Below are 135,273 nucleotides of genomic sequence, written 5' to 3'. Positions count from 1 at the left end.
TCGTTATTAGGTCGATGGCGGACGTGATTGCTCACGGTCTTGGCCCGACTTTCTGTTTTCTTGTAATCATTTCTAACAGCGCGTGGTTTGAGGCGCACGATGTTGACTGACAGCCCTTTGACACTTCCTGACGTTGATGGCTGATCGCAATCGGATTCTTCGTCATCGATGAGACGCAGTTCATGTCCGTCATACTTGACTTGCTGAGCAGCCGTTCCCGTGCTGTACGTTTTGTACACTCGTTCGTCTTCTGTCAATCAAAATCATTTAAAAAAAAAAGGCAATATTACTGCCTATTAAATACCACAATAATTTTACAGGCGTCTATCGTTACGAACCAGCTGTAGCGTAGCGAGTCCGTTGAAAAGCTGCCCGTGAAACAGAGCCCGATTTTTCTGATGCGGAAGAAAATTCGATAGACCTATTCTTAATCCTGTTAACCGTTTTTTTCGAACGTTCTACATTTGAAAAAATTATCTTATTCCACTTTCTCGATTTTCTTATTGGGATTCATAAAAAAAAATAAAGATAAAATCAAATTTTACCATAGTCGAATGAAGCATCATTCAGGTTAGTGGCATTGGCCATGTTCTGCCAAAAAAATGTCTGCACGGTTAAGATGTGTGTACGTATTGGTGTACACTAATCAGTGATCTAACAAAAGGGGACGTTCGGAAGCGCCGAAGTCCTTGACTGTACTGAGATAAGCAGCGGTGGGACACGCCTTGAATTGACGCAGAGCTAAAATTTCACAATGGTGACCGTATATGCGGAACGCATGACCAGTAGGCTTCCTATTTGTCCACGTCAGGTGTCAAAAGTAAAACATGAAAAAAGGGCAAACCTTTAAGAGTGATAGCAATGCCCTTAGTTTCTCTTTTGTCTGTTTCGTACAATTGATGAAGCTGGAATTACCGCATATCCGACCGATTACTGCAGCGTAGATATTATAAAATCGTACTTTCAAGAAAAGGCCAAGTCAATCGCTTTTGCGCTGTCATAGTATGAAGTCCATCAATCAATTGAGGTTTTACAGACAAACTGGGATTGCAAAGTCGGTGATCGTTCGATTTTATCCTCGGACGTATATTTACTGGAGTTACTGGACGACCAATCAGCTGTGGTATAGTTGATTACAGGTTTCAACGGCTAGGCTCAATGTTTGCAGCACTTGCGGCGTTCTTTTTACTACTCAATGGAGTCGACTGTCCAACGTAATACGCAGTATGCATTTGGCCGCTGGCTATAGTCAGTAGAAAAGGCATCACAGCACGTCATGCTTCGATTGCATGGAATTGAAGGCAAACAACGAGGCCAAAAGGTATGCCACAATCGACTTTAACGATATTGACAAACTAGATTCCTTGCGACGCACGCCTACGCAACGTCAAATAAAAGGTTGACTACCATGACATTTGACCGACCTTTGCTGTTCCATAAAGTAAACAACTAACATACGTTATCGAGTTACAGTGTATGTTGTGCAGTCGTTGTATATTAACAAATGTCCCAAAATAAAGAAGTGATCAATATAAGTTCAGTAGCTCACATTTCTTGAGACAAACTAGACAACGCAGAAAGGGCTTTACAAGAGGTCTTTAAGAAACACAAAATGGGATGAATAATTGAATATGGTGGCCAACAACCCCTTTTCAGGAACGCAGTGGTCCAATCTAAATTTCAATTTATGATATGTAACCACTATATAGAAAATAAAATGTTGGAATATATCAGACACTGGCCGCAGGAAAAGAAAAATATATCCTAAATTGCGTAAAGGAAGATGAAAGTATATGTGAATCATAGCCAGCTGATTCACGCAGTGTTTAATGGCCATAGATTGGGGGAGAGTACGCTTGTTGGGTGTAGACCGGAGCAGAATAAGCTGGGACTTGATAAGATGGGCTCGGGGCTTGGTAGGAAGGAGCCTGATAAGAGGGCGTTGGGGCTCCATACGATTGTTGAGGGGCACCGTAAGCTTTCTGAGGAGGTCCATAACTGGACTTTGGTTTCTTGCTGGCTTTCGGAGCTCCATAGCCGCCCTTTGGTCTCTTTGCTTTTGGGGCGCCATAACTGCCCTTGGGTTTCTTGGCTTTTGGGGCTCCATAAGAATGTTGGGGAGCTTCGTACAACTCTTGCGGGGCTTCATATGATTGTTGAGGGGCTTCGTACGACTGTAAGGGGGTCTCGTAAGATTGGCTGTACTGCGTAGCTGGGGCGCTGTAAGAAGGAGCCGGAGCTGTATACTGGGGGGCAGGTGGTGAGTATTGGGAAGCAGGGACGGGATTATTGTATGCAGGAGGATTGTATGCAGGAGGGCTGTATGCAGGAGGGCTGTATGCAGGAGGATTGTATGCAGGAGGACTGTATGCAGGAGGGCTGTATGCAGGAGGATTGTATGCAGGAGGATTGTATGCAGGAGGACTGTATGCAGGAGGGCTGTATGCAGGAGGATTGTATGCAGGAGGACTGTATGCAGGAGGGCTGTATGCAGGAGGACTGTATGCAGGAGGACTGTATGCAGGAGGGCTGTATGTTGGGGAACTATAGATGGGAGATGTTTGGCCTTCATATTGTTGGGATCCTTGAGGGGTATCGTAGGAAGGTACAGATGGCTGAGCAGAATAGGACTGCTGATCGTAATACTGTTGATCCGGTTTCGTATCGTAAGACGAAACAGCAATGGGGTTACCATATCCTGCACCTACATCAGGAGTGTGAATTGGGACGCCACCGCCATGCCCGTGATCATGCCCGTGGTCATGTCCGTGGTCGTGTCCGTGGTCGTGGTGCCCGTGATGTCCATGTCCATCCGCTGCAAAAAAGTTATCGCAAATTTAGCGTTTTTATGGATACAGAACAAGATTTAAGCTAAACGAAATCTTGTTTATAAGTTTGCCAAACATTCAGAGCTGATAAGCTGAATAATGTCCAATACTAACGTGATCGCTTTTCGCGGTTGGATTCTGGTAAGGCAGTAGCCAGCACGAAGAATAACAGCAAAAGTACCTTAAAGTGAACAGCGGAAGAATTATACATGAGTTAACTTAACTTGACCAATGTAGAATTGAATCGTACATTCCGAATTTAAATTTATTATTATTATTTCAATTTTTTACTTACAGATCTTCCAGTGGTACCCATGTTAGTAAGCTCTTGCTGTGGAACAGAAAGTGATGTGTCTATGAGCCACCGACGCCGATGCTTATATACCCGTCGTTACTGACTGTCCGTACGCGTTGCGGACTTGCGGTAAAGAAATTTAAATAGAAAGAAAGAGAAAAGTAACATCCTGGCTGCCACACGATTAAGTAGGATAGCTTTATCGTCAAAAACTGGGTACCGGTCTAGAAAATAACACCACCAACCATACATGTTTGCGCAGTTGGCCACAAAGACTGTATACCAACATCAAAATCTTCCGTTTTCCTACAAATAATATTTCCCATCTTCTTCTGATCTGATCTGATGACACATAATCAGGCGTTTTACATTTGTATTTTACTTATCAACAACCAATGATGTAAGTGGCTTTTTTGGCGCTGATATAAGAGAAATTTGACCAAATAACTGTGCCACTTTGTTCAAAAGTCTTACATGCAAATAAAAACAAACTCTTATCCCTAACTATAACATGTAAATGCGTACCATCGTTAAGAATTCCGTGCGCGAACAGAGGTGGTATTTAAATAAAGTGGCGCGCCAGCACTGCCACTCTGTTTTCTACGTTTATTTTATAAACTATAATCCTCACGTTAAAAAGAACTTGCGTATCGTAATTGTGGTTTAATTACGTATCGAAATCATGTATTTTTAACTAAATCTAAAATTTAGCCAAAATTGAAAAAGTGGGAAGGCTATAGCCTTCTTATTTTCGTCAAAATCTGCAAAAATCGACATCTCTTAGAATTCAATAAAAACACACACGTTATCTCAAAATTAAACGCTGATTTCAGCTGGAAGATTAACTCTTCCGTTATTTATGTCGTTTTTGAATAAATTGCAAGCGTAGTTATAGCGCAAACACCTGCTGTTTAATTGTGCGAACGAAATTAATTAAACACGATGTATCTTTCTGTATTTAATTTAAAACTCGCTAGATGGTGTTCAAAGACCTATTCCAACATATTTGCTGGATCGTCTGGATGCCCAACAATCACCTGATTTTCGATGGCACATATAATCAAGAACCTCAACTGATCACGTTTCGTCTTAAATGAACCACAGTGCAACTGTAGGCTACAATATAGATATTGATACCCTAAATATCTATACTATAACATAGGGCATCCTTTTTTAAGCGCACCCTTTATAAGCATATATAGTATAAAAATACAGCTGTAACATAACCGGCGAGCTTTTGCACGAGCTTCTGCACTCACTTATGCATGTGCTGGAAACCCGAGTCAGAAAGTCATTTTCCAATGTCTTCTCTTTTGTTTCCCAACGTTATTTGGTTATAGTCATGTAGTCAACTAAATATCTTTTTCCAGCTAATGCATACGCATTATATTGAAATTTGGAGAAGTGCGAATGAATTAAAAAATAAATAAAAAATGATTGCTTTCCTATCCTTTTCGGAGCTGTCGGTTGGCATCTACACATAGGTGGAGCATCGAATTCAGCTATATGCAGGCTATTAAAATATATCTAGAGCAAGTATGGGGGAGGGAGGGGTGAATGGGATGGCTTTTACAGGACGCATATGTTACGCAGCGTACACAAAAAGAGCAATGTGGATTTATAGAGAACAGCATAAAGATCATGAGACATCTCATCTGTAGTGAAATGGAGCAACCGAGTGTCATCAGTTGCATGCAATATCATATTTATCAAATGTCAGAACTTTAATGTCACCATTCAGGGTCTATATAAATAAAAGTAGACGCTCTCATTTTGCCAAAGAAATCTCTATAGTTTCTAATTCTCTTTTATTCCTCCCACGTATATAGCTCCGTGTCTAAAGCCTGTAAGTGAACAGGAGCTGTTTGTTAAGTAGGTTAAAGACAATCACGTGCTCAAAAGCTCTTAAAAAGGTGAACATAGATATTTGAGACGTTCTTTTCACTGTCGTTTCCTCTGTTTTCATAGAAGAAGTTATCGAGTTCCCAGCCCAATACTTGGATAAAGGATTTACAACTTCTGTGGCTGCTAATACCTTTCGACCTTCTGCAGCGCACGTACCGTCTATATACGTTTAATGATCTGGGGGGTTGGCGATGCAGACATCCTGCTGAGAAAGCCCCAAGCAGATCGTCTGAAAAGAGGATAAAAATACAAAAAAAAAAATTGTCTACTTGGAACCTTTTGGTAATGAGAGGTTGACTATAGCGACTTGACGACAGCCAATCCGCAGAAAACTGCTGTCTAATTATCTTAAAACGCTGCGAAAACATTTTCCACTTTAAAGAGCCTGCCAACTTCTTACGTACTATTGGAGGCAAAAATGACCGGAAGTTATCGTCTATATTGACGTCAGCCCGCAACAGTCGTCTAAGTGGCAAGCATCAACGATTGCAGCCCTCATTTAATCCAATTTTTAAATGTGAGCACGGTGCTTTAAAACTGATGATGCGCACTGCCTTTCTTTCGGTGAACTCGAACGTTTGAGTGGCTACTTAAAAAACTAACTAGACTTTACCATTTAGGTCCTTCACGTGTATTGTAGGTGTACAAATATCCTATTATGTGAGCTGGATTATGCTGTAGTGCACTATATATGCATCGATCGACATTCAAATCTCTGCCATCCTTCCGAACCGATTAAAATAGACCAAACCAACTAATATACATTTATCTTTTATCGCTTCCGCTGTTAAAAAAAAGAGCTTTATGTTGAGGCATATATACAGGTTGGTCTTCTCATACGTATATATATACTTGCAAAAGCTTTTTGTTTTTGCTTGGCATCAAGTAAAGCAGGATTACGCAATATTATAGGAGAGAAAAAAAGAACAGTTGCTTTAACGCAACAGCTGGGAAAGCAGCGCCGTTTCACCTCGTTGCACTGACGCTGAGGGCTTTCTGGAATAAACCTAGTCACCCTTCAATCCTGTCGAATTGTGCGGCTTTCGTGTGCTATTTCCTACATATACACGCCTTCACTTCTCCGAGAGTTGATCCGATTGAGGAAAGAAAGGGCCAGCATCAGAAAACAAAATGCTAGCTTTACTTTTCAATGTGTTTTCCATCCTTTTTTTTCTTTCAGCCAATCGTGCGACTTGTTTTTTGTTCTTCTATGTGTCTTTTATATTAAATGTATCTATTCCACTCTCCACACTGACAAATACATACCGACAAATGCAATCAGTATATGTCCTATACTCTGTCAATTGCGTAGCGCTGATTTTGTTTTCGTTGCACAAAAAAAAGAATTGGCTCAACGAGACGGCGAGGGTTTATTTGACAAAAAGGCACGTGCTGATATATGTTAGTTATACAGACAATATAAACAGAAAGACGCATTTGGGGATAGTTTTTGTTTTATTTACTCTATACACATATATCTGTTTCATTACATGGATGAAGATTCGATCATGGATTACATTTGGTTATCTTGATTTAAGTAATTTTATTTCCCTCTTTTCCTTTTAATTCGATACCATAAAGCTTGTATTACCCGTCTTTTAGATCTGTTCGTACTTCATTTTTCCTTGGCTTTGTATATACAAATAATATATATATGCAATTTTATACGTTCATATACGATATTACTGTTTGATAGACAGACTATATAGCACAAAGAGAATATAAGATCGCAAACTGAAGACCAGCACTATATCGCCAGCGTGTAATGGATATATTTCACTTGAAACCACTAGATGATACTGCGAAAGACGTTGATAATATACTGATGCATGGTAAATAAATAGATTTACTTTGACGTTTCATCTGGGCAAAAGCTGATGGGAAACTATAAGGATATCCATCATAAATTGCCAAATAAAATTAGGAGAATGGCGGATTATACCTTTCCTGTAATATATTACTACTAACTTTTGATTCCAATCTTTTCTTTGATGTACTATTCCTTTTCCTTTTTAAAATATATCCTTCCATTTCTGCATCTCTTTCCATCTTGCATTTGATGAATAACTTAATTGTATTAGACGTGTTTCTGGGTGCGAATCTTAATGAGCTTCCACGTGACATCCCCTATATACTTAACGGAATTAACTCGGACGTGCGTGACGTAGGCCATACAATGATGTTCTCCCTACTTAAGGCATCACTTGATCTTAAATGCAAAAATATCTTGACGTGCAAAATAAAACAAGAGTTGCCAACAATAATATAGCATTAGCATCGAAGGCCGTATAAACTGGATGGGGATTCTCGAGCCTGCATTTATTATATACGTAGGTTGTATATATGCCATAAGCGGATGATGAAGAATTATTGAGCACTTTTTAGCCCTCATCGTCTGCCTTTATACATCGAACGTCAACGAAACAGAGATCTAAAGATGACGAAGGATTATAATTAGCTGCCATTTCGTGACGACCATCGACATCAGGATTTGTAAGGAAAAGAGAGATGCGTATAAATATAAGGCTCACGGATGAAGCATTAAAAACGATAGGCATCGAATGTTACGAAGAATTAAGAGTATATTATTAGAACAGAAACGAACTAAAGAGAAATAGAATTTTACTCGTGGGGTATAAATGAACGATCGTATGGCTTGACAGCACACACATGTAAACAAACGACGAAACGTTATCGACCCGTGACGATGATTCTGTTGTTGCGGCTGACGCTATATTCGTGGCACACCATTAACAAGCACCAGTAGTTCCCCCCCTCTGCGTTCGTTTTCACTCGTTACCCAGTCATTCTAGCTGGTTGTTTAATCATTAGCTATGACACGTTTGAAACAATTCCCATCCAATCAGGAAAATTCACAGAATAAAACATTGATAAAGAAACAGCTAATTCTTCCTTTCTAACACATGACGAATAACAATGAACAGTTTCACCTGCATTAGTTATTGTTTTCTTCGTTTTCCTCACTACAAAAAAGAACAGTAGACCTATACAAATCATCGAGAACATCCTGATGGCTTATATATAATATATCCTAATATAAGTTCTCAAAATAATCGCATATTGGCGCAGTCGTCAATTTGATCAGCGATGCCATCGTTTCTCGTCAGATTTCGTAAAGATTCGCCATTCAATCGCGATCAAATACATTGAACATAAGCCGTAATTTGATTGGAAAACGTCACTATCGTTTGGCTAAAGGTAACCAAATGTTAACAAGATGAGCTATATCGTCAATGAACTTTACCGTACGTCGTCTGCTGTCATTATTAAAAGCAAACTTGAAAGTGTCAGTCACTTTCATTCGCCGTGTATATAAAATAGAAAAATTGACTATAACTATAACATCCAAATCAAATAATGTCTATGGGAAAAAAACGTACGTCGTGCGTTGAGTGCTGATCGGTCGACATGATGGCGTCCGACATTGTATAGCATTTGTATATTTCGCGGCAAGTGCTATAAGAGGCAAGCCGGAAGCAGCAGTTACACTAATGAGGTCCCTAGCGGCAAAATTATTTTCGCAGCCAAAAATCAGCAACAAATTTTTGTGTGTTATCGCCGTTTTCCCACGAATGGACAGAGCTTATAGCTTATAGAACACGTTATCTTATCAAGGACGCAAAAAAAAAAACAAAAAAACATGTCAGTGTGTCTGGAGTGACGTGAATGTCACAACGCCAGAACGGTGAATGGAACATCTTAAGGATGTAACCACCAGTTGTGGATAGGCTAATTCTTCTTAAAGTCGCACATAATAAAACCTATAACAGCACGCAATTCTCGAGTTTTCCAAAGCTTTAAAAAAGAAATAATAATTCAACTGTGGTTATTCGTCAGCAAATAATTTGATAAGGCATTTTTAAAGAAGATCTTTAATGGAATAATAAATCCACTGTGTTGCCAATTCACGCAAGTTCGCAGCAAAGAGGAAGGCTAACGTTCGTATACAAATAATAGAAGTTGAGCGAAACATTGCTGACAGATGAGAAATGCGCAAAGTCAGATATAATATGAAAGATAATTATGTTATCCTATAGTGTGTTATATTCCCCCCCTCGTACATTTTCGTCTTGTTGTTTGCGCTTGTTTGTTTGCTTACTGTTTTAGCTTCGCAAGCATATTTGACCATCTCCACACAAAAAAAACAAGTAAACGCAGACCAAAATTTGAAAGAGACTCGTGTAGCACAAAAACAAATAAATTTATTTATAAATAAGAAAAAAAGGCCAAATTGAAAGCAAGAAAACTGCACGAGAAACGTGCAATGTTTTTACAAAAAGATGAAAACAAATAAAAAAGATAATAAACAGTAGTGTTACACAATAGGCAAAATACCTTGAATTTAACGTTTTTTTTTTAATAATCAGCTCTGACAACAGCGCAAAGACTTGCGTCAACCATGGCAACACTCCAATTATAAAATGATCTCTAATGATTACGACATCCAATCGTCCACATACTAAACATCAAATTTAAAGTTTTAAATGTCGACTAACGAGGAATTCTTGCAATGATTTCTGTCTGTTTTTGATCAAAACTCTTTGTTGATTAACGATGAAACAAACGAGGTTTTCAATCCAAATTAAAACAACGAATTGGAAGAGGGTTCCAAAGGCAGCGGTTCGGAAAAGGCGATGAAGGGAACGACATTTGATTCGTGTTTGCCGGTGAAAGGTGGCGCTGAATCTGAAGAGTCGGTTAACATTTCTTCTGGACTCGCTGGTTGATTGGCTGGCATAGCAAAAAATCTTAACAAAGCCGTTAATTGCTCGTCGGCCTGCTGCGTGTCCTTGGCCGAATTCAATCGAATCAAGAGGCTCTCCAGAGATGATTTGGCCGGCTCGATGAACTCTGGTGAATCGATCAATGAACTCGACTTGACAGACGGCTGTTCCAGTCTCTCCACTGGTGATGGTCGTGCAGTTGTTTGCGGAAGACGTGGAGGACCCGTGACCCACACGACCGTTTCTTTCACTTCATGCAGAGGCTTTAGAGATGGACGTTGTTGTACGTTCTCGAAAGACATTGGCTGCTGGACAATAGGCTTAGCCGGTGATTGAAATTCAAGCGGCCGTTGAGTGGCTTGAGACAAGCCCTGCTGTTCCACATCAGGCCGGCTGACAAATTGTTTTTGCTGTACAGGTTCAGTAAGCCGTTGATTAACCTGATCAAACCCTTGTGGTGGTTCATTAAATTTTCGTTGGACAGGTGGCTCCACAAACTGTCGAGAATCTATTAGCCGTTCACCTGGCTGAATCGGTTCAGCTCGATGGGTCACGTGGAAAAGCCGATTAGATTCTTCACGCAACTGGCCAGTCTGCAAGGGCTGCTCTTCAACAGGCTTTGGAACTACTTTAACAAACCGTTGAATCGCATCGACTATTTCTCGTTGGCCGCTCTGCGGATGATGTTCGAACGGCCGTGTTTCCATTCTTCTCTGCTCACGCTCGTCAGCAAATTGACGTGCAAGCTGCTCGGGTTCGTTGTGTTGGCTCGATCGCTGAGGCTCCACCAAGCTATTATCAAGAAATTCATGGCCAACTGTGTGAGTCAATTGATTTTGGCCGGCGCGCATGCCGTGCTCTTCATCCTTCTGCTGATGGGCAAACTTGGGCGGTTTCATAAGCTGCTGAGATGATTGTTCAAATCGCTGGTGGCCATGGTGGAATTCGACAGGTCGCTCACTTGGCCGACCAAGCCCCGGAGATTCATTCCATTGGCTTGGTTGATTACCCCTGACATATTCAACTGTCTGCTTATTAACAGGAGGCGGCGGAGAAGTTTGATGAAATTGAAAGACGCCCATGTTGAATCTCGCCCGTTTCTCTGCAGGTATCTCTAAACTTTCGGTATTATCAACAAACTGATTGCGCTCCCATTTTCTCCCCGCTTCGTTTCGCTGAAGACCCGAGTTTTGCCATTCGATTCGCTGATTATTGGCCGCTGCATATCGACCTGGTTCAACCGAATGTTCTTCTTGTGCTGCCGGTCGATTGGACGTCGTATATTTGACGTAGTCTTGACGCGACATAATCTGCGAATACGGACCGTACGGCTCGATGATTGGCATTTTCTTTTCTTGGGGATAATAGTTTTTAGCTGGAGGAGCGAGCTGGCCGTGAGTAGAATCGGCAATGGCAGGGCCAGCATGTTGAATGCATCGAACCCAGCCGTAAGATCTGCATGGCGGGACATTACCGAATTTCGAAACGTCTTCCGAATGCGAACCAAATACCCGGCCGACACAAGCGGCTGATTCGACGCAAGGCAGCAGAGTGTCATAGGGTACGAGACCGTTTGTCCCGGCTGGCCGTTGCCAGTCGTCGGTAGGGAGATTTCGGGTAGTCACCGAGTCGATCGATAGCAGCAACAGCATCAGCATTGCTGCTAGCCCGTGTTGGTTGATCATTCCTTTCAGCTTTTTCATTTGAAAAGCTGCCGATCTACGAGGGGGAGAAAAGATGAAACGTCTGTTAAATAATATGACAATATAGAATTGGGGAGTCGACAGTGGCCAGCAGTTGTCACAGGTCTTTTAAACGTTTGATGCAAAGCCCTTTCATTGAGCCATTTGCGATTTGTTTTTCCAGCTCTTTTGTTTTTCATGTATGCAAATTGAGTACTTTCTCTTTATTCCTTATAGCGATAGCGTTTGCAATATATCAGTCGCCATCACTATAAGGAAAATCGTGACTCGACAGCTGTTTATGGTCACCCAGTTATCGGGGCACATCTGATATTCAAATGAACAACACAAGTTTGGCGCATAAAAACTTGGCTTACCTTGCTGGCGTCAAATAATAATCTTGCATCTAGAATTTGTTCACCTGATGTTCGTAAAATAATTTAAATAAAAAGGAATTCCTCACTGTCACGACCTTTATTCTTTTCCCCACCTAACACAATGAATTGATTGTCTGTGAATCACTGTACGTATATCTATATAGTTGATTGCCAGCCAACCGTTTTGACAGCTATCGATGAGGAAGAATGCGAAACAACTGAATTCAACGTTGGAGCTTAAAGCTCTACTTTATATAGTGTTGGCATTTACGAAAGAATGTTCTTTTCCCCGTTAGCTTTTTATCTCCCTGTTTCCCCGTTAGTTTTATTTCTCCCCTCTGCTAATCGGACCTGAAGTCCCAATGGAGGGCTTGTTGGATCACATTTATAGTCAGAATGTAGGTGAAGGTTCATTGTTGAATATGTTGTATCCAAATGGAGGCTGCTGATGGATCATTGTGCAGTGTATTTACGTCGGCTATTGTAGCACCACAAGGGACTGTGTGTTTGCTGGATTAAAAGTATATATTATAATACACACAAGTTGTTTGTATTTTGTCGATGGTACTACACGAAAGAAAGGGTTCACAGCCAGGTGCAGTGTCTCTATAGCAACGAACTATTTCACCTTGGTAAAAGATTATCAAAAAGAAAATCGATGGAGCAATCAATCCTTCATTCATTAGATTCCCAATTCAGAACGGATTACGTCAATGCTATACCAATTATATACAGCAGCAGCCACACACTAATTATTCATTATTTATACCATAGCTCGTTAATCTCCATTGATTATACTCGACAGTTTTTTTTTTTTTAATTAGTCTTTCCCTGTTCAGAGCTGAATGGATTTTCACAATCGCGATTGACATTCCTGATGGCTAATGATTTATTGATTGGGGTATTAGTGGTGGATTGTATTTCCGATTATTGAGTTGCATTCTAATGAAAAAGGCTTAAGATGATAAGTATATATAATAAGGCTCAGTTATAGCCTGTATAGAAAGGGAAAAAAAACGAATTCCAGCGTCTATACGTGCGTGTTGTCCAATACCTTGCCACATACCTTGCACCTGATGTTATGCGTCATAAAGTCTTGACGCTCCATCTTTGACTTTGTCAATGCTGACTTTTTCAATGCATCCTCCCTTTTTTCTATATACTTTCTCGACGTAGTACAATGTTTGCATTTTGTTTGTGGTTTCGTGTCTTTCTCTTTCTATTTTCTTTGGGAGTGCACCCATGTTTGGCGTTACCCCCTCTGCGTGGTTGGTCTGTGGGCCCTTGTTTCGACTGAAGGATTATTTATTAAACTGCGAAACGTCATCCATCATCCTCATATGAGGCTGCCAGCAACTGTGCAACCTTCTATACACATTTTTGAAAAGCCTATCCCTTCCGTAAATGTACAGGTTGAGAAGACCAGTCCAAACAGGTTTAACACCAAACCGATGGAGCTAAAATTTCGTAAAAGTAAAAAAAAAAGGCTGTTCTTTTTTTTTTTAGAGGTACTATAAGGATATCAAATTGTCCATGTAGACTTAAGGGATATATAGTTGTTGTCTATAGGGATATTGGCAAACTATAACAAGAAAGTATAGATCATAAACGTTCGAAATAATCCGCAATGGATGGGCAACGAACGGGGAAAAAGGCACAGTTAAAAAATAATAAAAATAAAATACAAAAGAGGAAGTGACTGTTTATTATTACGTGGCCAGTTTTATCACCCTCCTCTCCCTATCGTTTAATGGACGCCATTGGGTCACCCACTGTTTCTTTGTGTATATATATATATATAGAAGAAATGATAGTGATAAAACTTGTATAAAGCCAGCGCAATCCATAACAAACACAGAACCGCGCGACAAACATCAGCTATATAACATTCTTCATATTACGTGACTCGATTCGTACATAAACTTACGCAATGTGAGGATTTAGCGCATTCTATACAGCATGTGTTACTGTTCAACAGATTTTAAAAGAAATGAAACAAAAGGGGAAAGTGATGTCTAGACTTCCGGGACCATTTTTGATTAAAAAGGTTCACACGTGTGGACAACAGTTCGTATAATCGTATATACAGACGTGCATGGAGGGTGTGGTTCTGGCAACACTATATTCAATATCGACTGCAGTATGTAAGGACGTATATATACAATGTATGCAAATAAGCCCTGCCCACATTGACTATATTCAATGCAAAGGAATGTAGGCCTATTATTCTTCTGCGCATTGTGGGTGTATTTCCTATATGGGCTTTTATTGAAATATTTTAAAACTTTCGGGTTTCTGTGTACACCCCCCTTCCCTCTCTCTACCGTTTCATTGCCTTTTCTTTTAACTTTCCTTCCACATTTCAATGGTGGATTTTTAATCAATCCTTGAAACAAAAGCAAAGAATGCCTTCAAGCTACTGTACGTTTTTAGTCTACACCTTTTCTATTTTTTTAATTCCGACTTTTAGAGGTTTTTATTTAGCACGCGTGCCACGATGATTGCCGTTAGCGGTTGAGTGATTGCTTTTCCCATTGCCAACTAAAAACAGCGGATTATTAATTTACATACAGCACTGTGAGTGCATGCAGTCTATAGACTATATATAACCTATACTAGATCTTACACTCAAGGCGTCTCATCCAAACTCATTTGTGCATAATCACGTCTTAAGACGCAATCTCGCTTCTTTCGTTCAAACTGCGCAAACAGCAGTCCCTTGAACTGAAAATTTCATTCTACAAAATTTATCATTTATTGCGTCCAGGATAATGAAGAGAAGAAGCAGCCAATTCAATTATATTTTTAAAAAATAATACAATCACAGCCAAGCGAAAATGAATTGCCATCAATGCATAATAGGCTATATAAGAAAAAGATCCAATATTTATTCATTTGACTGTTGCCAAACAAAAAAAAAGTTAGAGTTCAAAAAATTCAATAGAGAAGTAATTAAACAAAAGTCACATATAGTCTACACATAAAGGGCAGCAAGTGGGTTCGCAGCACGTCACTCTCATAAAGGTCATGTGACATGCACAAAACGAGCGATCGAATTTAAACTTGGCAACGGTATTGAACACGTATATAGAGTCTATACTCGCTGTTCAGCAAGAGATAGCAACTATATAGTCCGCACCATGAATTCATTCAACTGCAAAGTTTAGCGACAGCACACCCCGGCCCGTCCCTCCCTGTGCTGTATATATAATTTGTTCGATGACTTTGCACTCGAATAGTTACATTTCTTCTACATCTTCAAACCCACTACCGGTATATATATTTATACTTTAGCGGGGATATAGTCCACATAAAAAGAAATGATATCGAATTTTCATTGATTCGTTTATCCAAAGTCCATCGACCGTATAAAAGCTCATGTTTTATAGGATACATTTATATATATACGAAAAAGGAAATGAACAACCAATAACACTATAGCCTACACCCCTCGTTTATGATACGAATAATTCAATTACCTTTGTGTAGATAGTCAACGTTTTTATTTACAAAGAGAAAGACACTGCAACGAGCTTCGTAGGCTACATCAGCACGCCCATCGCAATTGGTCGAGACAGTCAATAATAAGACGTGAGAAAATGAAAAAAAACAAACAAACAATCGAAACAAGTTATGACTTGTACACGTGTATATGTATATATACTCTGCCTATACATAAGTGCGCAACGGTTACAGACAGTCAAGGCAAATAAAAATCCGTTGATGTAGCCGAGTTTTATAGCAGGCACAGTCTTACTATATTATACAATGCGTAGCGCGGCATAAATATCAGGGCGTCGTTGCTGCTGATATAGCAGAGGATTTCTTTTTTTTCTATCTGCGCCTACGGCTGACGTCAGAAAGAGCAAACAAGATGTCAGTTCAAAAGGCGAAAAATATAGAGGGGGGCTCACGTGTGCATGGCCTAAAAATAAAAAGACTTACGATCGATGCAGCGCTGTGGAATTAGGATTTGAAAAAAAAAAGAACAACGTTTGGACGGCCTCTCGTTTGCCGACAGCGCAACAATGCTGCATCAATCAGGCGAACACACGGCCATATAGGTATTAGATTGCGCTACCCCCTCTTTTTTAAAACATATAATAGGGTGGGCATTTTTGTATTGGTAAGCCTTTTTTTTTTAGTTCTCTTTTCTACACGGCTATTTTCCCCATTTAATTCAGCATTCAACTGTAACATAGCTGTTGGCATTTCCGTAGAATGCTGCGAGTCAAACGTGTGTGACTTGAATGTAATCTCGGATTTAACACAGCCTATATAATACGCTATTCACCGGAAGGTTAAAGCGACCTATACCATGTATAATATATGCTATATACAGAACGTAAATGATTTAACATCGTATCTACCTGGATTTTTTAAAACTATAATTCCTTAAAGCCATTGTAAACCACGTGATTAAAATACTGAGAATAAGGGCCGTTCCATCTGTAGAACTAATTAAACAAAACTTGGCTATACATACGGAAATGTATCGAAAATTACCTGTATAGCCTACAGCTTCTCATCTGCAAGCGTCACTTCAGATTATTATTTTCTTTTTATCTTTTTGCCTGGCATTGCTTGCCTAATTTGTTATTAAAGGAACTATGTAGACATAATATACAGCAAAACTGGTATCCGTGCTTTGCTTTTTGAAATTAATGAAAAACAGAACTTTTATTATAAGATGGACCCGCTGTTTTCCTTTTTGATTGATGCTTATTGGCGTGTTTCTTTTTTATATCGATCCGATATAAACTGCTGCTTTTTCGATGATATGGCCTATATTATTTTTATTCTGCTATCTCATTGTGAGTTGTTATATGTCACGGCGTTGATATTGATGGCATCCCCGAAGCCATCATCACAGTTTTTATTCTCTACATATATATAATTTATCAGATTTTTTTTTTATAGATCGTTTCGCTTCAGAAAAGGTATATATAATATATTAAACATTTTATCAAGGCATCGCGTTTACGTCTTATCCTATTGCACATCTTATTTTCTGATATGGTGAAATATTAGCAATCTATTTTTACACCACGTCATACGTCGTAAAAACAATTACCATAAAAATCTACATATTGCTGTTAAGTTTCATGGGACAGACCAAAATTTAAGGCATCAGCTATTTTATTATTACAACCAGCAATCAATCTATATATAGCTCGTTTATTTTAATTACATGTTTCATTCATCAATACGACGCTCGTATATAATAGCTATATATACATATAAGATAATAGATCGTTATACCATCTCTATAAATTCACCAGTCGGTTTTTATTCCCATTCTTGTTTTGCATGTACCAAGTATAGTATATAAATAACAGCTCTCGAGTTTCTAACTATGTATATATACAGTTTGATCCTTATTTCTTCATTCAAAAATGTACAACCTCTCATTTGGCGTGTGATATGTATATATAAGACAGAGAAATTCTACCCTCCCAACAAAAGATACAAATAAATTGAAAAGAAAAACATTTGCATAAGTGGGAAACTGCTGGGAATGAAGCAAGTAATATACCTGGATATGCAGACGATTATAGGAACGCGCAAAGTTGTATATACACAGAAGAAGCATTTCGGAATGGAATTGCAAGTGATAAAGCAGTTCGAGGAACTGGGGGAAAAAAAAGCACCAACTTATCTATCTGCTGTGTTGAGCGCTCCTGTGAGATTACCAACTATAGAACAGTGTAACTAATATATCCGCGTGAATATCCGTAATATTCCATATATATATATATATATAGTGTTCAAGCGCATGTTGTGATGGTATATAATAATAACTACGATGTCTGCGCTATCCTTTTAAAGATTCTTGATTGCTTTATATATAGGCGAATACGTGTTATTGGAATTTTAAAAAGCAATAATAGGCCTACCGTGTATGTATATCTATGTAAACGATGGACCTTTACTTTAAAATTCAACTTGCGTTACATATAAGTCTATACTTCTGTTAGTATTCATTGATTGAGAGCTAAAAACGGTGTGTGCATGGTTCACATGCAAATCGATTTTCGTCTCCCCCCCTCCCCGCCCCTGTACATCGATGAATTATGGTGTAAAATATGCGAGACAAAATCCTTTTGGATACATTTTAAAATTCTTTATAAAACATTGTCTCGTCAGTTGTATATACATATACAATTATACACACTGCATGATGTGTAACGGTTATTAAGTCGTCAGTGAGTATAGCCTATATACAAAAAAATAGCCAAAGAAAAACAGACATCAACAAAGACCATAGGCTATACAGTACACCAAAAAAACGCAAATTTCAAAAGGTTTACTATATATATGTATACTATAAATATATACGCTTGCAACGTAATACGTACAATGACGTGAATGAATAATGACTGCGTCTGAAGCAAGACACAGCACGCCCAGCTGGAACGTGTTGGACGATGAAAGAGATGCCTAAAATCGGTGAGCTAATGAGTCGTGACTCATAGTCTATACTTCGCTCTTTTGGCTCCATTTCTCTAGTTTTTATTTTTAATTTTTAAACTATGACGACAGGTTCAAACTTAATATATTGCCAATGATGTCTATGTGTTTTCTCTGTCGTCCATTTCGCTCGTCGTTTATAAATAAGCTGTTCACATTTCATTTCAATTATATGCCCGTTAAGATTTTATTTGAGCTGATTCAACATGTCTAAAATGCAGCAAGCATTTAATTATACGACTTGTAGTGATATTGTAATAAGGCCGAATATAGAGGCAGAGTCTATATGCATATGTGTTTCCTCATTTGAACAAAATCACATTTCCAAGATTATTCTAATATACGAAGACTTTTGTTTTAATTATTGTTTGATTGTCATTTTTCAATGAATCATGGAAGTAAGAATAGATAACTATTACATACGGATATATATCGAAATTTGTTCATAGCGCTTTTAACTTAAATTGTAAAAAAAAAAAAAAAACTGTCAAAAATTTTTAGATCATAGTGCTGAATAATAAAGATCAATTTTAAGTTTTATTTCCTCCCATTTGCTATTATAAATCCTGCGATTAAAAGCAAATGGATATGAAATCATAAAAAACAATACAGACTTAGCTTGTGATGTCATACGCGAGAGCGGATGACATTGATGTATTTCCCTTAACGTCTATTTTCTAAGAATGAGACCTAATACACTCGTTTTCTACTTCTTAAAACCAACTTTTCGATTTTCGGCGTCCATTTGGTCTCATTTTCTATTCAACTTCAGCACACAATGTTTTATTATTTCGTGCGGACTTCCTCTTTTAAGATGCTTTTCGACATCATCCTCTTTATTATTTTTAATGTGCCATCTATACGAACCTACGATAAATAATCCCCTTGACTAACTTGTTTCTGAACAAGAGGTTTTTGCCCTTTTCAAAAATGCTAACAATTGCCTATGGCTGTATACACATTTATTTATTTACTCATATTTGTTTTTGTTTTTTTAATACTTTGACTTTCACGTTTCCATTTGAACGGAATACGCGGAGAAAGAATTCAAAAGCGGACAAGTCGAGTGGGGATTGCTGGATATACGACAGTATATGCTTCCGTGTATTATTCATCACTTCAATTATTGATTTCATCTGAAAGCAAAACAAAAAAAACAAAAAAACGAAACAACAATGTTGTTTATATACATTAGTGTCATGGTTATAACGTGCCACACAATGCTATAAACGTTTAAAGGTTATACATCACGAGTTTCCAAAAGTATATATACATACACATGTATAGTAGTCTATACATTCAACTACAACTACATAACGTCAGCTGATGTTTCCAAACACAAAAACGCTGACATGTATTGAAATTTTGCCAAGGAGAAACAAACGATACAGTCACAAGATTTTGTATCGTCTGTATATGGTGATGGCTGCATATGTAATAATATATAATATGATACAGACGTATAATATAATAGCCTAATACATATATATATTGACTAAATATATATACACATCATGAACTGGTGCTATATAAAAGTATTTCCCTCCTTTTTTGGCGCGGTGTCATCTGTTTCTTTTTTGGCTCCCCACCTTGCCCACAGATATTTGCATATATAATATTTTATTATTATTTTTTTTACTTCTTTTACTTTTATGTAGGGCGTCTTATCTATACATGACAATACAAGTATAGACGCCATAGAGGCGTCATGAACGAATGAAATTTCAAGCGAATTGAGGCGAGTGCGCAACGAGCTAATTGATGGTTGGGCCTATTAGAATAACGAAGGATTTATTGATTTTGCAATGTCGTCTTTAGGCTACGATTTAGATGAACATTTTTGATTCTTCATAGTGTTACGCCATGCAGGAAGCAAAAATAAAAAATAAGGAAGAATTTAAAGCCACTAAAATGCAAAAGCTCTGCATTTTTGTTTTGTTTAAATTTTTGGCGGTGAATGAAATGGGATTTAAAAAAACAAAATGAAAATTTCTAAAATAATAACGAGATATTGATTTAAGATGGCTGATCACGTTACGGCCGCACCATTCAATTTATTATGTATCAGCTGTCTTGTAGATTGACTGATGTGAATCTAATTTTTGCGCGTCGCAGTTGTTTTTTACAATTCGGTGGTCATCGGCTGCTGCGATCGTAAAATCAGCCGACGGTTTTGAAGGCCAACTTTACGAGTGGCGGCGTAACGGACGATTTCCTTTCGCAGGACTTTCAACACTTCACCATTGCAGAAACAGAACAGGAAAGCTACACACAGACCCTAAATAAATAAAAAAACAAAATCAATACACATAAATTAATAGGCCGTTCCAATAAGCCATCATATCTAATTTTGGCCTACATGCTGTACGCCCAATATGCAAACATGCACTGCAACGTATATATAGCACTATATATACTATACATATATTTTAGGCCGCATAGGCCGCATTAGAATGACAAATGAAAACCTTATCCCGGATCGATGTATAGACTATATACGATAGGCCATCAGCTTATGGCAAAGTAAATTGAATTGCGTCAGCATATGCATATATAAAGATTTGTGTCTAGCCTATATATAGTATACAAAATGGTGCTATATACTGCTTGTAGTGTTTCGACGCTGAAACGAGGCGACACGGGGGAAATGCGGCTAGACAAAAGCTGTGTACAGCCTTAAATTTACATGTGAACGTCGAATGCTTAATCGCTATTTTCACTTGCAAGTGCAGCCCAAACTGTGTGCTGGACATAGACGGGCGTGGTCATAAACAATTCAAGCACAAACCAGTCTGGAATATGGATTAGTTTCGTCGGAGAAACCTTGCTGTGTTTTCACCTGATAATTTAAGCCACTCTATCGTATATATTAGCTGAACATTATTGACCGTATTTATACGAGCAGCATCTAACAACTTAAATATTACATAATATAACTGAGGAAACTTGCGATGGTTCGACATGTATTTATAGGCCCTATTTCATCATCCTATACTAGACCCAACTCTATATGGAATATGAACGAATCTACACGACAAAAGAAGCCATAAAATAATGTGGCAGGGAGGCAGAATGAACAGCAAATTAATTTCTAAGCCATTAGTTATCGCGAGTTATCGTTAGATTATATAAGGGGCAATCGAACTCGCGTCCCATGTATAGAAACGTATATACACACACACAAAGATCTCTTTTGCACGTCCAGTCATGATCCAATTCTATATACAGCAGACATGCACGGCCACCATTAACGTTTAGCTGTTGTACGCCTACACCACGTAGACTATATAAAGAAAAACGCTAATCGTTTCGTTAACATCGATTAAGAGCGGCAGGGTAATCGGTCTCAGATAATAAACCAAGTTATGATGGGCAGACAATTAGCACTGATTGGGGTGCCCATGCACGCCAGGTATCCACTATAGGTGTATATATACTGCGTCACGCTCATTAGTTTTTAAAAAGACGAATAGAAGCCACTCGTTTTATGTGCAATTGCTTTCTGTTTAATTCAATCACTTTAATAGTCTTAAACCGTCTTATTTACTTTCGCAATTACATGCCATATGCATATTTAAGTATCTTTTTATAGACGAGCAGCCGTGACTTGGGATTGATTATTTCCGTCAATGACGGCAGACTCCAATTATATATGCGCACTGCGTTTTACATGCTTAGATGGCAGCTATATAGATTTAAAATATACCTGCATTTTGAAATATTAATCCTTGAATGGGAAGATGCATTTGACTATATAGGAGAACGCATCAGTATATATGACATGACTCACCTGGAACGAAGTGAAAATGGCCGAGACGATTTGATAGGCGATCTCTCCCGGAGCACCGGCTTCCGGCCTGAACGGCATGACCACTACAATCATTTAAAATTATATCTATATAGTATTTCTTTAAAAGAATCTTATTAGGCCTAATCAAAATTGTATGTTAATTTCATTACCGTAGTGAAGTCCGAGTAGCGGCAGCAAAATCAACGTAGCCCTGCATCAACAAATCAAATCGAAAAGAATGATTGAAATTGATTTCACATCCAAATAGTTATATAAGAGTGTATAAAAATCGTCAGACAATCAAATATATAACCCAGCAATAATATCTAATGACATTATTCCTATAGTGACGTCTAACGTCGGTTGCAGAGGCCTATATATACAGTATCCCTTTTTCAAAATATATAGCTAAACTTATGAATAATAAGCTGTAGAAGCATGGCCATAGGCACGTTGCAAAACTTTTCCGGAATGATGTATGTATAAACGCGTGGTTATAAGAGGACCGCGTCTAATAAGCCGCAACAATCCGCCCACTATTTAAGTGAACTTAATTCCTCTTATACGATTGCACAGAAGCGCGATCTCTGCGTCCCTCATCCATGAAAATATGTTCTCTCTCACATTGAAATCGTCCTTCTATCATAAAGAACTCTCTGTCTTTTGATTTATGAGTTTATGTTGATGGCTGAACGAGAGTGTAAATCCATAATAGATATAGCTACGTATATGCTGAAACATAAGACGAACAAGCAAAAGCCCCTTAAGATATAAATAAGATTCGGTTATGTAGGCTAGTAAACATTAGATGGGGGGGGGGCATATATAACGAATGCCACGTGAACATGTGTGCTTGATGACCTGCACTGGCCTCATTATTCGAGATGCATCTCGCTTTACAGCAAATTTGGCATGTTGGTCTATATAGTTTTGTTACGTCGTTTTGTATATATATACACAACGTTACGTCAGGGAAGGAAATCATCCTTTGGGCTGAGCATCTCTTTACGTTGAAATGTGTCGTTGCACATTGCAGTTCATGTAAACATCTGCGTATACATATAACTTATCATTTAATTGAATCGGGCTTTTCTAAAAAGACATTCAAATAAATGTTCCCGGTTTATTAGAAGCATCGATGGTGGACGACTTCCATAGCTGCTTCGTTTGATGGTTAATTAACACTGGCTTCACAGCCGCATAAAAAAGGGAAACGTCAGCTGTATTAACCAGGTAAAAGCGAAAGAAAAAGAAAAGGACAACGAGGTCATGTAGCAAATATCATTCCTTTTATATATAGCGGACTTGGCACAGGTATAAGTGTGTATACTTTTACGTGGCCACATCAACACCATGGTTAATGGCTTACTCATAACGACTTTAGAACTCAACACTATAGCGCAATAAATGGCCTGGAATTCTTTTTCAACACGCGGAATCCAAACCATCAACTGCCCACTTCTTTTGCTTTTGCTTCTCCATATTTGAGTAGTAGCCTATCCGCCATCTTTTTTTCTACCAATCAATCCGTATATAAGTTCGCATAAAAAAACTGTACAAGAGTCTCATATATAGAAAAATGATGTGCCGTTATCACTTCAATTCATTTCCACGTCCGGACATTTTAATTTTAACTGCGATAAATATACATTTTGATATTATACTTGCTAATTTCTTTGCCTATTTTTCTTTTAATTATCCTTCCATTCACTTACAGAAAGAACAAAAGAAATCAAAGCAAATAAACGTGGTGACATAATCTTGATTCGCAGCAGCATATTGACTGATGTAATATATATATAGGAAGTTATAGATGTTCCACAGCGGAAGGGGACTAATAAATAGAGCTAAGATGAACCGATAGAAAAAAGAAAATAATAAAGACTTATATACATAGTAAAGCCAGAAAAAAAAATGGGGGACCTCTGATGAACTATATTTTATGTATGAATCTTGCTCTTCTGATTGAAAGAACATGCTGGAGGCCTCATCCGTCTATATAATATACTATACATAAGGGTTATGTCTTATGTCTCCCGATGTGGTCCGATTCTTTCCCTCATATATTGCATTTGCGTTAGTGTTTAGCTGTTTACAGGGAACACATCTTTGAAGTTAAAATATCCAAAAATGGAGAAACCATAGAGAACAATAGTCCGAATGCTGACGCATAGATTGACAATGGCCGAGGCTGCTGTATATACACGCCACTGCAATCTCTGACGCGCGTGTATTCCATACATATACTGTACATATACAACTTCTATTATCCCATAGTATAATATATACGTATATATATTCATCTTGTTTGGCTGGATGGCTTTCTGCCGCCAAGTTGAACGGCAGCCGTTTGTTTCCCTACTGATTACGGAGATGATTCCAAACAAAACTATATGGATGCATCACCGACAGCACCAACGACTATATTGCGGTCTGTGTTGATTGTTCTATGAAGACAGCTGTCCCACTGTGCTATATTATATACGATTATTAATCAGCTGTGCGAACATTGTGCGACGTTGCTGAAAATGCAGACGAAATAGTAGTGAAAAAGCAACAACTGGCCTCTCTGATTTTCATGTTGCTGGACATCAGCCACGTCTGGCGAGAAACATGATGTCCATTCACGCCGCCATATCGAAAGCAAAACGTTGTGCAAATTCGAGACGCAACCAGATGTCTGACGCTTACAAATTCACGACCCATCCGTTTGCTTCTGTTTGGCATTTTTATTTGTTCAAGTCACTCGCTATATGCAAGAATGTAATACGCACATGTAAATGTCAAGCGCTTTCGACGCACCCGAATTTTCTATGTTATCTCAGCGACGAATCAAATGCTGATGCAACGCTGCTATTAGACTTGCACGAAACCGGCGTCGCTGTCAACGACTTTAGCCTTGCACAAACAGTCAACGGAGAGATTGAAATGTAAATATACGAAATTGGAATCACGTAACACACAGCCAATATACGGAGAATCACCACTCGTATGCTAAACAGCATCTATTTTCTCCCTTTTTGTGTGTGTGTGTGTGTGCTGGCGATAGCAAAACAACAACGTCAGACAAAGTGAGAAGACTGGCGACACGGTTTCAAAGAAAGCAAAGGTGGCAGTTACATAAGTTTTGTGCCTTTTCCCATATTATTTCTATAGCCAGACAGTAGAAACAAGTTTTTTTGGTTTTTTCAGACGAAAGAAAACACAATAGGGCTAATATAAAAAGAGAGATACCCTCCAGTACTCCACGTATATATACGTAGACTATACGTTACGGCAACATAAAAATATATTAGGAGGGGTGGAAATGCCTAACAAGAGAGACATATATAGGTAGAAACTTTGTTTGCTTATACAAAGATGATATGCAAATCTAGTTAAATTTCGGATAGCGTGAGCGTTGTGTCGTCTGAAAACTTATAACTAGAATCGTGAGGGTATAAAGTTTCTCTTAATATCGTGCATATATACTTTCATATGATTTTCGAACGGAAAAATATAGAAGAGTTAAACATATAGAAAAAGTTAAACCTGTTTGATGAAGCGAACTTTACATACGGACAGCGAGATCCAATCCAAATTTTCAGTCTGATAATCACGTATATAATCTTTCGAAGCCTTTATACACAATGTGGTCGTAATTCTAGATCTATAAAATCGATTTGGTCTCTATAAATTTTATATTTTCATTTTCTGTCATAAAATTCCCTTAAAAAAAAAAAAAAAAAAAGAGGGGGGTGGCCTGGTTTAAGCCTCATCCCATCATTTCCGCCCATTTCACCAAAACCGTCAAAATCGGTCGAGCTATATATACAAATGAAGTCTGCTGACGTTAGAAATGCACGAAATTCTATAAGAGAAACTGCGGAAGAAAAAAAAAAATAAATTTATACAAACATAAAAGTTGAGTAGATGTTTCTATTTCCTTATAGATAGTGATCTGAAGCAGCTCTTTTCAAACTTTTTTTTTCACGGACCTACGCAATTCCTATTCGTTGGGAAATCTCTTAATTGGTCAAAAACTTTGGGAAAGGGACGGAATTTTAAAAGGGAAATCTCCAACTTATCTGTTCTCATTGGCAAGTTGAACAAGTTCCAACACGCTAAGCTTCCTGTCTCTATTCGTATGCATACCCAAAGTTGGCGTATATTAACGGCCCACGTCTCTATATACATCAGTTTGAAGCGATACCTTCAAAACATGGACGTCGTCATGGCACAAGAAATGTGCGATTAAACATACGTCGTTTCTTTGCATTTCTTCCACATTCACACTTGATTGCAAAAAAAAAAATATATAAATAAAAACGATTGTGTAAATGCTGACGAATGTGCGCCGGAGGGTTGAAATCGCTTCAGCCCTTTTGGCTCTATTTCGAAATCAAATGAAAAAAAAATCCTTGCCAGAATTTATGACTTTGGCTTATCTATTATGGCGACAAAATGAGAAACGACGATACACGCACGATGATTGATTATCGAACGTGCCGAAGCATGAAATTAAAAGCCACATTTGGATTGTCACGCGGAATGTCGTTCGTGGTGTTTGCGCTCGTTTGGAATTGAAGGCGCGGCTCAAAACCTCATAAAAATCGGCTCTTTTTTTCTATCAATCCACGCAAAATGTGACGCCTCGTTGATTAAACAGCATTTTCTTTTTTAATCCCTTCCAACCAACGGTGGTAAATTAAAAATGAAAAATCAAATCAAATGATTTTTACCTGACGGCTTTGCGAAGACCGTTGAGGGAAGTGCTGGTGCGATGAGATGACGTACCGCCTCCCGACGAATTGGAAAGCGCTGGAACATGGCCGTTGGTTCGTCCATCAGCTTCGTCTGGCCTTTGGCCGTCCGCGAGCATCTCTGCTCTGTGAGCTTCGCTGGAACGGTGTCCTTGAGGCGCCGCGTTGTAACTGGTCGTGTTGGGTGCCTTTAGTTTGGTGACCAGGACACGTACGATGTTGACAAGGAAGAAGGCGTTTGTCAGCATAGACAAACAGACGGGACCGGACAGGATCCACGTCGACCGACTTTCTTCCATCCAGCAACTGCAAAATAAAAATATTCAAAGAAATTTATCACTTTTGAATGTTTCCTTCATTTAAGTGGATGAAAACAAAAAAATGGGCCAGATGGCGCACGTGACACTTCAATTATATATTGAAACGATGTCAAAGTAAGAAACGAAGAGAGATGATGGGACAAGAGAACGATAACGAGGTGATCTTCAGTATCGGTGGATTGATTTTGATTTCGCCTCATGTTTCCTATCACATTATATTATATGCGCTCCCAAATGGATTCTACATCGCAAATGGATACGATATTTAAAAAATATATATCAAAAGCAAACTCGGCGAAATTTCAAGTGTCACGATCCTCGCTGATATAACCTCAAAAAGATACGAGAATGTAAGTCTAAGATCTTAAGTTTGTAGATGACTCTTCATTTTTTTTTTTACCTTTATACAACACAATAAAGAAATCGACGTGACGGGGGGTTCCGACACGTTTCATGTTTTAGCAACGCAAAAATGCAATCGATAAGCCACAATCGTAACAAACATCTTGATGCCCTTGTCTCTCGTGTACCTTTGTTATTTGCATGTCCCCGTTTCTTGTTTTTCTCATTCCATTTATACTGTATAGCCTACCACCCCCCGAAAAATTCGTTTGACCAATAAGAGAGAGCTTTTCAGACATCAGCTGTGCGCAATAGGAAAGCCAACAAATTTTTAGACGTCATATCTATATATCGTCCACGAATAGTTATGGCATAGCGAGGCATTTGACATCACCGTGTCTAAAAAAAAACCCTGGGCTATTCGCCGAATTGGACTGGGGCTCAGAGACTTTGCTCCAACGACCATTCTATATATCATCACTCATTGACTATCCCATCAGGGCGCCACGATGTCGTGCGTCTTTCAAAAGAAAAATTACGGAATGCAATCGTATTTATATATAATCAATGAAATAGATCCGTGGGCTATATAACCAACAAGTATATATTCCACTTACGTTAAGAGCCAACAAGCTTCTGTACATAGCATCACGTGAACACTATTGTCCAATGACAAAGATGAGGAGTGGTTACATACCGACGCGATACTTGAGAATATTCTCATAGAAAACAAGAGCAAAGGAACAGATGTGTCAATGAGATTTGTTAGGAAGGTCGTGTATAAACTTACTGGTTGGTTTCTTCGGGAATGGAGGCCCTGACGCCGGCGTAAGTTGCTGTGACGGCGGCAGGTAACGCCCAGCCGATCAAATGGAACCATTTCATTATCGAGTTCTCGGAAAGGAAGGCCACCACGAGCACCGTGTGCAGGTAGAGTCCTTCGCAGAACATCCAAAAGTAATTGGACACTAGAAAGTAGTGAAGAAGGACGTGAAGGATCTTGCAGCCGATCTGACACCCAGCCCGAAAAAAAAAAAAACAAAAACAAATAAATGTCGATTGAGTAAAAGGTCGATTGAACATTGTCTCTGATGTATAAATTCTTCGAAAAATGTCAAGAAAAATTTCATCGGATCAAATGCAATCCATCAAATCAGTTGGACACGGTTGACAAATTTTTACCAGACACAGAATTTCTGGCATTTATTCCTCGATCTATTTTTAAAACTTGCGTAAAGAATGTACTTTAGTCTTCATTTTCTTTGAATATCTCTTTCTCGCCTGGCAATATCAACAACACAAAAGTTTCTATAGTTATATTGCTCATTGTTGCTATATAGCGTTTTATCTCATCGTTGCTTCTCGTTATATCGCAGCACATGGAAAGGGGTACAATTGGTGACATGATTATTGATCTTGCCTTTGCGGGGCTGTTCACAATTGGCAGTGCGCTTCCCTGATTTGACGGAGCATCGCACAGACTTGACAAGCTATAGAAATGCTGGTCTATACAATAGTATACAGAAGTTTACACAGCACAAATGGCGGCGGAAAAAGGTCGTAGAATTCTACCGAATGTGCTGCCATAAACGACCGAATTATTGTCGCCGGGAAAGGAAAAAAGACCAACGACAAAAAGGAAAAGAACAATCAGTTGCACAACTATACACACGATCAGTCAAAATGATCAGAACTTGACTGCGGAGAAACAAAATAAATATATATATATACGCCAGACAATGGATGAAGGATATAACTGACTCGATACATCACCACATGTTCTGACTTTCAAAGAAGAGATGGGGGGTCTTTCGTTTCAAAGATTTTTTCTTTGCATAATCTACTCGCTTTTGTTTTTCTTTTTTTTTTTAACTTTCTCTCTATTTGCTTTGTGCGTAGTTTGTTTTCCTTTATTCTACATTATAAAGTTGACGTGTCTTTGGGTTCCCGTTCGCTCCCTGTCCTCAGTCTGCGCTCCAAAATCATCGATCATCACTCCTCTTTTAAGCAAGAAACCCACAAAATGATGCAGACGATAGTTCCTAGCCCTAAAAGACCACCGAAATTCTGTCGGAACGTCCCCCCCCTCCCCACCAAAAAAAGACAATAGCGGCCACGGTTATACACTGACGGTAAAAGAAAGAAAAGAATTCAATTAAATATAAATAGGGAATACCGACAAACGCGATGGAGACCCGACATTTAAAATGAAAGACAGAAATCGGTGCTATTGGTTGGCTGATATAACATTTTGTATGGTCCCTATATGTGAATATGGACATGTTCTATATAGGCTCGTGGGATTAATGTTTGCATATTGGATGCATATATATAGACACGACATACCGACAGACGACGAGCAAATTAAAATATAGAGGCGCATTCATCGCGGTCCCCATCCGCCTCTCTTTTCATTTCGACTCGATTGATTCGCCACATATTAAAGTAGCTAAATCAAACAGATTTATACCCATACGCAGCCTAAAATAAATATATATGTATATACATTTTTGTGTGTGTGTGTCTCTTTTGATCGATTTTTAGCGAATGAAATGCAATTTTTTTCTCGCGTCTCTGGGATCGGCGATGTTAAAGTCTATAGGCAATTTCAATGAGAATTGGTTGGTGTGTATAGCCTATATTACCGTATAGCCTACATATACAGTTGTTTACATACCCGATTATCGAGGAGCACTTCCGGCTGATCGGCCACGCCCTTGTACCACAGCAGCCACATGGCGTTGTTGATGATGAACGAAGCGAACAGGTTGCGATGGATGTAGATGCGTGTACACTTCAAACTCTGCCTGAAAATATAGGCAGACGTTGGCCCGGTGATTTTGCATAAACAGGAAATCATTTCGAAGAACAAACAAACGAACATTTATTTAAAAGAATAAGATAATAGACTATAAGAGACGTTTAATGTACCGCAAAACGGCGCTGGGTTGTATAAAGGGTGTCTGTTTTTTATAAAGTCATATATATAGACATTTAATGATGGCACTTACCGAAAACCGATCAGAATGGCAAGCGAAACGACGAGAGCAATCAGCGAAACGGAATAACCGGCGATGTAGACGTTAACGATAGCTTGCCTCATCTGCAACGAAAAGAAAATACCCACTCTTTATATTATATATATAGACTTGAGGTATTTATTCCTTATTCTCTCTTTTGTTCGATATAGTAGACTATATGGTGCTGAGCATTAGGCTATACATACGATCTCTTTGCTGCAAAGTCATTAACACAGCGAGGCAAATAGACAAATATTTCGCACTCGATCTGTTCTACATCCATCATTGCGTCACTCACCACCGAACTTGAGCCATTTTTTTTTATTGTTTTTTTCCGTTGATTTTGCTGATCTCTTTCGCGGATGTTGTGCTATTCTTTCACATCCCTTGCGGCAACCAATTGAGCGTGATACATCTTTCACGCTTTATACTAAGGCTATACACTTTATCCTCTATCTCTTTAATAGAAAACTGCGAAACTTTTTGTTGGCCATAAATACAAATCACGCGATGATTTATTTGTGTCTTATTTTCTTTTCTTTATTGTTTTGGCCAGCATTTTTGATTACATCTTCCTCCAACCCCGAATAGTGCGATGATGAACATTGTGTTATGGGCTATATAAAAGGAAATGTTGGCTATTATAAATCGATATGGTGAATTAGATCATCCCAAAAGGTGTCCACTGGACGAGAAAAAGACATTGGCAACAGGCCCACGGATGTCTCGGAAAAGTTGGGTCAAGTCTCGTGCTAAGCGCAGATTTCGGACGAACGCATCCCCATCCATTATAAATATAGACTTTCCCCCCTTATCAGTGAATGACGAACGACTGAGTGGTAACACGATCGATGATCCAACCGTGCACATTATCTTGACACCCAGCCCTGTCATGAATTCTTTAGGCACACATAACAAAAAAAGAAAAATAATAATAATAAGAGAGAAGTTCTGACGAGTACAGACTTTGTCTACGGCTGCCTTCAAGAGGTTTGTCTATCATAATTACAGACCTCACAAAACACAGCCTGGACTATCGCATTCAGACAGAATAAATATAGAGAATTGCGCTCAAATTTATTGTTGGCTTTGATTTGATAGGAATGCAACTGCGCAAAAGAAGTCGATTGCAAAGAAAAAAACGTTAAATTTTCCGAAAATAAAATGAATAGAAATGAATAAACAGAGATCATAGTACAATCTTCACCTATATATAGAATCTTCTCCAAAATAATGTTTATTCTATAGCGTACCTCTAGATCTTCGACGTCGACGCAAGTTGTGTAATTCGACCAAATTAGGTTGGATTGCGGATGCCGAAACCAGGTGCCCTCCTCCGTGCACACTTTGTGCGCCATTCCTGTTTGTATATTAAGCGTTCATTAATCACTCTCCGCGTGTTCGGCACTCATCACTTCCGAAGACTTAGCTATGAAAACAGGTACCCAAAATGATTAGACTATTACTCGCCAATATCCCGCGTTACAGTTCAAAGATCCCATAGTCATTTCAGGACACAGCGATCGAGTATAGAGTTTCGTATAACGTCAATGCAAAAACGGACCCCGTAATTCAACCATTTAGAAATTTTAATGGCTTTCCATCAGCATTCATAATTCCGAGAGATGAATACCGATGGCAAACTGCAAGCTCCTCATCTCCTCTTACTCCAACCCCCCTTCCCCCTCCAACCTTGTTATATCCATAGTTTCTGTCACCCCATCACTCGACGTTATTCCGCTGTGTCACTCAAGATTCACGGATCGGAAATAGACAATTTGTAGCCTCATAATGTAATATATACTCTGTGGATCGAAGCCGGTGATGAAATATGGGCACGGCGCTACTGAAATCCGGCCAGCGGGAGTAGCGTTCCAGCAAGACCATCCATCGAACGTAGGCGGACAATAAAGCTCTGCAAAATCAATTTAAAAAAATATATATCCTACTTAGCCTATACATATAATTATTCATACAAACGAAAATGAATTTTCTAGCGCCACAGCTATACTGGAGAACAGCACAGAAGATGTCCACTAATTGGAACTCACCTTCAGAAGACTCGTTGTAATTGGCCATGAGTCGTTCGCAATCTTCACGAATCTTCCACATCATGTCGGGCACCATGCCCGTGCTGTAAACCGAATTCTCTTCCTCCTCCGTGTGGTTGTGCGTGTGGTGAATGATGTCGGCATTCATCACATTGCTTGATGAATCTGAAATTTCCATCAAGATCAGCGTCAGCCCACCTTGTTAGCGGCGTGCAGGGCGGCGTGTCGGCTATTTCGGTCTGCTAGTCCGCCCTCCAGGGTTTTTTCCCTCCGTCCTAATTTATGCACCATTTTTTTTTTCATAGTTGAATGTTTTCTCAGCGTTCATCGTTAATAATAATTTTTCAAAAATGAGAAGACATGCGCACGGCTATACAGGATTATTATTATATTATTTTTTTTAAGTTCGACAGGCTCGCAAATTAGGAACTAAAACAGCCGGTGGCGCTTCCGGTCGTTAGCGCCGTCCACGCCACCTAGTTTTTATATCGATATAAAGAACAGAATATATACAACACACAGGTGTGGTCCAAATCGAATCTCATCGATTTCTTAAATGCGTAGCTGGTTTTTATAGCTGTCAACCAAAACGCAAACGACATTCGCCAATACATTTATAGAATTTGAATCTATTTCGATTTTGTTCAACGCCGACAAATGTTTTTGCTATATTTAAAAATAAATACATTAGTCTATGTAATATAAAATCGTGATCCTTATATAAAAGTGAATCGGACTACCATTGCCCGAGGAACAGGACATGCAAAACAAACAAAAAATCGATTTTTAAAGGGGAAAAAAGGGAGGAAAAACTGTCATCATCGTCGAGCATTTCAGTTGGCGTGCAACATAACGAGACGCCAAATGGCTCTGTCATGGCGACCTGTAACGATCTTTATGATGCCTACCGATGCCCTTTTACGGCAGGTGTCTTATAAAGTCTTCGCCTATGGACACGGGCCTACACGATTGCCGCCAACCGTTCGCTTCTCGATCATAAACGAAAAGGATCGAAACGCTATTATATACATTTGCCTCCAGCCTGCGCTATATAGTTTTGGAATGGTGCCAATGCTTAGGCTACACAGCCATCCGCTATAACATCTAATATTCAACAATATCAAAGAGGGTGGGAATAAGAAAAACAAAATAAATGAACAGCATTTCGTATATATACAGGCTATATAGATGCTCTTTTTCACGCTTGGTTGCCTGCGTGCGTGATATGGCCGTTTCGTCTATAGTTGTCTTTTGTTTTGTTCGCCCCCTCTTACTTGGCCGGGACAACAATGAGAATAGACGCACTCGCTCTATAGTTGGCTATCATATTCCACACATATCCGCATCGTCCGTCTCTTAGTGGACACGGGTCGATGGCGAGTTGTCTTCTCCTTTCACGGACTCGACTGATATCGAATTGAGAGCTGATGGAAAGTATTATGAAGCACTTTGATACGAAGAAGCATCAGTATATACAGTGAGAGATGCACATCACAAGAAATACATTCTTCTCGAGGAGAGCAAAGAGCGTAAAAGAAAAGCCTGATAACATAAGAGGATGACCGAAAAGAGAGAAGAAAGAGGAAATTATATATACAGGCCATCATATGCTGCTGTCGATATCGAATAGAGACGCAGCATAAATGGCTAGTTCGAATAGAACATGAAGAAAAGTCGAACCGGCTCGTGAATATATTCACTTCAACACAAAAAGCCAAAGTGGAAAATGTAGTCTGTTATACAGAGTGGATTACGTTATTGGCTTGGTATATATACAGTGCGCAATTTTTTTTTTTATTATTTCTTGTTAGTATATATAAAAACGAAAACGAATATATATACGTTCGTTTATAGCTGCATTCGTTTCTTTTCTATTTTTTGAACAGTGCGAACTTTCAAATACTTTTTTTTAAGCCCAGGTATGTCGATATCTTAACGTATTTGCGTGATTGATTGATTTGGCTTATATTATCGAGAGATTTGCATATCGAATGAAGTTTCTTGGCGATGGACCAAAAAAACAAGTGACATGCTTTTTTTTTTATTTGTTATTTCTATTATGTATATAGTTGTTTTTGTATCCTACAATAAAAGCTATAGGCTTTTTTTTTCATTCCATCTAACACCTACGACTAACCAAACGTCGTATAAATAGAAATAAAATAGCGATCGATAGGTAAGATATGCAACAAAAATTTTAAAAGAAAATGGAAATAGTGAATGAACAACAAAGAAAAGTATTAAAAGAAGCAAGTTGTATAGGAGGACTATAGTGTGCGAATAATGATGGTTAACGAGTATTGTTATTTCTTCGACCTCTTGTTTCGTTCGCAGGTCTTTTCTACGTGTAAGCTTCCCTTGAAAGCCTATTTTTAAATTCTTTTTTTGGCTTCTCTATCGTGTTTTTTTTTTTTTTGCCTACGAATCGTATAGGCCATGTATAAATGCGTCTCTTGATTGCTGTCTTTTCTCAGAATATCTCACGGTCCTTTATTCCTTCGAAGTGGAAACAAAAATACAGCGCGTACAGTACTACAGTCTTGGCTTTTTCTCGTCTTGATTCGTGATGAAAATCAATCACGATTGCCAATCTGCTGCCTATATTGCATCAATAGCGCAACGAAAAGAACCTTGAGGCATTAGATTCAATTCGCTCTTGTGGATGGCTCCTATTTCACGGAATGTTTTTCTTGGAAAACGATCGTAGAATTTATTTTCTTATGTCAACCGAAGAGAAAGTAAACACACAGTCACCGATTGAGAACTGAATGAACTACGTGAGGCAGTTGCTTAAAGTTATGAACAACAACAATCGTGGTAATGCGGACATCATCCGCTAAAAATACGGAGAATGCCATATATGATCGGGTTAATTAGTCTGCTGAAGCTGTCCCACTTCTACATTTTTTATTTCGTTGACGATGTATAGGCTATCCGTGATTGCATATTTGTTGTATACGGCAAATATATAATACAAGCTGCACAAAGCCACAGATTTCTCGTTTTGAGAAATCTGAAGAAAAATAAAAAAGGTGTGAGCATTTGTGGAAAACCCAATGGCTCTTGCCAAAAGCGTTGGATATTTTGTTGTTGCCTGATGATGACACGGCCCAACGCTAAAGGCAGAATTCAGTTAGAAATCTTAATATATTTCTTCCTCGTATATGTTCCCAGCTTTTGAATTCTTTAACCTTATTTAATTTCTTCCTTTTTTCACATTCGTGTTATTGTTTGTTTCTTTTCGGTTTGTTTTCCCAACCGCTTGTTGTGTTTCCCTATTATCTCCAATTTTCTGAGTTTTTTTTTTCTTCAATGTTTTACTGAACTTTGGAATCTTATCAGCAGCTTTAATCAACTTCGCTTTTACTCAATCTGGCGGTGGAAAAAAAGGGGAATTCAGGCCTCTAAATCTCTAATCCGTGGCGTTGCATTTTAGCAAGCTGTATATACTGATAATACGGCAAGTCACGCTTTAAACAAAACAAAAAAACATAGCAACGGTTAAAGATCGTATTTCATCCATTAGTAGACCTATTTAATGCTATTGGCTTGTAACATAACAAATCTAGGCGCGGGATAGAAATGAATTATTTATATAGCAGAAGGCCATTTTGCCTCATTCCGCTCAGGCGCAACCATTGATTTGCCCCGAAATAATGATTTCCCATCTGCCTAATTGTAAGCTATGTGTTGTATGTACACAAATTTTGCGTCACGGTTTGTAAAATAAGTAGTAGAAAAGGTTTAGTCCATAAAACTGAATAGGAAAAACTTGTACATGCTGGAACACGCCCGTATTTGGGACAAGTTTTAGCGTGGCAACGGCGGGGAAAGCCATTCTTTTGATTGCCCAGTGAATCACAGTCTAATCGAAACATTGGGCACAAACAATGCAAGTTAAGCTATAAAAAAAAAGAGAAGACGTAAAAGACTATTGCTAGTGTTGCTCATTATGGACTACGCGCTTACGACAGAAGCGTATATAGTACCGAAACAAAAATAAAAGAAGAAGAGGAGATATGTTGGCAAAGATCCAACTAACAACAAGAAGAGCACAGCACAAGAATAACAAAATTAAAGAGTAAACGACAAAGACGAGAAGCAGCCCACTGATTGAATTACTTAATTTTTTTTTTGTTTTTTTTTTGTTTTGGGGGGGGGGGCTGCATCAGGATATAGAGCTTTATCAGTCATATGTTCTATATTTTTGGGTTATAAGGTCACACGTATATATACGACCGATCGCCAATAAGCTTCGTGACGAGAACATGACGTTAATAAGCATCTAAAAACAATTGCTTGTGTTGTAACACAGCATTATATTCAAATCCAGGGAGGTTCTTTTCTTTGTTTTCTTTATCATTCTTCATTAATGGAGCATTAGCCATCATTTGTGAAGGCTATATACCATAATAAATGAATTTGACGAAGAAAACGCAAACTATAATTGAAACAGGGGGGAAAAAACAAAAAGCAAAACAAATAATTGATTACCATAAAAAAAGAATCACGTGTAATGTCATAGCTAGGAAAAATCAGTTTCAAAGGGTAGGCGAGAATTTACGCGCGCCGCGCGGTACTCGTCGCGCGTGCCGCCACTCACTAATCTGACGCACTCCACTCCCACCGGGAGGAGGATTTAACATTTGCATATTTGCCCTATTCCTCTCTTTCTTATATTCTTATTCACTTTTCCTGTCCTTACCTTTTTTTTTCATCTTATCCAACAACCCAACCTTTTCTCCGTAAATGGGCTAATATCAAGACAGAAAGAAAAAAAAAAAAAAAACCAAAAACAAATTGCATCACTTCCATATACCATATGCCAATAGGAAAGCCACGAAGTGAGGCACCCGGAAAGAAAAAAACAGGCAATCAATCAGCCATACCCGAGCGCCGAATTCAAACGTCAACTTTGGCAATGTTTTCTCGGAAAGTTGATGCGGGATGAGTGATAATGACGAAAACGGGGCTTGTGATCTTTATATATAGGCTTCTTCAAATCCCACCCTCGGCGTCTTTAGTTGATTGCCACTTTTCAAACTCGGTGAACTGCTGCCAGGGCATCATTCTTCTCGTTCGCCCCATTTTAGGCAAAAACTGGCCGAACAAGGCGGAGAGTTGCTTTAACCTCCATAACTCATGATCTTATAACATGTAAGCCCCGTTTCTTATATAAGATTTATAGCTGCACTATACCCAACAAGTATGTAATCAAAACGCACATAGACTATCATCTGAACATTTCTTTCGAATGTCGACTTTTTCTGATTGAAAGATTGCGATTAGATACCGTCCTGATAATGAAGAACACCATCGTCAGGAAAATCATTAATTTCTGCGCTAAAATATTGATTTATTCAACGCGTTTCGATCGAAACGTTTTCTATAGCTCAACGAATAACACTGGAACGGTAAAAATTTATCTTTAAAGTTGTGTATAGATTACAGGAATGGAGCAACCCAGGGCCGATGGGTTGGTCGAAACGGCTTCTACTTTAACTTTACTACGTGAGCTAATTCTTTCACCTAGAAGGTATACTTTATTCTTTCATAGTTCGTCATTCAAATGCAAAACTTCAAGAGGATCGGTCTCTCCTTAGCTCTAACCATCGCTTTAACGAGGCACGGAGTCGCATTTTAAAGCATTCGGACAAAACCAGATAAAAACGGAAGCTTTATCGTTCAATAAATAAGCCCGCAAAAAAAGTTATGTTACTTTCACTTTAACTGGTTAGCCGTGCATCATCAATAATATTTGAAACGGGGATTAAGAACGCATCAACATCGTCTTTTGCATTTCAAAGTATAAGGCAGCAGATAAAGAAATAAAATCCGTCTAGAGGTTTTTGATCTTACCGTGTGTAGACTAATATATGTATGATTTCCTTGAGCTTCTCTTTTCAAAACTGGATGTCCAATTCACGTTAATGGAGTTGAAAACTGAAATGATTAGCAGGGCGACAGCTGAGACTCTGGGCACAAACACTGTGTAAGACCAGCCACAAATTTCTAAAAATATTCAACCGAAAATAATGCGAACCGGCCACTTTTCTCGTAACAATTTCAGTCCTGCCAATTCCTTCTTCTTATTTCTTGTGCCAAACAAGATAACTAATCATTTCCCAATCAAGCAGTGCTCGGGAAAAGGAGGGCCGCACGCGCGCGCGCGCAATGTATTATACTAGGAGAGAGATGTGCGCAACACGATCTTCGTTCGGGACCCGAATGAGACTGCGGACGAGTATCGTTGCGACCAGTGTTCATATATGCTTGCACGTAGCCTATGTGTGTGTATATGTCTATGCATACTACCCACTGTTGTTGTGTTCCCTTTGCTGTTCTCAGCAAAAACAAGGTATATACTACTCGTATGGTTTAGGTATATAGCACCGTTGCGTCAAAAAGGGCTGCATAGCGAAAGTGGAATTTTTCGCTGGACTCCGACCTGTCAGCTGTTGGCAATGAAGTAAAGCGATGGTCGAAGAACATAGGGGAACAAAAAAATGGGTTGGTCCTGGCGATGTGAAAGAAACAGGCGGCCGACTCCGTCAAGATGACCCAGGGTAAAGAGACGTTGGCGGTATATCTTTATATACGTGCTCTCCATATAGCTTTTGCAGATCAAGACGGCCGCCAAGTGCTTTCACTCCAGATACACCCACGGGACTTGTTCACGTCGTTCACGATCCCCACTGCGCCCTCAAACTGTTGTATACAGTCAAATGAAATGACTGTATTTTGTGATACGCGCGCTCTGCTATTTATATTTCAAGATTCTTGATGTCTTCTTCTTTTATGATCGTCAATGTACGCTAAAGTACCTATGACGCACTTGAATGCTTAAATCACAAAGAGATTCAAATGAAATAGAGCCAACATGTAATACGCAACGTTAAGTGATAGAAAGAGATGACCGAAAATAGAATTTTCTTGTCCAAGAGTCAAAGTTCAGTGGTATAGTCGTGTGAGCGAAGCACAAAGGTGCACCTTGAAATCTAAGAGCGTGTCACTATGCAGAGAATTGTGCACCACCATACTTGTGGTTCTCCCATTATTCTTGTTTTGTTTTTCTTTTTATTTCCTCTTTTTTTTTTCTACTCGTTTTGAAGACTTTCCCTCTCCCGTTCTTCCTTTCTCGGTTCGTGCTGCTCAATTCCTCGACGCCATTTGGGGGAGGCCAAAACTCTGACGAGATGTTGCGTGGTGCCAGCCGCGTGCTTGATGATGGCGCAGTAATGAGGGGAGAAACATGTCCTAAATCTGCCGTGCCCGCCGGTGACCAATAAAGTTTTGCACACACAGAGAACAGAAGCGCATCCATAGACACACGCACATGCAACAAAAGCCAGAAGCAAACCCATCATTATCAAAGGCAGCAGCAGCATTCAAAATTGCACGATTTCCCCGCCCGTCGTCGTTGTCTATTTTTCCCTCTTTGCCTCTCTATGTTTCCTATGTGCTAAAGACAGTCTTCATTATATGCCTATTATAATAAGTCCTCGTTGGAGCGAAGATATTGCTTCATATTAATTCTAGTTTTATTAGAAAAAAATTTATATAGTATGTAGACTACATATATGCAGACAGTTTTTTAGATTATAACGGACATTTGACTCAGCCTTAAATGTCATAGCAACAAGGAAAGTGTTCACTGCATTCTACCAGTTGTATACGGCAGATCTCAGCCAGACTTTATTTCATTTTCATTTTGTTTTAATTTGTTATTTTCCGTAACTGAATGTTGGCTAGACATGTTTTGATGTCGTTGACATTTTGGTTCCTCAAAATCGACGTAGGTCTAACGAATGATGTGAATATTTAACAGCATTACGAACCATCATTTTATTGATTAATTAAAACACGTGCTAGTTCATCACAACCTAGGCTACCTGTGCTACGAGGACGTAGGCGTATACGAACTTGAATGCACCTAGGTTATCCGAGAGGTGTACGTGCCAAACGACACACCTAGGCCATAGTAAAAAAAAAAAAAAACTTGAATCGATCCTACAAAGTTTGTTAATGAGCTGCTACAACTATGACGTCTATATGTCGCCCACTAGTGGAGTTCAACTCCTCCTCAAAAACATGTGTCTCTACCGCCGTCGTCAACTTCCTATACGTTACATGGATGCATCCTCCTCTTTTTTTTTCTTCTTCTTCTTTTTTCAAACCCCAATCTTTGATTGATGTCATTTCGTCGAATTCCTAATGCTGCGAGTTACGGAAATGGAATGGGAGACAAAGACAAAGATAGAAAGGCATAGGCCAAGAATAAATTAACTATACGACAAAACGTATGGAAAAGGGCTAGTTCTCATTAGAAAAACCACCGCGACAGGGCTGTCAGATGCATTGACTGGAAGCTTGTGATCTTGGAGCTGGAAATACGTGTATGCCGTGGTAGGCTACTCTGTGCGTTTTGAACAGCAGTCGCCACCAGCCGCACGTAATCAATCACGCTCCACACGCAAACACCAAAACATAGGCACGGACTAAAAGCCCAGGCTTGCGAGAGACAGTAAGAGGTAAAGTTCAAACGGCAAAGATAATACACACGAGCACGAAGATGAGCTTCGTTTCCCTTTCTCTAAATACACAAACAAAGAGACTGACAGAGGGGGGCTGTAATCCAGCTGTGTATATGCGACCGCCTTTGCACATCAGAGACAAACTTTAAAAGCAGTCAGCTGTGTCGGTACTGTCAAAGCCAGCCAATGAAAAGCCCACAAATCCACTGCAACATGTGCAGCACTAGCCATCAGCGTTGGGCTAGGTCATTATCGTAAAAAAAAAAAATCGGTGAAATATTGTCACCTACAAATGGAAACGTCACGTAATCCAAGGGCTACTGTTAAAGCCAGGGCTTAAAAAAAATTCGAAATGTTGGTGTATCTCCAATCGTAGAGTAATACAAGTAATTTAGCACACATTTAGAACAGATTTCAGCGATTGAACGAAATCGCATGGCTTTAGGCATAAACCTAATATCATTTACAGGGAACTAGCGTCGCTAGTTTTTTTTAGGTGATGTAGTAGTAAATCCACGTTCCCTGTTCGAAGACAGACTTAATTTTTTGTCTTATCGTGATGAAGCTTTTGAGCCGAATATGGGAACCGCAACCTTTTGCCAGAAAACAAGTTGGTTTTGACCCCCCATAGCCATACATCCACCTCACGAAAAGTATTCTTTTTTAAAGATTATGTACACTGGCAGTCGATTACTCTTCTTCTTATTATTATTATAAATTTTTTTTTTTATGGTTACTGGAAACATGTGAGTCCTAATGTTTTTCAAACGATAAATGTCCTGTTGGTACTAGACAAACTGGGACGACATGAATGGGGCCATGATGGATGGAATATCTGTTGAACCCAGTACGCGCAGGCTATGCCAATATACTGATGGAGCAGCAGGTTTTTAAAATAGGACTTTTCTGTTTCGTCGGGGAAAATATTGGCAGTCCATTTTTGTTTTCTCACTGTGACGTTCATACAACACTAAATTTGTGGCGCTTCTGCGTCATCATGTGCTATCTATATGTGTTGATGATCCGCTGTCCCCTTCTGTTTTCGCCGGTGCACAACTGAACCATTCAAGAACAGATCTCAAGTGGGGCTCTATGTTATGCTGCTATTGATGCTGCTCTTTGCATAATTCTTAGAACCACTACAGAGACAACAAGCGTGCACTGGCTGCAATCTAAAAAGAAACACCAAAAAGATAAGAAAAAATAAATAATAATAAACAAAACATGACTAAAAAATAATGTTTCCTTTGTGAAAGCAAGAAGTTGTTACTTGGAAAACGAATGAATGAGCTTTTGACGAAAATGCAAAATACCCCCCTGTATGCAAAACGTATTAACAACCTACATGCTCCATTCGGGGTTCAGTTGCTTATACTCCCTTTGGAGAATAAGTTTCATTTTTTTTTTTCTTCTCTTTTCTTTCGATGCCGTTGGGACGGCAGCTGGCCAACTTGGACATCGTTATATCCATTGTACGCTCTTGAACGTTGTCCCACTCTTCGCGTACGTGGGTACCTGGGTTCGGAGGTATACGCTTTTAAGCCCTGTATATTTTTCACGTCTTCTTGAGCGCGGGGAGACCTACGGGTCACGTAAACATCGCATTGAAAAGAAAAGACACCATTAACCGGTGCGCATAATATTAACATGGCATTAAGGTTTTTATTCAATTTATCGTGCCAGCGCCTGTACCTATGCAACCATCTCCGATTAGTTTGTTATTTTTCAGGACATTGCCAATAAAAGCGGTACGCACTTTGAGCGGCACCAATAACTCTTTGAAACGATAACAAAACATTAGATTTATTTTTTTTCAAGTTGATGTTTAATGAACAACGATTTTTTTAGTTTTTTGCCTTTTAACAAGTTGAGTTTCATACGTCAGATGAACATTCCTGTTCAAGAGATCTAATTTACTGTCTTGTAAACGTACGCAAGTCCAACTCTTTCCGTTATTTGACCTCCCAGCAACTCATACTGTTTATTCAATCCGCTTTGCAGATGAGTCTCTTCGTAATGCCCTTCGCAATTGATCTAAGCTATTCCCGATTCTATTGGAAATAAGGTCTTCTGAGCTCTTTGCTGTGTTTCATACATTTGTAATTTCCTTTGCATCAAATCAAACGGCTTTCGACCAACCTGCCGGCAAAGAATGTGAGTCGCTTTTCCCTGTTGACGTTTGTTTTGGAATTCCTACAAGCATTTTGCTCGGTTTCAAGCATCGATCAGTCACAATGGCAAGACTGAAATGCGATTCCAGAAATTGAAACATCTCGTCCGCTCCGAAGTGTTTCTGCTACCTCATCTTTCCTCTGTAGATGAAAACACCGAATACCTTTGTCGTTTCCAGTTCCTAACGATTCAGACTTTTGATTTTTGATAGCGCAAAGACGGAAGCAGCCGGCAAAATCTTGCTCTGAACGGATTCTGATGCTAGAGGGCCACGCCCTTGCGAAATCAGCAGACCCTCACATTGAAGAGCCAAATGAAAATCTGTGCGTAATAAAAGTACGTCGTCAAAAGTTGCCATCGTCCGCCCTCAGTATTTGCAAGATAGCAAGAAACTGAGACAGGTCATGTTCATGACGTGAAATTGCCCAAAGGATCTCCATAATTCCTAATTACAGAGATTACTGGAAATTCGCCGATTTGCGCTAAAGTTGCGCGGGTAATCTAAGTAGAGAAAGTACTTGCTTGCGATTTTTCCCATGAATCCCTCCCCCCTTTTTTTTCCTCTTCGAAAAGCTGATAACAACAAGATAGGCAAAACAGAATTCCCAACGCGTTTGCCTTTTATCAACCATAGTTTAGGCAGTTTTTCTTTCCCATCAAAGTAACAAACGCAAAGCCTTTACTGCAGCCAGAACGGGAACAAAAAAGAATTTGCAATGTAGACCAAACTGCGTCCAATTTTCAGAACAGCGATAACGAAAATAAATTTCGGAATACAGAAGATTAAGGCAGATCACATTTAGTACGTCGGAAATTGACGGGGGAAAAAGAACTATTTGAAACCTTAAATAGGAACAATATAAAATTCCACACCAAGTAGAAAAAACAAAATGCATACAGAGATTTAAAAACGAAGAAGAAAAAAAAAATGCCAGTGGACAACTTAAAATAACTCGTTATCTTCTCTATTTATTGGATTTGAAGTTTGAAAGACGCGACGTTCAGGTCGTCGTTTTTCCACTTAGAGGCCAGCCGGAGCATGCCCAACTTGCGCTGCACCGTCAATGAGCTCTCCAGCTCGTACAGTGTGCAGACATTCAGGACGGTGTCATTACGGATCATCATCTCAGGCTTGGTTCCTAGGTTCTCCTCTAGCAAGAGCATCCCGTCACGCATGCGACCCACGTACAGCAAACATACTGCTGTGTTGTTGACTAGCTGTTTACAAATTGATAAAATAAAAAACAAAATCAATTTCAGTAATAGCTGTATGTCGCTCCTTTGAAGGTAGATGACTTGTTACGTTCTATTTTCCATGCAATTTTACCACTGGATTGTCTGGTTGAAGAGCCAATGCTTGTTGGAAGTATCCGAGGGCATCAACGAAAGCGTTCTGGGCGATGGCCACTAATCCCGCATCAGTTAAGGATGCTATAGCGTCACTTGGTTTACTGACATCTCGCAAATCTACTGCGCAATTAAACGCTTGCTGAGCGAGTGGTATGTCTCCTATTTGCAGATAAACTCGACCTAACGCTGAATAAAGCGCAGGATTTGGAGTATGACCAGGCCGATGCAGTTGCTTGTGAAACAGTCGAACCACGTTATGGAAGTCCTAGTAAAGGAAACATGTTGATTGGTACAAACTCCTAAAATTATGAATGGCTACCTTCTTCATTAGTGAACAACTAATCAATGATTGAATGACCGCAGTCTCTCTGTCAAACCACAGATTGGCAGCTTCACGTCGTTCATCTTCGTTCATCTTGTCCGAAGCGGCAAATTTGTCAATGTCTCGGACGATTCGTCGGACAGTTGACAACAAATGACAGAGCTTCATATGAGCCTCGTTGACGCGATTGTGGTGAGCCGGAAGCTCGGCCGCTAGTAGACGAAATGTGAAAGGTACCATAGTTCCACTCTTTTTCTGGTCATTTAGCTCCGGATAATATTCGTAGTAGAACTCAGGAGAGTCTAGGTCACCAAACGCAGTCAGTTCGTTGACTGCCATTTCAACTAGATTGGATTTTTTCAGCAGAGCAAGGCGCGTCATCCACAACTATGGATACGAAAAATCGTTACGTCTTTAACACGGTTTTATAGTTGAAGGCAACGTGAGACTTACATGTAGACTGTGAGGCGTGTGCTTGGATTGCTGGCCCGTTTTACCATACCCTTGTCCACAAGCTGTTAATAATCGACCACATAAGTTTGCTGCCGCCCTGTAACATCCCACCTACAAAATGGTATCGCAAAAAAATAAAACATAAACCGTTGGGCATGTCAATCTGATTCCTAGCTCCTCTAACAGTACCTTAATTAAATCCCGTATGCCCTGAGTGTCTTGTGTGACCAGGTCGGCTGATAGTGTTTGTCTTTCAGCTGCAGCTGCTTCGCCATCATAATGCCGAAGCAGATCTTTCATTGGATCAGTCTGGAAAAGGATGCAAAAATAGTCACGGAATTTTGGATATATATTTGTTTACAATGCATTCTTTTATACCAATTCAATACTGTTAAGTAGACCCGGATAGCTTGGGTGGAAAGCTTCTGAAAGATTTGCTCGAGGTGACTGAAGCCAAAGCCGAACTGCCTCCTTTGGAATCCACCAGTTAGAAGCACGTTCTTGCGAATCGCTCAAGGTTTTCATTGTTTGATCAGTTTCGTTAATTAAATTATTAACAACTGGTTGAGGTGTGAATACACGTCTCGTTCCGACTGATGAAACATTGTAACCACTGTTTACTAAATTGGCAGCTGAACTTGAAGACACTTGAGATGAGTGTTCTGGGTCTGTCGAAACGCTTGCCTCACTATTCTGAGGAGATGGAATAGTAGTGCTTTCGGTAACGGGTACGATTTGCGAAGACGCCTTTGAGAGGTTAATATCCTCCGACGAGAGTCGAAAACCTGAGCCGGTGATCTCAATAGGTTCATGTGATTTTGATGCCAGCTGGGACATCTGATCAAAGAATTCTGTTGCATCATTATTTTTTTTCAATTCACCAGTAGCGGTTGTTGGCTGAGAAAAATAAGAAAAAATCTTGGGTTCTGATTCTTTCTCGCCTTTCTTGAATGCAAATGTAGGTGGATAATTCTGAGGAACATCTTCTTTCGAGGGTGTTGAGTTTGGGCTTTTAAAAAAGTTTATTTTTGGTTCTTCATCGGCTAATCTTGAAGGCTTGACAATAGAGTCAAAAATATCATCAGTGTTACCAGGTTGCCCAAAATACTTGCTGAGTGATGTTCCTTGTTCATTTTCAGATTGTTCTGCTTTCAAAGCCAATTTTTCTAGCGCATCTGTAAGTCCAGATGCCATTCCTAAAACTCACACGAGTTTAACACCATAAAGTGTGTGGCCCTATAGAAAGTGAAGTTTGGTAGATAAGTAAAAATGCCTGGATAAAGTCTATTTTACCTTTTACCAGACCAAAGTAACTTTGGTTTTTACTTTACTTTTACTGAATGTAGAGACACTAATAAACATGGTATAATAGGTTAGAAGGTACCTCCACTGGACCCTTCCCGGTTGGGCCCGATTTCAGGACGTTGGGTGGCGCTAGTTGCCAGAGTAGGCCGACTTTACATGGGAGAGATAGGGAATATGATCGTATTTTCAATTCTGTTAAGTAGGAAATAAAATTTTTACAATAATTTATTTTTTTTATTTTTTGAAATATTTTTAGCCACATAGTTCACTTTTTAATATAAAGATATGTTAAATACAATATTTTTAAAAAATTTATATGGGTTCGCTTTGCGGTTTTCCAGCAACAGCTGGTTTGCTAGAGTTCGCGGGGGGTATAAAAAGGATAAAGGGGAAGAAAATTCTGTTGTTTGAAATAAATCCGTAAGAGTTATTTCATAAAATATGTTCATTTCCTACTTCACCCAAGCAATGGGCTTTGGCATCGGTAGAGAGGGGAGACGCGTTCAAGGCTGATCCGCTAAAGGGGGGAGATGCGTTCAAGGCTGATCCACTGAAGAGGGGATCGAGCTACGGAATAAAAAAATGGCAAAGCAAGCACGGAAATTTGTTCATTTTTCAAATTAACGATAATAGTTGTGAAGTGAAAACGACTTTTGTAACAAATGAACTTTATAGCAAAAAAAAAGGGGAATAGGTTCATGAAAAAATAAAGACGGAAATCGGTTAACTTACATATGAATAACTAGACGGCAATGTGTGAATTTCACTCATCGTGGTTTGAGCTACGGCAATGAATATAAACGGTGGCGGATCCAATATTTGAATATAATGGAACAATGTCTGAAATAATGACACTTTTCCAAATAGCCGGAATTATTGGTCTAAACTTACTTCTACCAGTGGTCTTGTGTTTACAGGATTACTGAAGTAGAGCCGAATGCACTAAAATGTGCATGGGCCGGGTGGCCTAAAATGTAGTGGCTTTGACTGGGATAATCCCAGTACTGTCGGGGTAGTAGTTCTCGCCCTTGTTCTGGCGTTTATTGCTATTTCGGTATACATTCTGGCGCCCTACTTGTTCCCCGGGCGCCCCGTGCGCCCCATGCACCAACTTGGCACCCAGTATTCATACCGATCTTAGCATAACCGAGACAGAGGATAGGCCTACCTCCAACACTAGACAAGAACGCACAGAAATCAAGTTTAACAAAAAAACGGACACAAAGGAGTTAAAGGATAAACTAAAAACTAGAATCGACGAAGTGATTGATAATGAGTTACAACTATCACATGAGAAATTCAAGCGTATGACAGTCACTTTTCACATATGGAATGATTCACTTTCGACGTAATATCAAACTCGTTCGACAATGTCAGCAATGTCATTAATAAATTCAGATTTCAAAAAAAATATTGTTTTCATTTTTTTAAAATAAACTTTACAGAAGTGGATAGCTCTTAGTAAGGGCTATCCATTTCTGTAAAGCTTATTAATTTAGGTCTTATAGTTTTCCCGCAATAAATTATTGAAATTTTTCTTATTATTGGGGTGGGTGGGGGGGTAACTGGATACCCGCTAAACCACACCGACCTACCTGAAAAATGGCAAATCGGGTAACTCTTCCAATAAGAAATTTTAAAAGCAATGTTCTTGTAATAATGGACAGATCTTATCAAGATATATCCATTCCTATCATTTTTAAAAATTCTTAGAATTATAGTTTTCCCGATCATTACCTGATCGGGTTTTGGAACCGCCAACCCAAGTGCCTATAGCCCAATTTACACTAATGTAAGAAAATACACCGGTACTTAATTCAATCTATTATATAAAATGAAAAAAACAATTAATATAAGTAAAAATATTGTATTTGTAAAACTTAACAGACAGCAAATAAATGTAAATATTATAAATACACAAAGAAACAAACAAATCAAAGCGCGAACTCCACTCCCACGGAAAACCACGCTGTTGTGTATCAGGAAAATGTGGGAGCGGAAAGCAGAAATACATGGAAGAGTATAAGGGTTGAGAGAGCCAATCAGAGGGCCGGGAATCCGGGATAGTCCCACTGGGATGTAGCATGGACTACTCTATTGTTAAGGACGGGACTGTTGGATATTTCCTATGCCACCCATGTAATTTTTTTTTATTTTCTATTAAATTCAGTTTAAAAAAATAATTATTGACTTACCAAATGTCCCTATATTGAAAATTAACCCTTAAAGAGATATTAATTATTGTGTATCAGAAAATCGGGAAATTGGGCGGTCCGCCGGTGCCATCTGGGAGCAAAAAATCCTAACTCATTGCTTGTTTTCTTTCTACAATTTCAAGTTCAGTTGTCAATCAGCAAGATCATGCGATTTTAGTTGACAGATGGCACCCGACAATTTCGAGTTCAGTTGTCAATCAGCAAGAACTTGCGATTTTTGGTTGATAGATGGCACCGGCGGCCCGCCCAATTCCCCCTCCTACCAAAATTAAAATCGCAATATCTTCTTAAATGATACGTTTTATAAAGAAAAAATTAAATGATTACAATTGCCTTTTAAAGCTGCATTTAATGGTGTATTTTTTATTTTTCCATGAAAATAGCCCACAGCAGAGTCATAGAACCCCATACCGGGTTCTATGACTCTGGTATGGGTAAATCGTAAATGACAACAGCAATATTTAGCTAAAGAAGAGCAGCCTTAGCAACTTTTGCATTGGCAGTTAATTTGGGACAAAGAAATACATCGATGAGACATGACCCCACCTCCCGCCATTTTCATAGCCCTGTTTTGTGTGATATAGCATCACTGGGAACAGTAGAGGAGAGTGGGGGTAATTGAGACACAGGGTAATTGAAACAAAAATTGTTTCTCTCGCCGTATAAGAGGAATTTTCTTGAAAAAATTAGGGTTAATAGAATGAGGGGGTTTACAAATTTAGAAAAATTTACGAGTTTTTTTATTAAATAATTTTTAAGATATCCCGAAAAAACTGTTTTTTGTTCTCCGTCTGTTAAATTTGCGTTTTCAATTTTTTTGTTTTAACCCCTAAAACGCTACATTTTTGTAATAAAACTAGTTTCAGATGATTTGCAATTCATTTTTCTACAATTTAATGCCATTTAATTTTTCCCTGCACTCTTAAATAATTTTAAATAATTAAATGTAACGATGACCCTATTGCAGGGCAATTGAAACACTTTGTTTATATTCCCTGGTTGCATTTTTTTTGCAAGTATTTGACGTAATTCATTTAAACAAATGTAAATCATCATGTTAACACAACTACAATACTTGTATTCCCTGTTTTGGATTTATTTTAAAAAGCATGTTGTTTAATGGTTTTTTTTTTAATTTAATTATTTAAATATTTTAAACTAAATTACGATCTACTTTAAGTATATTTTCAAAATCTGTATATCGCATTGTACCTAATGGTAAAATTCGATCACACTAGCAGTTGTGGCTGCTGAGATATCGTGATTTTCATTTTATGTGGGTATGAAGAAGCTTCCTTATGGGAAAACCCACGTTGCAATTACATCGACACACCGTTTCAATTGCCCTGCTACCATGGCAATTGAAACACTCGAAGCGACCTCAGTTTTTTACAATTTACTTCTATTAAAATTAATCTTTTCTCATAAAAAAAAATATCCTTTAGTAGCTGAGATAATAAGCTACAATTCTATATAATTTTTTTATTAAATTTTTCAGTTTTTTTTTCAAGAAATACAAAAAACCAAAAAGTGAATCAATTACCCCCACTCTCCCCTACGTACTGTACAGAGTTTTGGCCAATACCTTATTCGAGTCCGAAACGTTAAACATTAATTGCTAAGTTGTTTTCTGTGGCTAAATGTACCATATTACCCCGTTTCACGATAAAACTTACAAGTACACTAAATGATTTCAGAGTTTGGAGTTGAATGTACAGGTGAACGCCATTCCACCGCGGAGCGAATAAGTTGGGCTTCTATCACCCCTTAAAGTACGTTCCACAGGCTATTGGGATGATTTGTAACAAATCGTTACTGATCAAAGGTTTTTCGACTTGGATGGGTAATGAAAAGCCAATTGGCAGACAGTTGGAAACAAGCCCAGAAACTTTTTCATATGACAAAATATTCGTGTTTGGCACTAACGAATGAAAATCTAGCAACACACTCGTGCACGTTGTTTGCCACCCGAAAACCGCCACTCTCATCAATATTTTTCATTTCTTATAAACAAAAAAAAAAACATTTGTCGTCAACGTGGAGAATCGTGTTTCGCGGAACTACAATACCCCAGCTCTAAAAAAGCAATCAAAGTCAAATTTCCACAGTTGATCTCCAATGGCACCAGGACATTAAGTTCGCTTTCAAGGTATTCTTATATACGTAATTTCATTTTACAATTTATTACTTCTTTTATTGATTTTCTTTAAGTGTCTCTCCGTAACGACTTACAGTGGTGTAGAAAAAAAAGCAACAAAAACATGAATCCGTATTGTTATCTTTCTATAAAAAATATATTTGAAGAACTGCTGACGAAGAATAAAGTTATCGTACATCAACGATGTTCCACTTCTGAGCGCAACGATGGTCAGTAGCTGTAAAGAGCTGCCAATAAGTTTGGTTATCGACCGTTTTCCTCCATCAAAACACGAGGAAAACCTTCCACAAAGGCATTGTTGATAAAGATTATTTTCATTCTGTTTTTTTAGTTCTTAGATGTTAATACCATCCTATTTTAAACTTACCTATTGATCGCAAAAACACTGATCAAGTAGCTACTGAATTGCTTTGACTGGGTTTAAAACGCGGCGAACACATCGAAATCTAGGACACAGTTTTATTTTACGTATGGGTCGTCACACAATGGGTGGCAGCAAGAGCAGGACTGATCCTGGTAAATTATTGATTTTCAACAAAAATTCAGTTAGTTAGCGTTCCCATATTAATGATGATACATTGATTTTTTCACGCAGTCGCGTTCAAAATGAACATCAAACCTGTATGATGTAAAGTAACAGGACAAGGAAAGTTAGTCAGCCAATTTACCAAACAGTGTTCAAAGCCGCCAAACCTGATTGATATCATTACGAATGGACTAAATGCAAGTCATCCTTTCACGGGCACCTGCTTTGACTAACAAAATTGGAATTCACATTTTTGTTGTATAATGCATTGTAGTGAGACTTTTCTTTTGTTTTTTTATTTTCAATAATTCTATATTAGGAGAATTGTAGGAATTTTTGCAACCTCGCTTTACACGATTTGCAATTCAAGCAGTCGACCTTTTCGTAAGACGTGAACGCACAGCATGTAATCCAGTTACGAGACTGATGGCTAAGATGTTAAAGGTGAAAAGTAAGGCAGGAAAGCAGGCACGCTTTGAACAGGTAAGCCAAAATGAGATTGATTTCTCTTTGCCTTAAGCAATGGTCATAACCATAGTCCAACGAGATCGATAAGCCACATGTGAATAATGTAACCTACACGCTGGCAGTGATTCGTCTGCTACTGCCGATTAGTGTCATTTTTATCTTTCCCTATGGTAGCTTTAGCTTTATTGTGTATGTACATAAATATCCTGTTCTCGATAACCAATGTGGTACAATTAGTAAAAGCAGGAGGCCCTCTTGCAGCTCCGTACAATGCGGTTACCAAAGTAAACTTAGAGATGGAGGCCCTGCAGGTATTCTATTCTGTCGGCCAGTACCTCGTTTGAAGGGAGAAAATGGTAACCATCAGTCGGTGCACGGCGTTGATGCTGATCACAAGCATTGTAAAATTATTGCGTATTTTTAGCTGCCCTTAACAAGTTGTTAGTCTGTTTCACACGTATTCAATTGCATTACCTGCACTAAACTTTCGTTTGTGGTAACAACGTGCTGTGTTTGAAAATGAGCTTTGCTTGGTCGCAGTCGACGTGGAAAGTTTTACTAATTGCTGTTTATTTTGCGAAAATAGTCGTTACGAAAACGGCTCACGGTGACGGGGAAAACCAAAGTCCTTTTAGACTTCCTGATGCGATATCTCCAATTCATTACCAGCTGACTCTTCTGCCCGTTATTGAAGAAAATCCTCGACTGTGTGGTCATGTTTGGATCGATGTGACAGTCAACTCACCCACCAATGCGATAGTTCTCCACGGACAAGTACTTCCGGTGGAATCGGTTGTTTATGCCGATAGTGAAGTGATCGACAACGAAGTATCTCGAATGCTCGTGGAGAGGATGTGCTTCTCCGGCGTACTTGATGCCCTGGATTTGTTGAGCGATGACAAGCCAAAGAGTCGAGACGACAAAGACATTGCCCAATCTGTTCACCTGGATGAAGATAGTGAGCAGATGATAATTATACTGAAAGAGGAACTGATCGTCGGTGCATTCTATCGCATAGGCATTCTTTACTTGGCGGAGATAAATGACGGTGACAACATTGGTTTCTTCCGTGTCCAGAAGAAGCAAGAAGATCATAACTGCTGCCGCCAAAGGTACGTTAATTTGAGAAAACAAGAACTTCGAAAATTGCGCAGGAAATTGTACGCCTTTCTTTTTCTTACATGTTGAATTGTTGGGGTATCATTATTTACTCATCAGATGGATTGGATCAACCCAGCTGGAAGCTACCCATGGTGATCTCATTGACTAGCATAGTAAATTTGTAGAGGAAGTCCTATGAATAGCTTACTATTCCACTGCCCTACATATTAGCTTTGTGTTTTTCTTGTATTCGGATCTATCAGAATTCCTATATTTATATATATACTGTATTTTTTATCTTCCATCTTTTGTGGTAAACATCATCTTTTATGTTTTCACATGTTTCATTAGCTCGTAAAGTATTCCCTTGTTTCGACGAACCCGCATTCAAAGCGACCATCGAGCTAACACTTGGTCATGATTCCAAACTTAGAGCCATCTCCAATATGCCTTCAAATTCGTCAACATCTTTGTAAGTTAAAAGAAAAAGAGACGACATAGTGAAACAATATGAATGTTCACGACATTTTTTACACGCAGGAAAACTGTTGACGACTGGGTTTGGACCACGTTTGAAAAGACACCGGTTATGTCTACCTATTTGCTGGCTTGCGTAATTTCGGAACTCGAGTACTTGGAGACCAGCTACTTGTCGATCAATGGCCGAAATATTACCATCAGGCTGTGGACTGAGAAACAGAAATTTAGCCAACTCGATTTGGCATACCGTTTGGTGCCCACAATCATGAAGACGCTTGAAGATTACTTCTGGATTCCATATACACTTCGGGATTCCATATAGGAGAGAGTGGGGGTAATTGATACCCTTTTTGGTTTTTTGTATTTCTTGAAAAAAAAACTGAAAAATTTAATATAAAAATTATATAGAATTGTAGCCTATTATCTCAGCTACTAAACGATATTTTTTTTAATGAGAAAAGATTAATTATAATCGTAGTAAATTGTAAAAAACTGAGGTCGCTTCGAGTGTTTCAATTGCCATGGAAGCAGGGCAATTGAAACGGTGTGTCGACGCAATTGCAACGTGGGTTTTCCCATAAGGAAGCTTCTTCATACCCACATAAAGTGAAAATCACGATATCTCAGCAGCCACAACTGCTAGTGTGATCAAATTTTACCATTAGGTACAATGCGATTTACAGATTTTTAAAATATGCTTAAAGTAGATCGTAATTTAGTTTAAAATATTTAAATAATTAAATAAAAAAAAAAACCATTAAACAACATGCTTTTTTTAATAAATCCCAAACAGCGAATACAAGTATTATAGTTGTGTTAACATGATGATTTACATTTGTTTAAATGAATTACGTCAAATATTTGCAAAAAAAATGCAACCACTCGCAGACAGGGAATATAAACAAAGTGTTTCAATTGCCCTGCAATAGGGTCAACGTTACATTTAATTATTTAAAATTATTTAAGAATGCAGGGAAAAATTAAATGACATTAAATTGTAGAAAAATGAATTGCAAATCATCTGAAACTAATTTTATTACTAAAGCGTAGCGTTTTAGGGGTTAAAACAAAAAAATTGAAAACGCAAATTTAACAGACGGAGAACAAAAAACAGTTTTTTCAAGATATCTTAAAAAGTTTTGAATACAAAAACTCGTAAATTTTTCTAAACTTGTAAACCCCCTCATTCTATTAACCCTAATTTTTTCAAGAAAATTCCTCTTATACGGCGAGAGAAACAATTTTTGTTTCAATTACCCTGTGTCTCAATTGCCCCCACTCTCCTCTACACTTCCCAAGCTAGATATGGTGTCTCTCCCAGGGTACGATTTGGCCCGTGCTATGGAAAACTGGGGATTAATTGTACAAAGGTGAGTGATGATGAGTTCTTTATTTGTGAAATTTAAATTATTTGTTCAACGAGTTTTCTTTTTAACCAACGTTTTTAGTGAATCTACTCTCCTTCAAGAAAGTGACGCAAATGATCCAATGGAAAAAGCCATTTTTGCCATAACTATTGTTCATGAAATTGCTCATCAGTGGTTTGGTAACCTAGTAACGTCTCGTTGGTGGTAATTTGATTTTCTAATATTACCATTCTATGCTCGATTAAACTAATTACTACTTGAATTTCAGGTCAGATATCTGGTTCAATGAAGGACTTGCCACGCTATTCGAAAATATTGTTCTCAATGAGGTTTGTTCTTTATCAATATAATTATTGTTCAGTCATTATTAACATTTAAAAAAATTAATTAGATTGCCCCTGAATTGGGAGTGGATGTCATTACGGTTCTGTTCTTCCAACAAGCGCTGTTTCACGATACCCTGAATATATCCATACCTCTGAACTACCCAGTTGAACTCCTTCCAACCATCGAACATAAATTTGATGGCTTCGCCTACGCTAAAGGTTACCTTTTAGAGCAATTAATTTAGCGCTTGTTTACATTCTGTAAGTTTTTTCCATTTTGGGTATTATAGCTTCAGTGATTTTTAGAATGGTTAAATCATTTGTTGGGGACGAAGCGTTCAAGAATGGACTTCACCGCTACTTTAATCAGTTGTGAGTTATTTTAATATGAAATGGCCCTTTACCTTTTTAGTGAAGCGATTTAATTTACTTTCCTAGTCAATTTAAAGCCGCCAACAGTACAGACTTTTGGGCGATTCTCACCCAAGAGTCCCGCCGAGCATGCACTCTTTCTCCTCGCAAACATGTTGGCCGGATTATGAAGACGTGGACCGAACAGTCAGGTTATCCTTTGATTCAAGTTGATCGCAACCCGCAAACCCGAGTTTTCTGCATTTCTTCGATTTTCTTTTTGAGGCTGTCGATTTCCTGTCGGATTGACGCGTCTTCGGTGGTGTGTTGGTAGGCCGGTGGCCGTCTGCTTGACACGGGCGTGGGGCCGGAGTGGAGTCTGCCGGCTTCCGTAACTGACATGTTGTTTTCATACGCGAACTTGATGACTTTTTGTTTGTTTGCGAAGATGGGGCAGGCTGCTGTTCCGGCTGCGTGGTCACTTTTTGAGCATGTTGGACATTTTTTGGGGGATTTGCACTGGGCGTCTTCTTCATGTGTGCTGGCGCATTTTCTGCAAACTGGTGGTACTGAACATACTTCTTCTGGGTGGCCAAAAGACCAGCACTTCCGGCAGAGCGATGGTCTTGGGATGTATTTTTTGACGGTGAATATTTCGTGAGCGATGGTGACTTCCCGTGGTAGAGTTTTGGTATTAAAGAATAGTGTTACCATGGGTAAGATATTCGTGGCGTCGTTCGGGCCGAGATTTGAGAATCTCTTTACTTTGATGACACCTTGGCTGGACAGAAGGTCTAGTAGTTCTTCCTCCGTGTTGTTCGGCGGCACATTGTACATGACACCTTTAACTTCTTGCTCCGATTTGCATAATGAGCAGGATATTACATGTTCGTTGACTTGTGTCTGCTGGAGTAGAAGGTTTTTTTGTTTGTTTGAAGTAGGGTAGATGTAGAGTTCCCCACGCTGCGTCCACTTTGTCCCTGGTCTCACTTGGCCAATTAGTGTGATAAGTCCAGCGATGAAGTTTTTCTTGACTGTGAAGTTCCAGGGGCGGAACGATCATGGTTCGCTGATTAATTGGATGATGATTGGGGCACCGCTGGCTGGGCTGTTGAAAAGGTCTGCGAATCTGGGATTCGGTCGAACGTCGTGTGCGATGTCTCCTTTCCTTTTTAGTGGGGCCGTTGGTGATTCAGGGTCTTCGATGTTCTCAGATTCAAGAGAGAGGTTCTCAGAATCTACGTAGTCCTCGTTGAAGTCCATGCTTGCCATGGGGCTTATGGGGGGTACGCCCCCTTTTTGACTTGTGCACTAATGGAGAGCGGTTAGTAGGTGACTGCTCTGTTCCGGGTCTCAAACGCAACCTTTTTTAAAAAAAATTAATATTTCGCAGAACTACACAAGTTACTCGTAGCAGACGAAAAAATACATGAGTTGCTGCGTTTCACGATTTCAACAAATCTTAAAAAATATGTCGAACAGCCCTATAGGGTCGAGTATATCCATAGAGCGCAAAAACTATAAAAAAAAGTATTGTCTCAAGTTTTTTGTTTATGAATATTTTTTCATAATTTTTACAGAAATAGGTAGCTTTTGATGAGGGCTATCGATATCTGTAAAATTTATTTAATTTGGACTCATATTTTTTCCGCAAAAAATTATTGAAGTTTTACATATATCAGGGAGGTGGGGGTTACCCGATACCCGTGAAACCGTACCGAACAAAGCAAAATATTGTAAATCGGTTTACTACCCTAGTAAAATTTTTTAATGCGATAATTTTGCACAAATAGATTGATCTAATCAAGAGCTATCCATTCCTGTAATTTTTCAAATATAGAGCTTATGGTTTACCGATTATAATTCATTTAGTTCACGATCCGTCAAACCACACCGACAAAAATATCCAATCGGTTTACTACTCGGTTAGGTATTTTTTAAGTAAAAAGTTTACGGAAGTAGATAGCCCCCATCATCGGCTATCCATTTCTGTAAAATTTGTTTATTTAGACCTAATATGGTTACCTATAAAGCTATTTTAATTTTGTGTACTGGGATAGAGGGATTACCCGAGACACGTTAAACCGCACCGACCTACCTACCTGAAAAATAGCTGATCGGTCATTACTCGGGTACGTGCTTATCAAGCGGTTTTCTTTCGTTTAAAATACCCACTTTAAAAGACATGGCCCAGCCTTAACTTAAAATGTGTGTGCAAGTGAAGGAAAATAAATAAAACTATGATGTATTGCAAAAAACAAGTCAAATAGAAATAGGGTACACAGTAATGATATCGGGTTTTGAAACCGGTTCCACTACCCGAATGCCCATGAGTGGAAATTCACAATTATTATAGTAATTTTAATGAAATTATACCATTGATTAATTAAGTAATATTCTAATAAATGAAAACAAAATTATAAGGTTAAAAGGCATTGTATTACGGAAAGGAAACAGAAAGAAAAATAAACAATAATCATAAATAATAACAAACACAAAACAAAAAAATAACGGCTCGTGGGTTTTGTGTTTTTGCCTGACATGGTTCAGGTCCCTGAACGAGATGGAGTTGCAACTGAATGCGAAAGGCAAGTTGCGCTAGTATAGCGAATTGAGCTGCCTATCTCTTGCTGCAAATTGAGGCCAGGGACCTGAACCCTATCAGGAGTTGTCGTCATGTTTTGCCTGACAGCGTTCAGGTCCCTGAACGAGATTGAGTTGCAGAATACTATTGCTTTTAGAACTTCAATGTTGCCAAACGTAGTAAGGCAATGTTGCCGTCATTAAATGGTAATCACTAATATGGGTAATATCATGGTCTAAGAACCCTGGTTTATTAACGGTAAGCGCCTGCCCTCTCGGCCAAGGGTTCTTAGACCATGCTAATATGTAGTAAATCATTTATATAATTTGCAAAATTACTTTTCAGCAGAGTCATTAGAACCCTGGTTGGTTCACGCTGAGAGGAATCCCGTTATAAAAAATTATTAATATAGTTTATAATATAAAGTTTAGTAAAGTGCAGTATTTTTATTTCTAGTCTGACAAACATGTAGTTAAGTAATAATTCACTAAAGTTATTCATTTTAAACTTCCTTGTGTATATGACGTAATTATAGTATTGATTCGATCATGTCTACGAACTGTTCTATTATTATTAGTTGTCATTAAATGATATTATTATTAAATTGGTGTATACATTGGGTATTATACGATTGTAAGGTGTAAGGATTAGGTAGCTCAGGGGCTAGTTAAGTTGCCAGGTAACGCGTCAGGCGTCACCGCCATAGAAGGTATTCGAGTTTACAGGCCTTAAGCATTAAGTAGGTCTCGATTTGAGGTAGGGATCGGCCCCGACCCTAATCGGGGCGCATTTTGCTAATCGTGTTTCAAAAGTTCGGGGCTCAGGGTGAAAATTTTTGAACCCCGATCTCAATCGGGGTTGTATCGGGGTGCCTAATCCGGGATGCAACCCCGATTGTAATCAATCGATCAACGTAAAAACATAATTGATCGAGTCGAAATCAATTATTATGATGAAAATCGAGGAGTTCTCCCCGGTTGCCCCCATAAAAACCCGACCCAAAATCGTAGTTTGAATTCAGGTGCCATTTTTGCAAATGACGTCGGGGCAAGCGGGTTAACCTCGATTTTTGCCCCGCCCCGCCCCGGATGACGAAGTTACACCCCGATTGCCTTTCCCCGGGGCGGTTAACCCGATTATGGCTAATCGGGGCCGATCCCTAATCTGAGGAAGGACTAGGCCATTCCACGCCGTTTTCACTCGAAATATCAGTACACATTGTACGCGTACACGATTTAGGATTTACCACCGCCGGTTCATGGACTACTCTATTGTTAAGGACGGGACTCTTTCCCTATCTCGCCTTGTTACGGTCGGGTGGGCTATTTTCATGAAAAAAAAAAAAAAAACATCGTTAAATGCAGCTTTAAAAGGCAATTGTAACCATCTATTTTTTTTCTTTATAAAACGAATCATTTAAGAAGATATTGCGATTTTAATTTTGGTAGGAGGGGAGAATTGGGCGGGCCGCCGGTGCCGTCTATCAACCAAAAATCGCAAGTTCTTGCTGATTGACAACTGAATTCGAATTGTCGGGTGCCATCTATCAACTAAAATCGCATGATCTTGCTGATTGACAACTGAACTTGAAATTGTAGAAAGAAAACAAGCAATGAGTTAGGATTTTTGGCTCCCAGATGGCACCGGCGGCCCACCCAATTTCCCTATTTTCTGATACAAAATAATTAATATCTCGTTAAGGGTTGATTTTCAATATAGGGACATTTAGTAAGTCAATAATAATTATTTTTTTATTGAATTCAATAAAAAATAAATAAAAATTACATGGCCGACATAGGAAATGTCGAAGAGTCCCGTCCTTAAAAATAGAGTAGTCCATGGCCGGTTGTAGGCAGTGGTCCTCACACGTGTCAATACCGACTTGTAAACTTCAATCTGAATGGTTTTTCACTGGCCATCTCCCATTAGCTGACTGGATTTGAAAGTTTAAAAAATGGTTTTTTACTTCGTCAGCACTGCAGTACAGCCAAGTTGTACCCTGTTTATGGGAGAAGAAAAACATGAAAGTAAGAAGCTCATAATTACTTAGTTACATAACAGGAATAATTAATTTTTTAAGAAACAACCAGATGAGGAGTTGATTAAGTGGGGATGGCCTGAAGATGTTTGGTTCCATGTTGATAAACTGTCATCAGCCCATGTTTATATAAGACTCAACAAGGTGAGGTTTTGGTTCACAAATTTGATAAATGTATTATCCTGTTATACATATTGTTGAACTTAATATCCAGGGCCAAGTCATTGATGATATCCCAGCTGCTATTTTAGAAGATGCTGCACAATTGTGTAAAGCAAACAGCATCCAAGGAAATAAAATGAACAACATTGATGTTGTTTACACTCTTTGGTCGAATTTAAAGAAGACCCCAGGGATGGAGGTGGGGCAAGTTGGCTTTCATAGGGAAAAAGAGGTATAGTTTGTATCATTGTCCCACATATCCCTCACACAAGTTTGTAAAAGACAAATAATTTTAGGTCCGTAAAATTAGAGTGGAAAAGAGAATCAATGAAATTGTTAATCGCCTAAACAAAACTAAAGTTGAAAGAAAACCAGATTTACGATTTGAAAGAGAACAAAGAGATTGTGCAGAGAGAGAAGACAAAAAAAGGGTTTTGAAAGAGCAAAAAGAAAGAGAAAGAGAGGAAGAAAAAAGGAAGAAAGAAGAAGCTGAACTGAGGTAACTTATCTTATACAGTGTATATTCAACATACAATTGTAATGTTTCCGTTTTTAGGAGTTATGACCGCTTGTTGAAGACAACAAACATGAAGACCAATAAAGACGACGATGGAAATGATTCTGATGACTTTATGTAAAAAAAACTCTTACATTGAATAATCATTGGATTATTACATTAAATCTTCGCTTTCTTACATACGATACGTGATGCAAAAGATGCATCGCATAAGGCTTGACCTTCCTCTTAATGATAAAAAATTTGAAATAGATAACGTGTTTGTGTTGGAACGTCTTTAAACGTGTGAGTAGTCTTTTTTGTTTAAAGGTATGTCGTCAGCCGTACAAACAAAACTTGAATGTTCGTAAATCGAAGAACTATGTTTCCTTGATTTTCTTACTTTTAACAGCGGCAGATATGAGTTAGTAGTAGTAGTTTAAAGAACCTCTTGTTTTAAGTATCTAAAAAATGTTTGAACAGGCAACAAGCATGTTTGGTTTAGAAAGATTTATAAAACTGAAAGAACTGCGCTACACGCCTACACCCATACTCGGTGAGTTACGGATTTCAGTTAATTTTTAGAGCAAACCCAAGTTGATTTAACAAACACTTAAACTATCACTGTTCCATTAAAGCTCTTTGGTTAAAATATGAAGTAGACCTATATGTTTTCGTGTATAGATTAGTTAATAACATACATATTAACGTGCATATACGTAGTTTTCTTACTTAACTGCGTTCCGTTATACTCATTAGTTACAACAATGGTTACAACTTACACGGTTGTGCCCGCTACCATCGGTTAACCAATTACCACTCGACTAATTACTTTTCATGCAATATTTTTACAGACATGAATATAAATTATCAAGAGCTATCGATTTCTGTAATTAAAATTTAAAATTTATTGTTTTTCCGATTTAAACTTTTACCGGAACAGAAAATTCCCTGATACCCGTTAAAGCACACAAAAAATACTCAATCGGTTTACTACTCGTGTAGGTACTTTTAAAGCGATAATTCAACAAAAATGGATAGCACTCATCAGGAGATATCCATTTCTGTAAAATTTGTGTATTTCATAGTTATATTTTTACGGCTAAAAATTATTTTAACTTCGTGTTCTACTGGAATAAGGGGGTTACTCAAGGCACATTAAACCACACCGACCTACACGAAAAATAGCACATCGGTTACTAGTCGGGTAGCAACGCTTCAAGCGGTTTGATTCGATTCAAAATACACTATGTAACCGATACGACTGGTTACGGGGAAAATGGGGGTCAAAGAAGAGTAATCGGGTTTTGAAACCGGTTTTTTCCGGTCCAACCACCGACCCAAGTGCACATGGATGACAATTTACTCTAATTTAAATAAAAATACACCGTTTCTTAGTTTAATCCTATTCTATAAAATGAAAAGGATTTCATATATGTAAAAACATAGTATTTGCATAACTAAAAAAACGAAAAACAAACAGTAAGCGTAAGTAATAAAAATTTACACAAGAACGGACCATAGTCTGTTCTCAGATGGAGTTTGTGTTTAGTAGAAAGGTGGCGTGTGCAGTTGGTTCACATCAGTTAATGGAAACGGATTCGTTGGCAACGACTCAAAGAATCCGTTTTGAGCGACCAACGTAAACGGATCTGCTTCCAATAACGGGAAAAGACTATGCGTCCTCTGCATTGCTGCATGGACAACATGGCCTCCTCGAGTCAACTCGACCGTTCGGGTTGTTCGCGGAGAAACCTATCAGCCATTGTGATTGGCTCTCTCTCTCTCCCTATCCTCAAACCTCCATCCCTTTCTCCTTTCCGGTCCCGCTCCCATATTTTGTGTGTGTCTCGTGTGCATCTGTAGGGCTGCCACCTTCATTTGTTTTTGTTGCATGTTATTTACTCACGACAATTGTTTATTTCTTGTTTTTATTTATTTATGTAATGCAATGCTTTTCATCATTATATAATTTAATTTTTCCTTTTTTAGATTATTAATTAACTAAGCCACGGTACGTTTTCCTTAAAAATTAGTGTTCATTGTGAATTGTCACCCATGAGTAGTGTAACCAGTTCTCGATTATATTAATTTGTACCCTGTTTGCCCCGTTTCATGTAATACATTGTAATTGTATTTTTATTTACTTTCTTTCACTTGCCCACCCTTTTTCAAGTTTAGGCAAGGCCGTATCTAGGGCTCGGCCCCGATTGGCCGAGATCGGCTAAACCCATCTGATCTACCCGAAAAATGGACGATCTGTTGCGATGCGGTTCCTCGGTGCGATCGGTTAGATCTACCGCCATTTTTTAAGATGGCGGCTTAAAAACTACTTATAAAATTAACTACAAACAGTAATGCATTTAGCACTTTTGCACCTTTGTAAAGTTAGGAAACATTCAATATTCGAGTTTAATACTTTTCGTGTATTTTTTTTTTTATTATAAATTTAAATATGTTTAGGGTATGGCAACGTTGACTGTCAATTCTAGTACCATAGCCGATTAGCCGTAGCTTTATAGACTATTTTCACGTTGCGAAAAGCAGTATTCATGTAGTCCGGCAACCCTGCAAGCCGCCATTTGTAGTCTTGCTTAGCCTTGTTTAGGTGGATTTAACATAGGCTAACGACTTTGAGGACTGATTTCTCCCATTAATTTTGCTACCAGGAGCAAAATTATTGTGACACGTTGTACGTCAGGATATTGCCAACATTTCAAGTGCCAAATTTTCAAGAATTCGCTACAACTAGTACTTCAAATCGTCGTTACAGTGAAGGGTGTAATGGTCCGAAACTGTGTTGTCCGTGGCTGTCACTCAAAACATGCCAGTGATGTTCGGCTATTTTCAATCCCACTTTCTTATGACAATAGAAACCCGGATGATTTTAATATTCTTAGTGAAAGAAGGTCGTTGTGGCTAAGTAGATTACACATTCATGAGGGAGACCTCAAAAAGAAGTCATTTGTGTGTCATAAACATTTTGTTTCGGGTAATTATTATTTATAACTTATCATTTACAATTAAGAAAGAAAACTATATACTATTTTTGTAGGTAAACCATCATATTACCGTGATGTGGACAATGTTGATTGGGCACCAACACTTAACCTTGACAAAAACTACTCTACTCGATATCAAAGAAGGAAGAGATACAACATCAACAGAGGTTTCACCATTTTCATTAATATATACAGTTGACAGTTATAGTATTAATTGAAATTGTATAGATAAATTGTGTAATGTAATGGACCACAACATTACTGACACTTCTGAAGTTGTTGCTGAATCTGATCACAGTCAACTCATGGAATCAAATGAAAATGATGGCCCTCTAGATTTGTCAGTTGGCTTGAAACATATAGCAGACATCGAGCAAGAGTCATTTGCACTTCCACTTATCCTTCCAGAATTAACACCAAATTCAGAAAATCCAACAACAGAAACTGAGTTAGTAGAAGTCAGTGCACTTAAAGAAAAAATCATCAATCTTCAATCACAGTTGGCTACATTGAATAAGGATCATGTAAAAGATCTTCTGCATCCTCAGAAGGCATTTACATTCCTAATTATACCAAGAAATTTAAGTTTTATAAGAAAATTACACATTTTTTAAAGTTACCATTTGCTGTTGACTGTTTGTTATTGTTTCAAATGTTGATAGCCCTTCACTGTAACGACGATTTGAAGTACTAGTTGTAGCGAATTCTTGAAAATTTGGCACTTGAAATGTTGGCAATATCCTGACGTACAACGTGCCACAATAATTTTGCTCCTGGTAGCAAAATTAATGGGAGAAATCATTCCCCAAAGTCGTTAGCCTATGTTAAATCCACCTAAACAAGGCTAAGTAAGACTACAAATGGCGGCTTGCAGGGTTGCCGGACTACATGAATACTGCTTTTCGCAAGGTGAAAATGGTCTATTCTCTACTTCTGTCATTCTTAAAAAAGCAAATAAAAAACAATTTGACAGTTTTTTAAAAGATAAGTTTGAATTTTTGCATTACGATTTTGATTCTTATTATTTTTTTTAAATTTAAAATTAAAAAGTGCCACACTAGGTTTGAACTATGGTCATATTTTTGGCTAGAAATCGGGTAGAAAGTCCGGGTAAAACGGTAAAAAACGGTATAACCGGTTTTAAAGATATAAAAGGAGCAGAACTGCAGTAGCCTACTCGAAAATATTCGTAAAAGGCATTGTGCATTTAAGAACGCCTTGCTCCGACAATGTATTAGAGAAGCAGCCTGTCAGGCAATGGCTTCCTCCCAGGATGTATGTACAATATACAAGTAGTATGTCTTAATCAAACAGAACAATTGAACATGTAATATAAACAATTTTTGATCAACATTAAACAATAAAAATGCAAGCAAAAGCCAGTTTTTCAACATAATTCATGCATTTTTTTTTCAACTTTTAAACAATGACAGACATTGTAAACCTAATAAATGGAGAGATTTTATTTCGAAAAGGTCTTCTTTTGGAGTCAATGCATTATTTCACATTCTGTGTGCATCAAATTAGCACGCTCTTTCAGAATGATCACTTCCGTGACTGGTTTACTTGTATATAGGTTAGTAGACTATTGCACTGTTTCTGTATGGCGTTACAGAAAAGTGGAAGTAATTATCTTTTATCCACCAAGGCCACTGTACCACTTGTACTAGTGCAAATGGCTGCTTTGTTTCAAATTGCAGCGGAAATTTTCAGAAAGGAACCACGAGTTGCACAGTAGGTTCCAATGGCTTCAGAATATCAGATTTTTTTAGCCACTAGCTCATCAAGGATGAACGGAAAAGGAACCACTAAAAGAGTCTCCAACAGGTAGTAGTTGAATGAAAACGTTTTCCCAACTATATAGTTCCGCTGCTTATAATAGCTTATTACCAAGGACGAACTGAAAAGGGATCCCCAAAAGAAGTCTCCAGCAGATAGTCGCGAAATTTGTTTTCCAACTAGTTGCTCTGCTTCTACTGCTGGCCATTAGAGCAGTGACAATACAATCGTCGTAATCAGCATAATCTATTTGTGTGGCTGAGCAGAAGTGGACTTGTCGGCACAACGAGCCGCAGTAGGGCAGACCATCTCGTAGCATGTGGTTCACTGTGTAATAGTTCTGAAACACGTTCGGGTGTGTCAACATAGCGGCCGCAACATTATGCAAAGCAATCGGGTTCACATCGGGCATTTTGTAAAGCTGCGTAAAATTATAAGCACGACGCCATTCGGCTCGACCGATCGCGTTTGCTTCAGTTAGATTCAAGTAGTACTGCGAATAGTCCAACACCTATGATAGGGAAAATTGAAATACCAAAAGGATGTTAGCGTCCGTGTTATATCTACGTCATGACGTAGACTGTACGACAGTACTTTGGATGCATCCAAAGTGCTGCGGGCCTTAAAACATTTAAGTTGGATCAAATAGTTTACAAATACGATCATTTTTCTGATAGGCTGTGGACTGTGGAATAGAAATTTTTAAAAAAGTTTTGTGTTAAAAAGCAAGTTACTTGGCCATCGTTCGTGTTAAACTTGATGAGGCGAATAGCTGGATTGTTCGGGCCAGTGCCTTCTGCCAATCCAGGCTCACGAGGGGAAACAGCAGGTGCCAGAAGGATCCAGGATATGGGACGACCTGATTAAAATTATAAAAACAAGTTTTTAAACAAGCAAAAATCCAAATCCTAAAAGTTCAATGAAAATGTGAGGAATCTATAATAACATGCTATCAACCCCTTGAATTTTGCTGGTAATTTGAATTTTTTACTTCATTCTCTTCACAATGTTGTTTCTTTCAATGCTTTACCACCTTAGACCTATCCAAAATCCTGTTTCGATTGAAGCATTTTAGGAGGCACACGTGCGTCTTGGTTTAGCAGTTGCGCATGCATTATGCGTGTGGATGATTAAAGCGAATGCCTATTGCTGGATTGATTCATATTGATCCTAAATTTCCAGCGGCACGTTTATGTCGAACCAAATTATTCAACTAGGAAATCAATCTTGAACAATCTAATGAGAAACATCTCTTGTGGAAGGATATGGGGAGCTTATTCTTGAGAGTCCATCGTATAATACTGACCGTTGTCATCGTATATCACGCGAAAGCTGTCCGTATGGGCATGTCCGAAGAACTGGCCGGCAATTACATCGGAATAGCTTTGCACCATGTTCAGATATTTGCGGTTGAAACGATCTTGGAACCAGTGAAGAGCCTGGCGGCTGTAATGTCGCTCATAAATGCCTGGTGGTACGTGTCCGAAAATGTAAACCTTGGCAATAAAATGTACAGAAACAGTTATGTACAATTTCTACAACGGCAATCAAACACGGCTGGTTTTTTTATTATTTTTTTTTATTTTTTTATTATTATCAAGAGATGGCAAGAAGTGAAAATGCGATTGATAGGAAAATAACTGTTGGTTACCACCGCTTAAAATCTATAGATAAAACATAAGTAGACTAGGGTAGTATATGTAAGCAATTTGAAAACTTACGGTTCCTCTTCTTCGTCGTGCCTTCAAGAGAATGGATTCAAACCAGGCAAATTGCCCACCTGGATCCATGTCGTCATTTTCTGCCGTAGCGTGATTGACTTCCGAATAGTAATTGGTGTTGAGCGCTATCAAATGCAACTGTAGACGGGCCTGTTCGATAACGTAGTAACCTCCTAAAAATCAACAATAATAAAACCATAATGAAAAACTTGCAACAAAGAAGACAGGTGAATAACATGTATTACAGTCTACGGTTGTAAGAATCATATGTATTTCATATCTAATGCTATATAGCCTACTTCCGAGATTACTATACAAGTTGGCGTGTGGCGTAATGTCATGTTATCATATCTCCTATCAAAACTATAGAGTTTAAGCATGCATGTGTCACACGCGAAAACAAATGCATCGTTCAAAAGATACACTTTATGTTTTCTCATTTTTGTTGTGTTATTTCCTCCTCTGCATATGGTATATAATTAAAAAAAATAATAATCTTAGGGAGCTCTCCAAACAAGATATTGAAATGGCAAATGAAATGGGTTGGAAGAAACGGATGGAGATATAGCCTACTGCTAAATTTTACTGGAAAGAATCCTTACAAACATTTCTGTATAACAGGCGCAGGCTTTTGGATTTAGATTTTAAAAGCTGATAGAAACCTGTCCAGCAAACATCCTAACTGCTCTACACACAACTTAAAATCCTGTTGAAGAACAAGTAGACTATAGCCTACTTTTAATTGTCGTCAAACTAATGTTAGCGCAACAAATCAGTGGTCATCCTATGGCAGGTAAACCATCAAATCCGCCGCGGTTTTTAGCAAATGGCAGTATAGGCTACATCCTTTTCGGTACGTTATATAACTTGCAGTAAAGTATTGCGCGTATATATTATGCATTTAAAACTCTTTAGGTTACGTTTACCTTTCTTGAAGGTGGCCTCTGCCTCTGGTGGGAGCCAAACTCGCCATAAATTGGCCAATTCGTGATAGGGCTGTGCAGTGTTGCCGAAAGATGTTTGACCCCTCGGCCAAACGTCTGCGCCCCCAACTATTAAAGGACAAGAGTTGTGTTAAATTATCTTGAAAATAAAAAAGTTTAACTCCAAAAGTGCAGTCACGTTCATCATTTACAATTTTGTATACCCAGCACTGACTCGGAGATAAAGTGATCGAGAGAATTGGCAAAAATTCACATTCTCAATTTTCTCTATACTTCTTTAATCCGTTCCATCCAAAGGTCACGGAGGCTCTATTCCGATGGCCCTCCCTATCAATTCCTGAACCCTAATGTGGGTTGACAAAATGACAGAGGGGAGCTACCAATAAGGTATCAAAATCGGCTTAGAATCGTCGTGGAATTTGTACCAAACGAACTGAGAGGAAGGAGAAAGTTTTAGGATATTCCATTTTTGATGTTGAATACACTGTTTCTGCCCCTCTGCGTCTTAACGGTGACAAATAAATCAAGGAGGGGAGGATCAGAAAAACCAACGAATTCCAGAACATTTCCCGTTAAAAAAAAATTTATTGATTGATTTAATATTGTAATGATTAGCCCTTTAATGACTATAAACCACAGAATTAGTAAAAAAATGGACACGGAGCTCATTTTAAAAAGGAAAGAAAGAAAGAACGTGAAATCAACTGACCAACGGGATAAACGGCTGTGCCAGGGAAGTAGCGCCGAATTAGAAGACTTACGGCGCTGACTGCATCGTGAACTCGGCTCTTTCCATCATCACCTGGTGCTGCCATCCATCTTGCAGCCGAGTCCCTATAACAACCAAATTTATTACACTATAGCTTAAGTAATTTCTCTTCATAATAAAACTGGTAGTTGTACGTCACTAAAAAATCAACATAAACCTTGTGCAACATTAGCCCAAGGCAATTTTTTTAACCTCATATAGTTTTCCTTGTCACGCAGTAAATATAAAAGGCCAGTTTTTTAGTTGCCATAATACGATACAAGCTTCATAATTAAACGCATCATTTGTGTGCATAGCCTAATTGAAAGTGCAGCCCGAAATCTATACAATGTTCTATTGCAGAATAATCTAGTTTGATATGCAAAACTATGATTGTAATGTCGATTATTCCTCCTTTTTTTATGAATAAATGAAAGTGTAATATAGTAGCGAGATTCCTAGAAAGTATACCCGGTCCAAAGTAGAAACTCAATATCCTCTCCGGTGATAGATTTCATGGCCTGGACGGCGCTAACCACCAACTGCCAAGTGGAATCACATCGATAGCTTCCGAATCGTTCGACAACATGCTGATTTTGGTGCCCCTGGTTATTATTGTTTCCAACACCTCCGTTCTTTTTATTGAGTCCGTTCCCACAACCTGAAAAAAAACCAGAAATAAAAGCTCATCCGGAAATGCAGCGAAGGAATTGTATAGCAAAAACAAATGAACGCAACAAGGCCGGGTGGCAAATTTAGCAATCCAGTGTTATCCCTTCTAGAACATCTGCGAATATTACATTTAAATATTTAATAAATTTGTCAATTTTCATTCTCAAGAAAAAAGTTTTTCCTTTCAAATTCTTTAAAAGGTTATTTTTTTTTAAACTTATCCCCAGATTACAGATAATTGCATTGGAAACATCAAAGAAATCCTGTTTCCTTAACAGGATTCAATGCAAGACAAAATAAATGGTATGTTGAATATATTAACAACGGACTTACTTCCATCTCCAGCCCCGGTCAAATTAGCATCGTAGTGGAAATCGGTCACGTGCCAAAAATACCCTACAAATTAAAAATGGCGAATTATGTATTAAACAAATTAAAAATAAAAACAAAATTGCACTTCTCTTTTTAGTGATTACAAATCGCAAGATTCAATCGAAACTATTTTCATTTGCAGACGTAGTAATGTCAATTATGTTCATCCAAGTTTAACATCTTGATGTGCTTGATGGTGTGTGAAATTACTCTGCAGAGAGATTGAGGAGGTTCCCATCACCCCACCCCCCTTGAGTATTCGTTATGTGTTTAAAAGAATTTAAAACGCAAGACGTCGTCCAAACGTTCCATGGAGGACCGCTATTACCACCAGAGCTAAAATCATTTAAATCAACAGAAAAATCTCATGTGTTTCCTAAATAAGAAACTGTTGTGTAACCAACACACATTTCACGCCCTTTCTTCGTACGCCATACAAGTCATGTATCATCCCTCTCGACATCAATATTTGGAATCGGCCATTATTGAATTTTCGTTTGACTATAGACACGGCCTTTAAAGTTCAATGTTCATGAATTCCTCCAAGACATGCCATAGTGCACAAGAGTTCATTTTTCTAACAGTGCAGTGTTACGATGACAGGGAGGAATGTCATTGTTCACAGTGATTAGGACCCCTTGATCGTTGCACTATCTAATCGGGGCTTTACATTACAGGGAAATACGTTAGTGGGTTTTGCACAGAACACATCAACTTGAACGAAAGCACCATCGATTATTTTGGGGGAATACGAGCACCTATACCCATAACGTATATACAACGTATAGACAAGGAAAGGCGTGGGCCACATCATTTTACAAAACAGAAAACTATCGATTGCGATCACTTTATTCCCCCCCCCCATTTACTGTGTGCGTTTAACCTTTCCGTCAATTAGCAATAGAGATTATTATTATTTTAGATGTAAATGTAACGGAAAAGAAGAAGTTGTGTGTACATTACACGGTGAAGCTGTAGCCTATATGAAGCACAAGCTGGACGTATTTTCTCTTTCACATCGTTGCCCACCAATGACCACCCACTGGACACTCTTTTTCGATCGATACGCTGGATAAGAGGAATTGATCGGTTCTATATAGATTTAGATATATGGACTTATTTTTCTTTGCCTATATTGGCGTTTGATTTTCACGTTGATCGCTCATTCCGATTACCCTTCGCGCTTTTCTTTAAAGTCTCTGCTAAGAAGTCTGGAGCTGATCTCGATATTGACATAAAATGAAAGCTATGATCACTCACCAATGCCAGCTCGTGCGGTCGGAGTCAGATGGCAGATAATCACGACCAAGCCGAGTAAGGTAGTCGCCAGTCGTAGTAAAGCCATAGCAAGAAGAAGCGTTGTATTCTCTTCTTTGTATTCTTCTTTCTTCTTTCCTGGCTTTTCTCGGGCTTTTCTTGTCCAGTTTCCTTTAGGGTTTCTCTCTTCTCTTTAAGTCAATCGCGTACAGGAAAGGTCGTTGTCAATTGACGCCGGACTCAGTTGTCAGTCTTCCCCTTCTTTACAATTCAAACAAAAAAAAGGACAAAGAAAAGACAAGAGAACATTAGAATAAAATGAGCTGCTTTCGTTTGATGTGTACAAAGAATGAAACTGCATTTTCAGAACAAAATTATTACGATTCGGCTGCCTATAGTACATCAAATATCGCACCTGAACGATCTAGTTATGAACACTCTCGTATATATACGAGCTTTATGACTCTAGTGTACAAAATAGTTTGCATTGTATAAACCAATTGTTTAATATGAAGAAAAAAAACAATCGAAACTGTATACGTGGAATTTATGAACTATAAGAGAAGACGGACTCGGGCTGACTGTTTGATGATATCTGCATGGTTCATAAATATGTTTAAAGACACCATTTTATGTGGAAAACCACAAGCGAAATGACACTAACACGCCAGCAAATAAAACTCCGTGGATGATACTAGTTATTATATATGTTCCGCTGGCTAGACCATTTACATATGGTATATTCTATTATATAAAAAAAAAGAGGGTTGTGGTTAATGTTTCACAATATAGTCTTCTCGGCTGACGATGTAAACAAATGGGTAGGAGCTTTTTTGTTTAGTAGATTGCAGTTGTTGTTCTGCTTCGTCACCAATACCAATCCATCCATCACAGTGGCAGCCGTACGGATAAACAACATCCGGTACACTATCCTATCTACACACACGACGAGGGGTGGGTTTTGATGTGGATTTCACTGGAAACCACATCTATACAAATATTGCAGGCAGCTTCACACTATAGCATATGTATTGCAGTAGTATAGCCTATACACAACTGCAGCTGCGGTCATCTTTGGAACAAAATTGGAACATTCAACAGCAATTGAAGACGAGAGCTATACGCTTATAAACATAAACAGTGCGGATCTGGCAGTGTTATAAAAAAGCAACAAATAAATTCAAATGAGGCAAAAAGAAGGCTAAACGTAATATGGCCGAAGATAGAGAGAAAAATTGTGGAAGAATAATTGTGCCCCTCTGCCACCGTGTCATATGTATAGGGTTGTAGGTCTATCTAGCAAGGCATCAGTACGGGCACAGGCAGTGGATCAATAAATAAAATAGGCGTGGCTTCCATTACTATACACTGGCGTGGGCCAGTTTCACCCATTTCTTATAACTCAAGTACCGCTGTTTCTGGTTTTGCTATTGGAACGGACTTTCCATAATCCCATAACATACCGCCTCGTCACGCTCACGCACAGGAGTGCAGCGGTCGTGTGGTGCGCTATACTAGGGGATTTTCACATATATACAGCATATATATACGTTCGAACTATAGCTAAAGTACAAGCACTCGAGTTTTTGAGTTTTTAGAATATATAATACAATACCTTTTTTACTTAGACTATTTATTATTATTACAGTCCAAACTCTTTTTATCCGGAATAAGGTCAAATCGAATTCGATATGTACTGGATCGATATATGCACTGCAAATGAGACATTCATAAGGCAATTAGCATCATTGGATGCTATGTGAATAGTTCCGCCATTTTCACAGTAAAGGTGGCAATCAGTGGTGGTCAATCAAGGCTTAAAAGCATATAATCAAAGTTTATTCACTGGTCTGTTTGGATAGGTAAGGTAGACCTATACACTATGCGAATAAATCAATGACTCGACGTTCTATTGAATGCTTCTAAATTTAGCGTGTAGCTGTACATGTCAATGATGAAATCTTCATCCTTATACTCATCGCTGTAAATTCTATTTCCCGTTGGTTCATGAATTTCTATTAGTTTCTATATGTGTCTTAAAGAATTCGACATTTAAGAAATCGACATTAAATTGAAGAGGCCCTCATTACTTAACAAGCCTCCTTCCTGGTTTCCTTCGTTAAGTGAACCCCCCCAATGCAGCTGCCTACAAAAAGATGTTACAAATCATGCAAATCTAGCTTTACAAAATTTAAGCAAAAAACCTTTAGATATAGTTACTTTCAACCGTTTCGTTTGATCCAAGGTAATCTGTTTATAGTGTAGAGTATCCAGGGTAATTCCAGCAACATTCCAATTATATTTGCAATCGTTGCGAATGCTCAACTCACTGGTCTTGACGATTAACGATTAAAACAGTAATACTTTATGACGCAAAATCCCGCTATTTGAAAAGAACAAACGGCTGATGAATGATGACAGATGCGAGTTTTGCATATTTTTTCTCCTGCAAATTAACTTAATCATAATCTCCGTTCACATTTGAAGAATCACGACTCGTGTGCCCTTCTCGGATTTTTAATTAGAAAATTAATCGCAGCCTGACTTGATGGAAACTGTCAAACTTATCGCAGTCCCGACGTTGACCTGTATATAAAAATAGAATTTGCTACACTCGAACGATCGATTCTTAATCCGAATTCATTACGTGATCAATGAGCTCACGACAAGGATATACATCCCTATAGATATACAATTATACGTTGCATCGCAAACCTTTGGTTGATTACGTGTATGAAGTCGCATTGCCTAGCATTGACTCTCCCTCCTTTATTTGGGCTCTTAATCTCCTAAACATTAAAAGACAAGAACTCAAGTTAATCACGCCAAGGCATATATATTAGCTATTTGGCTGCATACGTCCATGCCCGATTTTCTTTCCTAGCTCTTTTCTTCTTTTGTAGTTGGCTTCCCTTTTAAATCGAGATAACAATCTCATTACTACTCGTTCGTCTTCTTCTCTCAGCCCACCATCTAAAGACTTGGTCGCCTGATAACAGACGAAACAAAGAGACAAAAGGAAGACACAACGAACAGGTTTATTAGCAGCCTCCAAATAGAGGGCTCGACTAGCGACCAGGGCCGGTAGAAGAAAAAACAAAAAAGAGACGCTTAACCTACAACTAAGCTCGTCCCTTCGTCCTGATTACACTGTATATTGCTTCTGCCTATTGGATATATACACACGTAAGAATAGCCTACTCTGTGTAGAGAGAAAGCGTCAGCTGTAAATGTATATAGCTCCTCGTCCACCGTATTAGACGTCTAATTGTTTGTTCGGACAGCTCTCAGAAGTTTATTCCCCTGGTGAAAGAATTTCGTCTTCGTGTCAATATTTACTGCATTGTGATACCCACACAATCCTTACCGTATATGGCGCTGGAGTCAATAAGGCTTAAAATTTATTAAAACAAAACTTTTTTTTTTGGTAATTTCTATATACACTTAAAATCCAATATTATGCAATGATTAGCTGCTGCGTCATTCCGCTGACGTAATGTTAGATTATTGATCATTTTCTAGCGCTCTTCTTTATACCTGTAACGTATATAATTGGACAACGTCACCCTCGACATTTCAAGATTGCTGCCGTGAAAAAGCAATGGCTTTCTGCATCATCTTTATATTAACGATTATGCCACCTGGCGATGTCACCTCTTTGTCAATAACACGACAGTAGAAATGTAGAATGAATGACTAGAGCTCGAAAATTGAAAATGCGAGACAGCTATCACTCGCTTTTATCAACAACTGATTCGGAGATATTGTGCAACAGACGGGGATGCTGTTGTGTATAGGAGCCATATACATTGTCGTATACAACCTCCGAATACTTTTGTTGGATATCGTTCCAATATAAGGGATTTTTCACGTCGAAAGTCTTTTTCGATTGAATCAAAGATGCTGCATCCCGTATAACTACTATACAAATGGGTTAACAGGCCAAACAGCCTATAGGCCACCTTATACATATACGCGATGGAGTGAAAGACAGACGATCCATCACTATAGGAGACGATAGAAAAGTGGCCTGAATCCAACACCGAGAACGCTTATCCACTCTGTCTCCTGTTGTCTTGGATTTATACTCAATTGCTGGCATGCCTTTCGTTACATACTTGACATTCGTATAGTTAAAACACTAGCAGCGTTGCACGAAGGCAACACGACTATAGAAGAAGAGCCAGGATTGCTTAGCGTGCAGTCGTCCTGTCTATTCCCGTATAGATGCTGCTGCAACTTGACTTTTCGATTTTCCTTGGCGAAAGAATAAGGGGAAAATAAAAAGAGGATAGTAACAAGAAAGGCTAAACCCCTACGGCAAGCTAATCAAAACGATGATTAAATCTGTCTCTTAGTCACCAAAGACGGAAGCCAATGACGTGCCACATTGGACGAGTGGGGCAAAGAGGAGAAATATACAACGCGAACGCTGAGACATCAGCCCCTCACGGAGAAAACGAAAAAGATGGTGGAATCTATATTTTCTTTAATATACTTTCTGAGCAGTTCGGCGAATGGTATATGGGCTGGAGGGACTCATATTGTGCGCCACTGCGAGGTTACTGCGTGATAAAATAGGAGCTGATGCTGGGGGTGTAGCTGTTTCGCACGTATAGAGAGACGTCATGCTTGTGGACGCAGCAGTGGCATGCACCATACTACTCGATTAAAGCCTTCCCTTCTATTCAGCCGAAATGCACCATCGACCCCATTTAGTTATTTCTCTTTCTTCACCCAGTGTACACTTTATATATATATATATATACATGTCTGCGTTATCTACGAGTACGAAACGCGAGCAGCCATAATAAAAAATAAATCCCGTGAGGAAGAAAGCAACTCAACTTTTCTAGACGGAAATAGAAGAGGGAGGCTACCGAGTTCATGTCGGCTATTGATAATCAAGGTTTTCAAAATTCGGTAGTATAGTGAGTTTCAGAATGTTCTTGAAATGCTAGGGGGAAAAAATCCGTAGAATGTCGATGCAGACCACAATGATCGTGCCGTGATTCAATCCTTCACAATAGGGGGCTATTAGATCGGCTAGTAATACCGACGTATGCCTGTCTCCCTTTTTTTTTCTGTTAGACTGTTAGAATATAGTTGCAGCAACTGGAACGCTAATAGTGGGCTAGAAGATCGATGTGGTTCCCGAAATGGACAAAAGAACAACTAAATCAATAATCCGATAAGCTAAAAGAGAACCCGGACGATGACTGAGAAACTAAGGACGTCACACGGCCAGATGAAAGCAGATGAATTAGAATTTAGATGGCAAGAAAACGACTTATTTTTCAAAAAGAAATAACTAAAATCACCAACAGGCCATATGTGATTTTGAAGCTAAGAAAACTCCTTTATTGAGTCTTTCATTTTCACGTGTCAGAGAGTGCAAGTTTAAAAACACAGATAAAAAGAAAGCAGCTCAACTCTAGTTATTGATTCCTTTCGTTTTCTTTTCATTTTAAATAATATTCGACTGATGTACGGAACGTCAGGTAACAAAGTTATTGCAACGAGCTCTCCATTTTTTTTTTTCTTCTAAAAAGCGAAGCAGCTATAACTAAATATTCTTTTCATCGTAAAAGCTATTAGGGAAATATACGTCCCGTCACTTTTCTTAAATTTAAATAAAACGACAGACGACTAGTTATAGAACACGAAACGTTAGGGTCCGACATCGGCCAAGGTCCAACAGCCGGACAGTTAGTCAATACCATCGATCAAATGAGATTGTACACAGCACTTGCAGAACAAAAGGCAGCACCTTTGCTTATCGTCACGGTCTTTTGCGACTGTTGCTAGGATAAGAAATTTCCCGTTAAATTCGAAAAAGATAAGCCGACGAGAAAAAGAAAAAGAGCAGCCGAGACCCAAGTGGCTACGTATATTTATGCAGACCACTTCATCATTTGTTTCCTTTTTCTCGCCGCGCCAGAAAGCCAATTAAAGAATAAAGAAGCGTGAGCCAATTTGCACAGTAGCGATGAGAACGAGACGCAGAGAAGGAAAAAAGGAAAATAGTACAGCCTTCTAATAATAAAGAACAAAAATTCTGGTAGGTCTCTGGCGTGCCGAATCTTGGACCACAATCGATTACATTAGCTAAGGCAGGCCAAACCCTTCTTTCCACCATTCTGTCCGCAAAGAATAAGACTAGAAAAAAGAAGAAAAACCCGCAGAACTAAGACTCAAAGCGGACCACCAAATCGATGCGCTTCTTTTTCAGTCTATTTTTAACACCCATCTAACTTCCATTCTATTCTTCTTTCGCGTTTCCCCCTTCTTTTTTTTTTTTATCGAGTGTGCAGCTAACGATGGAACAAAATGGCATATGCGTTAGATGTTGCGGTGTGATGGGCTATACATTTATCCCGCCCTTGAAGGTTACATATAGAAAAAAGAAAAGAAAAAAAAACAGACGCCGACATAAGAGGGCGCGGCACGCAAAAGACGCGCCGGCGGCTCGCCCTATTTTTCTTTTTTTTTTTTCTTTCACGCAAGGGATGGAGGAGATTATACAAAACAATCGAAGCGGATCAGTTCGACGGGAAAAGAATAAAAATAGATTACCGTGATCGCACCAAGCGTGTCGAGAGCCGTTGGGAATTTGCGATGCATACTTTTTACAGACGCTGTCTTATCACCGCAATGTTTCAAGTAATTCCAAGTGCGGCCGCATAGTCATCCAAAACAGACACTCAGTTAACGAACAAAGTCTGGTGATCGACAGGCAAGAAGAACAAAAATGACTACCGAACTTCGCGTGATGCAAACGAGAAAATAAAGAAACGTCCTATCCAACAGCCGAGGACCGGGCCACTGAATCCGAGTCCTAAAGCAGATCGAGGGCTTCTTCAATGTGCACCAGTGGCGTCGTCGTTGGGTAAATGTCTAACCCTGCCGTGTGTGTATGTTTTGGGAAAACGGGGTAAGGTGATGGTGGAGAAGGAGGGGGGGTCCTCTGGGTGGAGTTGGCAATGCAAAAGCCCCCCTCCCTCCTCTTTTGATGGCGGCCGTGTCGTGCCAAACGCCTGCGCCTTACGAAGATCGATTCTTTTGAACGCTAAATTCGTTCGTTCGTTCGTTTTTTTTTTTTTATTCCGCTATTCGTCATTGAGTACAATCAGACCGTTCACAATCCGGATGCTTATGTTAATTCGCGAATTTTTGTGTGTGGAAATCAACTATTTGTCCTTTGAAAATATTCGTGTCTCGTCGGGAATGGAAATGGCACGCGTTTCTTATGAAGGTTCCAAGTTTGGAGGACTCAAGGTTTTTACTCGTTATTATTTTCACATGGATCGAGTGAGACGAATGCAGTCTCTTAACAATTTAATATCCTAACATCGCGAATGGCAAACGTGTCATTAGTGCGTTAAGTATATACTAACACCGCCATGTAAAACCAATTGCATTACTTCGAGCACGCTTTTTCATCGCTCATCCAAGTGTTACGTGTGACGGTGAAAAGTAGAATGACGATCCTATTATATGCTACATGCTCGTATGTGAAGAATAAATATATACAGAACCCAGTTACGTACACTATACGGGATTTAACCCTTTTTGTTGTGTACGCGATGAGCTTTTCTTCGAGGAGCATCGGTATGTACGCGAACAGGCTCGCATGACGCTTGCAAGGAACGAGAGCTTTAATGCATTCAACGTTAGGGACGAGAACAAAGACAAGGCGTGGTGGAGGACATAACCGAGTATGACGTATCTCGTCATACGCGGTATGTCTTCTGTATGTCTAAATCGTAAAACCTCTTCCGAGTAGGCTCTCACTGCGAGCCCACACGCAAAACAGACGCCGCACAAATGCATTATAGTCACATACGGTCATGTTTGAAAGTGCGATGACAGGATGGCTATTTAATTAAGACATAAGATAGGAGTAGACTAGTCTAGTTTAGAATTAGGTTTAGGCGGCACTATGTTAAATATAGAATATGTAAAAGATCAGTTATACATTACCATTAATCAAGCCAAACTTTTTTCTCCATTTCTCTGTAATTATACGTTGACTTTCAACGAAGAATAGGCCTATACATATTGTAAGAGTAATAATAACAAATGCGGATGATCCGTTCTCCTGATTCTTTATTGAAAATCTAGCACTTTAGATGTTTTATCCCGACGATCGCATTCATACAAAAAAACGGCATCTCGGGGCCTTCTAAGACCAGTAGAGAAGGTAGCACCAGTAGGCTGTTCTACATTGTGTGTAAGCTACTTTATTATACTTGTCAGCAAAGACAATCGTTAAAAAGAGAACTTTGCAAACGAGGATGGATGGGTGTTACTTCCAAGTGCACGGCAGATGGTACAGCAGACATATATATACAACAGCGAGGCGAGTAAACTTTGGGGGAAAAAAATAAACGTTAAAAACAGACATGTATAAGATGATAAATAACTAAACAAAAAATTTCAAACAAAAACAAACCTTATTACTAGCGGCTTCAAAGCGAAAACGGCTGATGTCAGCGAGGATATACCACGCAATATTCTATGTACTATTCTATATCAATTTGGATTTCATCGAATCCTCACAGTCTCACGGGCTCTGTGTTGCATGAAAGGCCAAAGTATAGAAAGCCCGACAAGAGAAAGAGTGTGTGCATTGTATGCGATGGCAACTGATAAAGAAGCCTCGCTTCTGGGTAATCTCAGACGGTCGGCCGTCTAGATACAATGCAAAGAGCAGAACGTTCGAAGATGCTGTTGGTATTACATGTATATCCCCCTTCTCTCGTACACCGTCTGTTCTCTTTTCAGGATTTCAGAAGTCTTGATGCAAGCCTAGATTTAGTGCTCTTACGCTTTTATATACGATGGCTCTGTAATCTAAGTCTCGGGCGAGGCTGCGTCTGAGCCTACACAACAAAGAGACGGTGCGGCAACACAAAAAAGGGCTACGCTATACAGTCATTTTGAAAATACACACTAAATACAGTGCCGCACACAACTGACGTTAGGCGAGCCAAACAGTAAGGAGACAAAAGATTCGACATTGTATGTAGGAACTGGGGGGCGCACAATAGTGGCCGATTTGGGTGAAGGACTACACGCTCACGCTTTGCGCTTGGTGTTCTTGACAGAATAAACCCTGCACCGCTAATTGGATATACTGTTTATTCGGTGTGCGGCGGCTGTTGCCCGTTTGTCGACGATGTCTTTGATTTGATTTTAAATTAGTCTTTTGATTCCGTGTCATTGTCTTCGCCTATTTACTCCCCTTCTCATTCGGACTATGGTGTCCTATTGATAAAAGCTCATAAGAGTTTCTTCAGAAACCCATCAAAGTTTGAACTTCTCACAATGAAATGTTAAAAATATACAAAACAAAAAACTCTACGAAAGTCCCACACACTTCACAAGAGTGTTTTTCCCCGCCATTAAGCCCATAAGACTTTGACGTGGAAGAGATTATAAAACAAACGCTAATAAATATTTGATATTAAGAATATCGAAGCAAAACATTCTTTGCGTGTGTGTGTATATATCGTGTAAGACGTCCAGCATTCGCGTTTCATCTTACATATCGGTGATACTCGAAAGTTGTTGTTTTTTTTCTGAAACGACAGACTTGAGGCTCTATCTTTGATGTGTTACCTCCTCTTTGAAAGTCCCATCTGCTGTAATAAGTATTTGACCGAGTTTTACCAACAGCATCGACCAACTGTCTACGCTCAGAAGCGCGTAGAAAAACGGCAAAGAGCACCTCCCAAAAGTTGTTTACCGCATGAGCGAATAGAACTGATGTCCGGCTAACTCTTGGCTCCCTTCTGCTGCACTAGAATTCACGCAAATGGTAGTACATCCGGTAGTCGATATCAAGGCATTGGCATTAAACCAGAGCTGCCAACATCCTGCTCTATACCACACTTAGGATGAATGGACGCGCAAATTATATTTAGCAAATCAAATCAAGTAATACTGTGAAAAGGGGGAAAAGCAGACGGCCAAAAGAAGGATTTAACGCAATATACGGACGTCCGTCTGGAATGATGAGTGGCGACAGCAGGGCCGCTTTGAAAACGAAATTTGAAAGTATAAATGCAAGGCTAAACAGAACTTATGCAACTGCATATCGTTGGGTGACAGCAGACCTCGGCCATTGAACGAAGAAATATACGCAGGATCGTAGGAGAACCGAAGCAAATGTCCATTAAATATGACCAACAAAACTCGTGAGGCCAATAGAGTCAAAGAATAGAAGTTCTAAAAACACATGCTACCCTTCGTTGCGTGTATCGTTCATGAAATATTAGTGGACAGCAATACAAATGTTGCAAGCCTTTGACTTTTATAGCCAGCAAACCAGAATTCATTAACGATGTAATACTCGGGTACTACATTGCCAATGGAACTAGAAACTTCTAGATGTTAGACAATCCAAGTTAGTGGATGACCTACTGCTAAGAGATGATAAAAACTGTAAATATTCTTCAAGTTTGAACGAACTACAACACTTCAATCAACAAAAGAGCTTCGGTTAAAGTTTCCACTATGAAATCTTAGTCTAATTCGAACTACAAGTTTATTTCCTTTCTCGTATAGGAAATACGAGGGCTACAGGAATCATCGCAATCGATACAAATCCCGGTCGAAGATGATAGAATTTTAAAAAGAAGACACGTGAAAAAGAAACGTATCAACAGAAATCAGACCCAATTTGAAGAGACAAAGAGAGTAAAGGAATGGCGCAAGTGAACAGAACAATCGTCATTCCCTTCGTCAAAGTCCCGACAGTCACGCACTCCACCCCTTAGATTGACCCAACAGCTGAAATCATCGACCGATTTCAAATCGATAACGGAATTCGATCATCTTTCGCCTTCATCTTTTTGCGGGGCTTATTTTATATCATTTTTTTTTTCTCACAGACTCGAAGAAACGGAAGGCTGGAATCAATAAGCACACTAAAACACCGTTTATTGCTCAACAATTTTTAAAATAGCCAATGATGCTCTTGGGTGAAAAAAAAAATCAAAACATTTACTCTGTCCCGTACACCGTAAAAAAATGATAAAAAGAACAAAAATCATGGGATTAGTTTAAACTAAAAACGAGATTAAATTTGTTGAAATCTTTGATGCTACAGATGGAACGTATCAGTGTCATTTTGCATTTCGGAAAATGCGAGAATCGAAAAAAATAAAATATAAAAAGAGGAATGATATTTTCAGAATGGAGACGTTTCGTTTTTCGAGACAAATTTCCGGAAGAGCAATTCATTTCTCCTCTTGCCAAGCAGAGAAGAAATGGGAGGGGGGAGGGGACAACGATAAAAAAAACACGCAAATTTAAAAAAATTTTTTTTTCTTTTGCCTTTTCAAGTGCCTTGTTGTGCGTGTGTGCATTCCCACCTCTTCTCCTATCTACGAGTGCAAAATTGAGGGAAAAGTCTTGGTGCTGAAGAGTGTGCATCACAACAATGAAGACATCGACGTTTGAAAGCTGCCTATGAAGCTTGTCTTCTATTTAATTTTTTTTTTTTCCTTTGCTCTTTTTTTCTCTCTTCCTTCTTCTATTATCACATCGAACTACGAAGATTATCTTTCTTCCGCTTTTTTGATACAGCTACGTTCTCGTTTCTTCAACTGGCGCCTACAGCGGGGCTCCTATTCAGAGTATTTTTCCGGCAGGATATAAGAAATGTCGTCCCAAGGATGACGATATAGTCCTTGCTTCAATCGCCTTTGATCCAGATAGTGGCCTGTTGTGTCACACAAAAAGAGGAAATAGAAAAAAAAAAGAAGAGTTGACGAATGCAGAAAAAAAAGGGGACAGAAATCTTGTTTGAAACTCGATGCCGCACGTACCGATAAAGCCCGTGCATCGACCCAAGACGAAAAGGCCGTTGATCGTGCCGATCTCTATGTACTCATGTGCCTCCTCCCTATATCAACAAATATCGTCGAAATGCAAGATAAACGAACAATCCATCAATGGTTCACACGAAGCGCCAGTCCGAAAAAAACAACAAAGAGACAACGAAAATCATAAAGAAACATCCAAAAAGAATAATAAATACATATAAACTAAAAATCAATCCGGTCGTACCGAGTAAAGCATCCAGAGTTGCGGAGAAGGTCGACAAAAGCCACGCCAATAATGCCGTCCACGTTAAGAATTAAATTTGGCTTTTTGCTGGTGGTTATCTTCTCAACTTCGAGCGCGTAGTCGAGTAGGGGCGTGGCTGGAAAGTGTTCGCGTAAAAACTCCTACACGAAATTTAAAGAAGAAAAACAAAAGTTACATCCCGAAAAAATCTTAATCCCCCAAAATGTAATACTTTGATAATGGTGACACGCATGTCGGGGTTGTTAATACTCTTAACGCGATGACCAACGCCCATAATCAGTTCACCCTTCTTGCGCATGCTATTAACGAATTCCATTGGATGTTGTCCGGCATCGTAAGCTTCGCTGAATTGACGGGCTGCAGCATCCAAAGCGCCACCGAAACGATCGCCCTACAAACAGGCAATAACACTGAACTGAACCTCCTCTTTTCGCTTTCCATATCCGAATACTCTCCGATTAGTGACTTACAATGGTCAACAGTCCAGACACTAAAGAGGATACGAGATCTTTTCCGGCTCTAGCGCACACAATTGTGTTGTGAGCCCCGGAGACGGCCGGTCCGTGATCAGCAGTCACCATCAAACACATTTCGATGAATTTGCACGCATAGACGGGCAGACGGCGCTGGAACCAAAGCAACGAAATCACTCCACCGATGCCTAGGTTTTGTTTCAGTACCTGTACCAAAATACAAACGGTTAACATCAAATCCAATGAACTTGTTAAAAAAAAAAAAAATCAAATAGTTATGCAAACCTCGCTGATGGGCATTCCAGCATAGAGAAGCTCTTGACCGCGTTCATCGCTGACGCTGGTCATGAATGAGGCAGGTTTGCGGATCAGCCCAAGTTCGCGAGCCCACGAATAATCCATCGGTACGGTGGGTGGCGGAACTTCCTCGCGAGGTACAATCGTTCCGTCGCTAACCAATTGATTGTAAACTTTTTGAATGACTTCTCCCAAATCGTCGAAACTTTGCGGCACATGAGCTCCAGCTTCAGCTAAAGCCTTGTTCTTGGACAGGGCCGTTTCACGTTCGGCATTGGCACAAGCTCCGGCGTGACCAAATTGGACTTCGGATGAGAACATGCTAGCGCACGTGCCAATGCACCAAGCAATCAAAGGCTTGTTAATTCTTCCATCGGTCAAAGCTCGGCAAACGTCGTATTCTTCGACGCCTCCAACTTCACCCAAAAGGACCAACATCTTGACTTCCGGATCGTTTTGATAGCGGAGCAGATGGTCAATGAAGGTTGTCCCCGGGTAACGATCTCCACCAATGGCAACGCCTTCGCAGACACCGTTCGAGTGATGAGCGATAATGTTGTTCAATTCGTTGGACATGCCACCAGAGCGCGACACATACGCCACGCTGTACACAAATAAATATTACAGAATTTTATTTGTTTGGTTTTTCTTTTAGTCTTAGAAGAGACGCGCATTACCTGCCAGGACGATAGAGCTTTGAATGAAGGATGTTATCCATCATACCGCCAGTGTTGCCAATTTTCAAGCAACCAGGTTTAATGCCACCCACAGTAGCTGGGCCAATAATAGACACATTTTTCTGGGCGGCCAACTTGTTCAGTTTGCGCGTCGAATTCTCAGGAATGCCTTCAGCGATGATGGCAATGGTGCGGATTTGCGGGTAAGTCATAGCCTCCACCGTGCTCTCATAGGCGGAACGGAGAGAGGCAAAATTGACCATGACGTCGGCAGTGGGATGCTTCTTCATAGCGTCGTCCATCGATTTGTAAACGGAGATAAACACCTCACCGTGACCCCAATAGAATTTTTGCTTGTGGTCTCCAGTGAACGGGTACACCATGGCAGCTACGGAAGGTTCTTTGCGTCTGCATACAAAGTCGAAATCCAACATAGATTGGACGGCACGCGTCTGCATGCCCCACACGATCGCTTTGGTCTCGGAGGTGAACAATGGTTTTAGAAAAGCCAGGGATGAGGCCGAAGCTGCGGCAGTGGCACGTGATCCTTCTTTCTCGTCCCAAGAGTTACGGTTTCCTACACCAGAGTCCTGGGAAACGGCCCGCGCTCTAGGCAACTGTCAAAACAGATGATGGATTAGAGAAATTTCTAAAAAGAAGATATTCACGAGACTGCAGAACCTCATCTTCCTGGCCGCCTGGCAGCAAGAAATTAGCTGTAGAGAATTCTACTACAGATGCGCTAGGAATGGGACGTTTGCCAAGAGCCATGCCCACAACGGCAGTCATGTGGGTTTCCGGCCCGAAAACGTGCACAGGTATGCCCAAGTTAGCGCCTACTTCACGCATCACTCTGTCGAAGCGAAACAAAAATGGTTCAAAGTCAATCATTTTAGATGGGCGATTAGAAAGAAAATTCCTAACCGAAGTCCCTCCTGGTAGTTGGGTCCAGCTCGGCGGACAAAGATTGAAACCTTATGCTCCACCAACTTGACCTGGTACTGCAGCAGGGCCTTGACAATGCCTTTGAACGTGGCCGCCACATTAGTGAAATTAGCGATTCCACCACCAATGATCAGCACCTAAACGCAAGAAAATAAAGACGTTAAGCTGTTTAGAAACAACGTGACCGCAGTCATGGATGTCCGGGTTAAAAACCGATGACATCATTCTGATCACACCATATGACATTTTACATGAAACTTGATATTTCGTTCAAGAGGGGGGAAAAAAAACGCTTATCAGCAATACGAATGTTATACTTTTTAAGTGAAACCACGCGTCCAACCTTTGATCCCAACATTTAAACAGCCGGGTGGTCGCAATCATAGCCCATTAAAATCAAGATTACTTCCTCAACAGTTGGTGATAAGACCGGAAGCGAGGTAATGTATACCATCATGCAATCATGACGCATCGACAAATTTTAAAAAGACGAGAATTCCCGCACTTTGCATCGAATTTCAGGGTATTTTCCTATTCATTGAATGGAAATTGCAATAGTTACCTTTCCGTCAGGGTGTTTATCTTGCGTCATAAGACTCAGAATGGTTTTGGCATATTCATAAGTTTGTTGTTCGGACGGAGCACCAGAGTACTCGCCATAGTTGGCCAATTCGCTAGCTCCTCCTAGATCGCAGATGGTATCTGAGTAAATGACTGAAGCACCACCGCCGGCCACCATGGTCCAAATACGACCGGCCCTATTCAAGATTGTTAATTTCAAAGAAGCGCCGCTCTTCGAATCCAAATCGGCGATATAGGCCTCTTCGGGGTAGGCGTCGCGACCGAAAGGAGGTGGGTATTCAATATCTCCCCACTTGGTGCGGCACAGAAAATCGGCCGTGGCATCGATCTTGGCCGCCAGATCCAGCATGAATACTCCACCATCATCCGTCACCACCAACGGATTAATTTCCATATAGGTAAAATGCAGATTGACGTAGACATCGTAGAGGGCAACGATAAATTCAGCAACTCGTCTGAAATGGAGAAAAATAAATGTATTAATTAGAGGCAAAATGTTATTAAATGTAAATAAAAAATAAATAAATTTACTGTTTTTTGGCAGCATCGGTAACGTTAACCAGCAAACCGCTTGATATTTGTTCCTGGCTGGGTTTACTATCGATTTCCACGGACAGGCGCAAAGCTTTTTCGTCTACATCGCCAATGTCTACGCCTCCTTGATGGTGGAAGAGAATGACGTCACCGTTGCGTTCAGAATAAATGCACACGTACGCCTCTTCCTCCTATTTTATCCAACGTTGTTAAGCTTAGAAACATACTCAATGTATCGCACTTATCTATATGCTCACGTCTTTATGTGCAATAAACGGTTCGATAATGAAACGACGCAGTTTGCCAGTCGCCTTCCCCACCTAAAGTCATACGTTGCGACACAAAAAAAAATGATTGCTGCAATACTTGCACACCGAACTTGATGACAATATTTTAGAAATGTAGTCAAGATATTACTACTCAAGTATTAAATTACAATTTTGTTGTTCTTTAATCATAAGATATATTACCTGAACGTCTTTGTCGATTCGTTCGTTTACCCATTCCTGAACTTGGGCGAGATCTACATTGACCTTGATAAGACCCAATTTACCACGTCTTTTGATGAGCTGATCCGGCTTCACCACCAATTTCTAAATAATTATAAACATAACAAAGAAAAATAACCATGATGGGCAACTTCCTTTCGGTGAATACTCGGAACTTTCAAAGCGAGTTCTAATGCAACCAATGACGACAAAACATCCTTTTCTTCGAAGAAATGTTTTGCTTTTTCAAGGACTCATTCGTTTACCTCTGTTTCTAGCCAAGGCTCCTGTTCGACAAGTTGGTTCCATGGTACACTTTGGTCATAGACGGCGAAGCGGCACTTGGCCACACCGTTAGAATAATTTAAATTCCGGTTAATCAAACTCTTGCCCGTGGCTTCCCAAATGGCTCGGGCAGACATTCTATATGTAGTCTAGACTGCAAATAGACAGGGAAAAAAAGATGGTTAGATTTGCCAACCTCAACGTTTAGCAAAGGTGAGTGCTCTCGTTTGCGTCGCCATAGGTATTGATCCGCTATTGCCCACCCTCCTTTCTTTCTTCCTCCCACACAATCCTATACCCTCACGTTAACATGAAAGAGACGATGCAAACAACAGCGAAATGTTTGTGTCAGTCGTTTCATTTTAATCTGATAATGTACTTGAAAGTAGGACTATTTGATAAAGAAAGAGAACAAATAATTTTAAGAAAAGACATTCACGTTAAAAATACGGAAGTAGAAATCCTTGGCTATCCCAAACCTGTCTGACGAGAAACGATAACACCCGGAGGGGGCAGCTGGAGAAAGTTACCCTAACGGTGGACTGATTACACAGCGATGCTTTCGAAGAGTAATAACTAGGTGAACAAAATAATAATAATAATTGTAAAATAAACTTATTTCATATGATCTATAAAAGTTTATAGTTAAAAAGGTAAATGAAGGCTAGATGCAAATTGTTAGCTACACATCCCATTTTAAAACTCCGTGACGTGTACAGAAAATTTAAATATTTGCGGATAAAACAGAAAAAAAATTGCCACCAAAAATAAAACAAAGAAGAAATTTGTACTTACGATAAAAATTATTCAAATTAAAGCTGAAGTTAGTCGGATGGGAAAACTTAAAAGAGGCTAAAATATGAGAGTTCCGTGGGATGACGAGTGACACGTTCACTCGTGAACAGGTTTGACAGGAATGCTGGCAATTTTACAGACTACAGGGAAAGCAGACCGTCTTTAGAGAGTTTTTTCATTACCTGAATAATATTAATTCATCATCTAGCGACGGAAAGTATAACTAAACCAATTTTTATGTTAACCACGACTTTCCAACATTTAGGGATACAAGTGCTCGTTGAAGAAAAATTAATTAACTTTCAAAATTGTGATTCAGTGAATATTATGAGTACGTACAACGATGCAACTATATTTTCTTACGACTATCATTCAACTAGTAGTAGCTGCAGCCATCTGTTAATATTTTATGGCACCGAATACAACTCGGCTGTTACTGGCACCACAGACGACAGAGAAAGCCGACAGTTGAAACACAGCTGACATCAAGTAGTTTTCCAAGCAGGCAAAAAAAACAAACAAAATACAAGCAAAAACACGTGGTGAAATAATTCAGGAAATTGGAAGAATCATGAACGATGGATCAACTGTTCCAACAATCACAAGTTACACGCAGTACACACTGATCGCATCCGTTGGTGAGTTACTTTTTCCTTCAAAGAGTTTCTTCAAATTGATGCTGACGTATAAATTTTTTCGTCGTACTATTTTTAGCATTAGTGTGTAGCTGCCTCAATTTTTACCATGTATCTACCATGTTTGAAAATGATCGACACTTCTCCCATCTCTCCACTCTTGAGAGGGAAATGACTTTCCGCACTGAGATGGGCTTGTATGTTATTATTTTGTGGCTTTGCCATTTGTTGGTATTAGTTAATGTTTAAAAATTTATCCTAGTTACTACTCATATTATAAAAGGATAGTTAATGCTCCATCATTCATTTCTGGGCTTCATCACATAATGAATGACAATAAAACTGAGTATCCATCTACTATTAACACATTACAGAGATTCAATCTCTATCCCGAGGTAGCTGTGCTTTTTCCATTAAACATTTATTTGTTATTTGAATATAATTAAAAATTGTCTGTAGGTACTTTTGGGAGCTGCATTTAGAGGATTTGTACACTTTGCAAAATTGATTGGCATCAAAACCAAAGAATGTTGGCAAGTAGATCGCGGTGACGATTTACCTTCCGTTTGGAGCTGCGAAGGCTTGGGAGACGCGTCATATTTTTACATCAATGGAGTATGGATTTTTGCAGGAATAACTGCCGCGCTTATTTTCATTTATGGTTGCTACCTGAGCCGCTCCATATTTGGAGGCATAATTGCAATTTCAAGTTTCTTCTTCAACCATGGAGAGGTATGGCGTAATTTCCGTAACCACAGTGGCTTTAAACATATTTCACTTAATAATCCTATTTAACCTTGTTTGGTGGTTAGTGCACACGCGTCCAGTGGACACCCCCGTTGCGAGAAAGCTTCGGCTATCCATTGATTTTGGCCCAAATTTTGTCAGTGTCTTGGTGTTTGCGTCAAACTACACCGCATTGGAAACATTTATGTTGGATTGCCTTCACTACTACGGCTTCACTAGTTACCTGGCAATTTTCGCAATTTGTCTTCCTCACACAAGTGCTCAGTTTGACAGTGTTATGGATCCAAAATTCTGCTCCACGTCCGAATATAACTGTGGTTTTTCTTGGAAATCTGGTACTTTTTTTTTATTTTTGCATTTGATTTTTCGTTTTCTCTCCCAAGTCATGTGCATTGTTTTTTCCTTCTGTCTTTTTTGTTTTGATTTAACAGATTGGACTGCAAAATGCTATCGTATTGCTATTCGCAAATGAAATGCTCCTGACATCTTTATATTCCTGTTCGGTCGTCGTGTTACTGGGCTTCATCGTGTTTCTTCCCCATTTCTCATCTCGCCCTCAAAGTGAGTGGGTGAAGCTTAGGAACACAGTCATCCATGTTGCAATGGTCTGCATCGGTACTTTTCTTTTAAGATTTTGCGTGTCAACTCTGTTAGGATCAAAAGACGACGTAAGTTCAAACACATTATTAGTATTTACGCAATAGTAACAATGTCAAATTAATTCACCAGGCTCATATTTTCAATCTGATGAGATCAAAATTCACTTCCTTCCGTGACTTCCATACAATGCTCTACACTTGCGCAGCTGAATTTGATTTTTTGTCACTGTCTACCGTTTACCGATTGTCTTCAACCCTTTTACTGCCTATTGTCTACACAGCTATTGGAAGCGTTGCACTATACGCTGCAGGTTTTGGAGACATTGCAAATAACGGCGAAGTATGCCAGAAGCGCGTAGCCGCTTCCTTATCAATAAAAAAGCAAAGAGAATCCCGACACTTGAAAGAAATATCAAAAAATGAAACGTCGTCGCATCGGAAAGTTGATGCTGCTGTTCAGTATAATATTTTACAGCTAATGGCATTTATCATCATGGCGGCAACAATAATGCGTCTGAAGCTCTTCATGTCACCGCATTTGTGTATAATTGCCAGTCTGGTTGCTTCTAAGAAGGTATCTAGACGTAACAATTCTTCCATGCGTTGATATTATCTACTATAATTTTTTTGTTTTTAGTACATGTTTTTCGTCAAAGGCAAACTAATGCACTTGGCGTTGCTGGCGGCATTATTAAGCGGGATGAGCTTTGCCGGTTTACGTAATCTCAAAGAACAAAGAAGGTATTGTTTTCCTTTGTTTCTAAGAGTTCTATAGAAGAAAAAATTAATAATTTTTTTTTCTTGTACTAGTATTATCGGAGAATACAGGTATTAATTGCAAAAAAATGAAAGATAAATTAAAAACTAATGTTTTAAAATTTGAAAAAAAAAGTAATCCAGCTTTAGAGGATTTGATTAATTGGATTCAAAAGGAGACGCCGCGAGAAGAGGCAGCCTTTGCAGGACCAATGCCTATCATGTCATCAATATTACTTACTACACAAAGACCAGTAATTAATCATCCACACTACGAATATGCTAACCTCAGGTGATCAAATAAGAAATATTGAGACTTTCAGTTATGTAAAACAACTACATTACCAACCGTAGAGAACGCACAAAGACAGTCTATCGGGCGTTTGGTCGCGGCACTGTGACCGAATTATATCGTTCACTAGTTGATCTCAAGGTAACGTATTTCGTTCTCCAGGATCACTGGTGTTTTGGTGAGCCACGGTAAGCGCTGATTTATTTTCGTTTCGTTAAAAGACAGCTGTGCATATACGAACACTTTTCTTCGGATTATCCAGGCCCGGTTGCAGCATGTTGGACATTTGGGACATAGAAGAGCCCCACCGAAAAGATCTCAACCCTCTGTGTTCGGTGTTGTTTGAAGGTAATCCCAGTCCTTTACAGCGAGTCTTCTCCAATGAGATCTACGTCGTTTTACGCGTGCCTTCACGTTACGTAGAAGTAAAACTTCCACCTCGCCAGTATCGTCAATGAAAAAGTCAGTTATTCTACAGGGAAAAGAATTTGCTAAATCAAGAGAAAAGTGAATGAAACAAAACAAGAAACCAAGATGACATATTTAAACAAACAAGTGGTTTTATTTTACAGCCGAAATTGTACATAGGGGGACATGGAGAACAGTAGACAAAGATACGCGAATACACTTTGCTGTGTTTTAGCGGGAATTCAAATGGTGATACACTTATTTCTACGGGCTCGTTTAGTCCGGTACACACGATGGGTACTGTGGAATGGTTGAGCACTATTACGGGATCACTGGACATGTCGTTCACCTGCTCAAAAACCACGGCACTATGCACGCGTTGGCAGCAGCAATAGCTGGGTTTCATAAGTAACTATTATTTCAAATGCTTTCAACATAGTACGGAAAGTCAAAGGAACTATTTGACACTGGAAAATTCATATCAATGCATAGGAAACATACTGGTAGATATAAAAATGAAAAAAAAAAAACCAAAAAACAAATAAAAAGCTTGCACATAATGCCAATTGCCCCAGTCTTGCAGAGGCCGCAGGCGGTCGAAGCGTAAATAGCGAAAATAGTCATAAATTAATAAAACCACGTTTGACAGGCTAGTTACGAACCTGAACAAATATAAAAATATTTCACTGGATACACGAACGAGGAAAAATACAAAAAGAAAACTCGACGAATAATGAAAAATAACTATCACTGGAGGCATACGAAAAAGGAAACAAATAGAGGAAACGCTTTCATCTGTGACCATTCTTCTTGTGATTGTACATTTCGTATTTAGTGCGGAATAGTTCTCCGCACAGACAAGCGAATGGATCCCTTCCTTCAGCATGCATAATGGCGGTGTGGGTGCGTAAGGTAGCGGCATCGCGGTACATTCGGCGACAGATTGGACAGGGGCGTGGCTCATGGAAGGCCAATTTGCGTGGGGGGTCACCCGCAAGGGGATCAAAACCTATGGGGAAATTAAAATGAACAATGAGCAACTTGGAAAAACTTGGGATTCCCTGATTAACTTACTGGGACTGGCGGTATCGGATCTTGTTGACATGGCAGCTGGTCCTCCTGCATCAGGTGAAGTTGAAGGACCCATAACGAGCTGGGACATGCTGTCATTACTGCTGGTTGAGAGGTGACGAGCTTGAGAAGCGGCAGCGCGAAGTTTGGCCGATGCACTTAATAGGTTTGGCGCAGCCAAATGCTGTGCCAATAGCGGAAGTGAGAATGCTTCTCCTCGACTGTTCTCACTTATCGCTCCTAACTCTGTTTCACTTTCGCTTTCTTCGTCGCCACTAGGACCTCCCCCTCCAGCCCCGCGGGGACTATTTTCCTCCCCAAACTCGTCCTCAAAATCCACCAGAGGCTCTTCTTTGATCTCGACTACCTGCGGGTCAGGCTCCATATCTCGTCCACCATGACTGCTGTTTTCCAAGTCACCAAACGAGGATTCGACTTTATCATCTTTGTCGTTCATGTCCTCATCCGACGAACTAGTGGCAGAGATGTCAGCTCCGTTGTTCTGACATCCCGACGAAGCAGCTGCCATAACTACTGAGCTTAGATTCAGTAAATTTTCTAACGACGTCGGAAGGATATTGCCAGGGGTGCAATTTGTTGTCGATGCCGCATGTGGAGAGGACGATGTATTGGCTTGAACTTTGCAAGCCAATGCTGTCAGAGCTCTGGTGGAGCTTCCCATTGATTTGGTCAAATCAAAAGTTGGTGTCATGGGCACAGCAAGTTGCTGAGATAAAATTGATTGCAACATGGGCACAGGGCGTGACGAACCTCCAGAACATCGTTGTCTTTTGGCAACTGGCGACGGGATAGGACTGGAATTGCTACAGGAGTTGGTGTCAGAGACAGATGTACACCGCTTTGTGGCAGAGATACTGGTGTTCAGGAGACCGGCAAGGAAAGACTGATTTCCTTTAAGTGGTGGTGTTTCTCCCTCTTTATCTTCTTTATTGGAAGCAGATTGGCTTTCTCTAACTTCACACAATCCTCGAACTTCCAATAACTGGGCTGTCTGAAGAAGTTGTGGTATTCGGTCTTGTTCAACCATCACTTGACCGTGGTACATGAAGAAAAGAATGGCTGAAAGCTCAGAGTAAGCAACATCTCGTAAGATGATGATGGGGTGCTGACAAGGATTATCCTAAAAAAATTTAATTGTTTATCCAAAACTAGCTGTGTGTTTCATAAGTCAATCGGGAAAATTGACTATTACTTGTTTTAAGATTTAAAACAAGCATGACAAAAAGATGTGAATAACTGCCTTACCTTAAGAAGTCTTCGAAAATATGTTGAACATGCAGACAACACAACTTTGTGTGCCTTGACACTACGCCTCTCACAAGAGAGTGTAACATCCACAAAATCTTCTTGCCCAAGTAACACTTCAAATTCTGAGATGATGGTATCAGAATGATTATTCCAGCGAAGACAATATTGCTGGCCGCTATCTGATTCGCCCATTTCTTCACAGGAAAAACAAAATATTGTTTATGAATACTAAACGTCAACAAGATGCTGCAGTTTTGCGTCTTGTTATGAGTACATACCTGAAGGTGGCAGATGATCTGGATCACATAGAACTTGCCTAATTAGAACATGTTACGTGCCAGAGACTTAAGAAATACGGATGAGGTACAAACATTAGTTAAATTGCCCAGACGCTGAGAGGAAAAACGACGTCTCTCGAGGCTCTCTCTCTAACGCTAAATGCAAGAACTGAGTATTCGTTCGAGCATTGGGTACTACTGACCTTATGGCCTTATGACGCGCGTAACCTCCTCCTCCCCTCCCTTCCCCTCAACCCCCGCCCCAAGGCCCGCACTGTAATGAATGTATAAGAACAGCAAGAAGGCAAAAAGGAACTGAAGAACCGTCCATATTCACTTGTACGTGGCGAGTAACGAACAATTTCGATGAAGAAAAAATTTCATTGGAACAGTTACACCACAGTGACACTAAAAGCAATGAAATAAGTCCATCGTGAGAGGTAGTGTTGGAATATTTTGTTGAACAGACATTTGAAGTTAACACGTCGGGTAGCTGATAAAAATGAGAACGTTCGCTTAAATTTGTCTAAATTTTTCCCATGCGAATCGATAGATTCGGTTGCCCTATTAAAATTTGGTAGATAAACAAAACAGTGGCCAGAGGAAAAGTGGAAACTGAAGCCATTGGTCGGGAAAACCGCTCGGAGCAAGATCACGAATTCAGTCATTCGTGTCTCGTCGCAATCTAGTGGTGCTTTAGTCCGTGACCCGGGACAAAGAAGAAGGTTCAGTTTCCATTGCATAAAGAAAAAAAATCGTGATAATATGGTTAATGTACGAGTATGTCTGTGTTCATCTTTTCAAATCTGACTTGTGTTCTTCCTCAATTTCTTTTTTTTTTTTTTTTTTAGTCGCAACAGCCGGTGCTTTTTAACTCGAGTAACGACCTCATCCAAGGCTGTTGACCTAACTGCTCGGCAACGTCCTTCGTTTTCTCTCTCCCTTTCCTCTCCCTATTCTGGATAACCACCCTCCTTCCTCACCCTGGGCTCCTCTTACAATAGACGCTTGCAATGAGGGGGCCTAAGGCTAAAAACTTTTGTTCTGCGTGTTAACAAGAAAACAAATTCCAACGGGCGCAAAACAAGCAAAAACCAACTGTACAGCTCAAATGTATAATTATTGCAATGACTACGACAAAAAAATGTAGCGGGATTTTTGTTCTTCTTAATTTTGCTTCTTCGTGTTATCTTCTATAACTTGACGTGATGTGAACTAAACTTCAGCGTTCTAAACAGTTCTTCTGTTTTCAAGGCCGTTCGAGGTCATGGACCGATGTGAATGACCTGCCTTTGTTATGGTATGCTGTTTGTAAGAGGTTGTTATTCAGTTGTTGGCAAGACGAGAGGGGAACCGAAGGAGGGAGAAATTTCTCCTCTCAGTTTCCGCCCCGTTTCATAAGGGTCTTTTTGCCAAATGTTCCATGCCTGCACGGAAAAATTCCCTTCACACTGAATAGCTTTGAAGCTAGTGCAGAAAATTTATTTTATGCGTAGTTCGGCTGAAACGAGGTTAAATAACAGAAGGGAAACAGCGTCTGATATTCCAGCTATCCGGGTGTTATACTTTCATTGGAAAAGATATGGGGCTTTTCTTATTCCTTTGATCGCACGTTAAGGATTGTCATTTTCCGGTGACGAATTGAGAAATAAGAGCAGTACAGAAACATAGGCATCCTATCCCAGTCGACTTCCTGTTATCCGTTACATGCTGATGTTAATACCTTTTGGGAACGTCAGTTTTTAAAAATATTTTGGCTCGTCACGCCAAAAATTTTAACCTTTCTAACTTGGGTTCTTTTCTTTTTTTTAATACGACCGAATCATCAATATTTTCATGCCTAATACGCACAATTGCAAATAAGCCTTGGAATTGATTTGTCCTGTGGTCAAATATATGCATGACATCGGATTTCATTTTCGATGTATAAGAAACACAAAATCGAGAAGTCTGGAATCGACTGGTAAATAGATGGGATTTCTAATTTCTTCTATTGGCGCCAAATGTAGATCTTGCATGGTAGAATAAGCTTCAGGAATTCTTGTTTATCTATTACGGAGATTCGAAGCTAGATACGTAATCAAATTTATAACGAGTTCCATTTTAACTAAATTCATTTGGTGGTCTATAAATAATTGCTACCTCAAATAGTTTTTTATTTCTTTTTACAAATTTACAACTAAGACAGCTAAAAACTGCAGTGTTGTAGTGGACACTGGACAGTGCCAACTGCCGACTTCTGTGTATTGATTTGCACAACTGGATCTCAATTCTCAATGCGTTTGCCATGTTGTTGTTATGCGGTTGCTATGGATTCGTTTCGTCTGCTAGAATAATGGTTGACTTTGATAGTGTCGAATCTGTCGAAATCAATTTACTGTCAAACTCAAACAACCAGCAAAAGAATATAGATGATTGCATGAGGGTTGTCTTTTGCAAGATCTTTTGGGTATTATTGTGAGACGTGTAGTTTGATCTATTTATCGGAACGAAAATGAAATTCGCCGAGCATTTGACAGCTCATATTACTCCAGGTATTATTTCTTTTTTAACATTATTTAATACAACTAAAACTATTTATACATGTTACACATGACACAGAATGGAGAAAACAGTACATTCACTATGAGGTATAGAAAAGGCATTTTTTCAATTTGTTTTAAGTTGCTTTATTTTTTTTTTTTTCCATATCCAGGATATGAAACAGATTCTCTATCAGGCTATGGAACAAGCTCCATCAGCCGAAGTTGTGGAGCCTGAAGTTATTGCAAGATATTATGCAAAATTTGATGAACAGTTCTTTACATATTGTGACAAGGAATTAGCCATGATAAACACCTTCTATTCTGGTCTGCGCTTGTCCAAATGTTGCTGTGAATTTGTGGACTAAAGTTACTTGTTTATATGCTATTTATTTCTCAGAAAAATTTGCTGAGGCAACCAGGAAATATGCAGCCCTTAAGAGTGAACTAGCAGTTTCCAAAAATAACAATGGACAGGGTGGAGAAAAAGCCAATAAATTGGGAAGAACACTGAGGCGTAGCAACAAACAACCAGTCATGAAAATATCAGACCTTAAGCTGGCCTTCAGTGAATTCTACCTCAGCTTGATTCTTCTTCAAAACTATCAGAATTTGAATTTCACTGGGTTTCGCAAAATCCTCAAAAAACATGATAAAGTATGAAAATGTCTTGCCTGTATGTCCCTTACATTTTAATCATCTATAGCCCTTCAAAACTTAGTTTTTTTCCTGCAGCTTATTCAGACTAGTGCCGGAGCAAAATGGCGAACGGAACATGTAGAACAAGCACACTTTTATACGAACAAGGACATAGACAAACTTTTGAGCGAAACAGAAGCTACTGTTACCCACGAACTTGGTGCATAGTTTTTAGTCGACTACCTAAACGGCCATTTTATTAATAGATTTACGCTATCACATTAGAGGGTGGTGATCGTCAAAAAGCCATGAAACGTTTGCGAGTACCTCCTCTAGGGGAAAGAAAGTCGGATCTGACTACATTGAAGGTTGGATTCTTCACGGGCGCTTTTGTTTGCCTGTTCGTCACAATGGTTGTTTCAGGTATGCTTATTAATGTGTCAAACTCGCTCGGAATTTTCATTACGTGGATTTTAATTCTTCATTTAGCTATTTTTCACAATAGCCAGGAGAACAATTGGCGGATTATAGTTCGATTGTATCGTGGACCGATGCTAATTGCTTTGTTTCTTTTTTTCATGGGGCTCAATGTCCAGGTGATTGAAAACACGAGTACCAAATTTAATATTTGCACAGTTTTTAAATTTCTTGCTTTCTAGGGATGGCGTAAATCAGGCGTAAATCACGTTCTGATTTTCGAATTGGATCCGCGCCACCACTTGACAGAGCAACATTTACTTGAACTTGCCTCTGTTCTGGGTGTCCTATGGACCCTCTCCGTATTAGCCTTCCTTTATAGGTTGCTGCTCTGATTCAGAATACGAATCGCCATTCTTGTTCTTAACTTTCGGCGTTTTTATTATTTGAATTTCAGCAAATTCCTCGGCATTCCGCCCTATGTCAATCCGCTGGCGCTTGCGGTTATCATGGTCCTTTTCTTGCTGAATCCTACAAGAACATTTGTTCACGAAGCACGCTTCTGGTTTCTTCGTAAACTGGTACTGACCATTCTGCAACTGGTATTTTATAAAAAATGTAACTCTTTGGTTGCAATGTTTTAGGGCAGAGCTCTCTGTGCGCCATTCTTTTTTGTCGGCTTTGCCGATTTCTGGCTGGCAGATCAACTAAACAGTCTTGTGCCAGTGCTACTAGATTTTCAGTATATGATCTGCTTCTACGCCACCAACGAAGGCAACTGGTACACAGCCACAGATTACAACAAGTGCGTTGACAAGACATGGTTTATACGTCCAGTTGTTGCCTGCTTGCCAGCCTATCTACGATTCGCTCAATGTTTACGCCGATATCGTGATACTAAAGAAAAATTTCCCCATCTGGCTAACGCCGGGAAGTATACCACAACCTTCTTCGTTGTCATATTCTCAACACTCTATCACACATACGAAGCCGATGGTGTCGACAAAAACTCGAATTATCCATTCTTCTATACGTGGATAGTCTTCTCATTCATTAGTTCCATCTACGCCTACATATGGGACATGAAGATGGATTGGGGTCTCTTCGATAGCAATGCTGGTGACAACACCTTACTGAGAGAGGAAATTGTCTATTCGCATGTGGTACGTTACACTTTTAACTTTCAAATTTCTATCGGATTCGATTAAAAATACTCTTCGTTGAAAACAGGCGTACTATTACTTTGGCATCATTGAAGATTTTGTGCTGCGCTTCGGTTGGGCGTTCTCTCTTTCGTTAACCGAAATGGGCTATATCCACGGTGATTTGATGCTATCCATTTTAGCTCCACTGGAAGTATTTCGGTAAGATGCACAGGTTATTCATTTTGCATATTGTTAAGAAAACAAATCGATTGACTTGCAATTCTAGGCGCTTCGTTTGGAACTTTTTTCGACTGGAGAACGAACATTTAAACAACTGCGGTAAATTTCGAGCCGTACGAGATATCTCGATCGCCCCAATGGATGCATCCGATCAGGCCGCCATCCTCAAGATGATGGACGAGCCAGATGGAGTTGTGAATCGTAGGGTACGTAAGAAAACAGTTGGCAGTCAACCGGCGGCCGGAGGTTCATCCATCACCCAAAAAGACACCGTAGTACGTTTTCAGAACATAAAAATTTCGTCAGCCGCAGAATCCATAGGCGAAGAATCCGGGACAGAGAGAGGTTAATATCTCTCAGCCGAATTTAAATTGTATAGTCGCGGCGAAAGAAGTGTCATAAACAGTATACCCCAAGTTATCTCTTCCAACTGACCTAACAAAGTAGCAGTAGAGAAAAAGCTACCGAAAATAATATAAAAAAGGGTTAGGTCTATGGGATGGTGGACAACTTGGTCAATTCAATTCAATCATGAACACAGGTCACTACACAATACGGTAACATTACACGGACACACAAAGGAACCATCGCTTGACAGGTCGACGGACGAGTCCTTTATATCGTTAAACAGGAGACGCAAAAGTATTTCATAACTTTTTCTGTTTCGTTCGCTCGTTCACACAGGCACGTAGCTAACAATTGTCCAGCAGTTAACCACACGCACCGAGTCTCAAAGGTATTTGCCACTTTCTTTTTAACACTGTACGCACTGGCTACACTTTAACCTTTCTTTCACTCAGGCAAAGAGAGAGAGATTGGGGGAGGTGAGAAAAGGGAATCAGGCGAACAAGTCGATCTAGAGGGAGAAAGGTAAATGTGGATGTTGGGGGGCACTTATTCCGTGTACACGATGAACTGTTGCTCGTCGGGGCCGGCCACTTCCACCTGAACAAACTGAGGTTCGTCCAGTTCGGCTTCCTCACCAAAATCAAGGGCCGAGTTCATCTGTCGGCCCAAATTACTCCTGGAATAGCAAAATAAATCAAGTTAGTAGACGTCCATAAGCTAGTACATAGCTAGGGCACTCGCAATACTTGGCTTTGGCGTGTGTGAGGATGTGCGATTTGAGGTTGGTGGACTGTGCAAATTTTTTATTGCATCCATCAAACGGACAGACGTACGGTCGGTCTCCTGTATGGATACGGACATGAGTCCTGAGGTTAAAGTCTAACGAGAAGCGCTTGCCACAGCCTTCAAATGTGCACTGGAAGGGTTTTTCGCCAGTATGCACCAGTTGGTGCCGCTTGAGCTTAGACGACTCGACGAAGGCTTTGCCGCACTCGGCGCAAACATGCACCCGTGGGCCGTGTGTGTGTAGGTGTTTTCTCATGGCTGAATTGTCACGAAACATTTTGGTGCATCCCTTGTGAGGACAGGCAATAGTTCTGATAGGATCTTCACTTCCTCTTTCTTTCTTCGGTTTCATTCTGCAGACAAAGGTAAACAAACCAAGTCAGGTTATTTGAACACATCAAATACAACTTTGAAACTAAAATGAGTTGCATACTTTGCAAATTCTGCTAGCTGTTTAGGATCACTGAGGTCAACTCCTGTAACCCCACCACCACCAGTACCACCACCCCCACCTCCTCCAGATGAAGATGAGGATAGCCGCCTGCCAGTCATATACTCTGTATAGTCGGCATCAAGCTCTGCATCCCCCAGATCTGAATAATTGAAACCATCTGAGAGAGTGTTAAAGAGGTTCAGGAACGCACAACATTACCATCTTCTTCTGCTCCAGAAGCCCACATTGTTACTGAAAACTCTCCCTCTAAGGTCTTGATCTGCACTTGTTTTTGCTCCCACTTTCGACTGTTTGTTGTGGTGTTGCTGATGTAGCCATCATTGTCGTAAGGATTGGACCTGCTATTGTGGGTATTGGATGATCTGTTGCGTGCTTTTCTGTTGTTTGGGTTGTTATTAGCTGTTCTTCTTGAAGAAGAAGCTGTACTGGTGTCTGAGTACATGTGTAGGTAATCAAGCCCACTGCTGTCGTCGGGGTCGGCATCATCATCCCCTCCAACGACGACCTCGCCTGCTTCTTGGGTTTGCAGGACAATTTCCTCGGCGTCGACTTCTACATCACCACCTCTGCAGGTTGCATCCATAAAATGATGGCCGGTCGAGTCGATGGTTGTCTCGACAATCGTCTCAACGGGCATGTCGTCGACCGGCAGCGTCTCAATCTCTACCTCCTGTAACTCGGATTGAATCTCAACGTCGGAAAACGCCGCCATCTTGGTCGGTTGAAAACTGCTAACACACCAACAATCAAAGCGCACTCTATACGTAAGGCCAAATAGCTCTTATCAGAGCTCTCAGGACGGTTGCAAAGGTTTACGCCCCCTTTCCTTGTGGAGATGGCTGGCCAATCGCTGTACATCAGGCCACCAACTAGAGTCCTCTACCGTAAAAAAAAAATACTTCCGCGAACAGTATAACGAAATATATCTTCTTGCAAATGCAAACTGCGAGGAATGCGAGGAAACTATTTATAAATACGTCACCTCCATAGAATTAAACTCAATCATTATAAATATGACATAGAATTCAAACCCATACCCAAAATTAGGTTTAAAATGTCCCGTTCTACATTTCTTAAAAAACGGTCAGAAAGTTTTTTTCATTTAGGTTCCTTTACCTTATACCGGAATGGATATGTGCAGACGTTATTCTTCAAACTGCTATGATAATTATGTACACTTTCTGAAGCATGCTGAGTGCTGACAAGTGCATATTGGATCCCATTATGCTTTACTAGCAGTTAAATTTCTTATCGCTGTGGGACTCTGTAAGCGACTGAAAGAAGAGGGCTGGGCCCTTTTCGAAAAAAATTAAATTAAAAGACGGATGCCTCACAGCCCCTGAACAAGGGTCAGAGTTACTTGGACTTCCGCATACAGCAGGCCTGGTAGTTATTTGAAGCAACTCTCCGCGGAACCTCGTAAAACGGCAAGCAACTGAAGTATCCGCGTCACTTTTTTACGGCGTAGCCTTGCCCCTCGCCTATCAAATAAACATTCTAAACTTCAAGTAGAAATGTATCGCAATTTATCATACTTAATAGCTGTTATTTACGATACGGCTCTAAAGACACTCATCTACTATGAACGATGAACCTCGAGCCCGTCATTCGTTGGCGCATTGTTATTGTGTTTAGGGATGTTAGTCGTAACGGCAATATTTTTGGTTGACGCAGTTTGAAAACTTTGCATCATTCTTCTGCAAATTTTTCTGTTGAACTCGCAGTAGCCGTTAGCTTCACGTCGCAAAAAAAAAAAAAAAATATGTAAAAAAATCCGCGCATGCGGCGTCCATTGGTCATGTAAGTTATCAATATCGCGTTTTCGCCTGGACGGTCATCTTTTGCAAATAGTTCAAAAAATGCTCAGTATCGATTGGCCTAAAGCCCTACATTTTATTTTTTGGTTAGAACAGAATATTTTAGTTTAAATTAAGTAGAAGGCACATCATTTGTTGTTTTGAAGCTGGACATTTTGTGCTAATCAATGATTGCCAGCGGTTTGTGTACTTCACCACTTCAAGCAGAGATATCTTTAGGGCTGCCTTAGCGGCGTGTGTTGGCATTCTTTAAATTGTATTGTTATCACGAGAAACTCTTAACCAAATGGCCACTCCTTCTTTCCTTCTATACCAATCTAAGAATGGCACAGACAACAACGCTTCAACGATCGTGATTAGCTTGAATGTGTGAATTGCATACTCGTAGGTCGTAGCTGTTGAACCGAGTATAAACCAGTTTTCTCGGTCTTTGAGCAGGCTTTCCACTGGGTACTGGTTCACTTGTTTAGTCTACTCGATGAAATCATACATTCTTTCCGTCGTTGCTAGGTCTTGTCAAGCAGAGGGACGCCCACTCTTAAAGGCTTTTCACGCAGACGTTAACATAATTAGACTGTCTTGCCCCAAAAAAGCAGTTTTATACACTTTTTTGACAAAACTGGCTAATTTGCATCGGCTATAAGCAGCAGATATTGCCCCCTTTCAATAATAAAATACAAACAGGTTACGTTATAAGGTATAAAAGGAAATCAATCCACAAGATAAAATAAACACCACACAATTGCTACATTTTACAAAATAATTCAGGGTGGAAGGGATGGGGGGTAAGTATACGACGACAAGGATATTTGTTAGTGCAATCTAGTTAGGTTACACGGGGGGTTACAACTTAAAAAGAAAGAAAACAAAAAAAAAGAAAAGGGTTGCGTATTAAGGGCTGTACATAGATAATTAACGAACAAACAGTCCGATTCTGGGGGGCCGAAAACCAACGTAATTATGAACAAATATGTGCGAATAGCAAGTGCTATAATTGGAAAGTAAGAGAAACACACACACTCACATACAAACAAAGTAAGCTGGGAACATCATCCAAGCACAAGTCATTCTAAGCAATTGTAAGTTTCCATGACGCGTGTCTAGTGAACTTCAATTTTCCCTTTTACAATTGTTGTTGTCCGATCAGACGATACCAAGGGTTGCAAAAGAGTGGGGAAAGAAACAACAGGCCTCGGATGGGGGAATATGATCACAGCATCCGAGACTTCCACTTGATTATTGGCCGCTTCGATCATTTTTAACCTTTCAAATAAAAATTTAAAGTTGACAAAAATACACATCCAAAGAACTCGGCGCATGTTGTTAGACAAAGATTAGCAACAAACACGAAAGACGAAGACCTTGTCAGGTATTGAGGAAGAAAAACCAAAGGAAAGAAAAAAAAAATTGAAAGCTGAAGGGAGTAACTCATCGACATGTCGATCGGGGCTCGGCCATGATTGAGGGAGCGACTGCAGCTGGTGGAGGGGGAAGTAGAGGTGGGGAGTGAATTGTAGGACCACCGGTGGAGCCATTGTGCTGCAGCATCGTTGAGTAGCGTCGAGGTGGAATTGGAACAAGAGGAGAAGGAGGTGGGTTAAGACTAGGAAGAGGTGGTGCAGGAGCTGCTGCTTGCCCTACCGTTGAGGTTCCAAGGTGAGGATGGAATGGCGACGGAGAAAGGGGAACACCAGTAGCTGACATGGATGGGCTGACATCCATGGCAGAATGGCGCCGGGATAGGGCGGGCGGCATGGGAGCACCTCCCCCTGCTAATTCATTAGTACCAGCAACATTGCGATCACCCAGTCCCATGATGTTGTTGCAAGGTGGTGGAGGTGCTGGGGGAAAACGGAAGGCGCTATGGTTCTGGAAAGTTTCGTTGGAATTGAGCAGCGGCAGCGGCGGTGGATGGTGCTGAGGGGGTGGAGGAGGTGGATGGTGATGTGGATGATGATGTGAATCACGATGATGAGGTCGCGGCGGAATGTGCGGCGATGTCGGAGCGGTACGCCCGGAAGACGTTGCTGACGAGGACGAAAGCGCAGCCACGGAATGGGCCCGCGGCAGCGTCGACAACGGGGTCGCTCCTGCGCCGGAAATGACGGCATTTGAACCGTTGGCGGCATTAGCTAAGACATCACGGCGAGGTGGAAGAGGTGGTGGAGGAGAAGAATCTCTCGGAGGAAGTGTGGGCGCATCAGGTGCCTGTTTGACTTTGGGTGAGACGTCACCCAGCGAAGACTCGCGTTTCCGACGAGGTGGAAGAGGTGGCGGCAGGGGAGAGAGTGGCCTCGTTGGCGCTGGATAAGGGGGCGGCGGCGGACCTGGTGACAGGCTGATGAACGAACTGGCCGACAACGGCGTGACTAAGCCGCCTCCTATGAGGACAGGCGCAAAGACACAGTTATCACTATTTTGATGAGTTGTCGGCGTCAGCGGAGTGGATGGAGTCGTCGGCGTGTTTCCCCGCGTCATGCCACTACTCTCCATTATGGGATGATCGTGAATCGAAGTTGATCCCGCAATCGAACTGCTGCCGGCACCGCTTCGTTGGTCACTGTGTAGCGAAGAAGAATCATCGCTGCCACTAATTGCGCTCAATCTCTGATTGGACGCGAAGAAAGACATGGATGGAAGTGGATGCGGGATATGTCGACTAAGATGCGAACGCGGTTTTATGCCCGGCGATTTGAGTTTTGCATCAGGCCACTTGCGCGGAGCCTTAATGGGCTGTTTGCAACCTCGCGGTTCTACCTCTAAGCTCGCCTAAAGAAATTATTCGCAACAAAATTTAAAAAATCAATAAATCAATCAAATGAACGGACGGTCAGCACACATATAATACAGGCAACGTCACAAGTGCTTCTATTGACGAAACAAATATTTTGATGTCACAAGAATTTCTCACCTGGTAGAGATAATTGCTTATTTCTGTTTCGTTTAGATCTTCGAATGGATTTAGAACTTCCAAGAAGTGACGAATCCTTGGTGCCAGTGATAGGCAGTATGGCTGGTTTTGGTAGGTTTGGATCTCTGACGTGATTTCGGCCACTTTACGGCGCTTAGAAAAATTAATCAATCCCTCGCGATTGGAAGACGGCGAGGGCCGTGGCAAAAAGTCCGGATTCCCTTCCTCAATGTGCAAAATGTTTGTCAAGTACATGCCAAAAAAGGGTACGCACGGTGGATTGATGGAACGCAATTTTTCTTGGTACTTGCGGAAATGGTCAGCAGACAGCTCTTTGGCCTCTTCCAATGCCTTATCCAATTTAGGCCCAATCGCCTGCAAAGATAATGTCAGTCGGTGAACAGAGGCCGATCCCATGGCGCTGACCACTTCGATGACTCCGTTGAAGTTGTTGAGCTCTTGCAGAACGATGAGAATTTCAAGAATGCGAGAAATGACCGCCAAGCGTTCCTCAAAATTGGCCGTTTCCACAATAGTTTTTTCAAACCAACGTGTCACATTTGTCGTATGGTGTATCATACGCAGCAAATTAGGGGAGCGTTGTTCCTTGTCTTTTTTGGTCCACACAGAGCCAACCAACTCGGACGGCTTTACAGCCCGATACAGGTCGAATTCGAGCAACGTTAGTTGACGGGCTATTTCTATCGGATGGAGCGTCATCAAGTCCCATTCGTCTTCAGTGCAGTTCAGGTGCCATTCGATTGGCGGTGGAGATCGGTCAAAACCGAACGTAATCTCTCTTTGCTCCTCGGCTTGACTACCTCGTCCACCACGACCGCAGCATTCCAAACGACGGGCAACAATCTTGTGGATAGATTCGACCCATTTGCGGACAAACTTGCCACGCGCTACACCATCCAAGAATCCTTGAAGACGTTGAAGAAGTCCAGGATCACGCTCAAAATCATAAAAATGGTGATCGACCCAATGGCGAAGAACATTTAGGACGCGGAATTGAACCGGCTGCATGTACTGTTTGCGGAATCGCTTGACATCTTCACGACTCGTCGGCTCCAATAGATCAGGTTCTTCCACCGTCCCATTCACGTTGTTGCCGCTATCGACACCGAGTCCGCTTAATCCACTATTGCCCACAAGACCACCACCAGTTTCATCCCAAGGGGGCTCGGGCATTTCGAAACGTTCGATCAACAATTCCAACAATTCAGTCGGACTGCAAAAGCTCCGATAAGTGGTAAGGAACGTTCTGACCAGCATCGGATCTGCGTACATATGGTACGTCAGTCTCTCAACAAGCTTCAAAAGGGTCGCACCTGAAAATTCCAACATAATTTCAGCAACCATTTGCGAATAACAAATGTTCAAAATATTACCTTTAATCAGGGGTACCCCTCCATTTTCTCTCGTTTCTAGCACCAAATTGGTTTCTGAATCTTCTTCAGCGAAACGATAGATTGAAGGCGGTGGTAATCGTAAAGGATGTTTTCTCTCTTCATCAAGTAGGATAACATCTAAAGTCCGCTCTAGCATGGATTTGGTGTTGAGCATGACAAGTGCCGCCATCCAATTTGCCTTTTCTTCAGCGGTTCGCGCGGAAAGGACACAATGTGGCTGTTGGCGGGGAGCTACTTCGAATGCGTTACGCAAATCGTCAGTGTCCTCCCGGTCCAAAATCTCAACTTTTCTAATAAAAAACTTCTCCTTGAGGCGGTATTCACCACCGGGAGAAGCGGCAGATGAGCGACGGCCATGGCCAGAGGCTTTACATAGCAATAGAAGGCCGTCGAAGAGGAAGGCGTAACGCTCTGTTAATCGTTTTCCTGCCCCCACTTTGCCGATTTGGCCCTCATAAATGAATTCATTGCAAGCTGGACCGGCTTCTTTGCATTCCCAGCCGTCGATGGAACGCTGTAGTTCCTGCAACTTGCAAAGAGCGGCCGGCCTGCTACTGCGTGGGCCCCCTAATAAACCAGTGCGGACTAAAGGCCCTGCGGGTCCAATGCCGCCTGTTTCGCTGGGTTTGCGTTTAGGAAGATTGACGCCAACGCCCGAAAACGACAAAAGGCGTTCCAGCTCAACTTGGAGCGGCTTCAGCAGTCCTTCCACTTGCTCTAAACTTTCTCGATCTTCTTTACTAACACTAAGCCGATGAAGAAAGCGTACTACGTCAAAGTACGTGAAACAATGATAAACCGGCGTTAAAAGCAGTTTTGGTAGATAATAACGAACAGCTTCACGGAAGCCGTGGCCTCCTGTTTGCAGCGAATGACCCACATCTGGTCGAGAGAGTACCGCCTGGAGAAAATAATAATAATAAAAAAAGAATAATTCGTGAATATATTATGGGCATTGATTGACGTTTAATTTTACAAAACCTGTAAAGTTTCGCGACAAGCGGGTGAGAGAACATCCTTAGCGTATCGGTCATAGACGTCGAATTCGGCTGCTTCTGCCAACTCTTCAAAGCAACTTCCCACAGGCGGTGCTGTAGCCTGATGAGGTTCTTCGGCCATTTCTAGAGTATCCTCCAAAGAGCCAAGAAGCGTCACCGTTAATTCATATATCTCCTCAATATTGGAAAATATGGCATCCAGCTCAGCCGGGCTTGGTGGTGGTGCAAGTGTAGCCAATTGTTCACGGAACACTTTCATGATCAAATGAAGATCTCGAAGGTACTGGCGTTCCTCCTGGATTAGATCACGTACAACCTGATCGTAGGTGACAGTTGTTGGGGACGGTCCCCCTGATAGGCCAGTACCACCAATTGCACCGGGGACGCCACTTGTGCTCGGTGTTAACGGTTCATCTTCTATTGACAGCTGATCGTCGTCGTCTTGATGGAACAAATCCATCAACACCTAAGCAAACCCGAAATGATAGAAAAATTAATGGTTTCAGGGGGGAAAAAGATTAGGGAACTTCATTTGACAGCTGTTAAATAATAAATAGATTAAAGTAAAGTTTAAAAATAGCCCTTCGGGCGAATTCCTTATTCATACCTTATCAGCACACATCGCCACTTTGATATCTTGAGACGCCACCTTAACATGGCGAATGTTTTTGACATAATTCCCGGCAAGCTGGAAAAATTTAATTAAAATAATGAACATTATGACGACAAGGAATATTGCTTGAGATAAACTACCTTGAGCATATCAGCAGAAATATATTCTAGCACAGCTACCACATATAGTGATACTTGGTGGTCCACCTTATACTGTAAAACCTCCTTCATAAGCAACATTGGAAGTAAGAATGTATTTAAAAATTTCTATTTGGAATGAACAAAGAAAACAAAGTCAACCTTTTGCAGTAAGTTGTGGACTTTATCCACAGGAAGAACAATCGGTGATTTTTTCTTTCCCTTTTCAAGTGCAGCCTGAGCCTCACTGATAGCCCATCGATCAATTGGATTGGGAAAAGTCTTTTGCACACGTTCCTCAACATCCTGTACTGTGTGAGGTGGTGGTCTGGCACACAGCATCCCCAATAGCTTTAAGATAAGTCTTTCTACATACTCCAGTGCATCATCCTTGGCCTTTAGGGTTGGATGAACCTGGTTCAGTACCTGAAACCATCAACGATGGATCTTAGCTGGTGAGGAGAAAAAAAATTAAAAGTATTCCTTTACCTTATGCAGGGAGGCAACAAAAACTCCTTTCCACTTGAGCGCGTTTTCTTCATCATCAAAATCGTAGAGAAGCCCCTCGGTCACGGGAACGTTCGAAGAGGAAAACATATCGAGAAATGGAAAGGTTGAAACCTGGCTTCTTTCAGTAGCAATTGTAGTTATTTTGAATAGAAATCATGATCACGGCCTTGACGGCAATTGCCGAGAGCAAATCTGCATCGTCACACCAAATAGTTCAACGGGCAATTGGATTCATTTTTGGTACGTCCAAATTATAAAATGCACGTAAGATTTAATAACTTCCCGTCCTATCTACGACTGTCACTGTATGGTAACTGAAGAACTCACCAAATCCCAATGCTCAAATCCCAAAACCAAATTCATCCACCAATTTCCAAAGCCCAACAGATACAACAGATAGGCAGCCAAAGTTTCACAGTTTACAACAAAAGAAACGAAGCACTGGAGGTAAAACGCAGAAATGACATTTGTGGAAACGGTAGGGTAAAACAAAGATATACTAGACGGGGGAAGCCATTCACTAGAACCGGTTTTGCGCGGTAGTTTCAGAGATTGGAGCTATTCCATGGGAAATTTGCATTTATGGTAGTCATGACACTGCTTAAGGAAGAAAAGCAAAAACAGTGGAGATAGATGGAGCAAGATGCGGAGCTTAACGCTCCCTGCTAATCGAAAATGCTGTTAGGTACTTAAATTTCGCAGGTAGAATAGCGATATTATCATCAGAAAGGTTGGCTCTTCGTTTTTATATAGCAGAATAGCACTAAAGGAAAGTTGTGAAAAAATATTTTTAGTAATGTAAATTCATTTATTCTTTGAGTACCAAAATCTTGAATTTAGATTTAAAAATTAATTCCTAAAATGTTCAACATATGACGTGGTTCCTAATAACTGAAAACCGGTGCCGCATTTCTAGGAAATTTATTCTATTTGATTTTATGTTTGTTTTTTATGCTAGGCATCCTAACGTCATTTAACTAAGTGGTAAATAGAAAACTCATTCCCTTCAGTTTGCTACATTTTTTAAAACTTTAGGTTCTATTTTGATGGGGTATCTTCTCCGTAATCCGATAAGAATTTTTTTTCCTCGTTTGTCAAATGTGCTACACGAAACAGAAAAAAAAATTTGGTAAATTGTAGCAACCGCAACCAGCAGAAGCACTGGACTGGACTGGAGTCTGGAGGTAGGAGGTCGCAGGTTTTCGAATTTACGCATTCCAACTTCCATTTCCATGTTTTAACATGGTTTGCATTTAAGCTCATAGGCAACCACTAACATAGGAACATTAATCAACATCGATGTGGAAGCTGGCTGCTTTAAGCAGTCGAGTGGCCTGCTTTTTCTTATATAAAATTTTTCCTGCGTTTCGATTGTAATCCAATCATTTCTGGGTACTAACTGTCAACCACTATTGTTGATGAACATGCCCAGCAAAAAGAAAAAATATAACGCCCGATTTCCGCCCGTGAGTTTTATTTTGTGATCTCTCTTCTTGCAGTAGACGCAACCGCTGTCTTCCAATGAAGCGTACATGACGATTTGTTTGTTATTTTGATTGTTTATCTCGGGGGATTTCAGTGTTTTTTGGCCTAACCAATCTAAAATGAAAACTTAAAATTTTAAATCCTTGTTTATGGGGGGAACATAAGATCAAACTGAAGAACCACTTATTTCTTTCTCTTTTGTAGGCCCGGATAAAGAAGATAATGCAAACAGATGAAGAAGTTGGAAAAGTGGCTGCACCTGTTCCTGTCATCATCTATATCCTTTTAAATTTTTATCCATAAGTTTTGTTTACTGTCAAATTCAATTTATAGTTTCCTTGACTGCATTTTATTTACCTCGAGCATTGGAGCTTTTTGTAGAGTCTCTCCTCACCAAAGCTGTACAGATCACATCAGCCAGGAATGCTAAAACACTCAGTCCTGCTCATCTGTAAGATCAAGGTCTCCAACCAGTTCACTCAATTCAAGTAACACATCTCTTTTTAGGAAGCAATGCATTCTTGCTGAAAGTCGTTTTGACTTCTTGAAAGATCTGGTCCTTACAATTCCTGATGTCCAGACAGAAGGTGAAGATAATGGGATAACTAGCGTGCCCTCGACACCCACTGCTCAACAGGCGCAACCATTAGTTTTCCGATCTCTTAGCGAAGCGGGGTCATCTTCATCCACTAACAAGAGTAAAGGAACCGGAACTGGGAGGCCCAGAGGTCGTCCAAGAAAAAACCCAGCCGCTCCCGGATCTACTGCGCCAAACAACCAAAGGTATTTTTTTTTATTTATGCACATCAGTATTAAATTTGATTCAACAAAATTTGATTTTAATTTATTTGAGTATGTCATTAGACACTTATGCTTTCTTCTTTTGTCAGGAAATGGGCTGGTAGAAAGTCAGACAGTGAAGAGACCGATTCAGGCGACTCGGAAGATGACGACGATGACGAAAACAGTAGCGACACGGAGTCATTGCCTAAAGGGCCGTCGTCGTCCAAGAATGGGAGAGATATAGCGTTAGCCACTGCCCATCAAGCAGCATTTCAGTTCAATGCCGTCCAGCCCAACTTCTACCAGGAAATTGGCGGTCAAAATAACTCGTCTTATCAAATTCAAATTAACTTACCTCCTGAAACGGCTCCAAGAGAGAGCGATAAAATCGGCAATGGCCAAGAAAAAGAAGTCGCACCCGCTACCGCGCATCATGCCAATAACGACGACGATGACTACGATACATAATCAAGTACGAAATGTCTCCCACTTTTGTCTGTTCTCTCTCTCCCCTCCCCATCTTCCCCAATCGATTTGTCCCCATCGTCTGATATTATAACCTTCGGTAACCACAGAATCTTCTCTTTCCAAGCATCACGGATCCACGCCTTCCCCTCAAACCATCATCTCCCCACATGCTGCACAATTGAAATAGTTTTTTTGTTTGTTCTTTTTTAATTTTCGTTTTTTTTTTTCTTTGAGGGGAAGTATTTTTCGAAATTTCCAAGACTTAATCCTTTATTCAGTGCTGTGAAATAAATGCGCCCATGGGATGATGTTGACCAAATGTGTTACGTCCTTCAGGTGTGAAACCACCATTTTTATTTTATTTTGTCAGTCCGTTTTTTCCATTTAACCATTTTTTCCCAAATACTTATGCATGTGTTTTTTTTTGTGGGGGATTGTTCTTGTTTTTTTTATTTTTTAAAGGAGGGAATTGCGGGATTATAGTTATTCGATTGAAATTGTTATTTTTAGGAGAAAAAATAGGAAGCCAAATACCATTTTTTTTTCAATTGTACTGAGTATTGAGGAAAATCACAGTGGTTAACCCGAGATCGTGAAGTCACGTTTTCCTATTGCAAACAAAAATAATAAAAAAAGAAACTACCAAACTTTCAGGGCTTTGAGAAGGAGAAGCGTTGACTGAATGTCTATTCATAATTTACCCTGATCAAGAAATAAGGATTACGATTGCTTATTCCTTAGTAATTTCTCAATAGGGTCTCCACCGGAAACGACATAATTTTATTATTTTTAAGTGTTGTGGTTTACCATTACTAAAAATTATTTTTGATGTGTTTTGTCTTTGAAAAACAGCTGGTTTTGCAACAACAAACATTTAAGAAAATTTTCTATAAAATTTTTTCAGGTTTCCGTCATTCATTGGCCACCAACAATTGTTCACAAAAACAAGTTGATACGAAATTTCTGGTTAAACCAACTGCTTTGCTTTGACACCAGGAAGGCTTCCGTTTTTACGTGTAGCTTTTTTCGGTTAAAATTTTGTCAGAAGAACTCTAGATAAGATGTTCTGACGAAACCTCTTGAAGTGTCTCTGTAAAGCCTTCGTATGTCAATTCCAGTGAAATGCTTTCCTATATAGTTTATCAACTGCAGAAGAGAAAATAGCAATTGTGGGCGAGGTAGCGCTTACAAATGGGAAATGACAAATAGAAGCCTTTCTGCTGGATTACTAAAACGTGCAACAGTGTTTTCGTAATCAAATTTTTTCGCAGCACAAAACACAATACTGTTTTAGTTCAAGAAATTCTAAAGACAATTCACATAAGCCTGTTTATTTGTTTTGAAACAAACTTCGGCGACAAATTTGCAAAGGTGCAAGAAGCGTGACTAGACCTAGCAGCGAAAAATATTGTACAATCAGTGCTTTTTCTAGAATTTTATCTTTCTTTTTCTTGCAGTGAGGGAGGGGGAGGGGGGGGGGCGGCTGGTATTGATCTTCAATCAGACAACGCGTCCAACAATCTACGCGCCTGCAGGCACACATCTGAATTTGCATGACGTTCGGACAAGCTTCGAACTTTTTTCTTTAACCTCTCCACCATAGACAGGCCAAAAACGGCAGCATACCTAATAATCATTAAACTGTTAAACTTTGTAAAATGCAAAACGTAAAAAGACACTGACATCGTGTCCGGAGCGGCGGCTTTATTTTCGGCTGGTAAATGGAGTGGGTCAATATTCAATCGTTTGGTAACACTTGCTAAATTAGCAAGGAGGGTAAGAACACGTAAAACCACTTCCTCGGGCATGGAAATGTCGACCATATAGATCAACTTAGAAGGTGCCTGTAAATTGATTATGCAAATGAAATGCCTACATGAAATACAAGAAAGGAAATTCTGTACCTGAGCAGCCAAAAGGCTCGGAACCATTTCTTCGTTGCAACTCTGAAAGTAAAATATTGTCAAATACTACATAACAAAGTTATGTCTCTACTGTCAATTTACGAGATTGATTAATAAGCGGAGGGACTGGAAGGAAAAACCGTCACTATTCCAATGACCTTCATCCAGTAAGCTATAGCACTTGTGAAGTGAAGTTTTGATTTCTTTCTGCCATGAGGACATGACAGAAATATTTACTAAAGCCAATAGTGCCGATGTAATCAAGGCTGGATCAGCTAAACTTGCGGTACGAAACAGAGACACCAAACTAATCGTGACCGATCGCATTTCTGCAAAATTTATCAGTTAACTCTTGTTTATCGAACATAGGAAAGTTTGTCTCCGTTACCATTATTGTTTTTCTCGTTCATTGCCATATTGGTAACTACCAAGCAAGTTTTCTGCTTTATTTGTCGATTTGAATGCAACACCAGTTTCGGTAGAACTGCAATGAGACCTGCTTCCCTAAATTTGTCCTGGTTGACGCTGAACACAGCCAAATTTGCAACAATTGTTAATGTACCCAAAATCAAGGGAGTCTCATTTGAAGCCAGCACAGCAGCTAAGTACTGAGCTTCCTGAAGACTTATTTCTCTGGAAAAAGGAATTAAAATGATTATGATTTCTTTCAACAATGAAATACTCTAATTCTAATTGTAACAGAACTAGACTTGGACACACTAACATACCTATGGCTGTCACTTAACAGATCAGGAAGTTTTTGGGTGATACTGTCTTTTTCGGCATCCCAAAGCTGCTCACATTCTTTCAACTTTGTATTTTCACCCACATCCAATATCACCTTTACAGACTAGGTATTATAAAATTCTTTATAGGAAACTATGTCAACTCGAGACCTACCTTATTTGAGGATTTCAAAGATCCAGTTCTACTCCAGCGATACCTGTTTGGTGAGTGACCAGGAGAATAATGCTGATCTCTGTCAGCCTCTATATATTCAGGAATGTGATGAACATCAACTGGGCTGAGAAGTCGGGGGGAACCCCATGGTGTAACCTGAATTAAATAGGCTAGAATAATGAAACAGTTTACCAACAAAAATATTTATGTTTCACACCTGTAAACTTCTTCCGCTGACACCATTCATCTTGTAGTTGGCATTGGTTTGGATGGCTGTTACAGCACTAGCAAACTGTCTGGCTTGCATGTTCAAGTCTCGTATACGTTCCTGAACAGATTTTGGCCTCAGAACAATTTTTGGTGGTCCATCTGTGAAAAAATCTCCCAATAATCCATCTGTTTGCGTGGTTTGTGACAACCGTCGAAGGAAAACGCTGCGATGTGGCGAATCGTCATTTCCTCTGCCTCTTCGTCTTCTTGAGAAGGCTGTTCTGCACACGGAATATCCTACATATGCAAATCCAGCCACTACTGCCGAGCAGAAAGCGATTTTGTTAATTGCGCGATCTGTATTTAAGTTTAAATTTAAGTTCACTAAGGACATATCAAACTATAAAAAAGTTAACAGGTTCGAATGCGGAATGTCAAAGGAAATGGCAATTGTTAACAAATAACGAGATAAATAACGACTGAGCGGTAAGGGCATCAAACAGACGACAGAAAGTTGGGAATCAATAACACAACCATGACACAACTAATAATAAATATTCCGCCGGCTAAACCTGCCATCTGTCAAGCGTTCCTTTAACTTTTTCATCTCAATTTCGTATCAGGCTCGCAGCCGTCACAACAATATACTAGTACCAATGCGCCGCGGCTCCTTGGAGAGGTTCCCGAAGGGCTTTTTCGGTTATGTGTAACTATAATGTGAAGCGTTCGTGAAGCCAAATCAGACGGTGGGAATGTAGAGTCAAACGGATCTGCTTTTCGACAATACGCAAGTTTCCGCTAGGTATGCCCAACACACCGCGATTTTTTAACAGAGCATTAGCCTCCATCAGCCAGTAAAGGTGGAGTTTTACCTTGTCCTCCAGTGAGTCTTGATGGAGTGGCAGCCGAATTTTTCAACGATATCACTGTCGCAACGAAACACAACCAAAATTCCATGGCCGCTGCAGCTGAAAATCGAGGCGGAGTTTACACAGCTCACAATTCTATAGGAAAACTCACATCTGGTTTACTTTTTGCGCAGTTTATTTTGTGCGTGCAGAATTTCTTTATATCTTCCAGCGATACTTGGCCGAAAGCTTCTGCTTTAGTAGATAAAGTTCCATCGGCACCCCTGCGACGAGACGGAATTTTCGAGTGTACAAAACTAATTGTTGACACTTGTTGGCGGGTGATCATATCATACATGGGCAAAACGAAATCGACCTCTTGAAATTGCCGTGTGCTGAGATTGAGCATGTAGGCTAGTAAGGCTTTACGAGAAATTTTAATCCGTCTTGTTTCGCCTGTTCCACCTCTGCCGAAAGCTAGTAAATCAGGAAAATGGATTTCAAGATAGTTGGGGTTCGAGTGTGAAACAAAACTGTTGTCAGGTCTCACGACGTAAATCTCTGACTTAGTGTCGCTAGGGGAAAGAATTTTGTTTCCAGACCACGCCTCAACGACTTTTCCATGGACGTTCGATTCAGATGGCGTGTCCCCACCAATTGTAACAGTCGCTGCTGTTATTACAATTTCTTCTACTTCTTTGTTAGGGCGTAATAGTGAAGAACCGCCGGATGAGTTGTTCTTTCTCCTCCGCGACCTCGTGTGAATTTCCATCGAGTTCCGTTTCAGCTTCCTCATTGTCTGTGTCCGTCATGGTAAACATGGATGGACAAACGTCGTTGATAAGAAGCCGTTCACAATTAGCCTTGTTGAATTCAGCTTTCGCCATGACTTTGTTAGCCTTTCCAAAAGTTCAAAGGTCTTCATGGCGACGATTTTGGCTTTTTGAATGATTGTTTCGTCCTTGGAACGACAATAACGCGAAGGGGAACCTCGCTTGGCTGCAGAGGAAGACTCAAACGCTTCTGCTTTAGTAGATAAAGTTCCATCGGCACCCCTGCGACGAGACGGAATTTTCGAGCGGACAAATCCATTAGTTGATACTTGTTGGCGGGTGACAATATCATACATCGGCAAAACAAAATCGACTTGTTGAAATTGTCGTGTACTGAGAATCATCATGTAGGCTCATAAGGCTTTGCGCGAAATTTTAACCCGTCTTGTTTCTACGTAAAGCCATGTTAATAAATACCGGTACATGGCTGCAGTGATTCAGTCATGTTATGTAATCTTACTTAGATATAATAGTAAACAAATGTTCAATAATTTTAGGCAGGAAAGACGCATGGTGAGTGAATTATCTGTGGTGGTTCCAGCCCCCAAAGCCTCATGCTTGTCTGGTAGCAAAACATGCAATGCAGCATAACCTTCCAATCTCAATATGGCCACTTCCTAAAGAACAATCAACAACCGACTTCTGAGAGCTAGGTGTCATAGCTTCTTTTGGACATCTCATTCCCAAACGAATCATTAATACTTTCCGGCAGTAGGTAACAAGTTAATAAGTTCCTAAATTCTATTGTAATTCCAACAAAACGAATCATTATTTTAGAGGAATGCTAAATATCCACGCCAGCCTATTGCCGCGATGGAGAGATGCTGCCCCTATAGTGCACGCCATTATGAACGGTGATGAAAAGACTGTTGGTGTTCAACTAACACACTTTGAGTAAACTGTAGCAAAAGGAATCTGTGTATTACTCTCAAGAGTACCATACGCCACACCGTCTTGTCTACGTACAAGAAAATTCTGGATTACCCCTTCTCTCCCTGTGCAGCGTTGCCGCTCTTCCCAGTTTGTTGCCTTGTTATATTCAACCATATTCAACACCTCCCCTCAAACTGAGGAAACACAGGACATGAAGACAATACAATGACATCAATACAAAGTATGCTGGAAAAGATACCGATCCTTGTGTCGGAAATCCTTATGTTCGACAATCCTGTCTGCTTCGTCTTCCTCTTTTTCACGCCGGCGTTTGTATTTACGACATTGAGCTCTGACATGCGTCGTCGATTTGCACTCCCAGCATTCCTTCGTTGCGCCAGACTGTTGATGAGAAGGATGGCCTCGTTTTCCACGATCGAACTGGGCAGGTAGAGCACGTTCTCTTGATTCTTCATCATGTGGTTCAGCGCCGTTTTTATTCTTACTGAGAAATGCTGCATCAGGAGTTGATCGTTTTTCTTCATCATTTCTCATGCTCTTGTCGAGTGTAATGAGACGGGTCGTGAGCCTTTTTAGAGTCTTCTCAGCGACGGGTGTACTTTCCCAAGCAAAGCCAAAGACACGGAATTCTGCAGGTAGTGACATGAGGACTTTTGCCATTATTTGTTCGTCATCAATGGCTATGTTGAGGCTCTTCAGACGAAATGCAATTTGCTCTAGTTCTGTCAAAAAACTTGAGACACTCTGGCCTTGCCTAAAGGTGCACCCATAAAACTTGGTCCACAATAATGGTATGCTATCAGCGGCAGCTTCTTCATACTCAGATTCTAGTTTGATCCACATCTCTCTGGCTGAGTTGCAGGTCATCAGGATTCGTGATTGTTCTTCTTTAATGGCTCCGAATATGTTCTGCATTGCCCTGGTGTTTTTCTTCTCCCAATTGGTGATATCAGCTGCATTCACAATGGCTTGGGCATCATTGCGTCTCTGAAGTGAGGAAAGAAAAAAAAGAAGGCTGGTCATAATGCGGAATCCCTCTCACATTGTCACAATGTGGAAAAGCACCAGCTTTCTACTCGGTTCTTCACATTCTCTCAATGCCGAATCCCTCTCACATTGTCATAATGTGGAATCCCTCTCACATTGTCACAATGTGGAAAAGCACCAGCTTTCTACTCGGTTCTTCACATTCTCTCAATGCCGAATCCCTCTCACATTGTCATAATGTGGAATCCCTCTCATATCATCACGATATGGAAAAACACTAAACTGTCTTGTAGATGTTCACTCAGACCATAGCAAAGGAAAGAAAAAAATACTGACAACATAGCCTCATGGCCTTGCTGGCCACCAATTTCCATCAACACATAACTAGCAAGAAACACAACAAAGAATAATAACTGTTTCTTACCACATCAGGTTTTTGTTCAGTCCCGTCAACAATTCCCCAGAGCTCATCACTTTGTAGTGCCAATTTCATCCCGAACTTCCATGATTCGTAGTTTCTGCCATCAAGGCACCATCCAACATGGCGGCGTCCATCCTTTTCCATCGCCGAAGATCAGTTCAATTCACTTTTCCCGAACTATAAAAAAAACACGAACGAAAGAAAAAAAATATAGCTACGCGTATAGCTGGGCCCATAACCTGTTGGTGTTCAACTAACACACTTTGAGTAAACTGTAGCAAAAGGAATCTGTGTATTACTCTCAAGAGTACCATACGCCACACCGTCTTGTCTACGTACAAGAAAATTCTGGATTACCCCTTCTCTCCCTGTGCAGCGTTGCCGCTCTTCCCAGTTTGTTGCCTTGTTATATTCAACCATATTCAACAAAGACAGGAGTGATGATCACGAGAATTAAGCTCTATTAGTAAAGTAAATCCCGGAGTAATAAGGATCTCCCGCGTCGCTGACGGAAAAGTATCCAACAAGCCACTAACAATTTGATAACTAACAGTTAGCATAGTGATAAAAATAATTTTGTGTTTCCATATGCTACCCGATTACCCGATCCGATAATGACAATAACGAGTAATGGAAAGACTCTATTTTGTATTGCAAAAATAGTTCTACATAGCCGGGGGGTAGTGGAGTCTACCGATGATACAGTCTACACTTTTCCAGACATTTAATACCTAGGGCAAAAAAAAGTGTCTGGACTGACATTACCCAACCCCCCTTATGATGATTTTGCGCCAAAACCGCCCTACCTCTCCTTAAAAAGGTAAACTATTAATATTTTCGACCCACAGATGGCTTTTTCAAAATAAATCAGTGTTCACCTTTTTGTGCATGATACTGTACAGGAGTTTTGTTTTGATTCTGTACATTGTCGAAAGGCTTTTCTGTGTTCAATAGAGGTACAACTACCCTATCTTGTTGTACAAATCTGGTAATGTTTGTTTTTATGATCAATGTGAGAGCTACCTAAAGAGCTGCAAAAAAAAACATGTTAGTACAGCTTACGTTACTAAAATTACACCAGGATTATTCCACAAGTACCTTACAGGATTATTTGACACCAGTAGATCTATTGGTTCACCTCTCAGCATTGAACGTGATGGTAACCTATGATACAATAGAATTGTCATTTTGCAGAACACCAAATAGCAATTACTACTCCTAATTGAACTTTACCTGTCAGAATTCACCAATTTTTGGGGTTTCATCTGTTTTTTTTTGTATAACACCTTTTCGATATTATTTCCTATTTTGTGTAACACATATGGTTACATATTTGTTGTTAAAATAATGTCGCGCCGAGGAATAACGCTGAGACTCAAGTAGCGATTAAGACACGTTTATTCACCGTAAACGTACATAACACTACAACAGATATAAGTAGACTGGGGGCACAGCAAGGGACACACACAAGTATTTATGCACTAACGTAGACAGCAGCTACCGGGAGAAATATCTGCTGACAAGACTGCCGGACATCTCGGGTAGAGTTGCGGTCAATAGCCGATACAGAAGCGCCGGACGTGACAACTAGTCCATGGGGCCTCAAGTAACCGCGACATCTCCCTCCCCTAGATAGCGAGTCGTCCCGACCGCTATTACTTTCCTATAAAACTCTATATCCCAAAAACTCAACATACCATGGGGAACATTTGACCCCTCTACACTCTACAAAGACAATACCTTGCCAAACATCAACCGAGAGAGAGAGAGAAAAAAAACAGTACATGAGTTCATAAAATAACATAAGTTGGGGGATTTTTCCACTTTCAGCAAGTCAACCGCTCCCGCCATCGAAGAATTTCCATGCAGTGTCGCTCTTCTCTACCAATTGGGTCTTCAGCTTGGCCAAGTCCTCCCCTCTGCTTCTCCTTCTCTGTCTCCGGCTGCTTTCACGCCGCTCTTTTTCTTCTCTACATTAATTCCTCCAACATTCTCTCGATCTTTTCCAACCACGTTTCTACCGTTGCATCTTGCTGCGATGGGTCATACGTGGGTTTTTCCTCCCTTCCCATAACTCCCAGCATTCTCTCGTTATTACCCGTGTACGGTCTTCCCACCCGGATAATCCTCCTGGCTCACCTACACAGTCGTCCACTCGACTCCCGTTCCTTCGCACAAGGTTACTCGGGTTGAGGGTTTCGACGATACCACCTACAATTGCTTGATCAACCCTTGGCGCAAATCGCCCAAACTTGTCGCGAGGGCGTTGTCTTCCCCTGGCTCTACCAGCACCCCCACTCATCTACTGCCTTCTGACTATTTGTCTATAGCCCGATCCTCAGATCGCCCACAACGGTAACCTACCGCCTCCCGACGAACGACTCTTCGTCTAAAACCCGATCCTCAGATCGCTCACAACGGTAACCTACCGCCTCCCGATGAATGACTCTTCGTCTAAATCCGATCTTCCGATCGCTCACAACGGTAACTTACCGCCTCCCGACGAACGACTCTTCGTCTAAAACCCGATCCTCAGATCGCTCACAACGGTAACCTACCGCCTCCCGACGAACGACTCTTCGTCTAAATCTGATCTTCCGATCGCTCACAACGGTAACCTACCGCCTCCCGACGAACGACTCTTCGTCTAAAACCCGATCCTCAGATCGCTCACAACGGTAACCTACCGCCTCCCGACGAACGACTCTTCGTCTAAATCCGATCTTCCGATCGCTCACAACGGTAACCTACCGCCTCCCGACGAACGACTCTTCGTCTAAACTCCCGATTTTTCAATCGTTACCGGCGGTGATCTACCGCCTTGCGGCGCACCACTGTCCGCCTCTACGCCCCCTTAATCACCACTAGGTCCCACCTACCTCCCCAGAAATTCTTATGGCCGTCCCCGCGCTATCGCATCCTAATCGCCTGTCACACGGCCGGTGCTGTGGCTTCGTACCCCAACAGTTTAAGGCGCATAGGCCAGTTGGGTCGACGACTCTCGGAAGCCCCTGACAGCCTCCGCCTCCGCACAACTAGAGCACAATAGAATGAAACAGCGCAAAGACTTACCACAAGTTCTGCATCTCCACCATGTCGCGCCGAGGAATAACGCTGAGACTCAAGTAGCGATTAAGACACGTTTATTCACCGTAAACGTACATAACACTACAACAGATATAAGTAGACTGGGGGCACAGCAAGGGACACACACAAGTATTTATGCACTAACGTAGACAGCAGCTACCGGGAGAAATATCTGCTGACAAGACTGCCGGACATCTCGGGTAGAGTTGCGGTCAATAGCCGATACAGAAGCGCCGGACGTGACAACTAGTCCATGGGGCCTCAAGTAACCGCGACAATAAGTAGTAATAAAGAACAACAACAAAATTTCTTTTGCATTACCTCATCAATCACATTTTCTTGCTTTAATAGTTCTTTCTGTTTAACTGAAGACTTCGATTGATCCAAACCATTTCTTTGGCGGGGCATTTCGTACAATTACAATTAAAAATCTGAAATTAAAAGCTAGTCTTCAACACTCGACATTAAAATAAAATTAACGCAATGAGCCAATCACTGTTTATTTTCCATTTCGTCCATTTTCCTTTTCGTCATTTGCTTTCCTTTTATTTGAACAAGGCTGAAATCGTGGCTGCCGTTTATTTGTTTTATAGCTTTAATAAATAAACTTTTCTTAGAAAAAAATTAATGCTATCCCGTGTAAAAAGTTTCAACAAATTTTTATCCGTAATTTTTTATTAGTAACATTCTTTCCCCAATAAGTTCTATGTACCTTAAGAAAAAACTCAAAAGCCATCGATTGAGCTTAGCAGGCGAATTTCATTCGTTTCCATTTCCACATATCCCCTCCAACCCAAACTGCCTTACCCTAAATCCCTTCGGGAAACAATATAGTACTCAAGGGCTCTCGGTGTTCGCGCAGTTCCCGATAGGGTTAAGTGAAAAAATGTCTTAATTGAAAAATTGTTAAACGACAAGTAATAAGAAAAATCAGTGCGTATTTCTGTATTTTTGAAACGGTACTTTATGAATTACGATACAATTTCTTTCATAATGGTTCTCACCAACAATTCTGATTTCCAATAAAATAAATACAGTACCAATCAAACGTTGTTGCACAAAATGAAGGTACCTAATTTTAATGACAATTCTGGTATCCTATAAAACAAATATAAAACTATTCAAAAATTATTGAACAAAATGAAGGTACCAAATTTAAATTTCCCGATAGGGATTCTATCAAAACTCGCATTTCCCAACCCCCTGATACAGGCACCCTTACCTTTCTACAACGACCGGTGGATCGACCGACACTTTTTCTGAGACTTTACCCCAGAGATGGCGCTGATGGCGCGGCGATTTCAGGGGTGTCCGCACTAATCTTTCGTTCGTTTTTTTTTTTTAGATGCTGTGCCGCTGAGATTGGTCTCCATTTGTAGAGGAAATAACGCAGCAGCTCCCGGTCGAGTCCCCGTTTTTATCGGATGAACGACGAAGGAGTGTGGAGCAGTTTAGTCAGCCAACTCGAGTCGATTTCAGGGTCTCGTACGTATCCTTTATACGTTTTCTTATTTTAGATGCTGCGTCGCAAAACTTGACGTCGTGTTGTAGAGGAGATAACGCGGAGATTAACGAAGGGGTCCTATCAATTATCGGCTCAACAATAAAGGAATGCGGAGCAATCTAAGAGCGACTCGACATTTCTGGAGATTTTTTTTCAGAGAGATGGCGCGTCGGTCATGAAGATAGGGAAAAATCAGGCCGCGAAGTTATTTTTCAAGGCGAGGCTTTGTGCGTCGCCCGGCAACGGACAGGTTTTTTCACAGGCCGTGTGAGCTCCATTGTTTCGATCATGGTCGTCTACATAAAAAGGGGCAACTACGGAACGCCGTTTGATCCACTTTTTAATAGTTGTCCGTTTATTTAGCAAATAAATAAACAACTTGTACTGCCATGTAGCGATTTCGATAGACGACGCCTTCAAGGGAGGAGGAGTCTACAACATATTGAATTTATCGATCGATTGTTAGGCCGATTTCGATCAGCATTGTATAGTTAATGAATGACAACTTGACGAGATCTTGACACGCACGTTGGAAGTGTACGCGTGTTTGCACCTCGATGAGCGTTGCACAATAACAAAGCTCCGTTGGTGAGCGTATTGATTAATAAAGGTATTTAAGGCATTATCCAATTAGTCATGCCATAATGTCTCACTTTGTTGGCAGCTAGGTGAAGTCCTTGAGTGCCTCAAGGACTTTGTTTTGTTTTAGCAGTATTTTTTCCTTCAACAATTAATCTTGCATCTCCAACCATGGAATGAGTTACATGTGACTCGAGACAAACAAACAGTGCAATTGCAACAATATAATTAGTCAGCGGTAAACAACACATTCTATCTGAGAATAGTTTAGACTTTTTGAGCGTATCTTTTGTTTATCACATGTTGCATTTTAATTACTGTTATTTTTAAATTTATATCCATGGTTTTTCTTTGACTAGATATAAATTTGCCATATCTTCATGCCAACCACAAGGATTCTGCTTTTGCACACACCTTCATTATTAATGTGTTTCTTCAGGTATGGTCACTATCAGTAGCTTTACACACAGTGTGCATCGTGAATACATCAATCCCAGAGAAAACATTCCAATGGAAAATATTGAGAATTTCTGCCCTTCTATCCTGAACTAAACAATGCTGGTTTGTATAAATAGGCATAAAAAAACCTATCAACAGTATTTTTAGTTTGCAGTTTGCTTTAACATACAACTCTATGGCATGTTGATATTGTCGCGGGTGAAAAGGGAGATTGGTTATCTCTTCACAGAGATGAGTCATCCGCTCCTTGGACAACGCTGCGATCGTGGTGAAGAAATTATCGGGAGAAGTCCGCTCTAAGAAAGATACGCAGATATGCAGTCCGGAAGGGGAGTAATTCGCGCGACGGTATAAAACGCTGCCCCGAATCTGCGTTAGATGAGTCTCCATCGGGTGAGTTCCCGGAGCTGGGCTCCGTAAGAGGAGTTCCCTGGTTTCCCAAGAGGTCTTCAGACGCTTCTCCAACTTTTGGTAATGGTTATCCCTTTTGTTTGATTTAAACCATTGTTTAGAATTGATGTCATCACTTGTTGTATTCGTTTGTTCTTGTCCAAATACAACTCGTGTGACAATATTAGCTAAATTTTTATTATTTATAGTATTAGACGGTAAAAAAATTCTTCTCTCGGAAGTTTATGACTTTGGACTTGCTTGAGATGACCCTTGAGCCAAGAAGCTTTTCCTGCTTTGTGTGGACAGGAATATTAGAGGCATTGATGTCTGAAACCAACAAGTGTCTTGCAAAGAAAGTAAAAAGAAACATTGATGTTGGTCATCCTCTGAGTGATGCTGAAGCCTGGTAAGAAGAAAGAAGAGTATGAGTATTAGTGAGTGGTAAAATACATGATTTAGATTCAGAATTGAATGAAAATCACGGAAATCAGGTTTATTTTTCTATTGGTCTTATAGTTTTTCATTTACATTTTAAAAACCATAAATGAAGTTGGTGCGCTAACAGAACTGTTTTCGTAAATTTTTTAAACGGCTAGTCTAAAGAGAAAACCAATGACTAAATCGAAATCAGCGTTCAATTTCGATTATACCGTCTGATTTTTGGAGAATTTCAAGAGATGTCGTTTTTGGCCGATTTTGACAAAAGTGGAAAGGCAATACATTTCCCACTTTTTCATTTTTGACCAAATTTCAAATTTGGCTTCAAATACATGATTAAGATTCAGAATTGAATGAAAATCACGGAAATCCAGTTTATTTTTCTATTGGTCTTATAATTTTTCATTTACATTTTAAAAACCATGAATGAAGTTGGTGCGCTAACAGAATTGTTTTCGTTAATTTTTTAAACGGCTAGTCTAAAGAGAAAACCAATGACTAAATCGAAATCAGCGTTCAATTTCGATTATACCGTCTGATTTTTGGAGAATTTCAAGAGATGTCATTTTTGGCCGATTTTGACAAAAGTGGAAAGGCGGGATGAAGGCGTTGATGATCAGCGCACGCCTCATAGGACATGTATACGGAGTCTGTTTTGCCGGAAGAGCAAACGGTTTCCGACATATTATGGGAAATTGGCGACCAGGCCGTACCCTATCGGGAACTTCCTGAACGGAGTGAGGGCCCCTAGTGAAATAATTGCTTTCTTCATTTTTTCAAGCCAAACGCCACCTAGCAACAGAAAATCAAGCATAAAAAAAACACCATCTAACGACGGAAAAAAGCCTAAATTTTATTTTATTTTATATCCTGCGTAACTAACAACCAACAACAACAAAAAATTGCAAAACATCACCAACCAGTCAGCCGTTATCTCAGCTTTGCAAAAACGTTAGTAAGGGACCAACAGCACGACAAACGAGAAAACGTATAACACGTATCTGAACTACCCTCAAACCTGTGTTAAAATCCCTATTACAGCAAACGCCATCTATTGAGAAAAATATCGGAAAAATCGGCATCGGTGGTGCAGTACAGTGTAGTACAAATGAGGTCATTTTGATAGAAATGTTACAAAATGTCTTACAAAGAAATTGTCAGTTCGTTTCTGTTTATTTTTATTTGTGTATCACATTTATTCAAGAAGTCAAATAAACTAGGTTTTTCACGAAAATTTGAAAACTCTTTGTTTTATTCGTCCTGCATTACTAGTTTTATTGGGGAAAAGGTATAATCATACATCGTATAAATAAGGTATAATCGGTATTTGTTCAGGATCTGGCGTTTACGTATTAAATTTGGCGCTTTTATTTGGCCCGCCCAAGCTCCGCCGAAGTTCCTCCCCTTTCTTGTCCAATATTACCCACGAAAATTGTCCAGAGTGACCTCAGACCTCCACCCTCCACTATAAAATCAATTGCGGATAAACTATGGGACGCAAAAAAATTTTTTACTACTTATTTTATGAGAATGACGCAGCTACAACATGGTGTACACACAATAATTATATCTTATCTAATTACGACACAGTGTTTTCCGTGTTTTTTTATTTCGTTAATAACTCCAAAATAAATACACGGACATTTATAAAACTAACTGACCATCAAGATAATACATATTAGGATAACATACATTAAATTCAGTGCATTACAGTGATTTATACTATTTATTATTTCACTGTCCAACATGGCCCGGTGTCCCAAGTGGGTCCGGTCTCCCCTACTGCATATTGCACTGTCTGCAATACCTACATGCAGAATTGGAAACAGCAACTAGATAGACAATGCAAAACACCTAAACACAAGGCTGCTTTTGGTGATACTGTCAAATCTTTAAAACAGAAAAAGTTGATGGTGGGATTTACTGGTCAAAGTCTTGAGAGAAAGGTGGTAGAGAGCGAAGATCGATTGTGCACTCTCATTGGAGAACAGAATCTTCCGTTTAGTTTTGTGGATCCTCTTGTATCTTTTCTGAAGAAATCTTTTCCAGAAGACCCAACATTGGCAAAGGTACAACTCGGTAAGCAAAAGTGTGGAAGCATAATTAGAGGTAGGGGAGAACGGGGTCAAACTGGACAAAAAATTTCTTTTCTCTTTATTTAGATTTCTATGTTCTTTTTCTAATATTTATTTTTAGTTAATGGTGCAGCACCTTTTTTGGGTAACTCCACAATTTTTTTGTAATTTTTAAGTCTTAAAATAAACGAGTTATAAGGATTTTAATGAAGTCGTTTTTTTTTAGTTTTTTTTTAACGGCGGGGCGAAACTGGACAGGGACGGTGTGAGATTGGACACTGCCAGTTTTCCTCATAAGGAGAGGTAGACTGCTTATTCAATATTTTATTCATTCATATTGAAATATTTGCAATAGAAATGAAAAATAGAGAGTTATGTCATTTTTACGAAATAGGGGGCTGAAATGGACAATTTGTAGGCGGGTAGAGTAAAATGGGAGGGCTTAACAGAGTATCGAGTATCGATTTGTAATCGATATCTTATTTTTACGTATATGGCTTCTCCACAAGCACCTCCCACTCCAATATCGAAGTTGTCCGATATGACCCCAAAACTGTGTGTCCAAAATGACCCAACCCGGTGCTATTTAGTATTTCGTTAATAACTTAACACTGGAAAGGCATTAAAATTTAAGTTTTTTATCAATCATTAAAGAAATGAATTGGCTATTTCACATATCATTATTTTATTCATTTGTAGGGTTTTTCACTTTAAAAATGCTTACAGTAATAGGGAAAAATATTACATCAAACAGGGCCATTTTTTAAATTCTGCGATAACAAGAACAATAATGATTCGATTTTAATCAATATTTTTTCTAGAACGTTAAACATTGCAGTCTATACAAAAATTTAAAAAAAAAATTTTTTTCCATAACATGTAGCACTTAGGGTCTTTGTCCAATATGACCCGTGTCCAAGTTGACCCCGTTCTCCCCTTCTAACTGTCTATCACAATTATTGTTCTATTACCAAAACTTTCTTTAATCTTATCGCCATTTTTTTTCCATTCATCCAGGAGTTGGAAGTTATCTTGGCCAAACATTGAAAGACAGAGTGAAAGGAAATCATCTTGGTGTAATAATCGATGAGACAACGGACTTGTCTGTTCAATCACAACTTGGTGTTGTGTCCTGCAATATTTTAATACCGTGCATTCGGTTGCATGGTAGCTCCGTCTCTAGTCTAATGCGGATAAAAGGTTTTTTAAAAAACCAAAAAATATCAGCCTCAGATGTGATCTTTCATCAAGATCTCATCAACCATGCTTTAAAAATTAAAGCAAATGCGGCGATTGGATCCAAAGAAGCCAGTATACCAGTAAATCGTACTGTGGTCATACCGGTTAAAATTGTCGACCAAATTGACGTCGATTAAATATTTTTGTTTCATGTTTAAGTTTTTCTGTCCTTCGTCTCTCATTGAATGGTGATCGTCAATTCGTCATGCGTTTCATGTGTGTGTACTGTGTGAAATCCAACTAAGCGAACTTACAGTTAACGTAGAAATATACGTTCATTCAGTCTCAAAAATTGAGACAAACAAATTTAGTTTTTTAATGGTAAAAAAAAATGTACGTTTTTTTACAAGTTTTCTAAATAAAGTTAAGTTTTTCTACAAGTTTTCAGAATTATTTTAAGTTTTTTGAAGCTTTTCATTTTCTGGATAGCTAAAGAACAAGCTTTATCAGACCACATCGCAAGCTTTCTCGTTTCTCAAAGTGGAAACACTATCTTTAGGCTATTGTACCGACGCCTGACTGGTAAAACTGGTGACAGTGAAAATCAAGCAAGCTCTGTTCTCAATGATACTTGATTGTCGCGAAGTAAGTTCATGAGAAACAGATACCGGCCTAACAATGTATAATTTTTTTCTCTATACGACAGCCAAGCTGGAACCGGAACACAAGCGGCACATGCAAATACACTATCAAGATAACAAATGCCATGGAATGTCTAGGTTATTTTCACTGTGAACATCAGGCACAAACATTAAATGAACAAAGTTCAAACCACTATATTTCCCATTTAAGGGGTGTGCATAGCTACCTGTTACACAACAATAAAAAAACATATGGAACCTCATGGGGAATGAACCTAACAAACAGCTTGACTAAACAATTTGGAAAAATATATGCCCACCAGAGAAGCGGAACCCCGTTTTTCTTTAATAGGTACACCATGCACACATAGATTTATTTTTTGCTAACAAGAAGACTTTCAGCGTAAGGTTCTATCTTCAATCAACTCTCCATTTCCTTTTCTTAACGTGATTGATACAAGCACCACCTCCTAAAATTGCAATTTAGATCAAAGTTTCATAGGAAACAATTATAATGTATGAAAATATGAAATACAAAAATAATTGAGTTCTACCTGGTGATACTGGGCAGGAGTTGAAAAAGATTTAGACTTAACTTTTTTCACGTGGGAAGAATATTGATGCATTGGCCCCTTTTATTTGCTCATACATGTGTGTGCGAGGTAAGTCAAGGCTTGGATCAGTCAAGGTCATTTTGGTTCATCCTCGTGAGAAAGTGGGCCAGTATCCTAGTATCCCTAACTTTTAGGTTATTAGGAGTACTAACTTTTAGATAGAAACTCATTATTTAGCATAGAAAGATTTGTCTTAATTAGACGAATTCAACTAGACTTAGTTTATGGGGGTGCAAATGATGTCTTGAGGTAGTAAATCCACTTTGAAAATATTCATTTACCGTAGCTTCCCCACGCATCTGGCGGGGTAATACCCGCGTACCCCACGCCAATTTCTTCCTTTTTCCCCTAAGTTTCTAACTAAAAGTTAGGGATATTAGGATACTACCGAAAGTGGTCCAAAAATCAAAAAGTGAAGTCAATTGACTGCTTGTCTCTTTGTTGAAAAGTTGAAGGAAAATGGCGGAAGCGAAAATGACAACACGCAGGGTTCGTGTGTCCGTCGTTCCAGGAACTTGAAAGAACTCTTTCAGATACAAACGGAGTGTGGCTTTATCTTCTACAAAAAAGAGTTAAGGATAGTAAAATAATTTTTTTTTTCAAAGGGAGTTAATAAACCTAATATTCCTATGTTAGGCGAGAAACAATAATATTAGAGTGCATGAAAGAAAAACTGTTGGTTGCCGTTGCAAAATTTCGGTGATAAATGGGATTTACACTCAAACGAGAGTGCACAATCATGTGCCTCAATTTCGCGAACGACATCGAGCAGCTGTACTTCAGGAATGCTTGGAGATAGCTCGCACGCCGAGAATTGGTAGACAAGGACCCAAGAAGATCTTGGAGTTAGCTAGAAGTGTCCATCCCGAAGCAAGAATCGCTCTGAACCCAGCGCTGGAGAGAACAATTCAACGTGAAAAGAGAGCTAACCAGCCTCCTCCACCTACGATGACTCACGAAATGTTGGAGTCCATGGAGACTCATTCTAAATTTGGGTAAGAAAATAGATAAATAATTTGGAAGCCACATAATATTGAGACCTACTAGACAAACCATACGCGATGGAAAATTTGTCCATGGAACGGCCCATTCTGACGAGGATGATGAGGTTCCAGTCATGGCATTGGTTTTTTTATCACCGGTCCTCCTTAGACAGCTTGGAGAATCGACCGTGATGCAACTGGATGGCACGTTTAGAACAGTACCGGGACTATTTTACCAGTTATTGACTATCCATGTGGGATGCTTCAATAAGGTAACAATATATATTAATTAGTCGGTAAAAATACTAATTTTTCTTACCTGTTTCAGGCGTTTCTGCTGGCGTTTGTCTTGATGACGAGGATAACGCGCATCCTGTACAATGCCGTTATTCGACTTATTGCCCAGGCGTATGAAGCGCGCTTCCCACATGGACCAATAACAATTGTAGAAGTTATTTCTGACTTCGAACTTGCTCTGATGGGTTCTGTGCCAGAATTTATCTTGCGCGCCGAACCAAGAGGGTGATAGTTCCACTATGGACAGGCCATCATTAAAAAGACAGGTAAATTACAGCTCAACACTAGCTACGAGAGCGGTGGTGTCGTCGCCTACATCATTCAGGAAATGATAGGCATTGCTCTACTGCCGCCTCATAGAATCTATGAGGGATTTGAAGGTAAACTTTATTATTCATTTTTAAATAATATTTACTTGTAATAAATAATACTTACATTATTTAGGACATAAGACGCTCACGTAGGCGCCGTTTATCACATGAATCTGCCGAGACACAACGGGCGATTGCCTCCCTGTACACTTATTGGACGTGCTATTGGTTGGGTACCGTGACCCCAGAAAAATTTAGCTGTTACGGAAAGGAACAGAGGACCAATAATTTCATTGAGCCATGGCACAGGTGGTTTAACAAACGCTGTGTCCATGCTCACCTAAATGTTTGGGATTTTATTGGTAAGAATTTAATTATATTTTTAATGTAAATGGAATTACCTTTTATTTTTGTTTTTTGAATCTCCCCTTGGTCGCGCTGAGTCTGCCCGTGTCCGCCCTGAATCTCCACATGTGCCGCCTGAATTTCCACCTGTGCGCCCTGAATCTCCATCTGCGCGCCGTGAATCTCCACTTGCGCCTCCTGAAGTCCACCTGTGCGCCAGAATGAATTATCTAAAAGACGTAAATGGAGGCGAATTCGGCGTGTGTCTTCGAATCCCGAGGCCATACTTGCAAAGGGAACGCGACAGTGGACCCCCACAGTGGCCCCCGAGGTTACCCAGACACCAGCCTCCCCTCGACTCCATCCCTCCCGACAGTAGCCCTCCGACAACATCTCTCCCCCCGATTTTGCAGGGTGGGGGGGCCTACAGTCGGGAAAGAACGCGACACAAGCCCAACTTGCAATAAAAGAGGGGGGCCTCTGTCGTGTAGGCATACGACACCAGTTCCCCTCTTAATATCATTCAAGAACGGGGGGGAGGGCAGTGTCGTTCTTATTCTTAGATACCCTTTGTTTTGTTTTTCATACAGTTTTACCAGAGTAATAGAATACTATGTATAATATATGTATTATTCTATTACTCTGGTAAAACTGTAGGAAAAAACAAAGGGTTTCTAAGAATTCGGCAACTCTGGTTGATGCCGCAAAAAAGGGATTTCCATATTTTCGTTTTTTAACCTACTCTAAAATCGTTGAATAAAAAAAAAATCTGAAAATTAGGCTACAGGTAGAACGTAGCTCTTTTTTTTAAGCCCTTTTGCGTCTTCGTAGCCCTAGCTCTTTGTTTTTTAAAAAAGCCAAAGTGACGTCATTTGCATAAGGTCCTCTCGGCTTTCTAAAGACTTTTTCATCGAATTTTTACCCATCCTTCCCATTAAAATATAATTCTTGGAAAAATTAGGGACGTTCTCACTATTTATGAGAACGTACGTACAAAAAATAGTACCATTTGGGTGAAAATTGTAGCACTGGGAGAACCACAAAAACAGCGTATTTGCATAAGGTTCTCTCAGGCTTCCAAAGAGTTCTGGTAGGTACTGTAAATCTGAAGGCAATTCATGTAAAATAATCCTTATTTCCTTTGCCTCCTTTCCTCTACAATTTCCGCATATATCTACGCTGACTTCACAACCATTTTTTTGACAAGTTTATTGTCATAAACACATATCGACAGAAGCTTTTCTTATTTTTAATCGATTGGACGTGAAAGAGCCCCTTATGAAATAATGAAACTCTCTGGTTATAAGTATTCATAAACAGAAAGCGCAATTTTGCTTCTCGTCAATCGTTATACATACAATATAAATATTAAATAAAGGGAAACCAAAAAAAAATAACATAGCATTTTGTATTTATACAACAACGAAGACAAAAATTGCAAATAAACTTAAAATGCAATTGTTATTCTCAGCGAAATATATACAAAAAAAGCATTTTTCAGTGTTCTGTCGAATAAAACTTTCGAATAAAATTTCGAATAAAATAACGCAAAAATTCGGATATTTATTCGTTATTCGTCGAATAAAAATTTTCCTTATTCGTATTCGTTATTCTTATTCGTTGTAATTCTAAAATGTATCAAATCGAATAAAATTTCGAATATTTTTTTAATTGCAGAAATTCTTATTTTGATTGCTGTTTAGTATAAATATTTTCTAATTCTCTCGTTTCTTTATACCATGGCCTACTGAAATAACGGCCCATCAGCTCGCTATCTCCCTGTTGCCGAATGGTTCCCAGCAACTACCCCTTCCAATCCCCTACTTTTCATAGCCAGAGGGTCGTAAACTACTTCAGAAAGTTCCACATTCCATGTCATCTTTCCGCGGTTTGATCGTCAGTCTGTTTGCCTTGCAAGCCTTAAGCTAACGTCATATATGGTCGTATTTGGGCATGGCTAATTAAGTCTTTTTTTTTATGTAATTTTATTTCCTTTAATACAATGCCAAAGTGTATGTGCTGTGTAAGATTTTGCAATAGTTCAAACTTTGTGGAAAACAAATCTAAGTTACATTTTTTTTCGTGGCCTAAAGATGAGAATGTTGTGGAAACGTGGCTCAAGGAATTCTCAGACAACAGTTTTGTCACGGGTTTTTCTAAATATTTTAAGGTTACCAATAACTTGAGAATTTGTAGCTTGCATTTCGAGGCGAAATTTGTTAATGAGAATACTAAAAAACTTATTAAAAATGCTATTCCTACCATTTTTCAATTACCAACACATCACTCCACAAAGGCAAGTTGTCATAAGAAATTAAAAGTTGTTAATATAATAAAAATGATGTGTTTTGATGTGTCTAATTTCAATTAATAATATTTTTCTTATAGGCATGTACAACAACTACAAATGTGGACAGGACACCATTAACAAACCGAAATGGTCGATTGAAATGTGTACCCTCCATTAAGGTTTGGATTACTGGTTGCTTTTAGTTAACTTGATTATCTAGTTATTAATCAATTTATTCTCAAAATTAGGTAACTTCAAGTGATAAAACAGGGAGCTCTTTTTTTGCTCGTGACTTACATTCTACATCCACTAATTCTAACTCAATTAGTGGTGATGTGGGCTACGACTTCTCCCTTCTATCTGTAAGCATGTTTGCCTTTTAGTGTAGTTAAATAAAAAGTTATTAATCATTGTGATTGTGTTAAGTTGAATATCAAGTTTCAATTTATTGTGTTTCAATATTAGGAAGCTACAAGTGACACAACATTGGACTCCTTCGGTCATGACTTGGATCAAAATGGTAGATCAACTTCTCATTCTAACGTCCTTCAAGGAGATTTAGAATTATCTCTTCTCTCTGTAAGAAGAATTTATTTACTTAAAGTTTAGTGGAAAATCAAATTATTAATTATTGTGTTTCACTATTAGGGAACTACTAGTGATATAACTTTGGACTCCTTTGGTCATGACT

At 39.8% G+C, this 135,273-nt stretch overlaps 19 protein-coding genes, 2 long non-coding RNA genes and 1 pseudogene across 36 annotated transcripts in view; 8 read left to right on the top strand and 14 right to left on the bottom strand.

Moving 5' to 3' along the window:
- The window catches only part of LOC116918698, a 1,326-nt gene extending 430 nt beyond the window's left edge, over positions 1 to 896 (bottom strand). Inside the window, exons 1-3 of one of the 2 annotated variants that reach the window (XM_045170652.1) lie at positions 546 to 896; positions 339 to 458; positions 1 to 250 (exon numbers count right to left, since the gene is read on the bottom strand). The exon at positions 1 to 250 is cut by the window's left edge and continues 16 nt beyond it. In XM_045170652.1, the coding sequence (XP_045026587.1) occupies positions 1 to 250; positions 339 to 458; positions 546 to 588 (413 nt within the window). In that variant the 5' untranslated portion in view covers positions 589 to 896. The remainder of the gene's footprint in view (positions 251 to 338; positions 459 to 545) is intronic. The other variant, XM_032924436.2, reaches the window with a different exon arrangement.
- Positions 897 to 1,477: 581 nt separating this feature from the next.
- Positions 1,478 to 3,188, bottom strand: LOC116918695 (repetitive proline-rich cell wall protein). Its single transcript, XM_045170651.1, has 3 exons — positions 3,124 to 3,188; positions 2,943 to 3,009; positions 1,478 to 2,815 (listed from the first exon to the last, which is right to left on the bottom strand). Exons 1-3 carry the CDS (start codon positions 3,142 to 3,144, stop codon positions 1,827 to 1,829), a joined length of 1,077 nt encoding a protein of 358 aa, XP_045026586.1. The 5' UTR covers positions 3,145 to 3,188; the 3' UTR covers positions 1,478 to 1,826.
- A 6,220-nt stretch (positions 3,189 to 9,408) lies between these two features.
- Positions 9,409 to 12,068, bottom strand: LOC116918535. The gene is made up of 2 exons (XM_032924255.2): positions 11,833 to 12,068; positions 9,409 to 11,492 (listed from the first exon to the last, which is right to left on the bottom strand). The coding sequence occupies exons 1-2, from the start codon at positions 11,859 to 11,861 to the stop codon at positions 9,632 to 9,634; spliced, it is 1,890 nt and encodes a 629-aa protein (XP_032780146.2). The 5' UTR covers positions 11,862 to 12,068; the 3' UTR covers positions 9,409 to 9,631.
- A 7,302-nt stretch (positions 12,069 to 19,370) lies between these two features.
- Positions 19,371 to 38,822, bottom strand: LOC116918138 (calcitonin gene-related peptide type 1 receptor). The gene is made up of 11 exons (XM_032923755.2): positions 38,428 to 38,822; positions 32,569 to 32,843; positions 32,322 to 32,432; positions 31,771 to 31,877; positions 30,509 to 30,600; positions 30,175 to 30,304; positions 28,288 to 28,508; positions 26,815 to 27,141; positions 22,264 to 22,304; positions 22,094 to 22,176; positions 19,371 to 20,581 (listed from the first exon to the last, which is right to left on the bottom strand). The coding sequence occupies exons 2-11, from the start codon at positions 32,744 to 32,746 to the stop codon at positions 20,426 to 20,428; spliced, it is 1,446 nt and encodes a 481-aa protein (XP_032779646.2). The 5' UTR covers positions 32,747 to 32,843; positions 38,428 to 38,822; the 3' UTR covers positions 19,371 to 20,425.
- A 5,169-nt stretch (positions 38,823 to 43,991) lies between these two features.
- On the bottom strand, positions 43,992 to 46,889 carry LOC116919877 (trafficking protein particle complex subunit 12). Of its 5 annotated transcripts, none has more exons than XM_045170529.1 (7): positions 46,784 to 46,889; positions 45,778 to 46,635; positions 45,589 to 45,708; positions 45,400 to 45,510; positions 44,944 to 45,333; positions 44,602 to 44,889; positions 43,992 to 44,492 (listed from the first exon to the last, which is right to left on the bottom strand). In XM_045170529.1, the coding sequence occupies exons 2-7, from the start codon at positions 46,591 to 46,593 to the stop codon at positions 44,244 to 44,246; spliced, it is 1,974 nt and encodes a 657-aa protein (XP_045026464.1). In that variant the 5' UTR covers positions 46,594 to 46,635; positions 46,784 to 46,889; the 3' UTR covers positions 43,992 to 44,243. The 5 variants fall into 5 exon arrangements, with proteins under 5 accessions (XP_045026464.1, XP_045026461.1, XP_045026462.1 ...); XM_045170526.1 differs by having other exon boundaries at positions 46,700 to 46,824; XM_045170527.1 differs by having other exon boundaries at positions 46,731 to 46,824.
- A 5,603-nt stretch (positions 46,890 to 52,492) lies between these two features.
- LOC123470563 (endoplasmic reticulum aminopeptidase 1-like) lies at positions 52,493 to 57,048 on the top strand. The gene is made up of 10 exons (XM_045170920.1): positions 52,493 to 53,184; positions 53,291 to 53,325; positions 53,525 to 53,645; positions 53,714 to 53,953; positions 54,940 to 55,023; positions 55,102 to 55,224; positions 55,289 to 55,349; positions 55,412 to 55,565; positions 55,637 to 55,718; positions 55,785 to 57,048. The coding sequence occupies exons 1-10, from the start codon at positions 52,592 to 52,594 to the stop codon at positions 56,029 to 56,031; spliced, it is 1,740 nt and encodes a 579-aa protein (XP_045026855.1). The 5' UTR covers positions 52,493 to 52,591; the 3' UTR covers positions 56,032 to 57,048.
- Positions 57,049 to 60,112: 3,064 nt separating this feature from the next.
- Positions 60,113 to 61,274, top strand: LOC116918216 (coiled-coil domain-containing protein 25). Of its 2 annotated transcripts, none has more exons than XM_032923863.2 (5): positions 60,113 to 60,308; positions 60,372 to 60,463; positions 60,534 to 60,713; positions 60,778 to 60,980; positions 61,038 to 61,274. In XM_032923863.2, exons 1-5 carry the CDS (start codon positions 60,236 to 60,238, stop codon positions 61,117 to 61,119), a joined length of 630 nt encoding a protein of 209 aa, XP_032779754.1. In that variant the 5' UTR covers positions 60,113 to 60,235; the 3' UTR covers positions 61,120 to 61,274. The 2 variants fall into 2 exon arrangements, with proteins under 2 accessions (XP_032779754.1, XP_032779755.1); XM_032923864.2 differs by having other exon boundaries at positions 60,158 to 60,308; positions 60,362 to 60,463.
- A 2,297-nt stretch (positions 61,275 to 63,571) lies between these two features.
- On the top strand, positions 63,572 to 64,598 carry LOC123470561. Its single transcript, XM_045170919.1, has 3 exons — positions 63,572 to 63,969; positions 64,033 to 64,146; positions 64,208 to 64,598. The coding sequence occupies exons 1-3, from the start codon at positions 63,762 to 63,764 to the stop codon at positions 64,591 to 64,593; spliced, it is 708 nt and encodes a 235-aa protein (XP_045026854.1). The 5' UTR covers positions 63,572 to 63,761; the 3' UTR covers positions 64,594 to 64,598.
- Positions 64,024 to 64,876, bottom strand: LOC123470562. Its single transcript, XR_006644284.1, has 2 exons — positions 64,600 to 64,876; positions 64,024 to 64,542 (listed from the first exon to the last, which is right to left on the bottom strand). It is a non-coding gene; the product is annotated as an uncharacterized LOC123470562 (long non-coding RNA).
- Positions 64,877 to 65,181: 305 nt separating this feature from the next.
- Positions 65,182 to 78,342, bottom strand: LOC116918137 (acid sphingomyelinase-like phosphodiesterase 3b). Of its 2 annotated transcripts, none has more exons than XM_032923754.2 (10): positions 78,049 to 78,342; positions 71,476 to 71,733; positions 70,177 to 70,239; positions 69,643 to 69,832; positions 69,133 to 69,257; positions 68,406 to 68,531; positions 67,480 to 67,652; positions 67,065 to 67,254; positions 66,493 to 66,617; positions 65,182 to 66,269 (listed from the first exon to the last, which is right to left on the bottom strand). In XM_032923754.2, the coding sequence occupies exons 2-10, from the start codon at positions 71,558 to 71,560 to the stop codon at positions 65,853 to 65,855; spliced, it is 1,494 nt and encodes a 497-aa protein (XP_032779645.1). In that variant the 5' UTR covers positions 71,561 to 71,733; positions 78,049 to 78,342; the 3' UTR covers positions 65,182 to 65,852. The 2 variants fall into 2 exon arrangements, with proteins under 2 accessions (XP_032779645.1, XP_045026852.1); XM_045170917.1 differs by lacking the exon at positions 78,049 to 78,342 and adding an exon at positions 71,888 to 72,034.
- Positions 78,343 to 82,402: 4,060 nt separating this feature from the next.
- LOC116918736 (ATP-citrate synthase) lies at positions 82,403 to 88,805 on the bottom strand. The gene is made up of 15 exons (XM_032924476.2): positions 88,648 to 88,805; positions 87,834 to 88,006; positions 87,550 to 87,672; positions 87,337 to 87,399; positions 87,077 to 87,270; positions 86,526 to 87,000; positions 85,943 to 86,100; positions 85,700 to 85,871; positions 85,019 to 85,635; positions 84,330 to 84,945; positions 84,042 to 84,251; positions 83,783 to 83,962; positions 83,551 to 83,711; positions 83,310 to 83,386; positions 82,403 to 83,203 (listed from the first exon to the last, which is right to left on the bottom strand). Exons 2-15 carry the CDS (start codon positions 87,987 to 87,989, stop codon positions 83,109 to 83,111), a joined length of 3,297 nt encoding a protein of 1,098 aa, XP_032780367.1. The 5' UTR covers positions 87,990 to 88,006; positions 88,648 to 88,805; the 3' UTR covers positions 82,403 to 83,108.
- Positions 88,806 to 89,081: 276 nt separating this feature from the next.
- Positions 89,082 to 92,325, top strand: LOC116918737 (probable C-mannosyltransferase DPY19L1). The gene is made up of 12 exons (XM_032924477.2): positions 89,082 to 89,285; positions 89,362 to 89,479; positions 89,545 to 89,677; positions 89,742 to 90,014; positions 90,095 to 90,364; positions 90,461 to 90,697; positions 90,759 to 91,202; positions 91,266 to 91,369; positions 91,439 to 91,456; positions 91,521 to 91,676; positions 91,739 to 91,864; positions 91,939 to 92,325. The coding sequence occupies exons 1-12, from the start codon at positions 89,219 to 89,221 to the stop codon at positions 92,132 to 92,134; spliced, it is 2,142 nt and encodes a 713-aa protein (XP_032780368.1). The 5' UTR covers positions 89,082 to 89,218; the 3' UTR covers positions 92,135 to 92,325.
- On the bottom strand, positions 92,219 to 94,926 carry LOC116918740 (protein abrupt). The gene is made up of 4 exons (XM_032924480.2): positions 94,703 to 94,926; positions 94,422 to 94,618; positions 93,159 to 94,296; positions 92,219 to 93,093 (listed from the first exon to the last, which is right to left on the bottom strand). Exons 2-4 carry the CDS (start codon positions 94,614 to 94,616, stop codon positions 92,876 to 92,878), a joined length of 1,551 nt encoding a protein of 516 aa, XP_032780371.1. The 5' UTR covers positions 94,617 to 94,618; positions 94,703 to 94,926; the 3' UTR covers positions 92,219 to 92,875.
- Positions 94,927 to 97,000: 2,074 nt separating this feature from the next.
- LOC116918738 (xenotropic and polytropic retrovirus receptor 1) lies at positions 97,001 to 100,081 on the top strand. Of its 2 annotated transcripts, XM_032924479.2 has the most exons (12): positions 97,006 to 97,236; positions 97,304 to 97,332; positions 97,398 to 97,551; positions 97,625 to 97,881; positions 97,960 to 98,083; positions 98,149 to 98,286; positions 98,353 to 98,459; positions 98,523 to 98,662; positions 98,738 to 98,861; positions 98,925 to 99,443; positions 99,511 to 99,644; positions 99,712 to 100,081. In XM_032924479.2, exons 1-12 carry the CDS (start codon positions 97,197 to 97,199, stop codon positions 100,013 to 100,015), a joined length of 2,070 nt encoding a protein of 689 aa, XP_032780370.1. In that variant the 5' UTR covers positions 97,006 to 97,196; the 3' UTR covers positions 100,016 to 100,081. The 2 variants fall into 2 exon arrangements, with proteins under 2 accessions (XP_032780369.1, XP_032780370.1); XM_032924478.2 differs by having other exon boundaries at positions 97,001 to 97,236; positions 98,149 to 98,459.
- Positions 100,082 to 100,165: 84 nt separating this feature from the next.
- On the bottom strand, positions 100,166 to 102,013 carry LOC116918741 (transcription factor YY2). 2 transcript variants are annotated; one of them, XM_032924481.2, is made up of 4 exons: positions 101,452 to 102,013; positions 101,233 to 101,410; positions 100,760 to 101,152; positions 100,166 to 100,689 (listed from the first exon to the last, which is right to left on the bottom strand). In XM_032924481.2, exons 1-4 carry the CDS (start codon positions 101,963 to 101,965, stop codon positions 100,560 to 100,562), a joined length of 1,215 nt encoding a protein of 404 aa, XP_032780372.1. In that variant the 5' UTR covers positions 101,966 to 102,013; the 3' UTR covers positions 100,166 to 100,559. The 2 variants fall into 2 exon arrangements, with proteins under 2 accessions (XP_032780372.1, XP_032780374.1); XM_032924483.2 differs by having other exon boundaries at positions 101,233 to 101,392; positions 101,452 to 102,010.
- A 1,742-nt stretch (positions 102,014 to 103,755) lies between these two features.
- Positions 103,756 to 110,038, bottom strand: LOC116918733 (son of sevenless homolog 2). The gene is made up of 8 exons (XM_032924472.2): positions 109,634 to 110,038; positions 109,307 to 109,570; positions 109,148 to 109,231; positions 109,002 to 109,082; positions 108,378 to 108,860; positions 107,376 to 108,297; positions 105,982 to 107,315; positions 103,756 to 105,839 (listed from the first exon to the last, which is right to left on the bottom strand). Exons 1-8 carry the CDS (start codon positions 109,739 to 109,741, stop codon positions 104,499 to 104,501), a joined length of 4,617 nt encoding a protein of 1,538 aa, XP_032780363.2. The 5' UTR covers positions 109,742 to 110,038; the 3' UTR covers positions 103,756 to 104,498.
- Positions 110,039 to 110,099: 61 nt separating this feature from the next.
- On the top strand, positions 110,100 to 112,740 carry LOC116918735 (dr1-associated corepressor). 2 transcript variants are annotated; one of them, XM_045170915.1, is made up of 5 exons: positions 110,933 to 111,120; positions 111,344 to 111,416; positions 111,497 to 111,590; positions 111,647 to 111,922; positions 112,030 to 112,740. In XM_045170915.1, exons 1-5 carry the CDS (start codon positions 111,073 to 111,075, stop codon positions 112,388 to 112,390), a joined length of 852 nt encoding a protein of 283 aa, XP_045026850.1. In that variant the 5' UTR covers positions 110,933 to 111,072; the 3' UTR covers positions 112,391 to 112,740. The 2 variants fall into 2 exon arrangements, with proteins under 2 accessions (XP_045026851.1, XP_045026850.1); XM_045170916.1 differs by lacking the exons at positions 110,933 to 111,120; positions 111,344 to 111,416 and adding an exon at positions 110,100 to 110,137 and having other exon boundaries at positions 111,444 to 111,590.
- Positions 112,741 to 113,705: 965 nt separating this feature from the next.
- LOC116918734 (armadillo repeat-containing protein 10) lies at positions 113,706 to 115,936 on the bottom strand. The gene is made up of 8 exons (XM_032924473.2): positions 115,412 to 115,936; positions 115,195 to 115,350; positions 115,023 to 115,135; positions 114,683 to 114,927; positions 114,397 to 114,623; positions 114,295 to 114,336; positions 114,074 to 114,234; positions 113,706 to 114,016 (listed from the first exon to the last, which is right to left on the bottom strand). The coding sequence occupies exons 1-8, from the start codon at positions 115,796 to 115,798 to the stop codon at positions 113,887 to 113,889; spliced, it is 1,461 nt and encodes a 486-aa protein (XP_032780364.2). The 5' UTR covers positions 115,799 to 115,936; the 3' UTR covers positions 113,706 to 113,886.
- Positions 115,937 to 116,188: 252 nt separating this feature from the next.
- On the bottom strand, positions 116,189 to 117,139 carry LOC123470560 (annotated as a pseudogene).
- Positions 117,140 to 117,980: 841 nt separating this feature from the next.
- Positions 117,981 to 119,810, bottom strand: LOC116917852. Of its 2 annotated transcripts, none has more exons than XM_045170913.1 (3): positions 119,650 to 119,810; positions 119,391 to 119,564; positions 117,981 to 118,966 (listed from the first exon to the last, which is right to left on the bottom strand). In XM_045170913.1, exons 2-3 carry the CDS (start codon positions 119,529 to 119,531, stop codon positions 118,190 to 118,192), a joined length of 918 nt encoding a protein of 305 aa, XP_045026848.1. In that variant the 5' UTR covers positions 119,532 to 119,564; positions 119,650 to 119,810; the 3' UTR covers positions 117,981 to 118,189. The 2 variants fall into 2 exon arrangements, with proteins under 2 accessions (XP_045026848.1, XP_045026849.1); XM_045170914.1 differs by having other exon boundaries at positions 119,687 to 119,801.
- Positions 119,811 to 124,323: 4,513 nt separating this feature from the next.
- LOC123470559 lies at positions 124,324 to 125,303 on the top strand. 2 transcript variants are annotated; one of them, XR_006644283.1, is made up of 4 exons: positions 124,324 to 124,588; positions 124,643 to 124,795; positions 124,917 to 125,118; positions 125,246 to 125,303. It is a non-coding gene; the product is annotated as an uncharacterized LOC123470559 (long non-coding RNA). The 2 variants fall into 2 exon arrangements; XR_006644282.1 differs by having other exon boundaries at positions 125,223 to 125,283.
- Positions 125,304 to 134,187: 8,884 nt separating this feature from the next.
- The window catches only part of LOC116918315, a 2,454-nt gene continuing 1,368 nt past the window's right edge, over positions 134,188 to 135,273 (top strand). For 3 of the 4 annotated variants that reach the window (XM_045171493.1, XM_045171492.1, XM_045171491.1), the window contains exons 1-5: positions 134,188 to 134,588; positions 134,681 to 134,761; positions 134,831 to 134,944; positions 135,048 to 135,161; positions 135,231 to 135,273. The exon at positions 135,231 to 135,273 is cut by the window's right edge and continues 71 nt beyond it. In XM_045171493.1, the coding sequence (XP_045027428.1) occupies positions 134,295 to 134,588; positions 134,681 to 134,761; positions 134,831 to 134,944; positions 135,048 to 135,161; positions 135,231 to 135,273 (646 nt within the window). In that variant the 5' untranslated portion in view covers positions 134,188 to 134,294. Of the gene's footprint in view, positions 134,593 to 134,680; positions 134,762 to 134,830; positions 134,945 to 135,047; positions 135,162 to 135,230 lie in introns of all 4 variants that reach the window. The other variant, XM_045171494.1, reaches the window with a different exon arrangement.

This window comes from Daphnia magna, linkage group LG3 (genome assembly GCF_020631705.1).
Source record: "Daphnia magna isolate NIES linkage group LG3, ASM2063170v1.1, whole genome shotgun sequence".
Classification (NCBI taxonomy): Eukaryota; Metazoa; Arthropoda; class Branchiopoda; order Diplostraca; family Daphniidae; genus Daphnia; species Daphnia magna.
The sequence above is the reverse complement of the archived record's forward strand: the minus strand, read 5'-3'. Positions and strand labels throughout refer to the sequence as shown.

Excerpts from the sequence above, each read along its gene's own strand:
- LOC116918695 (XM_045170651.1), bottom strand. The coding sequence starts at position 3,144 with ATGGGTACCACTGGAAGATCT. Across the intron at positions 3,010-3,123 it reads TGGGTACCACTGGAAGATCT|GTACTTTTGCTGTTATTCTT; the intron begins GTAAGTAAAAAA and ends GTTCACTTTAAG. Across the intron at positions 2,816-2,942 it reads CAACCGCGAAAAGCGATCAC|CGGATGGACATGGACATCAC; the intron begins GTTAGTATTGGA and ends ACTTTTTTGCAG.
- LOC116918535 (XM_032924255.2), bottom strand. The coding sequence starts at position 11,861 with ATGCAAGATTATTATTTGACGCCAGCAAG. Across the intron at positions 11,493-11,832 it reads TATTATTTGACGCCAGCAAG|ATCGGCAGCTTTTCAAATGA; the intron begins GTAAGCCAAGTT and ends TCCCCCTCGTAG.
- LOC116918138 (XM_032923755.2), bottom strand. The coding sequence starts at position 32,746 with ATGGAAATTTCAGATTCATCAAGCAATGTGATGAATGCCGACATCATT. Across the intron at positions 31,878-32,321 it reads CACCGGCTTCGATCCACAGA|GAATGGCGCACAAAGTGTGC; the intron begins GTATATATTACA and ends ATATACAAACAG. Across the intron at positions 20,582-22,093 it reads CCATTTTCACTTCGTTCCAG|GGTCTGTGTGTAGCTTTCCT; the intron begins GTGAGTCATGTC and ends TTATTTATTTAG.
- LOC116919877 (XM_045170529.1), bottom strand. The coding sequence starts at position 46,593 with ATGGCATCTGGACTTACAGATGCGCTAGAAAAATTGGCTTTGAAAGCA. Across the intron at positions 45,709-45,777 it reads TACTTAACAGTATTGAATTG|ACTGATCCAATGAAAGATCT; the intron begins GTATAAAAGAAT and ends ATCCTTTTCCAG. Across the intron at positions 44,890-44,943 it reads GTTGTTCACTAATGAAGAAG|GACTTCCATAACGTGGTTCG; the intron begins GTAGCCATTCAT and ends TTCCTTTACTAG.
- LOC123470563 (XM_045170920.1), top strand. The coding sequence starts at position 52,592 with ATGAGCTTTGCTTGGTCGCAGTCGACGTGGAAAGTTTTACTAATTGCT. Across the intron at positions 53,185-53,290 it reads CATAACTGCTGCCGCCAAAG|ATGGATTGGATCAACCCAGC; the intron begins GTACGTTAATTT and ends TTTACTCATCAG. Across the intron at positions 55,719-55,784 it reads CACCGCTACTTTAATCAGTT|TCAATTTAAAGCCGCCAACA; the intron begins GTGAGTTATTTT and ends TTACTTTCCTAG.
- LOC116918216 (XM_032923863.2), top strand. The coding sequence starts at position 60,236 with ATGGTTTTTTACTTCGTCAGCACTGCAGTACAGCCAAGTTGTACCCTG. Across the intron at positions 60,464-60,533 it reads TTTATATAAGACTCAACAAG|GGCCAAGTCATTGATGATAT; the intron begins GTGAGGTTTTGG and ends CTTAATATCCAG. Across the intron at positions 60,981-61,037 it reads AAAGAAGAAGCTGAACTGAG|GAGTTATGACCGCTTGTTGA; the intron begins GTAACTTATCTT and ends TTCCGTTTTTAG.
- LOC123470561 (XM_045170919.1), top strand. The coding sequence starts at position 63,762 with ATGGTCCGAAACTGTGTTGTCCGTGGCTGTCACTCAAAACATGCCAGT. Across the intron at positions 63,970-64,032 it reads TCATAAACATTTTGTTTCGG|GTAAACCATCATATTACCGT; the intron begins GTAATTATTATT and ends CTATTTTTGTAG. Across the intron at positions 64,147-64,207 it reads GAGATACAACATCAACAGAG|ATAAATTGTGTAATGTAATG; the intron begins GTTTCACCATTT and ends GAAATTGTATAG.
- LOC116918137 (XM_032923754.2), bottom strand. The coding sequence starts at position 71,560 with ATGGCTTTACTACGACTGGCGACTACCTTACTCGGCTTGGTCGTGATT. Across the intron at positions 67,653-68,405 it reads AGAGGCCACCTTCAAGAAAG|GAGGTTACTACGTTATCGAA; the intron begins GTAAACGTAACC and ends GTTGATTTTTAG. Across the intron at positions 66,618-67,064 it reads CGTGATATACGATGACAACG|GTCGTCCCATATCCTGGATC; the intron begins GTCAGTATTATA and ends AATTTTAATCAG.
- LOC116918736 (XM_032924476.2), bottom strand. The coding sequence starts at position 87,989 with ATGTCTGCCCGAGCCATTTGGGAAGCCACGGGCAAGAGTTTGATTAAC. Across the intron at positions 87,673-87,833 it reads AGCCTTGGCTAGAAACAGAG|AAATTGGTGGTGAAGCCGGA; the intron begins GTAAACGAATGA and ends ATAATTATTTAG. Across the intron at positions 84,946-85,018 it reads AAGCTCTATCGTCCTGGCAG|CGTGGCGTATGTGTCGCGCT; the intron begins GTAATGCGCGTC and ends ATTTGTGTACAG.
- LOC116918737 (XM_032924477.2), top strand. The coding sequence starts at position 89,219 with ATGAACGATGGATCAACTGTTCCAACAATCACAAGTTACACGCAGTAC. Across the intron at positions 89,480-89,544 it reads TTCCGCACTGAGATGGGCTT|TTACTACTCATATTATAAAA; the intron begins GTATGTTATTAT and ends AATTTATCCTAG. Across the intron at positions 90,698-90,758 it reads TGTTAGGATCAAAAGACGAC|GCTCATATTTTCAATCTGAT; the intron begins GTAAGTTCAAAC and ends TTAATTCACCAG.
- LOC116918740 (XM_032924480.2), bottom strand. The coding sequence starts at position 94,616 with ATGGGCGAATCAGATAGCGGCCAGCAATATTGTCTTCGCTGGAATAAT. Across the intron at positions 94,297-94,421 it reads ATTTTCGAAGACTTCTTAAG|GATAATCCTTGTCAGCACCC; the intron begins GTAAGGCAGTTA and ends AAATTTTTTTAG. Across the intron at positions 93,094-93,158 it reads ATCCGATACCGCCAGTCCCA|GTTTTGATCCCCTTGCGGGT; the intron begins GTAAGTTAATCA and ends ATTTCCCCATAG.
- LOC116918738 (XM_032924478.2), top strand. The coding sequence starts at position 97,197 with ATGAAATTCGCCGAGCATTTGACAGCTCATATTACTCCAG. Across the intron at positions 97,237-97,303 it reads GACAGCTCATATTACTCCAG|AATGGAGAAAACAGTACATT; the intron begins GTATTATTTCTT and ends CACATGACACAG. Across the intron at positions 97,552-97,624 it reads GATAAACACCTTCTATTCTG|AAAAATTTGCTGAGGCAACC; the intron begins GTCTGCGCTTGT and ends TTTATTTCTCAG.
- LOC116918741 (XM_032924481.2), bottom strand. The coding sequence starts at position 101,965 with ATGGCGGCGTTTTCCGACGTTGAGATTCAATCCGAGTTACAGGAGGTA. Across the intron at positions 101,411-101,451 it reads TTCTGGAGCAGAAGAAGATG|ATGGTTTCAATTATTCAGAT; the intron begins GTAATGTTGTGC and ends ACACTCTCTCAG. Across the intron at positions 101,153-101,232 it reads CAGCTAGCAGAATTTGCAAA|AATGAAACCGAAGAAAGAAA; the intron begins GTATGCAACTCA and ends CTTTGTCTGCAG.
- LOC116918733 (XM_032924472.2), bottom strand. The coding sequence starts at position 109,741 with ATGTTTTCCTCTTCGAACGTTCCCGTGACCGAGGGGCTTCTCTACGAT. Across the intron at positions 109,571-109,633 it reads TTGTTGCCTCCCTGCATAAG|GTACTGAACCAGGTTCATCC; the intron begins GTAAAGGAATAC and ends TGATGGTTTCAG. Across the intron at positions 105,840-105,981 it reads TAAGCAATTATCTCTACCAG|GCGAGCTTAGAGGTAGAACC; the intron begins GTGAGAAATTCT and ends TAATTTCTTTAG.
- LOC116918735 (XM_045170915.1), top strand. The coding sequence starts at position 111,073 with ATGAACATGCCCAGCAAAAAGAAAAAATATAACGCCCGATTTCCGCCC. Across the intron at positions 111,121-111,343 it reads ATAACGCCCGATTTCCGCCC|GCCCGGATAAAGAAGATAAT; the intron begins GTGAGTTTTATT and ends TCTCTTTTGTAG. Across the intron at positions 111,591-111,646 it reads ACACTCAGTCCTGCTCATCT|GAAGCAATGCATTCTTGCTG; the intron begins GTAAGATCAAGG and ends ATCTCTTTTTAG.
- LOC116918734 (XM_032924473.2), bottom strand. The coding sequence starts at position 115,798 with ATGTCCTTAGTGAACTTAAATTTAAACTTAAATACAGATCGCGCAATT. Across the intron at positions 114,235-114,294 it reads CGAGCCTTTTGGCTGCTCAG|GCACCTTCTAAGTTGATCTA; the intron begins GTACAGAATTTC and ends ATCAATTTACAG. Across the intron at positions 114,017-114,073 it reads GCCGCCGCTCCGGACACGAT|GTATGCTGCCGTTTTTGGCC; the intron begins GTCAGTGTCTTT and ends AATGATTATTAG.
- LOC116917852 (XM_045170913.1), bottom strand. The coding sequence starts at position 119,531 with ATGGAAAAGGATGGACGCCGCCATGTTGGATGGTGCCTTGATGGCAGA. Across the intron at positions 118,967-119,390 it reads CTGAACAAAAACCTGATGTG|AGACGCAATGATGCCCAAGC; the intron begins GTAAGAAACAGT and ends TCCTCACTTCAG.